The 144,179-nt window shown below is 45.0% G+C and overlaps 1 protein-coding gene across 7 annotated transcripts in view; it reads right to left on the minus strand.

The window, feature by feature from the left end:
- The window catches only part of SRCIN1 (SRC kinase signaling inhibitor 1), a gene marked incomplete at its 3' end in the record, with an annotated part of 894,005 nt that extends 887,477 nt beyond the window's left edge, over positions 1-6,528 (minus strand). For 2 of the 7 annotated variants that reach the window (XM_082272513.1, XM_082272514.1), the window contains exon 1: positions 6,354-6,523. In XM_082272513.1, the coding sequence (XP_082128639.1) occupies positions 6,354-6,375 (22 nt within the window). In that variant the 5' untranslated portion in view covers positions 6,376-6,523. Of the gene's footprint in view, positions 1-6,353 lie in introns of all 7 variants that reach the window. The other 5 variants (XM_082272511.1, XM_082272512.1, XM_082272515.1 and 2 more) reach the window with 4 other exon arrangements.
- Positions 6,529-144,179: the final 137,651 nt, after the last annotated feature.

Below are 144,179 nucleotides of genomic sequence, written 5' to 3' on the forward strand. Positions count from 1 at the left end.
TCACTGAGCAGCAAAATATATCACCTGTGATATATTTCAGTTATCTTGCAAACCTGGCCTGTTAGTGGGTCTCTAGGCCCGGAGCTGAGAACTACTGCTATAGACCTATATTACTCCTGAATTAAAACCCTAGCCAACAGGATAATGCTGGGGTTACCATCACTTATCAACATTGACCAAACTGGCTTTATGCCTGGCAAGTCCACTGATGTTAATATCCGCAAAGGTTTTCACACATCTCTAGCCTCAGCCTGAAGAGACTGCTTCAAGAGTCTTGGTAGCCTTTGATATTGAAAAGGCTTTTGACACAGTCCGATGGGGTTACGTGATGTAGGTGTTAGAGCTCTTTGGTTTCGGCCCGGTCTTTCGGACGTGGATTGAGATATTATACAATGTCCCTGTAGCTAGCATTAGGCTGAATGGCAAGTTGTCGTCTCCCTTTCATATCCAGAAGGGGACAAGGCAGGGTGCCCTACTTCTCCTGCCTTGTTGGTGCTGGCCATGAAACCATTGGCGGAGGCATTGAGGGCATCCGAAAAGGTAGCTGGGATTCTTGTGGGCTCCATTGTAGACAAGGTATTGCTCTATGCAAATGATTTAATTCTCTTTCTACGGGACCCTGGCCCTTTGCTTTCGGAAGCACTATGGATCCTGCATCACTTTGCAGCCCTTTTGGGTCTACATACTAATTGTGGTAAATCCCTTGTGTTACCGAATGATCAAGGGGCTGAAAGGTTGGCTGACCCCAATTCTCCTTTGCAATGGGAAAGGACTATTAAATAATTAGGGATCGATATTTCTCACAACACTAAGGAATTTAGACATTTTAATATGTCCCCAGCTCTTCGATGGTGTAAACAGAGATTGAAAGCCTGGTCACATCTCCCTTTATCCCTTATCGGGAGAATTCATTTGATTAGATTAAAAATCCTTCTAGTTCTATTATTCAGCCTTAGGCACGCCCCAGAGTGGCTACCGAAATCCTTTTTTAAACAATTAGAATCACTTATAGGCTCCTTCTTATGGCAATCCCAACCAGCTAGATTTAGCAGGAACATTCTATGCAGACCTTGGATGCAGGGGGGCTTGACTGGCCCAGACTTTCATACCTACTATTTGGCGGCCATGCTTACTCATAACTGGCTTATCCCTGATGACACAAATGCTTTAGTAGTATTAGAAGCTGCGCATTCAGGATCCTATGAGACCCTCCGTAATCTCGTCTACAGGGGTCTGAGAGTCTCTTACCCGCCCCTTGCAGCCACTATGAAGCCAGTTATTAAGGTTTGGCATGCAGTCATTACTAAGCCCAATATAGTGAGGGGTAAAAGGTCCCCATCAACTCACTGGTTCAATCCCTTGCTTCCAGAACTTAATTCCTTGCCAGACGCCGGTCTTTCGGCTGCTAAAGGAATCAGATACCTTTCAGATATTTGGGAGGGCACTATTTAGGTTTGATAGGTTGAAAGATAAATTTACACTGCCTAATGCATTCTTCTTCTGATTCCTGCAACTCTGACACGCCTATACAGTGCAATTTGGGTCCTCCCTGTTTAGATTAGAGTAGGACAGTTGGGAGGTTCTCCTCCGATATGACGCTCTAAAAAAAAAAAAAAAACACTTTCTGTGATCTACAAGTCACTACTTCCCTCCATTCGTGTGGGACTAGATGCCCTGCTAACTGTGTGATGTTCAGAGGAGCAGGACTTGGACAATGAAGATTGGGAAGATCTCTGGGACAGCCCATTTCAAGAACTAATATTGACTATAGACCGGCTGATCCAATTTAAAATAGTGCACAGAATTTATTTTACACCACAACGACTACATCGTATATATACCCAAATTCCTCTTCTTGCTGTTGGAGATGCTCCAGTGACCCTGCTGGGTTTGCCCATATCTTTTGGGAGTGCCCTCAGATTAGTAGCTACCGGCAGGAAGTGACCCAGTTTAGATCTACCCTAACTACTATACAGGTCCCTGTAAAAGTTGGTGTTTGCTTCCTGGGGTTAGTTGACTCTCTGGCTGTTAGTAGGGCGATACGTACTCTCTTGGGTCTCTTTTTATTTTATGCCAGGAAGGCGATAGTGCTCAAGTGGAAATCAGACACAGCCCTTAATCTGCCCTTCTGGAAGCGTTTAATCAATAAGGTTGTACCCCTATAAAAAGCTACTTTTTTGTCCCGGGGTTGTCCTAGGAAATTTGAGAAGGTCTGGCACTTGAGGACAGATTTGGAGTGTACAACAGATGATCAGCAGTCCACAGACTGAATTCCTTCCCCCCTGATAAGGTTTAGTTTATGATATGAACAAATGTATTCCTCTGTAGGGACTCACATTACATTTGTAGGATTCTAAACACGAGTTAATATTCTTCCAATACATTATCCTGATGGTTGAGAGGGAACAGGAATCTCCTTATAATTCATCAACCCTTGAAATTATTTTATTTGGGTCTATAATAGGAGGTTGTATTAGTAGTTCTATGTTTTATGTATTAGCTGGGGAATGCTCAAAGGCTATATTTTGTACCTATACATCTCAATTTTCCAATAAGAAAGAAATTAAAAAAAAAAAAAAGTATCTGTCCATCATTTTCTTGGTCACCCTGTGCCCCTTATAGACACAGGGTGACTTATACATAAGAGGGGCCTAGGGAGCTGAGACAGGGATTTCCCAACCTCTCTAAGGTAAGCTGTATTCTACGGGCTCCCCAACCAAAGTGACTCCCATCACAAATAGTATTGTACTTGTATGTGCTTTAGGTTTTAATACAGCGCCGCATATATTTATAACAATCTACTGATATAGTCCACCAATAACAATCTACAGGTATAGTGCCAGCAGCCTAATTTTTTCACAATTGCACGAAGTAAATCTGTTTGATATTCAGGTGTATGTTAATGTTCAGGCAGGCAGGGGGTGGTAAAACCGCAAGTCAACCACCTGGTTTTGCTGCCCTTTGGCCACACGTGTGAACAAGCCCTAAAAGTTTTTTTTTTGTTTTTTTTTTAATAGTCAGCTAAAGCTGATTACATCATTGTCCAAAATATAGTTTTCATTATCAATTTATATATTTAAGGTATGTTTTTGTCTTGGAAGTACTGTATATCTTTCTGTTCAACCTTATTTTTTACATTTTCATCTCAAAGCAGCAAAAGAAACCCAATCGCTCTGTCCATTAGCCCCCATTCACACCGGTGCAACTTGTCATGCGATTTGACAGTTTCAAGCTTTGACTTACACTGACATAAGCTTGCCAAACAATCATTTTTTTCCTTTCAACCAGCGAATAAAATTACCCGATTCCTCCATCCACACATTCAAGGTGAATGGGGGAATCACTCCCACTTTGCTATTGTGTTTTGACAGCAAGGAGACTTCCCCAGAATGACTTGTGGACAACTAGCTTTCCCACACATGGATCAAAATTCAGCCAGTCCCTGCTTAGCCAGCCAAATTTCAATCCATGTATGGCAATCCCTGCACTGCAGGATGGGTTAGGAAGAGGTGTCAGGAATCAAGTCTGAGGAGTAAGGCCTCTTTCACGCGATAGAACCGATTGGGTCAGCCTTTTCAGGCGGACCTGATCGGGCCACCCATTGTTCTCTATGAGGAGGTGGGACATGTGTCCGCTGACACCCGCCTGGCATCTGATCCAACAAGATCCGCTGAAAACAGACATATGGTGATACGTTCTCCATCCATCCAGTGGGTCGGATCAGATGAAAACGGAAAGGCTGTCCATTTTCATCTGATCTCCCCATAGAGGAGAGCGGGACTCTGACAGGTCTGTCTCTGCACAGTGAGTGGAGACGGACCTGTCATCCACCTGCTCAGCGAGGATCAGTGGAGCGATCCCCGCTGAGCAAGCAGAGTCAGTCAAAATGGATTTGTGACAGAAGTTGGGCTTTAGAAATAAAAGTCTTTATCTTAAAGTGCCTGCTAATACCTTTGAAGCCATAAACCCTGTCTCTTGTGCCCCATTTGAACATTTCACTAAATTCTTGAATTTCTTGATAAAAAAACATTTTTCTGTGCAGTAAAAGTGCTTTTCTTGGCCACTCTCATTGGACTGGGGAAAGTTAACTGGTAGGGCTTAGTTCTTAGCTCAGCAAAATCAGGACCAAGCAAGAACCTGAAACGAGTTTCAAGGAGGTACGTATAGGAGGGATTCATGGATAACCAAGTTAAAGAATAAGTTAACCATTGGAACATGTTACATGTTCTGCCCATTGATCTGCTGATTGCAGGTGCAATGCTCTGCAGGCTTCTTAAAAACTAATGAACTTATGCTTTAAAGCTGAACTCTGGAAAATAAATGTGACCCTTGCAGTAGAGCTTTCTCCACACCACGTGTTTTAATGGTCACTTTTCCTGGGAGAACATGCTGATGTACTTACCTTATCCCTCGATACTGTAAGCAAAGCATTGTGGCCATGTCCTCTGTGCAGCCCTGTCAGGCTGTATTGTTACAATTTGGGTGGGTGAGTGGGTGAGTGGGTGGGTGGGGGGATGAGGGGTGGCAAAGGACATTGGCCTCCACAGTCTGTTTTTTACCGCTGCCCGTCTGAAAGAACCCCTCATCGTCAGTTTATGACCATTTCCTGTTGCATTACATATGATAAATATTATTTATTTGAGGCCCTCTATCTTCTAAGTTGACAACCATGGCTCTAGACAATTTTTTTTAGATGGTTTCTCAGCTGTGTCCAGTCTCGTCCCTTATATAAAAAAAAAAGTCGCAACTGTAACAAATGAGAGGCTTCTATTTATATCCACTCAAAAAAAATGTAATGTACTACTGTTTATAGAGTGTATTAATATTGTTGTTATTATTATTATTATTACATTTAGCAATATTATTTTGCATGCAATATTTGGTTTGTAATGTTCTTGAGCAACACCAGCAGCCTAAATAATACACTTGTCTCTATGTCAACAATGTCAACAATCAGAATTTCACTGTTCCCTTCCTCCAGATTTTACATTATCTTGCCAATTACCAAAGAAGAAACCTATTTTGGGTATCCTGCATAAAGAAAGTCTGAATATGTCCGAAAATGTCACTGCTGTGTGTAGCAACCTTCTCTTTTTCTACTGTTCAATAATAGGAAAAATCCCAGCTAGACTTTTGCTGGTTGCTAAGGGCCACAGATGCTTTCGGTTCAGACACATCTGAGGCCCTCTTTGATCCTATGAAAACTTAAAGAATGAATCACACAAACTTACCAGCATCAAAGAGGAGGTCCCCATGCTGCTTTGCATAGGGAGTACATCTAAAATGAGTGTGAATGTAATTTTAAAAAAAAATACTCTTCTGTCTATGTTAATATGTTTTCCTTCCAAAAACAAAAAGGGTTACACATAAATAATGAATACAGTCATTAGTAACGGTCTTAAGAGCTCGCAGTCTATTTCAAGGTGACTCTCCGATATGGGTCATGAAGCTGCCTAAATCAGACACAATGAAGTTGATTCCTGGGGGGGGGGGGAGGGTGGGATATCTGCTCTGCAAGAAAATCTCTTGCAATCTTAATACCCTTTGTACACACCTCCGAGGCTTCTTTGTTTTTATCACTGAATATTAAAAAACCTTTAAATGGGTTAAAAATGCAGCTGATTTGCTCCAGATTAATGGTGAAAGATCCAAGACCATTATTCACTTAATCTAACCACACATTAGAAAAATACATTTACATTGCAGGTGATTTCATCATGCAGTAATCAAGGAAAAACGTCAGTGCAGCGAATTTGTGTCAGTGAGGAGTATATAACAATAGTCATTTTAGGCATTTACAAAGCATATATAGAAGACACACTGCTGGGCGGTAGTCAATGACCACCACTTATTATGCTACCCTTCGGAGTCCTAATGGCTTGGGTTAATTAGGCATATTGGCATAACAATAGCATACACACACTCTGGCCACAAGCTTGCAGGCACATCTCTATAGCTTGCATTTACGTACAACAATGTTGCCTGCATACGGTTTCTAGGGCAGAGAGCTTTCAAGTCCCAAGAGCCTTGAAAACCTTTCTCGTTCCTTATGCTGACAGCTGCTTTTCCATTCTTGCCTTGGCTATGGTCTCCTTTGTAAAGGGAAAGACATCGTAACAGCAAACAAATGCTACCTTCCCCACATTATTTTTCTGAAAAGCAGCCCCTTTCCTGCAAGCATCTCAGCATCCCCATCTTCTCCAGCAAATCTGTGCAGAGGTGAGCATCTGCAGCAGCATCAGCTACCTCTTTCACTGCCAGCACCCATCTATCTGCTTAACACACAACTAAAGAAATACCTGCTACTTAAGAACAGATGCACAATTTTTTTTAGGGGGGGGGGGGTGACATGCCTTGAGAAGGTGTGTTGCCCATGTTGCTCCCTTCCTTTCAAGCTTCCTCCTAGCGACTCGATCAGGCCCTGGCGAGCATTGAGGTGGGAGGTGTGTGAATGTGAGAGAGGGAGAAGGAGATGGAGAGAGGGTGTGCAAGTGTGTGATGATGTGCAGGGGAACAAAACAGGAAGAGCTCAGTCTCTCATGATACATTAATGGGCAGTGATCATTCTCCCTGCTCTCTTTCTCTTAAAGGATCCCACATTCGTGAACAGGATAGGTGTCTGGGATTTTGCTGGCGGAATATTATGCTAATCAGTGTTCTGAACATATGGCTAGAAGGGGAAGGGCCAAAAACGCAGAGAAATTAAAATTGTCACTCATGAATATAATTTAAAGCCATCGTTTCGCTGGGATTCCCTATAGGAACCTCCTCCCACCTCCTCCCACCTTCATACAATGATAAACACAAACTGGAAGTGAATATCTGTAAATGAACATCTATTGAGTTTTGTTGTAAGAAAACCGTAGTGGGAATTTGCATTCTTTTAACACTTCAAATGGCTGTGAGCTTTGGAAGCTGACCCTTTGTTCCTGGTCAACGGAAAAAACGAAATCTTATGGGAACGGTCTCTGTGTTGTCAGAGCAACATTGAAGGAGCACACAAAAAAAGAGTTCGATGGAAAAATGATAATTCCAGACAGCAACCATATACTGATGTGGAAAATAAGGAGTTATGGTGCAGAGCCTATTATCTCTCCTTTGATTGTATATACAGTACATACCCTTTCTTTATCTACATATTCCCTGGTGTTTACTAGCTATATACATATTATTGAAAATACTTCTATGTCTATAAAGAGCAAGCTTAGTTCAGTATAAAACCCCTAAGGCTGGGTTCACACTTGTGCGAATTGGATGCGGGCGGCTTTCTCCGCATCGAATTTGCATGTCAGGAGACAGTGACCGGCTCTTAATGGAGCCGGTTCACACAGCTCCCAGATGGCTGCAGAGCGGTTTGCAGATGAGTCCTGTGCATCTTCTTGGCCATTTCAGGTCCGTATCCAACCAAAATTTGGGGACTGATTCGTCCCTGAAACGGAAAACAGCAGTGTGAACCCAGCCTTAAGGTTTTTTTTATATAGATGCTTTAATTGATATAAACTATACTGAATATCCAGGCTTTTATTGTGCCAAATGTAGCCAGCCTCTCGTCAGAGGGGTCTAGTAAATTAAGCTCTCCTGGGTAGTAGTTTTGCCCAAACTAATATGTCATTTTCTTCACTTGGTTTCTCCACTAAGATCAAGATTGCTGCTGTTCCCTGCTGCTGCCACTGGGTGTATAGGGGCCTTGACAATCTTGGGCTATTAATTTATTTTCATTTGGCAACCACTAGAAGGTCCGTGGTCAGTGGTGCATGCTGGGGAAGGCTTTAAAAGAAGGGGTGTCCAATCTTCTGACCTTCCTGGGCCACATTAGAAAAAGAGGAATCGTCTTGGGCCACACATAAAATACACTAACAATAAGGATAGCTTACCCTTTGAAAAACAATATGGATAGCTGATGAGCAGAAAACTTTGGGCAGATAATAAGTTAATGATCACTGGTATAGAGAATGTAGCTATCTGAGTAATAAAACTTTGTTTTTTTTATAATATTTTTTATTATAAAGGATTTAGTACTAATTTTATCCTTCATGTGCTTCATCCTTGAAAATAGTTGCGAACATACATAAGTGCTGCCGAAAACTGATTTTTTAGTTGTTATTTTGGAATGATGGTACCCCATTATCAGTTCATATGGCTTTCATAGGCACTAAACACCCTGTTCCTTATACATCTGACGGTGCTGTTTATTGTCCCTAGGCAATCTTTTCAATCTTTTTGGGCCTTACATCAATATCTCTGGCCCCGCACTCAGGCTTGAGGCCGCCATAACATTTTGGTAATGCAGAAAACAGAAGGCGGAGCGGGTCTACCACATTTGGAATGGTAATATCAAGCAGCCATATTATGTAGTTGACCAAATTCTGGGTAGAAATTGAATGTCACACTTCCCCATTGCCCTTAACATCCTTGCTATGGATTAGGCCAACCTTCAGCCCATCCTGGCACTCACTATCCCCCCCCCCCCCCCACGTTGAAGCAGCTACATTACAAGTGCGGGACTCCGCAATCAAAACCAGCAACATATTATTGTACACTAGCCTTCTCATGCCTCTCCTGGGAAACGTCCTGGTATGAATTGCTCCCGTTTTTTGCGTTGGCAGAACTCACTCCCCTACCCAGCTGAAATACATTGAAAAATACACCACCTTCTTTCTAATTGTGGGAGATTAGGGTCGCTAAATAGAACCCTGAAGCCTTGCGAGGCTTTGTGCCTGAACAACCTGGACTGCATGCTGTATCTAAGCTTTTAAATATTCTCCTTTCAGGGGCTTTCCCCCAGCTACCATTCAACACTAAAGACTGGGTGAGAGACCTGGGTCACACATCTCTGACACAGATTGGGATAAAGCCTTCCTTCTCACTTTTAAATCCAGTATTGCTTCTCATACCCAAGAGCGGAATTATAAGCTTTTGACAAAGTGGTATAGAAGCTCATAAATTTATTCCGTAGATCCATGATTATTGTTGGCGCTTGGGTGCTAAGAAAGGGACCCTTTTTCACATCTGGTAGGCCCCACATTTGACCCTTCTGGTGCTTTGTGTTTTTGCTCTGCCACTTCATCAACGGTCATTCCTGGCTGTCAACTCCAGAGGTTGCCATCATTCCAGGATTGGTTTCCAAGATCAAAAAAGACTTATTGCGATTTTTACTGTTGGCGGCTTGTGGGCTGATACCTAGGCTTTGAAAAAAATTAACCAATCTCCCCACCACTAGAGAGTGTTTGGCAGAGCTGAACACTATCATAACGCTAGAGGAATCTACTGCTTGCATTCATGACATTTATGCAAAGTTTATGGCGCTACATTGGTGGTATGTTTGGATCAACTGCTCCCTATCCTTCTCCTTTTCCTTATCACCTAACATACAACCATTTCTGTCACAAATATCATCATCTTTAGAATATTTGGCAAGAAGTGCGATTGATTTGCCAGCCGGGTGGTATCCCCCCTTTCACTACTACTCTACTGGCTTTATTTATTTTGCTCCTGGATCCTTTTCCTTTTTTTTCTGTACTCCTTATGGTGTGTGTTTGTTGTTATGGTTGACTCAAGTCATAATATAGTTCTACCTGATGAAAGAGTTTTTTTAAAAGTTGTTATGGTCTCGGTTTCTAAGTTGGGTCCTTACATTGTAAAATGTAACTCCTTAATCACATGGTCAGCTTGGGTTTCTTTTGCTAATTATATTTCTTCTTTTTTGTGCGTGGGAGTAAAATTATGGTAATCTGTTTGCTGTGTTCCAAACCATGGAACATGTTCTGTATTATTCACACTATGAATGAGGTTTTAGGACTTCCTTGGCACACTGTATTAATGTCTTTTTCTTCTGTTTGAAAATTCAATAACGCTTTATTGTTTAAAAACTAAGCTACATCTACTCTCGCTCCCATTTTAAGCCCTATACTAACTACCCTGTAAAGGAAGGATGTCTATACTTACCTATTCTGAAGGAGCTCCAGACAGGTCACATGATCTCCCCAGCTTTAGTGAAAAAGAGAAATCGCCGACAACTACTGCAATGGCTTTGTGGTGATGTCATCAACAGGCTTACTATAGGACATTCATTGTCAGCTGTCCCTCCTCTACACTGAAGTCAACGCTGGCAGCCAATCATGTGACCGGAATGGGGCATCCTCAGAATAGGTAGGCACAGTAGACACATGTTTCTATTACAGGATAGTTTGAATACAGCTTAGATTAGGGGTGGGAGTAGGTTAAAGCTTAGTATTTGATTGGACTTCTATTTTAAATATTTGGAAAGTGGCCTGCTAAGCTCTCCCCCCCCCCCACCCTGCCTGCAGCCTGGGGGGTGAGTGCAGTGATTTGTGCTGTGTAGGCCACAGTCTGTGTGAGGCCTAGCACAAATATCCTTAACCAGTTGGGCTCCAGAACAATTTTTTTTATTTTTCACATACATGTAAAAATCTTAATTTTTGGCAATAAAATTACCAAAACACCCAGAACATTATATATTTTCTGAAAGCAGAGGCCCTGTAGAAAAAAAAAGGTGATAGCTGCAAATTTTTGTTTCATATGATATTTGTGCAACTTTATTCTCTCTTGAGAAGAGGAGATTAAGGGGTGATGTGATCAACATGTATAAATACATAAGGGGTCCTGTCAGAGAAGTCTGGTCCATAAGGTAGTTAGAACTTCCCGCCATTAGATGGCGCCAAGCTGGCTATTTAAACTGACTCTCTGCATGGATTCATTGCTGTTTGGTCTGCAGCTTCCTGTGTACTGTTCCTGACTCTGTGTGACCTCTGATCTTGATCCGGCTTGTTGTCCCTAACCTCTACTTGTCTGCTTCCTAACCTGACCCTGGCTTGTCTTCTGGATTTCGCTCCTGCCTGTTTATCCTGCATTGCTGCTCTCCTGGTACCGACTCGGCTTGTGACCCGATTACTCTGCTGCCTATCATCTATGTCCTTCCTGCCCGACCATTACCTACCCGGCTTGTTTGATCCTGCACCCTGCTCATCCGGCCTGCTACAACTCCAGGCCAGCAAGCTCGCTCCCAGCAGTCTCATACCAGCCCGCTCACTGCCGCCACGCTACTACTGGACTGATTACAGGCACTCCTACGTCACCGTGCTCCTGTGGCCGCTGTCTCACTATCAGAGGCCCACGAGCCAGAGTTGTACGAGAGGCCCTCCTCTACATGTCAGGCTCACCTACCAGGTAGTAGGTACGTGACAGTACCAAACAGCCATGACTGAGCCTGCAAGAGGACCCTCTCCAGTGGATGAAATCTGTCAGCACCTCGCTGCGCTTTCTCAAGCAGTTAAGATGCTACGGGAAGGATATGTTCATCTGTGTAACGCTCATGCGTTTTTTGTTAGTGAATGGATTTGCAGCTGCAGAATTATTACACTCAGTAGTCATGTAGAGAATGTGTTGAACAACATATCCAACTCTCAGGACTTCATCACTGTGTACAGCCTGTTATGCAAATATACATACACTCAATATGATGTTCCTGGAGTGATAGAATGTATATGATAGAATAGAGGTGAGAGACAGGCAATAGAATGGTGAGCACTTAGTAGTAGTATTCAGGAGAGTGGTAGGTGATGATAGTATGCAGATAGGTTCTAGCAATCATGTATAGTAACAGGTGGTAGGGGACAGCAGATGAAGTATGCAAGAGAGAGTAACCTAGTGCAATGATAGGTGATGGTAGTCCCAAGAGCTAGCAATCTATGCAGATGATAGAAATAGCTTAGATAGTAATAGTCCCTTTAGTATGCAGTAGTAGATAGTGAAAGTTAGGTTGAGGAAGGAATCCCCTGCGGGGTACTTATCACTAGATGGGTTAGTAGTAGCAAGGTCCAAGAGTAATGGAGTAATCCGGTAGCGAGATACTGGATCGGTAGCGAGGTTCCGGTCTTGTTCAGGCAAGGGCAATAGCTTGAAGCTCCGGCAGCATTGGACAAGACAAGGCAACATGCGGTTTGAACGAGCAATGAGTGAGAGAAAGCCGGCGATTGAAATAGCCGCTCATAGCGGCGCCCGGCGATGACGTCATTGCCCTTAAAGGTGTATGCGTTCCATTTGGATAGCAAGATGGGACGCAATATTAAGAGAGAAATGTGGAAATAAGGGTACCAGAGGTACCAGAACATTACAATCTGGAGGAACGTGTTCTGTCCTGGACTACACCAACAACTATCCCTGCTTCAGTTCCCACCTCTGCCGCATCTGCTATTCAAGCTGGGACTGTAACCAATCCTACGGTAATGATGTTATCCCCTGAACCTCAAGTACCAACCCCTGAGAGGTTCTCTGGTGACCGGGGTAAGTTTAGAGCGTTCCGAAACGCATGTCAACTTTACTTTACTCTGCAGCCACTGACTTTTTTCCTGGAATCCACTAAGGTAGGATTCATCATCTCTATGCTTCAAGATGAACCACAGTCCTGGGCCACCAGTTGTTAGAAGAGAATAACGCACAACTCAATACCATGCAATTATTCTTTGATGCCATGTCACGGCTATATGATGACCCACAGCGGACCACCACCGCTGAGGCAGCTCTACATGCTCTCCAGCAAGGCCGCAGAGCAGTTGAAGGCTACGTCACTGATTTTCGATGCTGGAGCACAGATACCGATTGGAACGATGCAGCCCTGCGTCACCAGTTTCGTTTGGGTCTCTCAGAAAGTCTTAAGGATGAGCTTGCCCGGGTTGGAGTGCCAAGTTCCCTGGAAGGGTTAATCACTCTTTCAATTCAGATTGATCGCCGCTTACGTGAACGCAGTAATGTAGCAAACTACATTGTAACAACTCATAGGTACAGTACACAAGTGTGCAAATGTATCACGGGCACCTGCCCTAGCTATAATAGACAAAACGAGTGAGTGGTAAGTCTAAGAGGGCTTTAATGCAAGGAAGAAGCACTCTTAAGTGGGATGTAGAGAAAAAATGTAACGAGGAAGGGGGAGGGGAGTTCCTTGTCCCCTGTCCCAACTACCTGTAGACATGTGAAGGGGGGAGTGGGGGGGCAGCAAAAAGTTATATGTAGATGAGGCGCCCCAGGAATGGGCACCCCCAAGGGGAACTAGCTGTGTCCGATTCCATGGGATGGCCATCCGATAGTGTTAGCAAACGACTCCCCAATGAATGAGGGAACGTAGGGACAGTGGAAAATAGGAAGGGGGGTTGGGACGAGCAGCATAAGAAGACAGACGCAAGGACCAACCTACGACAGAGGATGTGGAGGAAAGAGAGGCAAGGAAGAAGGGAAAATAAGAGAAACAAGGAATGAGGGGGGGGGGGGGGAGAATGAGGGAAGGGGGGGAAAACAAAAAAAGAAAAAAAGAAGGGGGGGAACAACAGAATGCCAGCAAGTGGAGAGGAGTGTGGGTGCACTCCCCCAGGCATGGACCGGATGAGGGAGACAAGCTGCAACCAGATACCATATCTAACTGGTCAGTAGACGGCGGTAATCATCCGAGAAGGAAAAGTCGATCCACAGGGCCCAAGTGTCATAAAACTTGGATGGAGTATCGAGAGCCTGAAGGGTTAGATCCTCCATGCGGGAAAACTTGTCCACCCACCGCAGCCAGTCTGCTACAGTGGGAGGGGAGGGGGAAAGCCAGCGGCAGGGGATACACATTTTGGCTGCAGAGATCAAGTGAAACATCAAGAATTTTCTGTAAATCCGTTGGGAGAGGGAGGTGTGGTGAAGAAGATATTGAGCCGGGGTAAAATCCAGCGTAAAGGTAGTGATGCGGATGATGAGGGCATGTATAGTCTTCCAAAAAGGTTGGATCAGTGGGCAATCCCACCATATATGCAGGAGGGATCCAGTCTGGTGGCGACAATGCCAGCACAAAGGAGAGAGTTTGGCTGAGATTTTATGGAGAACGTCAGGTGTCCTATACCAGTGCGCGAAGATTTTAAAGCCATTCTCTTGGGTCAAAACGTTCCTGGAACCCTTGTGAATGTGGGAGTATATGCGATCCCAATCGTCTTCCAACAATGTAACGGACAGATCTCCCTCCCATTGACTACGTAATTTAGCAATCCGGGGGGGGGGGGGGGGGTTGTTGCAGCGAAAGAAGGGAGTATAGAAAGGAGACAAGTTGGCGTTGGGGGCCGGGAGTGTTACAAAGGGTTTCAAAGGGGGTAAGGTCCCTATGCCAACAAGAGACGTCCGGGGTACAGAGTAGGAAGTCTCCCAATTGCAGATAGTTGAAAAACCGAAGTTGAAGGTCCGGGTATCTCCGGGTGAGATCCGTATAGGAAAGTAAATTGCCCCTGTAAAAACAGTGCTCAGCCCTTCGGGGTGCGTTAGTCAAAGATCACGCTAGGAAAGGGTAAGTGAGGCCAGGTGGGAAATCTGGGTTCTGGGCCAGTGGGACTAAGGGGCCTGGCGTAGAGGCTAGGTGTAATTTTGTGCATAGACGCCAAAAGACGTTGATCGTGGGGTTGATTAAGGGGTGTTTGTAGCAAGTAGCCGGAAACTAAGAGGGCGAAATCCAAGGAAGGTGGTGGATGGGGATGGAGGAAAAAGATTCTTCTAAAGCGACCCAGTCCTTAAGGAGGCGATGTTTATGCCAATCTACGACTCTCAACAAATGACAAGACCAGTAATACTTCTGCAAGTGTGGTAGACCTAGACCACCCACCTCTTTCGGGGTGGTAAGAACGTCCCAGGATAATCGGGGACGTTGTGAGCGCCAGATGAAGGAGGTACAGGTACGTTGATAGGAGCAAAAAAACGCCGGGGGAATTCTGAGGGGGACAGCCTTTAGCACATAAAGTAGTCTGGGGAGGATGTTCATTTTTATGACCGCCAGCCTACCAAACCATGAAAAGGGGCCCATCTCCCACTTCGAGAGGTCGTGCTTGAGGGTCCGTAAAAGTGGCAGATAATTACGCATGTATAGTTCGGTAAGGACAGAGGGGATTTGTATGCCCAGGTATGTGATCGCGGAAGGTTCCCAGCGAAAGGGAAAGTTGTCTTGGCAGAATTTCATAACATGCGTCGGGAGGGATATGATAAGGGCTTCGGACTTAGCGTAATTAATCTTCAGGTTGTATATAAGTTGGAAAACGTCGAGATCACGGAGAAGGTTAGGCAGGGAAATGGCTGGGTTAGTCAGAAAAAGCAGGATATCATCGGCGTTAGCCGCTAATTTGTACGTTTTGTGGGCTATAGTTACACCTTTGACATCAGGGTTAGAGTTAAGACGACGAAGAAGGGGTTCAAGTGTAATAATATAGATCAGGGGAGAAAGGGGACAACCCTGCCGGGTTCCGTTCGACACAGAGAAGGCTTCCAACAGACCCCCATTAACACACACCCTCGCTGAAGGTGACGAGTAGAGGGCCGAAATTAAGTGCAACATACGACTAGAGATGCCCAGCGACTCCAATGCTGCCGTCATGTAGTCCCAGGCAACTCTGTCCAATGCCTTCTCCGCGTCGAGTGAAAGAAAGAACCCGGGCGTGTGGGAGGAGGTGAGCCAATGGTGTATATTTAGGGCCTTGAGGGTGTTGTCCCTGGCCAAAGCCCACTTGATATATATATATGGGGTAGTAGCCAGGTATATGGGGTAGTAGCCGGTTCGCCAGTACCTTGGCATAAAATTGTGTCGAGGTTGAGGAGGGAGAATGGTCTGTAATTAGGGACTAGAGAGGGGTCCTTACCAGGCTTAGGGATAACTGTAATGTGGGCCTCGAGGTATTCAGGATTCAGGGCAGGTAGGTCAGGGAAGGAGTTAAAGGCATTCAGCATAGGAGATATTATGGTGTCTACAAAGGTTTTGTACTAGCCCACGGTCAGACCGTCGGGACCCGGGTATTTCCCTGGCTTAAGTTGTTTAAGAGCCATCTGGACTTCAGTAAAGGAGATGGGGACATCCAAATCCATCAAAATTTCAGGCTAGAGGGGCGAGGGGGAATATTCGAGCAAGAAAGCTTTGATACAGTCAGCCCTATCCGGCGAGGATGGGTGGGTGCGGGTGGGGTCCAGGTTGCATAGCGAGCGGTAATAGGTCAAAAACTGTTGGGCAATATCAGTGGTGGAAGTGACCTTATTACCCTGCGGGTCCGTGATCGAGTGGATTGTCCTGGCCGCACATCGGGCTTGAAGCGCCTTGGCCAAGAGTTTGCCAGATTTATTGCCACAATCGTAAAAAAGTAATTGTTGCAAAGCGAACTTGCGTTTAGTGACGAAACCTAGTTCCTCCAAGAGGTCCTGGCGAGCCTGCGTGAGTTCTGTCAATGTTTGCGAAGCAAGAGTGCGTTTATTAGCGTGTTCTAGTGAGTAAATGCAGACTGTGAGTTTGCATGTAATTTTTAACAGAAGGCCCTATCCCTGTGCCCTGCGCCCAGCAAGAGTAACTGTGAGGGGTTACGGTGTTCAGGCACCATCAACACCAAAGGCCCAGTTTTTGGCCCCTGTATGACAAGTACAGGCAATTTCAAATTTGTATGAAATTCTTACCAGCAGGTCCCATTCCTATGCCCAGCAAGAGTAACTGTGAGGTGTTACGGTGTTCAGGCACCCCCAACACCAAAGGCCCAATTTCAGTTTCCTTTCCTGCCAATACTAACCTTTCAGGTCCCCATCACTCCAGCAGGTTTGCATAGCCGACACCCAATCTTGGCCAGGTCAGATGACAGCACAGCGCCCCCACTAGATCACTGATAAGAACACATACAGCACTTGATCTTTGCCAATTTCTAATTGGTAAGGAATTTTTACCAGCAGGGCCCGTTCCTGCGCCCAGCAAAAGTAACTGCCGTGGGTTGCGGTGTTCAGGCGCCACCAACAACCAAGGCTCAATTTTTCTGCACAGGTATGACAAGTACATGCGATTTTAAATTTGTATGGAATTTTTAGCAGCAGAGCTCGTTCATGCGCCCAGCCAAAGTAACTGCGAGGGGTTGCGGTGTTCAGGCACCACCAACAACCAGGGCCCAATTTTTCTACACCTGTATGACAAGTACATGCGATTTCAAAATTTGTATGGAATTTTTAGCAGCAGGGCCCGTTCCTGTGCCCAGCAAGAGTAACTGCGAGGGGTTACGGTGTTCAGGCACCACCAATAACCAAGGCCCAATTTTTCTGCACCTGTATGACAAGTACATGCGATTTGAAATTTATATGTATATTTGTATATGACATTTTTTCCTTTAGAAATGTCAGTATTGCTGCAGCAGGCTACACACATCGTACATATGCGTTACATTACAGACACATTAAGGGGACCCCCCAGGCACGATATTTGAAGGAATTTTTCATTTTTATAGTTTCACTTTAAGCCTCATTAAAATCAGTAAATCACTGCTCCTTTAAAAACTATTGTTTTTAAAAAAAATGTTTGCATTGCTACATGTTCCCCAGGTCAGTACCCAGACCCCCCTACACTTTTTTGGGGTAATAACTTGCATTTAAGCCTTCAAAATTAGGACATTTGATTTTTGACGTTTGAGTCCCATAGACTTCAATGGAGTTAGTTTGTTCGAACAAATATTTCCCCTGTTCGCGGTGTTCTGGTGCGAACCGAACAGGGGGGTGTTCAGGCTCATAACTACTCAACAAAGCCATTAACGTCTAAACCGCTGGCAACAAAAGTGAGTACACCCCTAAGTTAAAATGTCAAAATTGTGCCCAAAGTGTGGCCACCATTATTTTCCAGCACTGCCTTAACCCTCTTGGGCATGGAGTTCACCAGAGCTTTACAGGTTGTCACTGGAGTCCTCTTCCACTGCTCCATAACGACATCACGGAGCTGGTGGATGTTAGAGAGCTTGTGCTTCTCCACCTTCAGTTTGAGGATGCCCCACAGATGCTCAATAGGGTTTAGGTCTAGAGACATGCTTGGACAGTCCATCATCTTTACCCTCAGCTTCTTTAGCAAGGCAGTGGTCATCTTGGAGGTGTGTTTGGGGTTGTTATCATGTTGGAATACTGCTCTGCGGCCCAGTCTCTGAAGGCAGGGGATCATGCTTTGCTTCGGTGTGTTAGAGTACATGTTGACATTCATGGTTTCCTCAATAAACTGTAGCTCCCAGTGCAGGAGGCACTCATGCAGCACCAGACCATGACACTCCCACCACCATGCTTGACTCTGTCCTCTTATGAAAATGACCAATTTATCACTTTCTGTCAGGCAGATTGTGTTACAAAGCCAGAGACTAAACTGTAGCTTCAGGATCTAAATTTCCAGTCCTTTGTTTGAAGAAGTGTTGGCTGAAGCCTACCTACAGGAAGCATTAGTTCCAAAGCAGGAGTACACATTGTGGACAGAACAGCAACAACTCTAGTACAACTAAGTACTATGTTGATGTCAACCTCTTCTGCACTGTACTGACCCCCTGTGCTCTGATCTCTGTCCCTTTACTAACATGACCAATTTCCCACTTTCTGCAGGGCTGATTGTGTTACAAAACAGGGGACAACACTGCAACTTCAGGACTTGGCTGAAACCTACCTACAGGAAGCAGTACTTCCAAGGCAGAAGTGCACACAGTTGATGGAACAGCAACAACTCTTGTAAGTACTATGTTGATGTCAACCTCTTCTGCCCTATACTGACCCCTTGTGCTCTGCCCTGGTGACCCCCTGTTCTTTGCTCTCTTCCCTTTACTAACATGACCAATGTACCACTTTCTGCAGCACTGATTCTGTTACAAAACAGGGGACAACACTGCAGCTTCAGGACTTGACTGAAACCTACCTACAGGAAGCAGTAGTTCCAAAGCAGGAGTACATGTTGTGGACTGAACAGCAACAGCTCATGTAAGTATTATGTGGATGTCAACCTCTTCTGCACTGTACTGACCCCCTGTGCTTTGCTCTCTGTCCCTTTACTGACATGACCAATTTCCCACTTTCTGCAGGGCTGATAGTGTTACAAATCAGGGGACGATGCTACAGCTTCAGGACTTGGCTGAAACCTACCTGCAGGAAGCGGTGCTTCCAAGGCAGAAGTGCACACAGTTGACGGAACAGCAACAACTCTTGTAGGTACTATGTTACACTCAGTGTGTGATTACTATGCAGAAAAATGTGTACATACATGATATAAGTGCTGTGCTGTCAATAGGACACACAGAAAAAGAGTTTTCTTTGTGCCCTGGTGACCTCCACATTGTACTTTGCCCTTTTCCCCGAGGACCTCAACATTGCACTGTGCCCCGGTAACCTCCAGGATTGTACTGTGCCTGTGCACACAGAAAAAAACTTGTCTTTATGCCCTTGCAGAGTTAGGTGCAGATACGTTGATATTTTGCATCGCAGAGTATATTTTTGCACTGAGCAGCAATGCAGTGTAGTTTTAGCACTGAGAGACAGATCTGTGAAATAATTGCATTGCAGAAAGACATTTGCTATATAATGCACAGTTATTAGTGATAGTGTGGTTGATTTACAGAAGTATACCATTGTGTTTTTTTTTTATTAGTTGTTTTAAAAACAAAATGGCTCAAGGTCCAATGTGGTGTTTTGCGAGGAGAAGGAGTGAGGTACAAAAGGATAGTACACCTTCATCTTCTACTACAGAAAATTCTGATAAGGCTAGTGAGGAGGAATTACATTCTGAGTAGTGTTGAGCGAACATGGACTGTATTAATCGGGTCCGTACCGGATAATTGGATTTTTGCTACCCGGACACGGACCCGAAAACTTTACTGTATGTTCGGGTTTAAAATCCGTGTTCGGTAATTTTATTTCTTGTTTTGTATGTAATGGCGCGCTTTTAATGGCGGGCTTTCAACAGCCAATCAACAAGCGTTTAACTGATGTGCCTTAAGCCATCCCAGCCATGCCTACTAATGTATTAGTTGCTGTGATTGGCCATCTGAAGCATGTGACCCATGTCTTTATAAGCTCGAGAGACACAGCGCAGTGCGTCAGTCTGCTGTAGTGTAGGGAGAGAGCACACATAATGGTGCTGGCTGCTGCTGATTAGGGACAGACAGGGAAAAACAACATTGTGCCCGAAAAGAATGCAGGGACAGGTCGGAGTGTAGGCAGGGAAAGATATTTGAGCATTTTAGGGACAGGCTGGAGAGATTAGGCAGGGACAGATATGAGACACAGGATAGAACAATCGTCCGTTAGCGATCTACATCGATTTTGCTGTGTGGGGGGTGGTGCAGTGAACGATCTTTTTGCCCTCACTTGAGCCCACTGAGGAGGAGGAGGAGGAGGGAGAAAAAAATATATTTTTATCAGTCTGTTGTGTGCAGCGTTCAGCTATATTTTACTACAGATTGCTGTTCTAATCTGCTATTTAAAAATTACAAAGTTAAAGGGGAATTTTTTTTTTTTCCCCTTCATAGCCTGCTGCTGACAGTGACATAAAACATAAGACACTGCTGTGTTCACATGTGCTATTGAAAAATCACCAATTTTATATACATTTTTCTATTCCACTATTCAATATACACACTTTTGGGTTAAAAAAAATTTAATTGTGGCATAGTCTGTACTAATCTGCTATTTAAAAATTACAAATTTAAAGGGGAATTTTTTTTTTTCCCTTCATAGCCTGCTGCTCACCGTGACATAATACATAAGACACTGCTGTGTTCACATGTGCTATTGAAAAATCACCAATTTTATATACTTTTTTCTATTCCGCTATTCAATCTACACCCTTTTGGGGTAAAAAAAATAAAATTGCGGCATAGTCTGTATCGGTACACCTTTCCAATTTTTTGGGCGCATCTTACACCGCCAAGGATTGCAGGGTGCTTCAGTTTGCCTCCTGTTCCGAACTGCTCCTACTCCTCATCCTCATCCTGCCTTTAGGGTACAAAAAATTGTAATCGGGGCCTAGTCTAGGTTTGTATGTGTGAGATACACCTTTTTATACCATATTTTCTATTCCGCTATTCAATCTACACCCTTTTGGGGTAAAAAGAATTAAATTGCGGCATAGTCTGAATCAGTACGTGTGAGATACACCTTTCAAATTTTTGGGCGCATCTTACACCGCCGAGGATTGCAGGGTGCTTCAGTTTGCCTCCTGTTCCGAACTGCTCCTACTCCTCATCCTCATCCTGCCTTTAGGGTACAAAAAATTGTAATCGGGGCCTAGTCTAGGTTGTATGTGTGAGATACACCTTTTTATACCATATTTTCTATTCCGCTATTCAATCTACACCCTTTTGGGGTAAAAAGAATTAAATTGCGGCATAGTCTGAATCAGTACGTGTGAGATACACCTTTCAAATTTTTGGGCGCATCTTACACCGCCGAGGATTGCAGGGTGCTTCAGTTTGCCTCCTGTTCCGAACTCCTCCTACTCCTCATCCTCATCCTGCCTTTAGAGTACAAAAAATTGTAATCAGGGCCTAGTCTGGATTTGTACGTGTGAGATACACTTTTTTATACCATATTTTCTATTTCGCTATTCAATCTACACCCTTTTGGGGTAAAAAAAATGAAATTGAGGCTTAGTCTGTATCGATACGTGTGAGATACACCTTTCCAATTTTTTGGGCGCATCTTCCACCGCCGAGGATTGCAGGGTGCTTCAGTTTGCCTCCTGTTCCGAACTCCTCCTACTCCTCATCCTGCCTTTAGGGTACAAAAAATTGTAATCGGGGCCTAGTCTGGGTTTGTACGTGTGAGATACACCTTTTTATATCATATTTTCTATTCCGCTATTCAATCTACACCCTTTTGGGGTAAAAATAATTAAATTGCGGCATAGTCTGTATCGGTACGTGTGAGATACACCTTTCCAATTTTTGGGGCGCATCTTCCACCGCTGAGGATTGCAGGGTGCTTCAGTTTGCTTCCTGTTCCGAACTCCTCCTACTCCTCATCCTCATCCTGCCTTTAGGGTACAAAAAATTGTAATTGGGGCTTTGTCTGGGTTTGTACGTGTGAGATACACCTTTTTATATCATATTTTCTATTCCGCTATTCAATATACACCCTTTTGGGGTAAAAAAAATTAAATTGCGGCATAGTCTGTATCGGTACGTGTGAGATACACCTTCCAAATTTTTGGGGCGCATCTTCCACCGCCGAGGATTGCAGGGTGCTTCAGTTTGCCTCCTGTTCCGAACTCCTCCTACTCCTCATCCTCATCCTGCCTTTAGGGTACAAAAAATTGTAATCGGGGCCTAGTCTGGGTTTGTACGTGTGAGATACACCTTTTTATATCATATTTTCTATTCCGCTATTCAATCTACACCCTTTTGGGGTAAAAAGAATTAAATTGCGGCATAGTCTGTATCGGTACGTGTGAGATACACCTTTCCAATTTTTTGGGCGCATCTTACACCGCCGAGGATTGCAGGGTGCTTCAGTTTGCCTCCTGTTCCGAACTCCTCCTACTCCTCATCCTCATCCTGCCTTTAGGGTACAAAAAATTGTAATCGGGGCCTAGTCTGGGTTTGTACATGTGAGATACACCTTTTTATATCATATTTTCTATTCCGCTATTCAATATACACCCTTTTGGTGTGAAAAAATTTTAATTACGGCTTAGTCTGTATCGTTACGTGTGAGATACACCTTTTAAATTTGTTTGGCGCATCTCCTTCCACCGCTGAGGATTGCAGGGCGCTTTTGTTTGCCTCCTGTTCCGAGCTCCTCCTACTCCTCTTCCTTATCCTCATCCTCCCTTTAGGGTACAAAAAACTGTAATCGTGGCCTAGTCTGTGTTTGTACGTGTGAGATACACCGTTTTATATACTTTTTTCTATTCCGCTATTCAATATACACCCTTTTGGGCTGAAAAAAATTTTATTGCGGCATAGTCTGTATCGGTACGTGTGAGATACACCTTTTAAATTAGTTTGGCGCATCTCCTTCCACTGCCGAGGATTGCAGGAGGCTTCAGTTTGTCTCCTGTTCCGAACTCCTCCTACTCCTCATCCTCCCTTTAGGGTACAAAAAATTGTAATCAGGGCCTAGTCTGTGTTTGTACGTGTGAGATACACCGTTTTATATACTTTTTTCTATTCCGCTATTCAATATACTCAATTTTGGGGTGAAAAAAATTAAATTGCGGCATAGTCTGTATCGGTACGTGTGAGATACACCTTTTAAATTAGTTTGGTGCATCTCCTTCCACTGCCGAGGATTTCAGGAGGCTTCAGTTTGTCTCCTGTTCCGAACTCCTCCTCATCCTCATCCTCCCTTTAGGGTACAAAAAATTTTAATCGGGGCCTAGTCTGTGTTTGTACGTGTGAGATACACCGTTTTATATACTTTTTTCTATTCCGCTATTCAATATACACCCTTTTGGGTGAAAAAAATGTAATTACGGCATAGTCTGTATTGGTACCTGTGAGATACACCTTTTAAATTTGTTTGGCGCATCTCCTTCCACCGCCGAGGATTGCAGGGCGCTTCAGTTTGCCTCCTGTTCCGAACTCCTCCTACTCCTCATCCTCATCCTGCCTTTAGGGTACAAAAAATTGTAATCGGGGCCTAGTCTGTGTTTGTACATGTGAGATACACCGTTTTATATCCTTTTTTCTATTCCGCTATTCAATATACACCCTTTTGGGGTGAAAAAAATTAAATTGCGGCACACTTTGCATATTTGACTGTGAGATACACCCGTTGTATTTGTATACTGTTTTTCTATTCCGCTATTTAATAAACACCCTTTTGGGGTAAAAAAAATTAAATTGCGGCATAGTTTGCATATTTGACTGTGAGATACACCCGTGCGATACTGTTGCTGTTTTGTTCCGTTATTCAATAAACACCTTTCTAGGGCAAGATCATAAATTACATAAAAATATGAGGAGAACGTCAAATAGGGGCCGTCGCCTGGGTCGTGGTGCTGCTGGTAGAGCTCCTGTTGCAAGGAGAGGACGTGGTCGTTCTGTGCCAGCTACACGCACAAGTGAAGCACCTTCCTCAAGTGTGAGTAGGCGACAGAACCTGCAGCAGTATTTGGTAGGGCATCATGCGCCTCTACAAGTGTTGAGGCAAGAACAAGTACAGGCGATAGTAGATTGGGTTGCTGACAGTGCCTCCAGTTCCTTCACATTGTCTCCCACCCAGTCTACTGCAGAAAGGTCAGAGTTGGCACCTGCAGCAGATGTCCAACCGTCTTTCACCTCACCCCCTTGCAAATCAGGCAAGCAGTCTGAGCCCCAAGTCATGCAGCAGTCTCTTCTTCTTTTTGATGACTCTGTCAGCAGGGTTTCCCAGGGCCATCCACCTAGCCCTGCCCCAGAAGTGGAAGAGATTGAGTGCAGCAATGCCCAACCACTTATTTCTCAAGATGAGTACATGGAAGGACTATCGCAGCACGTCTCCGATGATGACGAAACACAGGTGCCAACTGCTGCTGCACTCAGAATTGTGGAGACTGACAAGGAGGGCAGGGGTGAAGATTGGGTGGAAGATGATGTGGAGGACGATGAGGTCCTCGACCCCACATGGAATGAAGGTCAAGCAGGTGACCTGAGTAGTTTGGAGGAAGAGGCGGTGGTCGCACAGAGCCACCAGCAGAGCAGAAGAGGGAGCAGGGTGCAGAAGCAGAGCAGGCGTGCCCTAGACATACGCCTGCTACTGCCCAACGCAGCAAGGGACCGAGCGCACCAAAGCCAGCGCAAAGGAGTTCTCTAGCGTGAAAGTTCTTCAGACAATGTGCTGATGACAGGACACGAGTGGTTTGCCCCCTGTGCAATCAGAGCCTGAAGCAAGGCATAAACCTTCTCAACCTGAGCACAACCTGCATGATCAGGCATCTAAGTGCAAAGCACGAGCTGCAGTGGAGTAGACACCTTCAAAACCAAGAAAGGTCTCTGGCTCCTCCTGCTTCCTCTTCTGATGCAGTCTCGGCCTCTTCATCCACCTCTGTAGTGGTACCGGCACCTGCCACCCCGCAAACAGAGGATCTGTCAGCAACACCACCACCTGGGTCACCAACCATCTCCACAATGTCCCGTGGAAGCGTTCAGCTTTCCATCTCCCAAACACTTCAGAGGAAGAGGAAGTACCCCCCTACCCACCCGCAATCCCTGGCCCTGAATGCCAGCATTTCAAAATTCTTGGCCTTTGAAATGCTGTCATTCCGTCTGGTGGAGACGCACAGTTTTAAAAGCCTTATGTCGATGGCTGTCCCACAGAACGTCATGCCCAGCCGCCACTACTTTTTCAGGCAAGCCATCCCTTCCCGGCACAACGCCTTAACGCCATCTGTGGCAAGGTCCACCTAACTACCGATACGTGGACCAGTAAGCATGGTCAGGGGCGTTATATCTCCCTAACGGCACACTGGGTAAATGCAGTGGCGGATGGGCCTGAGGCGGATAGCAATTTGGCGCATGTCCTTCCACCACCGAGGATTGCAGGGCGCTTCAGTTTGCCTCCTGTTCCTAACTCCTCCTACTCCGCTTCCTCATCCTCTACCGCCTCCTCATCCCGTCAGCGTAACACCTTCACCACCAACTTCAGCACAGCCAGGGGAAAATGACAGCAGGCAGTTTTAAAACTTGCCTGTTTGGGGGAAAAACCACACACCATGCAGGAGTTGTGGAGGAGCATGGAACAGCAGACAGATGAGTGGTTGCTGCCAGCGAGCCTCAAGCCCGGCCTGGTGGTGTGCGATAACGGGCAAAATCTCATAGCAGCTCTGGGCCTAGCCGGTTTGACGCACATCCCTTGCCTGGCGCATGTTCTGAATTTGGTGGTGCAGAGGTTCCTTAAAAATTACCCCGATATGTCAGAGCTGCTGCAGAATGTGCGGGCCGTCTGTGCGCACTTTCGGCGTTCTCACCCTGCTGCTGCTCGCCTGTCAGCGCTGCAGCGTAAGTTCGGCCTTCCCCCTCACCGCCTCATATGTGACGTGCCCACAAGGTGGAACTCCACCTTGCACATGCTGGAAAGACTGTGCGAGCAGCAGCAGGCCATAGTGGAGCTGCAGCACGCACGCGTGAGTCGCTCTGCGGAACAGCACCATTTCACCACCAATAACTGGGCCTCCATGCGAGACCTGTGTGCCTTGTTGCGCTGTTTTGAGTACTCCACCAACATGGCCAGTGCCGATGACGCCGTTGTCAACTTAACTATCCCACTTCTATGCCTCCTTCAAAAAACGATTCGGTGATGATGGAAGAGGATGTGGCACAGGAGGAGGAGGAGGAGGAGGAAGAGGGATCATTTCCAAGGCTTTCAGGGCAGTCATTCACAAGTGGCTCCAAGGGTGGGTTCCTGCACCCACAAACGCCAGGTACACAATCATCCAGCAGGGGCACAGTTCTGAAGGATGAGGAGGATGAGGAGGAGGAGATGGAGGAGGAGATGGAACCATGTTCACAGCAGGGTGGCACCGAGGACAGCTCATGGCCATCACTGGTGCGTGGCTGGGGGGATACAGAGGACGCAGACGATACACCTACCACAGAGGACAGCCTTTCGTTGCCTCTGGGCAGCCTGGCACACATGAGCGATTACATGCTGCAGTGTCTCCACAACGACCGCCAAGTTGCCCACATTCTAACTTTACTGGGTGGCCACGCTGCTGAATCCCCGTTACAAGGACAACGTACCATCCTTAATTCACTCACTGGAACGTGATCGCAAGATGCGTGAGTACAAGCGCACGCTGGTAGACGCGATGCTGCTGGCATTCCCACCTGACAGCGGGGCCACAGTGGACGCACAAGGCCAAGGCAGAGGAGGAGGAGGAAGAGGTCGCCAATGCAACCAGGGCACCGCCAGCACCTCAGAAGGCATGGTTAGCATAGCCGAAATGTGGAAAAGCTTTGTCAGCACGCCACAACAAACAGCAGCACCAGCAGCTCATATGGAACGTCTTAGCAGGAGGCAGCATTTCACCAACATGGTGGAGCAGTATGTGTGCACACGCCTACATGTAGTGAATGACGGGTCTGCCCCCTTCAACTTCTGGGTCTCCAAATTGGGCACATGGCCTGAGCTTGCCCTTTATGCCTTGGAGGTGCTGGTGTGCTCTGCAGCCAGTGTATTATCTGAACGTGTATTTAGCACGGCTGGGGACGTTATCACAGACAAGCGCAGCCGCCTGTCCAGAGCCAATGTGGACAAGCTCACATTCATTAAAATGAACCAGGCATGGATCCCACAGGACTTTTCCGTACCTTGTGCAGAATAGAGATGGATACCGACCTTACCCAGCCATTGTTATATTTTTGATCTTTCTCACTCTTTTGGGGTGTACCCTAATTGAAAATGACTAAAAAAAAGCAGTGTTGGCTACCTCGTCCCCCTCCACCGCCGTTTTCACCTACACCGCCACATCCGCCGCCACCTCAACCTCCCTCCTACTCCATATGGGCCTCGTCGTTCACAGATGAAGAAAATTGTTTTATTTTTCTGTTTTTTTTTTTGTTGTTTTAAGTTATTTCCCTATCCACATTTGTTTGCAGAGTACTTGCCATGCTCTTAACTACATTTTGCTGCCATTTGCAGCACACTAGCCCTTTCCATTGTTTTTTTAGAGCCATTTTAGTGCCTGAAAGTTCGGGTCCCGATTGACTTCAATGGGGTTCGGTGTCCGGGTAAAGTTCGGAAAAAGTCCGGGACACGGACCCGGACTTTTTTTTCAAGTTCGGCCGAACCCGCCGAACACGGACATCCAGGTGTCCGCTCAACTCTAATTCTGAGTCCTTTGCATGCACCAGCACAGTGCTTGACATCAAAAAAGTCCACCTTTATAGTGAAAGTTACCTAACTGTGGGTTTTTTATGGACAGGTGATCCCCATTGTCCCATTCCATTGTGCCTAATCTTTGGCAAACAGCTTATAAATACAGCAATGGCTCCAGCAAAACTGAAAAGACACTTTACTACAAACCATGGCCATTTGGTATCTAAAGGTGCCAATTATTTCAAACGGCTATTGGAATCTCAAAACAAGCAAAGTACAACTTTTGTTAAAAACGTCTCCATTAGTAAAAAGGCACCGGAAGCAAGCCTTTTTGGTGGCAGAAATTATTGCCCAGAAAAGAAAAAGTCACACTGTTGGTGAGAATATAATAATGCCAGGATGTAAAATTATTGTAAATCACATGCTAGGAGCAGCTGCAGTAAAGGAAATTGAAAAGGTTCCCCTCTAAGACAGTACAATAAGTCAGCGTATTGATGACATGTCACATGATGTTGAAGAGGCCTTGTGTGATAGCCTTAAAAAAAACTGCTTCTCTATCTAGGTTGATGAGTCCACTAATATCACCAATGCATGCCACCTTGTAGCATTTGTACGATTTGAAAATAGTAGTGAAATTCAAGAAAACTTTTTCTGCTGCAAAGAGCTGCTTGAGACGAGCAAGGGTCAAAATGTATTTAACCGGTTGCCGACCGCCGCAAGTACATATACTGCGGTGGTCAGCCCCCTGCCAGGCAAAGTGACGTATATATACGTTACTTGCCTGTCACTTGCTTGTGAGCCAATAGCGGGCGAGCGCGCGCCCGCGGAGTCGCGCGCCCGCCCCGGCTTGTTCCCTAGGAAGTCCGTGTGACTGTGTGTGTCACTCGGCGATTGTCGGTGGAGAGGGAGAAAGGCAGGCGGCTGATGTAAACAAGCCGCCTGTCATTCTCCCCTGTATAGGAATGGTGATCATAAGGTTCAACTATGTAGGATTGTTGATCCCTGTTCCTACACCAGTAGCCATGTCCAATCACAGTTAGAAGCACGCCCCTAGGGACACACTTAACCCCCTCCTTCCCCAATAAAGTTAACCCCTTCCCTGCCAGTGTCATTTTGCAGTAACAGTGCATATATATAGCACTGATTACTGCAGTAATGTCACTGGTAACCCCAAAAGTGTCAAAAATGTCAGTCAAGGGTCCGATCTGTCCGCCGCAATGTCGCAGTACCGCAAAAAAAATCGCAGATCGCCGCCATTACGCGTTAAAAAAAACACCAAAAATGACAAAAATCTTTCCCTTAGTTAGTAAACGCAATAACTTTTGCGCAAACCAATCAAAATACGCTTTTTGCGATTTTTTTTACCAAACATATGTAGCATAAAACAAATTGGCCTAAAATTTAAAAAAATTTAGATTTTTACATTTTTTTTGGGGAATTTCATATAAAGAAATTTGAAAAATATTGTTACTTTTTTTAAAATTGACGCTCTTTTTTTGTTTATAGCGCAAAAAAGTAAAAATCGCACAGGTGATCAAATACCACCAAGAAAGCTCTGTTTGTGGTAAAAAAAGGATGTCAAATTCGTTTAGGTACAGCGTCGCACGACCGCGCAATTGTCCGTTAAAGTCACGCAGTGCCGAATCGCAAAAAAACCCCTGGTCGGAATGGGGGGAAAATCCCCGGGGGTTAAGTGGTTAATGTTTTGTCTGCCTATCTGGAACCACAAGGCCTGTCTTGGAATGGTATGATGTCCTCCCAGGATCACGCCTTGTGCGCATCCCATGGGCTGCACTCCAGCGCGATGACAGTTCACTGTACTGGCGTGCTCCCGCTACCATGTGATCGCTGTGCCAATTACAGCAAATCACATGACATTTGAACACCATGAAAGGCTTTGTTACATGCCTTTCTATTGTGATGAGCTCTGTGGTTGGTCAAAGCCCATCTGTACCATGTGATTAGCTGTGGCCAAATAGAGTAGTTTTCATTCAGAAAAAAATGGTTGCTTATAACTGTAAAATGTTAAAAGCAATCATGGTGTGTAAAGAAGAAATCCTGATCAACTCTAAACTAATTTTTAAATGTTTTTCATACTGTCACCAGTGCAGTACAGCATCATCATATATCCGATGTGGCGGTGGTCAGGGAGACTGACTGGTCACTATATGTTAAAAAAATAAATAAAAATGGTAAAAAAATAAAAATAAGAAATGGTAAAAAAAAAAAAAAGGAAACATTTAAAAAATTGCAAAAAATATTTCTCTTTTTCATACTGTCACCGGTCAGTGTCCCTGATCACCGCCACACCAATTATATATTATGATGCTGTACTGCACTGGTGACAATATGTAAAACATTTTTTAAAAATGTGAAAAAAAAAATAATTTTTTTAATTTCTTCTTTTTCTAAAAAATTGTGACAAAAAATGACAACTTCAAAAAACTCACCATGCCTCTTACTAAATATCTTGGACTGTCTACTTATTTCAAAGCGGCCATTTTGGGGCATATTTGTAATGTCCTGGCATTTTAGGGCCTCAAGAAATTAGATAGGCAATCAGTACATCAGGACTGATTGATTTTCAGATTTACACTTTGGCACAGTGCACAAACAAGGTCCATAAAGAAATGGATGAGGGAGTTTGGAGTGGAGGAACTTGACTGGCCTGCACAGAGTCCTGACCTCAACCCGATATAAAATCTTTGGGGTGAATTAGAGTGGAGACTGTAAGCCAGGCCTTCTCGTCCAGCATCAGTGCCTGACCTCACAAATGCACTCCTGGAAGAATGGTCAAACACTCCCATAGACACACTCCCAAACCTTGTAGGCAGCCTTCCCAGAAGAATTGAAGCTGTTATAGCTGCAAAGGGGGGACCAACTCAATATTGAACCCTGCGGACTGGGATTGGGATGCTATTAAAGTTCATGTGCCTGTAAAAGCAGGCGTCAGAATACTTTTGACAAGAAAGTGTATTTATATAATGTTTGTGGACTCTATAGCTTTCCTACAGACTAAATAATATACACTGATTTGAGTTATTTTCACCAAAGAAATGTAGCAGTTTACATTTTGGTGTACATTTATGACAAAAAATTACTTGTTTGCAAAAGTTTATAATAGAAGCAAAGAAAAACATGTTTTTTCAAAATTTTCAGTCTTTTTTCGTTTATTTTGCAAATAAAAAAAAAAAAAAAAAAAACAGTGATTAAATACCACCTAAGGAAAGCTCTAGTTGTGTGAAAAAAAGATAAAAATGTCATATGGGTACAGTGTTGCATGACCCCGCAATTGTCATTCAAAGTGTGACAGCGCTGTAAGCTGAAGGTTGGCCTGGGCAGGAAGGTAAAAGTGTATGGTACTTAAGTGGTTAAGCACAGTTAGCGGCTGGTGCTCAAAACTTTTGGGGGGTGCAAACAGAAAAATGCAATAGGCATTGCTTTGCGGCAAAAAACGCAGTAAAAAATTGCATGATTTTGAGGTCATAAAAGTGTGAAAGGGGCCTTCAGTAATCAAGGTGTGGCCCATTCAATGCAGAGTGACCAGTGTGCCCCCATCAATGCAGAGTGACCAGTGATCAGTGTGCCCCCTTCAATGCAGATAGACCATTGTGCCCCCTTCAATGCAGAGTGACCAGCGTGCCCCCTTCAACGCAGAGTGACCAGCGTGCCCCCTTCAATGCAGAGAGACCAGTGTGCCCCCTTCAATGCAGAGAGACCAGCATGCCCCCTTCAATGCAGAGTGATCAGCGTGCCCCCTTCAATGCAGAGTGACCAGCGTGCCCCCTTCAATGCAGAGTGACCAGCGTCCCCCCTTTAATGCAGAGAGACCAGCGTGCCCCCTTCAATTCAGAGTGACCAGCGTGCCCTCTTCAATGTAGAGTGACCAGTGCACTTACCTGATTTGCAGCGGCGACTTCTCCTCAGTCCCCCGCGTCTCCCTTTGTCTCCTCGAGTCCTCTCGCCTCCTCCTCCTCCTTGGCCAATGGCACGGGTTCGCCTTTCAGCCAATTAGGAAACGTGTCTCGGACCTGCTTCCTGATTGGCCAGGAGCAGGATCCGGTTGACAATTGCGAATTTTCATTCGCTATTGTCACACAAATGGGTGGGCTAGGGCGCAGTGCCTCTGGCTCTAATCAGGTGCTTCAGAAGAAAAAAAAAACCCCATTGAACTCCATGCGTCTGGTGCCCTGCATGTAGATTAGGGGGCCAGACGCATGGATGGGGGGGGGGGGCGGCCCCCTGCGCCCTCCACACGCCAGCCGCCACTGGTTAAGCACCATTATTTCTGTTAGGAATAAGCAGAGATGTATAGTAACGAAGTAGAACTACTTAAGTACTGTACTTAAGTACCGAAATGCGGTATCTGTACTTTCCTAGAGTAGAATTTTTTTCTCCTACTTCTACTTTTACTTCACTACATTTTTTCGATGATTTCGATACTTCTACTCAAGTATTTTTTTTTTGTGCTGCATAGTTACTCGTTACTTTTAAAAAAATTACCACTGCCAGAACAGTAGATGGCAGGTTGCATAAAGCTCAAAAAAATGTGTATAATGTCATTTGTAAATCAGCGCATACGAAAATAAAGGCTGTGTATAATAAAAGCTGCTATACAAAATCTTTCCAATAAAAAGAAAATATGAAACAAACAAATAAATGGTGCTACAGCGCTTAAAGTGCATCAAGAAACTACTAACAAACACAGGTTAATCATTTGAATAAATCATTTGAAATAATAAAAAACAATATGATGTTCAAACTTTTGACTTCTTTCTTTAATAACTACATAACACAGTACTTGTACTTCTACTTTCAGTACTTGAGTAGAATTTTTTTTTCAAAACTACTGGTACTTTTTACTTTTAGTACTTAAGTAGCAAATTTTTTGAAAAAACTACTTGCAATACTTAAGTAAAAAAAATGTTGAATACTTTAGTACTTCTACTTAAGTAACTTTTTCTGCGAGCACTTCCACTTCTACTTAAGTCACTTTTTGATCGAGCACTTGTACTTTTACTCAAGTAGAAATTTCGAGTACTTTATACAAGTCTGGGAATAAGATACACAAAATATTACTTCAAACTGAAATGTAACAACAGCCAATGAGGCAGGGGAGGACTGGGCCAGGGGGCAGGGGGGCTGCTCTGATTCCCCGTAAAAAGGCTGCACCACTTCTGCCACAGACATGCCTAAAGGATTCCTGGTGAAAAGAAGTAGAGTCCCTGCAGCTGACCTAGTGAGTGCGGGTTAAAGACAAGGACAAAGCGCAGCCCCCCCCCCCCCCCCGCATTGATGGTGTAAACTGTGTCTGAGCATGCCCCACTAGAGACTCTTCTGCCCCGGCCAGCCCCGACTGAGCTGTCCCAGCTCCCGCCAACCTCCCCCCTGCTGGCCAGGTCGGGAACCCGTATTCAGCCGGTAAGTAGAGAGTATCTGGAACAGGGCTTCAGCTTGTAATGGGGGTCAGGAGGAGGATTGGGAGAGTGGGTGGGGGGATGAGGGAAAGTGGGAGAGGGGCCCCCTGGGCCAAAAGTTGCCAGTCTGCCCCTGAAATGAGGTAACCCCCTGCCATGGATTTAGGTTTTATCTAAGTCACAGAATAGAACATTTTCAGATAATAAAAGCAAGAGATAACATTTACAACAGGGTAGTAACATTAATAGAACTGTGCTAAATAAACAGTAGAAGGAAATTTCCTAGTCAGTGCAATAATTTCTTTGCCCTATAATGTGGCATTTAATTGTCAGTCACAAATTACTCACCAGATAAGGAGGACAGCAGATTAAGGCAGGGTATCATCCACGTTTCAAAATTCTTTAAAAATTCCCAAAATGTAAAACTATTGGAGACAAAAAAATAAGCAACATTTGCCAGGCAAAAGGCATAAGTGTAATTCTAGAAGAGAGGTGGAAGGGGTGGCAACAGTCAGGAACACAGCACACATATCACATAACCGACTTGGAATAACATATGCTGCATTCAAATGCAGATACAAGCAATTGTTTGATTCTAGAGTTGGGTCGAATAACATAGACAGAACCATGGCTTTTATCCATCCCCGATTGTAATTACATTGCACACAGTATTGCATAACATTATTGTTAAATTCTTCTCCTCCCGAACAGGAAATCTACAAAAATGCATTGAGAAAATGAAGGCATCATGGAAATGGTGTTTAAGTCTAATAAATGAACTTAGTTAATTACCTGTGCCCACAACACTGATTAAACGTAACTAATTAATGTTAGAGGGAAAGTGAATTAATGCGTAAATGTACTATTTACTGCAAGACAGTAAAATTCTAAAATAAATAGTGTTGCTAAGCACTGTCAGGTAAATACAACTTTTATAAAGCAACTACTTATACAAAAATGTAAAAGGTGTGATATGGGGAGCCCTTGATAACCAGCCAGCTGCCTTTTTAAAAGCAAACAGTATTTTATTGTTTGAACAGCAAAACAAATTAGGACATACAATTCTGGTACAAAACAACAGTTTTGCCCACCACTAGTATAGGCTCGTCCCGCAACAGGGTTTACAGTTCCCACCATCTCATGGCATCCTGAAAAAGTCAAGCAGAATCTCAGCAAAAGGCAGTCCACAGCACATCATTTCCAGCTCCACAAAAATATCTCACAAACTCTGCTGACTCCTTCCTGCTCTTTTAAAGTGGTTGTAAACCCACTTTATAATTTTCAGGCAATCACCAGTGTTAGATAATACAATGTCTCCACTGTATGTGCTTTATTTAAAAAATGTTGTTGACAAGCAAAAAAACAGCTCTTGCAAAAATTGTGTTATGAAAATCAAACATAAATAAGTGTCACCAGTGTGATGGTGATAATTAAAGTGCAATGGTGCTGAATACAATAATATTTAGAGCAATAAATTATACAAATCCAAAGTGCAATAATGCTACCGTGTTTCCCCAAAAATAAGCCCGGGTCTTATATTAATTTTAGCACCAAAAGACACAGTAGGGCTTATTTTCGGGATAGGTCTTATCTGTAATGTGCTGTCTTCTCCCTCCCTGCCTGTACCTAGTAAAAGTGGTTGTAAAATTCTAGCATCCACTCTATTACTGTTTTATATAATGTTCAGTGTGTTTCTGTAATATAATAATGCTCAGCTGATCCCGCGCTGCTGTCCTCTCTTCTCCCCCGCTGACAGCTGGGGGGGTCATGGAAGCGCTGAGTATTGTAATATAATAGTGTGAAATACGTTTGGTACAGCGCCGCTCAGCGCTCAGCTGATCCCCCGCTCTGCTCTCCTTCTCTTCTCCCCTGCTGACAGCTGGGGGTCACAGAAACACCGAATATTATATTCGTGTGAAATACCTTTGGCTCAGCTGATCTCCCGCTCTGCTCTTCCTTCTCTTCTCCCCCCCCTGACAGCTGGGGGTCACGAAAGCGCAGAGTGGCGCTGTACTGAAGGTATTTCACACAATTATAATACTCTGCACTTCCGTGATCCGCTCTGAACACTGCAGAGGGGAGCTGAGATCCCCCGCTATGAGAAGAGAAAGAGATCACAGCAGGGGAACAGCTGAGTGCCAAGCAGTGCTGTACCGAAGGTATTTAAAACTATTATATTACAGAAACACCCAGGACATTATATAAAAAAAGTAATAAAGTGGATGCTAGGATTTTCAGACACTAAACTAGGGCTTATTTTCGGGGTAGGGCTTATATTGCAGCCCTCCCTGAAAATAATAGTAGGTCTTATTTTCAGGGTAGGGCTTATTTTCAGGGAAACACAGTAAGTACAAAAAATAGTTGGTGCAATAAATAATCACAAATACAAAGTGCAATAGTGCTAAGTACAGTGATACTTAGTGCAATAGATAATCATAAAAGCAAAGAGAATGCTAATAAAAAAAAGTCCAATATAGCTGCTCAAATATAGTCCAATGCAGTGTGCAAACATGCTTAAAGTGTTTATTTTTGTTTTTATTATTTATTTTTTTATTTTATTTTGATTTATTTCGATTTTTTATTTATTCATTTATTTTTATTTTATTTGTATTTATTTTCATTTTTATTTCATTTATATTTTCTTCGTAATGAACGGTTTAAGGCCCCTCTCACAGGTGGGTTAATCCTCTTGTTTTCCCCCTTAAAAGGGACCACAACCCAGATAATGGGGACACATACCTACCTTCTACCCTCTAGAACCCATACATGGCACTCTGCATAAAGGTAAAATGTTTTTTTTTTTTCTTTCCTCAACATTTTTGTGAAGGCAGAAAGGGAAAATTACACCAGAACCTGCCACCATATTGCAATGTATTTATTAGGCATGATTGCTGAGATATTTAGATATTGCTGGTACTATAGCTTAATTCAGACAGGGTAGAAAGACACTCTCACTCCATTAAACCGTACATCAGACTTCTTCGTGGCCAGGCGTAGCATCTTCTCCCTGTCTCTGTAGTAAAGAATCCTGGCTGGCATGGGCCTGTGGGCATTACCCGGCAAAGCTCTGGCAGGGATTCGATTAGCGCTTTCCACCACAAAGAAGGGGGAGGACGTCTCTTTCCCAAAGGTTTCACATACCTATGTTTCAGCAAAGTCTGTAGGATCTTTGCCCTTCACCTTCTCGGGCAGGCCCACTATGCGGACATTGTTGCGTCTTAATCTGTGCTCAATATAGTCAGTTTTATCTTTATTTGTATGTGCTAGTCTGGCAGTGGAACGAGATTCAGTAATTAGGGCTGGTAATTGGTCCTCCAAGTTGCTAATGTGACTCTCTGTGGCAGTAGTTCTTTCACTGATTTTTTGTATGTCCTGTCTCAGAAGTGCCACCTCCTCAGTGAGTCCCCCCAGTTTGTCTTTCACAGTATTCACAGATGCAGTGCATTTATGTACATCATGCAGGATTTGACTTAATGTGAACTGATCGTCCTCCACCAGCTCCTCTTCTGTCTCTGTCACCAGGTCAGTCTGTGATAGGAGCCGGAGGGGGTCAGTCCCAAAGCCCTGTGCAGTATCAGCACATGCATTCATACAGGCATGGTTTTCACCCTCCATATCCTCCTGTCCCTGCAGGTCAGTGAGCTTCCTGGCATACAGCAGTATATCTCTAGAATTGTCCTTACCTTGAGGACGCTGGGCTTTACTTTTTCCTCAAGCTTCTTTAGGCCTCTCTGTGCCTCGTGTGACACGTTGTGGAGTTGCTGTGCCGGCACCATCTTGGCCTGGAGCCACCGCTGTGTCATCCTTATTTTTGTCACCGTGGGTCATGGCAGCACTGGAACGTAGCATGAGGGGTACCTCTGTGATCAGGAGATCTTCCTGCGTGATATTCTGGTTGTTGTAGATTCCGGCCAGGGAAAGGATCAGTAGCAGGATCAAGTGCGGGAGTTCCGTGAGAATGATCCGCTCACATGCCCGGTTTGGCCACACCCCCAATTAACCCCTCCTTCCTACACCAGTTCCTCAGCCACTTGTTTAGTTCCCTAAGCTCCTTCTGCCTCTCTGATGTGGCTCAAGGTACAGGTAGTATTTCAGAGAAAACCACCTTGGAGATCCTTTTCCTCAATCTATTCCCTAAGTCCCTGAAATCATTTTTTAGGATCCTCCACCTTCCTCTTACATTGTCATTGGTGCCTACGTGCACCATGACCACTGGGTCCTCCCCAGCCCCGCCTAATAATCTGTCTACCCGATCCGTGATGTGCCGAACCCGAGCGCCCGGTAAACAACACACTGTTCGGCGACCACTGTCATTTTGACAGATAGCCCTTTCTGTCCTCTTAATAATTGAGTCCCCTACTACCATTACCTGTCTAACCTTTCCTGAGTCTCTGCCCCCCTCCTTCCTGGAGCCATCGCTCCCCTGGCATCTAGGGGAGGGCGCCTGCTCCAGCACTGCCACCCCTGAGCTGATATCCCCATCATCATGCAACTTGGCATATTTGTTGGGGTGTACTAACTCAGGCCTGGCCTCCCTAGCGCTCTTCCCTCTTCCCCTCCTTCTAACTGTCACCCAACTGCCTAACTCTGGTGCCTGCATCTCCACATCTCCCACCTCCTCTATGCTGGCCCCCACCAGCACCTGCTAGGTAATGACCAAGCTCCTTTCCAGGTTGTTAATACTACGCAGTGTTGTGACCTTGTTTTCTAGATCTAGGATCAGTGCTTCCAGAGAAACAAGTGGCTCACATCTCGCACAGCAGAATTCGCCCTCAATTGGTTCATCAAGGAACGCATACAAGATGTGCACTGAGTGTCATCCCCAATCCTGTTGGACATTATTACCCTCTATTCTATGGGGATAATAATATCCTGCAAATTTATTACCTCCCCTACACTAGTTTTCCTGCTACTAAACCTACTCCAGTTACTTCACAGTCGCTCCCCTCACCTGGCTTTCAGTCCAAGAATGCTTCCAGTCTCAGGTTAGTCCTAGTCACCAGGTACTAAGGTACTCCTGCCTGCTAAGGTACTCCCACCTGCTAAGGTACTCCCAGTCGCTAAGGTACTCCCGCAGTCGCTAAGGTACTCCCAGTTGCTAAGGTACTCCCAGGTACTAAGGTACTCCCAGTGGCTAAGGTACTCCCCTCCCCTCTGGCCCCCCTCGATCAGCAGAACAGCCGATCAGCTGATCAGCCCAGCACCCACTCACTGTTTACTGCTGTCCCCTCCTGTCAGAGCCCGTCCATCCTCAGCCTCCACTTGTTGCAGCCGCCGTCGCCTGTCACTTTTCCCGGGCACCAGTCCTGGCCTGTCCTGTCGCTCAGTCTCCTTCCCCTCAGCCCCTCTTGGCATCTCCTGCACTCTCCTCTCTCCTCCTCGTTGCACTCTCCTCTGCCTCTAGTGGTTGGCGGAAGCTCAGATGTGTTGTCGAACTTTTTTTCTTTTAAATGCACTAACACATTGAAGCCAAACTCCAGCTAATACTTAAAAAGCAGTTACACCAACAGTTTTTTTTCCTATTGGAATAAAGGTTTTTCATAAATAAATAAAAGCAGATCATTTTAAGCACCCCTGATAGTGTTAAATGGTTTGTCTCATCTCTGTAACTGATAAATTCTGCTGAAGAGCGTGTTCTTTTTAACAACAACAGACTTACTGGCCGAATCACAAGATATAAATAGTAGAAACTGTATAATATTATGGAATATAATAAATATTTGCTTCTAAGTTTAATATTACTTTAAATACAGCAGTAGCATCCCAATCTTATTAATTTCAATTTTGAAAAAATACTTTTTTTAGGTAGTTTCGGCTGCAACACCTGCTTTTTTTAACGTTCATTATAGGCCAGCATTTACTGTCAAAAGGAGAAGCCACAACAGATCAAAATGAAAAACAGAAGTGACCAGCACTATGGAATTGTGTAAATACAGTGTATAAATATTAAGGTGTAAGCTGCCAACAACCAAACCCCAAGGGGTTAGAAATAAATGAGAGTGCAAAGAGGTTGAGACGGCGCTACCTGTAAGTGACAAAGTGTCAAATAACGAATGTTGTGACTCAGAGTGGTGAGGTCCAAAATCAATAGATTATAGTGAATGAAATAAGTGCACAAATTATTATTATGCTATTTGGAGAAAAAAGAATCCAACAGTGTGCGGTTACCAAGTGCAAAGTGCTATGTGCAAATAGATAAACAAAGGTTGGAGAAGGTGATAATGTATTCCAAATAAAAATACAGTGCAAATCTATAAAACAACAGTGTTTTCCAGAAATAAAGATTATATAACGTGGTGTTAAGAATAGGTTAAATGGATATGGGAATTCTTATAAAAGACTGTGGGTGTAAATAGGTAAAAGGTGATGAGAATTACCAATAAGTGAAAAAGGAGGTTGCATCCACCTGTGTGGCCACTAGGTGTCGCACCTCGCATACAACCTGTTTGTAGCAGTTGTAATGGAAAAGATCACATAGTTCCCAGGGGTTCTTCCAATAAAACGAGCAGGCACAAGCTGGCTAGTTTCACAAAGAAAAGAGAGGGAACCCCATGATGCCGTATACAAATGTGGCAAGAAGAGAGCAAGCGTAAAGACTCACGATCAGCAAAAAGTCTCGCCGGGAAGCTTCCGCGTTCCACGGTCCGATATCCACAAGCCGGAAGTGACGTATGACGCAATAGACTCCGCCCTGCGTGTTTCGTCAGAGGACATCTGCTGGAGCGGCGTCACCATAGTGTACTCCCGGCTATTAAATAGCCTGCCCGTATCATAGCAACCATACGGCTTCTCCCGCCGTCATATTGGTGCTCGCCAATGCTGCCGGTCAGAGGACATATTGCTCCTCTCTGCAATGCCGGTTTGAATGCGTATATGGAAGGGCAGGTACATATCATCATTTCGGAGCAGCCTACACCAATCAAAAAAATGAAAAATATAAATAAATGTAAAAAATTATTATTATTGAAAAAAGGAAGAAAAATTCTATAAAAATGTTACAAAAAGTGAAAAAAAGGGGAGCCAGAGGGAATCTTCCCTATAAAAACAAATTGTGCCTTGTATATAATGAAGGGTAGCAAATGCAAAAACATCGAATATTTCTGTGATGTTGGTCATGTTAACAAAGGAAGAAGAAATAATTCCTTTCCTTTAAAACCAAAAAAACAAAAAACAGCAAACCAACAAATTGATGTTGGATAAGAAGGATCGTGGGGAATTTATTCAAAGTTTGGATCCCATGGAGGTATATCAATTAGTGTTGAGCGAACACGGACTGTATTGTTCGGGTCCGTACCGGATAATTGGATTTTTGTTACCCGGACACGGACCCAAAAACTTTACTGTATGTTCGGGTTTAAAATCCGTGTTCGGTAATTTTATTTCCTGTATGTAATGGCGTGGTTTTAATGGCGGGCTTTCAACAGCCAATCAACAAGCGTTTAACTGCTGTGCCTTAAGCCATCCCAGCCATGCCTACTAATGTATTAGTAGCTGTGATTGGCCAGCTGAAGCATGTGACCCAGGTCTTTATAAGCTCGAGAGACACAGCGCGGTGCGTCAGTCTGCTGTAGTGTAGGGAGAGAGCACACATCATAACGGTGCTGGTTGCTGCTGATTAGGGACAGACAGGGAAAAACAACATTGTGCCCGAAAAGAATGCAGGGACAGGTCGGAGTGTAGGCAGGGAAAGATATTTGAGCATTTTAGGGACAGGCTGGAGAGAGTAGGCAGGGAGAGATTAGGAGACACAGGACAGAACAATCGTCCATTAGCGATCTACATCAATTTTGCTGTGTGGGGGGTGGTGCAGTGAACGATCTTTTTGCCCTCACTTGAGACCACTGAGGAGGAGGAGGAGGAGGAGGGAGAAAAAAAAATATTTTTATCAGTCTGTTGTGTGCAGAATTCAGCTATATTTTACTACAGAGTGCAGAAAGCAGCGCCAGCTTAGTGAAGCATAAGGTTTATTAATAAAAAAAACACATGCAGCCGAATTCATAAAAACTGCAGCTTCAGACTCCTTTGGCTTGTTTAAGTCTGTTTAAAATCAATTAACTTGCGCACTGGCGATTTGGACAGCGGGACAGCAACAATGAAAACCGTCAGCGGTATTCAGTTACGATCGCGGCTTCGCAAATTCGCATACTTATGTCTTTGTGCACAGAGTAGTTTCACATAGCAATGTGGTCTAGTGGGTTCGTGCACACATCCTCTGTGCGCACATCATCTCCCTCTGCTGTAGGTTCGAGGCTTACCATCTCCACCTAACTTCATTTTTCATTCTTATTTATTTATTTTTTTTAAATGTAACGGATTGGATCATATATATTGCTAAATAATGTTACACCCAGAAGCGCTTGCAAACTTACAACATCTTAAGTGATTTTATGATCTCGTCTGTCTGTAGAATCGATCTTATGATTCCAAGTAGCAAAAGCAAGTCATCAAACCACTACACCACTTCAGGTCAAGATTAAACCTCACAATTTTCCCATGGTCTTCTTCCGAGATTCCATACAATGTTTAGTACTTTAGCTATATGTGCTTTTTAGCCTTAACACACTCCTTTATTTTCACCAAACAGCTCTATTCTGCACAATAGCTAAGTGCTTTGCAACTTCACTGCAGTTAACAACATCATGGTTTCAAATCCCAACAATCACTACACTTGGGATCTTTTTTCACTCTCATTTATTTTATAGATTTTGTAAAGAATATCTAATTTTGGAGGTGGGTGGAGGGGGGGGGGGTGTGTTCTACCCAAATTTCCAGCACATTAATGGAACCAACACAATTTTTATTCTATGAGTGTGGTCCTAGTTTTCTGGAGCTGCAATTCTTTACACATTTACCATGGTTCTTACAATTTCTGGACCAATAAACATAGGTGTCTAATATTGGACTCTCTCCATATTTGAACAACACAGACCCTCATAGTCCAACACTACATTTGCCTCCTCACACCTCAACACAACACTGTCACATCCCTACCCTACATTCCAACCCCTCACATTACCAGTACAAGCAGCATGCAAAGTGCAAAGCTCCGGCCTTGGCAGCTTAATGGGCCATACACTTTAAGATTTTCTCAAGACTTTTTCCTGTAGACTTACCAAAACCATATAATATGAGGTCAAACCTAAACATTTTCAATTTGTATGCAATCAGGCAGGCCCTTGCACTACATAGAAAAGGTAAATCTGAAGGATAAAGTCTTCTCAAAATCTTATAGTGTGTATGCCCCTTTAGTCTGTAGCCACCCACCCAAAAAAAAACACATGTTCCGTTCAAAAGTATTTATTGTTCATGGAATTACAGCATAAGGAGGGATGCAGCAAGCTAATACTGACAGTCTCCAGTCCGTGTGCCTTTACAGCGCCAGCCCGCGATCTTTGCTCCATGGCTACATTAGGCAAGGATACGGGATTCTGATATCTTCACCAACTTCATGCAGAGTCAAGAAGCAATTCTGCACCTCTACCAGCTCATAGAGGACAGGCATGGCCAGGTTGCTGTTCAGCTTCCAAGCCACTTCGGAAGTTCCAGGGTGTTCATGTTGGTCATCGATGCCAGTTCTGGCCATGTGCCTCACAAAATATACACTGACCACAAATGAAGACGAGTGGAGTCCATGAAGGTGGGTTTCTACCAGCTACAACCGCAAGCAGTACCACTCCTGGAAAAATAAAGCAAGGGATAAGACATTTCATCATGAAAATCACATCTTAATGCCCGTTTGCGTCATTCTGAACTTCATTTAATTTCCACATCACGAGTGAAATAACACATTTTCTCACAACTTACACAAACCAGAAATCATTAATGCAAACATTTGAATACACACCTGTGACGCCAGACAGCCCCTCACCACAGGCTTCTCATGGTACGTGCCCTGATTCCAATATAAGATGTCCAGATTCTGAAAAATTAGGACACCATAAGATACCAAGCACCCGTTCATGTTATCAATAACTACACAGGTGGCATAGACACAACTGAACACCTGCCAGCTCTTCTCAGCCCTTTACACTATTCACAATACCAACATGTTTATGGTTAGAGGTGCATGTTCTTGCTCAAGTAACACAGTTTACAAATGTTGACTACACTTTATCTACAATGGCAAGTGTCATTGGCAGATTATAATTACCATCTGTCTCCCTGTGAGTGGCACCTCTGCTAACTAGCAAGTTAACACACATGCCCTATCTCGACCGGTTACAGTACTTACATGTAAAGTGGCTAGCAACCAGGCTATTCCGGGTGGCCATACCTGCAGCGGTGCTCCGCTGCCTGGGGGCCACCAGCTGACGGACCTCTGGCTCCCTCTCCTCCGTCAGCTCCCAGGATTCATCCCGGGCAACGCACATGTTGTGCAACACGCAGCACGCCAGGATGATCTTGGAAGCCTTTGCAGGAGAGTACAGGAGTTCACCCCCAGGCCGGGCCAAGCAGAGAAACCGGGATTTGAGAAGACCTATGGTCAACTCAATGATACTCCGGCTTTTCCGCAAGGCCCTGTTGTAGTTCTGTTCTGCTCGGCCCTGGGGGTACCTGATTGGAGCCATCAGCCACGTCAGCTGCGGGTAACCAGCATCCCCTGAAAACAAAAAAATATATACATTAGTTCTTCATATCATGTGACTTTAGATGACTCCTCAAAATGGGAGACAATGATGCATTTTTCTAAACAACCTGCTCATCTGTGTGCAAAAACTCATATGAAACACCTCAACTCTGTCTAACTGCCTAAATCACTAATACAAATGGGAAAAAGGACACACAAAGTGGTGTGTTTTTTCTTGCAAGTTCCAACTTGTCCCGTATTTTGTTCCTATTACATTAGCATAGGCATTACTTCTGGAATATATCTTAAACTAGAGTGAGGAAACCAATATTGACTCACTTATGCAAAGTACTTTTGGGATATGGCAATACCATTGGAATCACTTTTATGTTTTGCTTGGGTGGCTATAGGACACCATTTACACATTGGTTAACCACCTTCATTTGACTCAAAGTTAACTTTGGAAATCTTTCTGTTGTGAGCTGGTAGGCTGATGATCTGGTTACATAGTTACATAGTTAGTGAGGTTGAAAAAAGACACAAGTCCATCCAGTTCAACCCATGATGCGTGTGTGTTTGCTTTTAACCGTACATTGTGTACCCCTGTATGTTGTGGTCTTTAAGGTGTACATCTAATAGTTTTTTGAAACTATCTATGCTCCCCGCTGATACGACTGCTTGTGGAAGAGAATTCCACATCCTTACCGCTCTTACAGTGAAGAACCCCTTACGCACTTTAAGGTTAAACCGCCTTTCCTCAAGTTTTAGTGAGTGGCCACGTGTCTTATTGTATTCCCTTTCTCTGAATAGTTTGTTCCTTATGCTAGGGTCGCCAGTACAGTATTTGTACATTGATATCATATCCCCCCTCAATCGTCTCTTCTCCAGAGAGAATAGGTTCAGTGCTTGTAGTCTTTCCTCATAGCCGATGTCCTCCATTCCCCTAATTATTTTTGTTGCCCTCCTCTGGACTTTCTCCAGTTCCAGCACATCCTTCCTGCGGACCGGTGCCCAGAACTGGACAGCATACTCCAGATGTGGCCGGACCAGAGTCTTGTAGAGCGGGAGAATAATCTCTTTATTTCTGGAGTGAATCCCCCTTTTTATACATCCCAGTATTCTGTTGGCTTTGCTTGCGGCGGCTTGGCATTGCATGCCACTGCCAAGCCTGTTGTCTACCAGTACCCCCAAGTCCTTTTCCATCCTAGACTCACCCAGAGGTTCACCCCCTAGTGAATAGCTTGCTTTCTGGTTTCTGGCACCCAAGTGCATTACTTTACATTTTTCTACATTAAACCTCATCTGCCATGTGGTTGCCCACCCCGTTATTTTGTTCAGGTCTGCTTGCAAGATTTCCACATCCTGCATAGAAGATATTGGCATGCCTAATTTAGTATCATCTGCAAATACTGAGATTGTACTAGATATCCCCTCCTCTAGATCATTTATGAATAAATTAAACAGGATTGGTCCCAGGACAGAACCCTGGGGGACCCCACTTTCCACACCCGCCCAATCCGAGTACTCCCCATTAATCACCACCCTCTGGACTCTCCCCTGGAGCCAGGTCTCTATCCAGGTACTCACCTTATGATCCATACCTACCTTCCTTAGTTTGTACAGTAAGCGTTTGTGAGGAACGGTGTCAAAGGCCTTTGCGAAGTCCAGATACACCACATCCACAGGCTTACCTTTATCTAGGTGGCAGCTCACTTCATCGTAGAAGGTTAACAGATTGGTTTGGCACGAACGATTTTTCATGAATCCATGCTGATTTCTACTTATAATACCATTTTCATTACTAAAGTCTTGTATGTGGTCCCTTATCATCCCCTCCAAAATTTTGCAGACTACTGATGTTAGGCTGACCGGCCTATAGTTACCCGGGATATATCTCGGCCCCTTTTTAAATATTGGTACCACGTTGGCTTTTTTCCAATCAGCTGGCACCATACCCGTCTGTAAACTATCCTTAAAGATCAAGAATAATGGTCTGGCAATCACCTGGCTGAGCTCATTAAGAACCCTCGGGTGCAAGCCATCCGGTCCCGGGGATTTATTTATGTTAAGTTTCTCTAGTTTAGCTCTAAGTCTATCCTCTGTTAGCCATGGCGGCACTTCCTGAGGTGTATTATTTAGTTCGGCCTTACAAGCGGGTTTCGTGTAGCCCCCCGATTCCTTTGTGAAGACTGAAGAAAAGAAATTATTATTATTATTGTTATTATTGGTTGCGTGCAAACAGCCTGCCAACTCATAGCACATACATTTTATGTAGGCTTTGCTTAAATCAGGGTGTACACCGATGTAGCTTATTCCTATGTCTATGTAATCTTACAGTTTAAGTTGTTGTGACAAAATAATAGTTTACCAATAAGCCACCCTTCGGGCATTTGGCCACTTTCAAACTCCTGGTACAGAGTACTGTTTCGTAACATCCTGGAATCATGGCACGACCCTGGGTGACCAGTGTTGGCACTCATTATGCGTTGTTTGGCGTCACACACCAATTGGACGTTCAGGGAGTGGTACTGCTTGCGGTTCCGGTACTCCATTTCATGGCTCCTTGGTGGCCTGATGGCTATGTGGGTGCCATCTATTGCCCCTAGGATTTGCGGCATTAGTGTGCCCGCAGGTAGAAGCCCAACTTCACTTCATTCCACTCATTTTCATTCTGTGGCCAGTGGATAAAATCGGGCACTATATCCACTATGGCATTAATGACCAACATGAACACCCTTGAAACTGTGGGCTGGCTAATGCCCATTATACTTCCAGAAGTGGCTTGGAAGCTGCCACGCCCTAAGATATACAAAGTGGCCAGCAATCTGGCCATGCCGGGCACCGCATGGTCGCGCTGTGTGTCCGCTTGAATTTTGTTCTCTATCAGCTGGTAGAGGTGTAGAATAGTTCCTCACTCAAGCCGGAACTTCCTCCTGACATCAGAATCCCGCAGCTTGTCCAAATATATCCTTGGAGCAAAAATGCGTGGCTGGCGAGGTAAGGGCACACGGACTGGAGGTGCTGCTGCAGCTGCTTCCCCAGCACCTGTTTCCCCACCTTCTGCTGCCTCCTTTGCTATGGCCTCCTCAAACAGGGCACCGATAAAGGCTAACATCGCACCTTCTAAAACGCTTGGGGTTACGTTCTCCATTTTGAGCGCGCAAATTCGCACATGCGCAGACATATATAGAAACGGCCGGTAATTGCCACACCTGTGAGTCTGCTATAAAATGAGCACATGGCCAATATGGCTGATGGATGTTATAGAGTTATCGATAGTGTTATCTGCTAGCAAGACCCTGTGACCCACAACGTCCATTATCTTTAGGTAAGACAATTGTATCGCTCTCTCAAAATATATATATATATATATATATATATATATATATATACTGATATGTCTGTCTGTGTGGTCTTGCTCACCGTTATTGTTTCCTGAAGGAGATAATTTGTACTTATCTTGGGTGTGCTTTAGTTGTCTGTGGTGAATCCCCTCCAACCCACAATACCGTGGGAACCCCTCAAGTGTCTTTTAATCATTGTCAGTTGGCCCCATGTGCATGTGGTTTTGACATGTGTTTTCTCATGTTTGGTAAAGGTGTGCAGTCTAGATTTGGCATCTAAACCTACCCCCTTACCTTCCCAGCTTCCAAAGACCCCATTTTTTGCTTTCCTGCTAACTGTAATTTATTATGTGCACGTATGTAGGTCATGCGATTTCTCATGTATGTTTAATGTTTGCAGCCTCCTTTTGCTTCTAAAATCTTCCACCACTACCACCACCAAATATACCTCATTTGTGCCGTTAGGTAAGTGTTTGGAGGGCCTCGTGTGATGTTTGACCATATGCGTTTTCTAATTTTTTTTTATTTCTTTGCAGCCTCCTAGGCTCTGATTTAGCTCCTCCACCACCACCAAATACAGTCTGTTTGTGCCGTTAGGTAAGTGTTTGGAGGGCCTCGTGTGATGTTTGACCATATGCGTTTTCTTTTTTTTTTTTTTTTTTTTATTTCTTTGCAGCCTCCTAGGCTCTGATTTGGCTCCTCCACCACCACCACCACCAAATACAGTCTGTTTGTGCCGTTAGGTAAGTGTTTGGAGGGCCTCATGTGATGTTTGACCATATGCATTTTATAATTTTTTTTTTATTTCTTTGCAGCCTCCTGGGCTCTGATTTGGCTCCTCCACCACCACCACCACCAAATACAGTCTGTTTGTGCCGTTAAGTAAGTGTTTGGAGGGCCTCGTGTGATGTTTGACCATATGCATTTTATAAATTTTTTTTTATTTATTTGCAGCCTCCTAGGCTCTGATTTGGCTCCTCCACCACCACCACCACCACCACCAAATACAGTCTGTTTGTGCCATTAGGTAAGTGTTTGGAGGGCCTCGTGTGATGTTTGACCATATGCGTTTTATAATTTTTTTTTTTATTTCTTTGCAGCCTCCTAGGCTCTGATTTGGCTCCTCCACCACCACCACCAAATACAGTCTGTTTGTTCCGTTAGGTAAGTGTTTGGAGGGCCTCGTGTGATGTTTGACCATATGCGTTTTCTAAATTTTTTTTTATTTCTTTGCAGCCCCCTAGGCTCTGATTTGGCTCCTCCACCACTACCACCACCACCAAATACCTCCTGTTTGTGCCGTTAGGTAAGTGTTTGGAGGGCCTCGTGTGATGTTTGACCATATGCGTTTTATAATTTTTTTTTTTTTATTTCTTTGCAGCCTCCTAGGCTCTGATTTGGCTCCTCCACCACCACCACCACCAAATACAGTTTGCTTGTGCCGTTAGGTAAGTGTTTGGAGGGCCTCATGTGATGTTTGACTATATGCGTTTTATAATTTTTTTTTTTATTTCTTTGCAGCCTCCTAGGCTCTGATTTGGCTCCTCCACCACCACCACCAAATACAGTCTGTTTGTGCCGTTAGGTAAGTGTTTGGAGGGCCTCGTGTGATGTTTGACCATATGCGTTTTATAATTTTTTTTTTTATTTCTTTGCAGCCTCCTAGGCTCTGATTTGCCACCACCACCAACGCGGCTTTGAAACCAAGCAGTGGCTAGCTTTGGTAAGTGTGTTCTGTAACTGTTCACTAATTATACTGTATATTAGAGCATTCTGCAACTCATGTTTTTTTCTGTTTTCTCTTTCCTTTTTTCTCTTTTGTCACTTCAGATTTAGGCGTTTGGGGCTATTTGCTGCTGCTGGACAGCCAGATTCTCTGCCCACCTCGTGCTCCCATGGCCCCACCCACTGGAAGGCCTAGGAGAAGTAGTAGGGTGGCCAGGGGGGGCAGGGTGGGCAGATCGTCTGGCTCTGGTGTGAGGGAGGCTCCAGCTGTATCCAGGAGGGAGGAAGCCGGGGGAGGTGTTAACACACCAAGTGGACAAGCTGCCTCTTCTCCCAGTAGTCCTGGAGAGGGTCATTCCACCAGAGGCAGCTTGTCCACATTACACCGGCTTCCCCGTTTCACCCCCAATCAGAACCGGGGCCTGGTCCAGGCCTATATGGCCAGATATGATCCGATACATGGGACCAGGGCCCGGCTACCTCTGTCACTGAGAGGCGAAGATTGTGGGATGAAATCCGGGATGCTGTAAATGCACTGGGTGGTGAACGTCGCCCGACTGACAGTGTGCGGAAGAGGGTCAACGACATCCGTGGGTCCGTTCGGAATAAGCTAATTGCATGGGCTGCGGAGGGTCTTTATGACCGACAAGGTCGGCTGGATCCAAGTGCACAAGCTTCTCTCTGGAATTACAAAGTACCTTTTTTGAGGATTCTAGGCCCCAATACCATATTTTCCAGAGAGGACGTAGATTCGGATGCTTTTCGCCAAGGTAGGATATTAACTTGGATGTCAATTGTGTGAGTTGTTGTGAAAAGATGAACTACTATCCTATGTGTGACATGAATAGACTTTTATACTTGGCCTTCCAATTGTCCTTTTTTCTTTTCCCCAACCTGCAATTTGTTCATCTGTAGCACGGATCTCAGCCCCTCCACAGCCCATACAGCTTGGCGACCCAGACGGACTCACAGGTGCTGACATCAGTGATGACCCTCCTCCTGGTAGGTCCCATATCATACTGTGCCAAACAATGTAGATGTATATTTTATCCTTTCCAAGATAGCTCATATTGCTATGTCCTCTTTACAGAAGATCAGCAGCAGGGAACCCCCCCAGTGCAGCAAGCCCAGAGGAAGGTGTTGGTACGTATAGCAAATGTATCTTTTTAGGAATCTTATTAACCCAGTTAACGCACATGTCTTTTCTTTAGAAAGAGTGTTGCCTTTTAGATGTTTACCCTGCAAAACACCGTTGTCAGCATTAATGGGTGCCGTAATTAGTATTCAGACCATGCCTTCTTAACCTTTGGGAGGGTTTTAGCAAGTGTCCTATGAGCCCAGGAAAGCACTTTTGAATGTTTGGCCTCAATGCTTAATTCCTGAAGCTAGGAGGGAAATCTGGCCTTAATCAATACTGCCTAAGGTTATGTACTAAACCTGTTTTGTACTTTTTGCATCCAATGCTGGGGTATGTGATATAAGGGAACAAGGTGCACATGTAACATTTCAATGGTAGTAATGTTTTTGGGCTAGATGTGGCTTACATTGTGTGTGTTAAATTTGTGCTATGACATTCTGACAATGCACCAGCACAACAAGAGTTAGATCTTGAACGTCAGGGAATTATTTTATAAACATCCAGGACCTTTAAAATCCGGCAAGTCTTTGATTTTCCAGGTCCAAATTCATGTGTGTCGTTTTGTTGGGTTGTCCTGTAGGCGATTGATGGCGAGATTTTAGACAACATACGTAGATGTTGAAAGTCATTGGTGTAGTAACAGAGTTACCAAAACCAGAAACAACCTACCACACCAGGGTTAATTGGGAACAGCTTCATGTCGAAACGGTTTTGCCTTTGTCATATTAGTCATACCAACATAATATGTACCCATTATCAGAAGTGTTGCTAGCTTGGATAATATTACAATGAACAAGTACTTATTAGAAGCACATCCAACTTTTCTAAGTTCTGCTTGGGGTGTTAAGTTGTCAAACTAATCTGAACTATTTAGTAATGATGTTTTATAAAGATTTGGTCTATTTCTTCTCATTTCAGGCAGCCTTGGATGCAGCGGGATTGTCACCTACCCCACCTCGTCCATCTCTGCTGGATGTGGCCCAGATGCTGCTTGCCGAGTATCGGCTCCAAAATGAGTTAAGGAGGCCTACTGAGCAATCTTGTGAGGTAGTACGGCTGCTAGGGCTCATACAGGAATCTGTAGCAACCATGGTACAGGTTCAACAGGATATGCGTGACTGCTTGGTAAGTTTAGCAGACCAGCATCAACAGGATCGGCAAAGTGTTGACACTCAGGTGCTGGCCACACGCCAACGCCTGGTTGGAGCTGAAGATGCCCCATTGGCAGAGCCGTCCCAAACATCACAATCACCTGCCACTGCAGGTTGTGGTAGTGGGAGGGAGATGCCAGTGTTGGCCACTTGGCAGGCAGCTGGGGAGGGGACAATGCCTCCTGTAGCCACTCCCAGCACTTCACACTCCCTTCGGAATCCCACACCCCTCAATGAGCAATCCTCCTGCACAACCTCATTGCGCACTGGTTCCACAATACCCCTTCCAACAGACTACACTCCCTCCACACCTTTCTCAACTCACTCCTCCCCAGGCGGCCCCCCTTATTTGTCACCACTCCGACATCTCCTTTCCCCCCGCACCGTGGCCCACAACATCAAACAATCCAGCACAAGTCCCCACACATCTTCACAACCCTTGCACCACCAGCAGCATCAAGTAGCCTCGGTGCAGCAGCCACAGCAGCAGCCACAGCCAGAGCCGCAGCAGCAGCCTCAGCTACAACACCTTCTTCTAATGGCACACTATACCCAAAGTCTGAGGCTGACACCGGAGCAGAACTTTTCCAGGGTCCACCACACCGCATCAACCACCACCACCTTAATTTGATCTTTGTTTTATTGATTTGTGATATTTGTGTTAGTGATTGATACATGTGACCATTGGCCAATTTGTGGGGGCATTTTTTTGTTTAATTTGAGGGTGGCAGGATATGATTTCTTATTGTGATTTTTTGGTGATGCAATACAATTATCTTGAAAATGATTAGTTTGTGTTTGATCTTTGGTTTTTTGGGAGTGTTGGTGGCCAAGTAAGGGCCCTGGTTAATGTAGGCATTTCTACACACGTGCTTCTCTATCTCCAAACATATGGTTACATTTCCATTTTCAAAACTCACTGTTCACATAATGACCCAAGAAAAGGTCTCCCTTCACATTTAGCCACAAAACAAGTCTCATAGATAACATAAACCAAACATGCTAACAATTACAGACCACACCACTCAGAAGCAACTAAACAAATACAACACACAAGAGATTAGATGTGTACACCAAACAAACTAATTTTGTCATAAAACATAAATATATATTTTACTCCAAAATGTAGGAATATAAAATCTTTAAATAAAAAATATATTATTTTAAGATCACAAATGCCATAAATGTGGGTTGCAACGTGCAACATAAAAAAATAAACATGCCCAAAACATCACTCCAATGGGGTGCAATCTCTAACAAAGGGCTCTTCGGGGTCAGGATCTTCCCCGTGCCGCCGCTCTAATAGGGCTATCCGAGCCGCACACCACCTCAGATGCCTACTGGCCACCTCCAGGGTGAGGTGGGTGTGCCCTGGGTAGAGAAAAAAAAGAAAATTAGTTTGATGCAAAATGACCCAAACAAGGATTGTAATTAATGTGCCTCAACAAATATGCTTTTTAGTCTATTGGGTGGCTTTTCTCAACACTCTGGAGCAAATATGATAAATTGCTGTTGTAAACCTGGACCTTAAACTTCCACAGCAAATTGTTCAAAAGGTTACACAAGATGGCTTGGAATGTTAGTAGCAGTTCCACCAAAGCTAAGTAAAAGGCTTTACATGTCAACACAACCATCATTTTGAAGAATGTGTTCAATGGGTCAACACATATCATGTGCACACATCTATCTCTATCACCATTGGAATTTGTGGAGATTTCTCTCTCCCTCTTACTGTCTATAGATTGAAACAGACACATAGTAGAGACTCACCACTTGGAATTTTGACCACGACTGCTGGAATGGGGTTGATCCTTCTTCACCTCAGATCCCCTTTGCTCCATCCCAGCTGTGTTAAGAGAGAATAAAATTTTACTCAAGGAATAGACTCACGCTAACTGTAGGTTAGGCAGTCATGAAAACACTCTAACACCCACTCCTTCCCCCTACACTTCCCTGCAAGTTTCATTTAGACATTGATACGGTGGTGATGCTGATTTGTACAGTGCAAGCTTCATTCTTCTGGGTGAAGCTTGTAGCGTTAAGGATACGTACTCCATGCTGTTGTGCTGATTGTGTTTCTCAGATGTTTTTTCTGCCTCAGCCCTGCCTGTTCAAAGTGTTGGTAACATCTCCTTTTTGGATGGCTGGGCAAAACTAATCAGGTTAGACTTACCCGCTCTAGCTTTTTTGGGACGAGAGAAATCACGATCCTCCTCTTAAAATGGCCCCTGTACACCCCTCTAGGCACCTCCCTCCTGTTGGTTGACCCCACAGCAGGCAGCTTGCTATGGAGGCACATGAGATGAAGCCAAGCACCCTGTGCCTGTTCAGGCACTAGGCTGTGAGCCAGCCTTGCCCCCCTCCCTTCCGATGGTCTCAATGATTAGGAGTGACAGCATCAGGAGGCAATATTGGCATGCTGTCACCTCAGCTAAGGAGGAGGGGGAGTCCGGACCAGACAAGTATTTGGCCAAAATTTTGGCCAGTAATAAAATGGTCCCGGTAAGTCTAAGGGGGAATATGCACACCTATCACTTGGAATACTAATGCATAGAATGCATTCACATAAAGAACCTGCTGCCTTTAGAACAACTTGAAGCCTGATCGGGGACATACACATGTAGCATTTCTCCACTTACTAAGTAGACGCATTACAGCAAAAGCACACATAACTTACCATCAACAATGTTTTGTGGGCCCACAGAGCCTGATGGCATTGGGTCATGAGAAGCTGCACAAAAATAACAAAAATTGTGAACTGGAATGTGGGACATTACCAGGGAAGAGTATTTCTGAAAGGTTGTGAAACACACACAATGTTCAAGCCAAGCCACACGCATTTTCAGTGTTGACTAAATTAGGACATGAGTTAATTAACATGGCCCCAAATAATTTAGAAGTACAAAGCATACCATTTCCAATGTAGGGAAACTAACACAAATTTAGAAGAGGGTGGCTTGAGAAAGCTTAAAAATAATAACATGTCCTGTAATGCTCCCCAATGCCACCTTCCAAACATGAAGGTTAAGCAAGAATGTTTCATGACCAACCTTCCTGTCACATGTAGCAAAACTGCACATGCTTTGACTACAACTTAGATTATCACAGATACACATCATCCTAGCACACACAATACTTGTGATAATCACATTTAATGTACTTACAGTCTAGTTCAGGGGAGCCACACACAACGGTGGAGTAATCAGCCTCCACCCCTTGAGTGGGGGAGGATGGGGGAGACCCTGCATGGGGTGATGGTGTTTGAGCTCCTAGAAACACAAAGACAAGAATACAATCCTTGAACAACAGCTATCTGATAAAGGCACACAGAAAGTAGTCCCTAAACATTGAAGGTAAGTAGCGGCCCCTCTTCCCCAGTCCTCCACAACAAACATCCTCAATGTCAGCTGCTACATAACCCCAATGGCAAAATATATATATTACAGCCCTTATATTTCCCAGGACACATTGAACACACAAACACATGTAGAATACTTACTTCCCATTTTGAGGAGAGCCGGTGTCCTCCTCACTGAGGGACAAATCGGCCTGTTCCTGGCCACCGACTTCCTCCTGGTCCTGCCCCAGGTCCAAACGACTTGGCCCTGCCTGCTCAGGCTCATCTCTTGCTGAAGCTACATCAACCACAAAAGAAAACAAAACAAACAATCATTCCTCCAAGTTAGACCTAATACACAACACACCAGCACATCCACATTACTTACAGTGGGCCTGAGAAGGCTGAGCCTCCAGATCCTCGTCACTGGTTTCTAAAAAAAGAAAATAAATATAAAATGTATATACTATTTATGGACACAAATAGGCAGCAAACTCTCATCATGCTAGCACCATACTCAATGCCCCTACAATTCAGAACATAGAAGTGCACTTACACCAATGAGATGCATTGACCATGTTTAGAAACAGGAGGCCACCATGCAAATTAGGCGGTCGCCTAAGGCCTCGCACCTACAGGGGCCTTGCGGCCAGTGGCGGAGCAACAACATTTAGAAGGGCGCAGTCAGGGAAATCTCCCAAGTAAAAGATTGCTTAAAATCCTCGGATATCAAAGTTGCAGCAGTGTGCTGCAGTCCCTTCACTGCGGCTGCCAGGTGTCTGTTGTCCGCTGACACTTACCCCTCCTTCTCTGCCTGGGGATTGGCCGTCTGATCATGTAATCCTAAGATGTGGAGTAATCGGTGGGCGTGTACCTGCAGCAGTAGGAAGTGACTGCCCGGTCAACTCACTCTGCTATCATCGGTTGTTGCTCTGGGAGGAGAGCTCTGCCCTGGACCAGGAACATACAGGTAACCAGGGCCAGACTTGTTATTTTGCAGGCTGGTCATAGATTTGTGGTGTCTACTATGCAAAGGGGGTGAGTAGCCCCAGGGAATTTGGAAGAGTCTGAAAATGGTTGGTGGAGGAGGAGGAGAAGAAGGCCCTGGGTGGCTGGGGGAGAAGGAGAGGGCCCCTGGGTGTTTTCAAGAGGAGGAGAGGCCCCCCATGACGCCAGAGTCATTTGCCAGGGAAGAGAGTGGAGCTGAGCAAGTCCTGCATATCTGACATCAAAGCCAAACATGGTAGAGCTGGAGCCCTTTGCCCTACACAATGACAGCACCCGAGGTGGAAGGTGAGGGGTAGCGGGTCTTTGACATTATATAGCATATGGACTCTGTCCATTATTGGTAGTTTTGTTTGGAGTTGTCCTTTAGATGTTTAACTCTGTTGTTTTTGCCCCGAGCTGTGAGGGACTGAGGAATGACAGCCCACTATGCTGGGACTTATAGTGCCCTAGAATGTGGAGGACTGAGGAATCCTCAGTCCCTAACAGAGGGCACTACAAGTTCCAGAATAGCAGGCTGCCATGCCTTAGTCCCCACAGAGGGCACTACAAGTCTTAGCATAGCAGGCAGTAGTTCCTCAGACCCCTACAGAGAGCAGTACAAGTCCAATCATAGCAGGCTTCCATTCCTCAGGGAGGAATGGCAGTGCACTATACTGGAATTTACAGTCACCTCTGTGGTGACTCAGGTATGGTAGCCTTCTGCAGTGGGACTTGTCGTGCCCTTGACTGTGGTGGACTGAGGAAGGGAAGTGTAAGGGGGTCTCTGGAAGCTCTGATGCATGGGGGAGCTTTGGTGACCACAGAGTTCCCTTTTACACCAGAGTCCCCAGCTTCCCACCTCAAATCAGGGTTCCCAGAAATCTCCTTACATCAGAGTCTTCAGACTTCCCTCTTACAGTGTAGTGAGTCTGGAGACTCTGAAGTAAAGGGGGCTCTGTGAAATGTGATTAGAGATTTGACATTTCTACAATTAAAATGTTTCTACTTACCATCCACAATTCGGAGCTGCTGTAGTGGCTCGCTCTCTGGGACAACATACTGGAGTGTGGCAGTCCTCCTCCTCCTCTTCTTCACCAAAAACACAACAGGGTGTTCGCTTTGGCTAGAAACAGAAGATAAAAAAGAAACATTAAAAAGACTAATGTACATAGTAGTAATAAAGGTTGTGAAGATACACTTGATGGAGGTAGGAAAGGTAGGGGCGAGAGGGAGCAGGGGGGTGGTTGTGTTGTTGCATACCTAAACACATGTCCACCTACCCAAAAAATAGTAACCTATCTGGTCACATGTAATGTATATATTTACTTACCGGAGATTTGCTCCACAGCTTTTTGCAGGAGCCTGGGTGAGAGCCTTTTGGCGTCACTCCAAGCCCGCTGCAGATCCACCACAAGGGGCCGGAAATGGAATCTCCGCCGCAGCCTCATCCGGACACGACACATGATGTTGTGTTTTTGGTGAAGATGCATGTTTATCTTGTCATAACCCCAGAGGAGGAGGAGCTGTGGAAAGCAGTGTATGTTTGAGTCAAACTATGTCCAAAAAAGTACATTCTTCCAAAAACATGCTAGATCGTCTTTTAGATATTGTAGAACAAAGAATCCCATTTCTGGTGATACATATACATCGATGTCCAAATCTAGCTCCATGACATAGGTTTACCCACACTGGTGATTACCTCTACATGATATTGGCATTGTCTAAATTGTCCATTCAATACACACCTCAAAGTATCATAACAACATGTGGAGGCTTATACACATCACCATGACTAGTGTTTGGGGAGGGGGGGGGGGTTGTAGCACATAGGCAGAAGCCACATTAGTAATCTGACAAGCAGATCCTGTCCCCACCCCCCACAAACAAAACATAGAAACATAGAATGTGTCGGCAGATAAGAACCATTGGCCCATCTAGTTTGCCCAATATATCTGAATCCTATGAATAGTCCCTGGCCCTATCTTATATGAAGGATAGCCTTATGCCTATCCCATGCATTCTTAAACTCCTTCACTGTATTTGAAGCTACCACTTCTGCAGGAAGGTTATTCCATGCATCCACTACTCTCTTAGTAAAGTAATACTTCCTCATATTACTTTTAAACCTTTGCCCCTCTAATTTAAAACTGTGTCCTCTTGTGGTAGTTTTTCTTCTTTTAAATATGCTCTCCTCCTTTACCGAGTTGATTCCCTTTATGTATTTAAAAGTTGCTATCATATCCTCTCTGTCTCTTCTTTCTTCCAAGCTATACATGTTAAGGTCCTTTAACCTTTCCTGGTAAGTTTTTTCCTGCAATCCATGTACTAGTTTAGTAGCTCTTATCTGAACTCTCTCTAGAGCATCTATATCCTTCTGGAGATATGGCCTCCAGTACTGCGCACAATACTCCAAGTGAGGTCTCACCAGTGTTCTGTACAGCGGCATAAGCACTTCTCTCTTTCTACTGCTTATACCTCTCCCTATACATCCAAGCATTCTGCTGGCATTTCGTGCTGCTCTATTATATTGTCTTCCCACCTTTAAGTCTTCTGAAATAATTACTCCTAAATCCCTTTCCTCAGATACTGAGGTCAGGACTGTGTCAAATATTCTATATTCTGCCCTTGGGTTTTTACGCCCCAGGTGCATTATCTTGCACTTATCCACATTAAATTTCAGTTGCCAGAGTTCTGACCATTCTTCTAGTTTTCCTAAATCCTTTTCCATTTGGAAACATCAACCCTGTTACATATCTTAGTGTCATCAGCAAAAAGACAAACCTTACCATCGAGGCCTTTTGCAATATCACTTATGAAGATATTAAACAAAATTGGTCCCAGTACAGATCCCTGAGGTACCTCACTGGTAACATGACCTTGTTCTGAATGTTCTCCATTGACTACAACCCTCTGTTGTCTGTCACTCAGCCACTGCCTAATCCACTCAACAATATGGGAGTCCATGCTCAATGACTGCAGTTTATTGATAAGTCTTCTATGTGGGACAGTGTCAAAAGCCTTACTAAAATCTAGATATGCAATGTCTACTGCACCTCCACCGTCTATTATTTTAGTCACCCAGTCAAAAAAATCTATAAGATTTGTTTGACATGATCTCCCTGAAGTAAACCCATGTTGTTTTTCATCTTGCAATCCATGGGATTTAAGATGTTCCACAATCCTATCCTTTAATAGGGTTTCCATTAATTTGCCTACTATTGATGTCAGACTCACTGGTCTATAGTTGCTCGATTCCTCCCTACTACCTTTCTTGTGAATGGGCACGACATTTGCTAATTTCCAATCTTCCGGGACGACTCCTGTTACTAATGATTGGTTAAATAAATCTGTTAATGGTTTTGCCAGCTCACCACTAAGCTCTTTTAATCATTTTGGGTGTATCTCATCAGGACCCTGTGACTTATTTGTCTTCACTTTAGACAGCAATCTTAGAACGTCTTCCTCTGTAAAGACACATGCATCAAACGATTCATTAGTCATCCTTTCAAGTGGAGGTCCTTCTCCTTCTTTTTCGTCTGTAAAAACTGAACAGAAGTATTCATTAAGGCAGTCGGCTAGCCCTTTATTCTCTTCTACATACCTTCCGTCCTTTGTTTTTAATTTAGTTATTCCTTGTTTTAATTTCCTTTTTTCATTTATATATCTGAAGAATGTCTTATCCCCCTTTTTCATAGACTGAGCTCGTTTTTCTTCTGCCTGCACTATAGAAGTTCTTGGCCTCTTTCTGCCTAATCTTGTAGATTTCCTTATCTTCATTGCTCTGGGTTTTTTATAATTACAAAATGCTAGCCTTTTATTTTTAATGATTTGGGCCACTTCTGCTGAGTACCACAGTGGTCTCTTACTTTTTTTGCTTTTACTGACAAGTCTAATGCAATTTTCTGTTGCCTTCAAAAATGCACCTTTTAAGTAGTCCCATTTCTCCTGGACTCCATGTAATCCGTTCCAGTCTGATAAGGACTAATTTATGACTAATTTCATTTTTGAAAAGTCTGTTTTTCTAAAATCTAAAACTTTTGTTTTTGTGTGGTGTGACTCTTTCACAGTTCTTATATTAAACCACACTGACTGGTGATCACTAGATCCCAAGGTTTCGCCTACAATGACATCATATACCGAATCCCCATTTGTGAATACCAAATCCAAAATGGCCTCCCTCCAGGTTGGCTCCTCAACCACTTGTTGCAGAGACAACCCCAGTAGGGAATTTAGAATATCTGTACTCCTGGTAGAACTTGCTATTTTGGTTTTCCAGTTTATATCTGGAAGATTGAAATCTCCCATAATGATAACTTCTCCTTTCATTGTCATTTTAGCTATTTCTTCAACTAGTAGATCATCTAGTTCTTTAACTTGACCAGGTTGTCTATATATCACACCTACACGAGTTACTGCATGATTAGCAAACTGCAACGTAACCCAAACTGACTCTATGTTGGCCTCATCAACTTGTATTAGGTTAGATTTAATGCTATCTTTCACATACAGGGCCACTCCTCCTCCTTTCTTGCCTTCTATGTCTCTTCTGTATAAAGAGTACCCTGGTATGGTTATGTCCCAGTCATTTCTTTCATTAAACCATGTCTCCGTAACAGCCACTAAATCTACATTCTCAGATGCCATTATTGACCCAAGTTCATTGATTTTTTTACCTAAACTGCGAGCATTTGTAGACAGGACTCTGAGCTTATCATTTCTTAACCTCTGTGCTTCTGACCTGTTCTGGCATTGTTTCGGGGGGCAATTGGACTCTTGTATTTTCACTCTTTGCCCCCCCTTAGAGCTAACATCGAAGTCTCAACACAAACATACGTTCTTGATCAAGCTAATGATGTGTTGACACCCTTTTCACACTGGGATGACTTGTGTGATTACTTAGGCTGACCATACACAATACAATTTTAATCTAATTGGCCTAACAAATTTGGATCAATTTAATGTGGCAGAATTATCCACACAATCACAGTCCAATCACACATAATCCTTTTTAAAGGTCCCCAGCAGAATTTGATGGCATAGTGGTTCACAGCAGTGCCATCTGATTCCAGTTAGATCTGTAAATTCCCAAAGCAATGGGATCTGGGGGTGTATTTAACTTGCAATGGACACCCCCATGGATTCACATATGGCAGTGTAAGATGCGTGTGCTGGGAATGTGATCCATTAAGACGCTGGCAAATCACAGTGTTATCACATCAGTATCAGTATCAAGTGAATATACACTCATGTGTTGCCTTTAGAGGTGATTTCTCCAATGCAATCCTTTGAAGACATGACCACTGACCAGTCCAGATTTTTGTGATCACTCATTCCATCTCAGGTGAACAAATTAGCTGCTGTCTGCACATCCATCTTATGATGGTGACTCTCAGACAAACCTTGCAGAGCTTGCAGTGTGTATGTATGTATTTAAGCCAAAAATTATTTTCTCAATGTATTTAGGGAATATAATGTTTCTAATCTTGCATATATGAAAAGGGGCAATACATTTGTCTTTATCTAGACAGATTCCAAAGCGTCATGATAATCTGTAACAGATAATTGTGTATCATTTTGTCCAAAAGTAGAAACTAATATATATATATATATATATTTATATATATAAATATATATATATATTTATACATACATATATATATATATATATATATATATATATATATATATATATATATATATAATAGAAATATATATATATATATATATATATATAAATAATTTAAGAAAAAAGTTATATACAGTCAGATCGAGGAACTACTAGACCAAGCCCACATCCTAATAATGAATGGTAACAAGGAAAGGTATTGGACGGGAATGTGGCATGTCCACCGGGTATGGGACCAAAAACCAGGTGGAATTCCCAAATGAGAGGGGTGGACTTTAAAGGGCTGGTATAGCAATTGGTGAGCAACAAGTAAAAAGTTATATAAATTTATTGAAAATTGTTAAAATACAGAAATGACATACAGATATCACATGAGGTAACTAGCAACATGATTCAAACATGGAGAAAAACAAAACAATGTGTTGACAACTCATCCATGTTAAAACATTGAAGGGTATCTATAAATAAATATATATATATATATAAATATATATAAATAGATATAAATATATATATATAAATATATATATATATATATATATATATATATATATATATATATATATATATATATATATATATATATAAATATATATAAATATATATATAAATATATATATATATATATATATATATATATATATATATATATATATATATAAATATATATATAAATATAAATATATATATATATATATATATATATATATATATGTATATATATATATATATATATATATATATATAGTAGGGAACAGGTTCACATACAGGAAGTTTCTATAACAGGAAGTTTCTATCTCATGTCTAATAGGCAGGAAGTGCATGCGCATATCACTAGACAAAAAGTTACTGGCACACCCGCTAGATAAGCGACAACCCCCCCCCCCCCACTGGCTAACTAACATCTCGCACATTCGGGCACACACACCCCCCCCCCTCACCTTGCAGATGAATGCCACAACTTCGGCAGTATAAAGAGCTGGCGCCATGTTGCTCGGAATTGCGGGAGGACCTGTACAGTTTCCGGAAACGTGTGCACCCACAAATAGTGTCGTTTCCGGTTGCATTTACAAATGTGAGAACGCTGTTTTTAATGTTAGCGAATTCGCAAAAAATAGTCACCTTACACAACCATTCAGCATGTCTAACAAACATAGCAAAAAAAAAAACATAACATACATTTGTGGACACCAGAAAACTTGTTTATTTATACACATGAAGACATTTTGAGAAGACATTTGAAACATGCCCGCCCAACACCATCAATGTTTATTACAAACAGGATACACAGCTCAAACATTTCACATGACATATTTTTGGCACAGTCTCCACAGTATCCCACTGAAGCCACAGAATGTTTTTTTTTTTTCAAAAACAACCTTTGTACAACATTTATACCATATACATCGACAAAGAGCCAATAATCTTCGGATACATGTGCAGATTGACAGAACAATACACAATTATGTTAACACCATTAAATACTTACAGAGAGTCAAGTGGGCTATGTGTCTTTGGACATAACAGACAACACAGCCAAATCCCACCTCCATAAATAACAAAAGCCCCCAAATGTTAAACATAAAGCATGTCACACACAATATATTGGACCTGGTGCCAGGCCAAATCTTTGCTCCTGTCTGAGTGGTCTATATATAATCAAGGAAAACACACACCCAGTAATGGTAACTCCCAGGCAAAAATTTAACTGTGTGTGTCCTGTGTGTTTTGGAGCATGCTCAGTTCCAAAAAAAAGGGAAATAGAAATAAAGACAGAGGAGAGAGAGAGACCTAAACAAACCAAATACATGTATGTATGTATGTGTGTATATATGTGAATTGAGAAATTTTTCTTTTCACGTTTGCTATTCATTATTTATAATGTTTAGATACAGGAATACATACATATATATACAATTACATGAGAGAGCGAGAGAGAGAGAGAAATATATATTTAGGGAAACAATTGAAACACACCTTTTTTTATTTGGGAGTTGGGATTGTTGTTTGAATGAAGATTGAACAGATATCTAAGCCAACAATCTGACTCATCACTCATGAACATCCATAATCTTGGCGTGGCAATTATATCAGGCGTTCTTATGGGCGTTTTTGCTGGCGTTTTCACAGGCGTTTTGACATGCGTTTTTTGTGCAGGCATTTTTATATGGAATGACATGTAAAAGCCCCAAAAACAGACCACAACACCTACATGTGAACGTAGCCCGTTTTGGGGCGTTTTGGGGGATTTTTACAGCTCGAGGATCAACTCACAAAACAGCCAAAAAGTCAAATCCTATTCAGTTCAATGGCCCCTGTTCACATGTGAGCATTTTGACGGCATGAGGAAAACGCCCAACGCTCACAAGAGGACATGAGCTTCTTTAATGCCAGTAAGGACTGAGAAATAGCACAATAATTAGGGAGTCTGCCTTCCTGCTGTAGGTTTGTAAGTTCGAATCCAGAATGAGCCCTCTGTATGGGCAACAATTGGAGGTCTCCAACTCTCCAAATGTTAGCATCAATACTTTTGCTCATGTTTGAAAAAGGCATGTGTATCACCAAACCTTTAATATAAAGACATTAACTAAATACAAAAGATGCCACATAAAGTCAATATCTAGCAATATTGAGAGCTAAAGCTATATTTGTTTGTTGGCCATACTTTGCTAATTAGCCAAGTATGGGGATATATACCTGCAGTTAAATGTGTACTAAAATGCTAACACTTGGCCATACCCATATGGAAGAAACTGTATTTGCAATATATTTAGAGAAACATTCTTTTGAAACACATAGAATATGGGCAAAATTGTGACATTTCCTATATATTTGTGAAATGTTAATAATCTTTATTTGAAATATGTTTTACATCTATTTTTCTTCTATCTGAGTACATGTTTCCCAATGTAATATTTTGTGGGATAACCTAGATAATGTGGAGGTTCTATATAAACACTGTAGATTTCACTGTTATTATTTCAGAGTTAGCAGGAAAGGTGTATGGAACGTTATGGTGTTTACTAAGGGATCCCTTGGTAGAATTGTGCATGTTTTTCAAATCCGCCGGTTCTTTCCATTTTATATGGGCGATACAGCGGATTTTTAGTTTGCATTCAAAAAATAGCGTGCCCAAATTCGCGAAAGCGGAACTTTTTGAGCCTAGTTGGCGTTGCGCACATTCGCGCTCTTGCAGCTCGGGACTTGAGGAACTGTTTTTACTTTCTACACTTTTGCAGATATCTCTCTTTCTAGGTCAGTTTTTGACATTTTTTAAAAGCTAGTCATCTCCAAATTCATCTCCACACCTTCCACAGTGATTTGGGATTTTTGGGGGTACAGGGAAAAATTTGGCAAAACATTAGTCGAGCTTTTAGCTGACCTGTTTTTAAGGCGCGCTCTGACCTTGTAGCATCTTCATGAATCTAACACTAGGCGTTATTGGCCGCCCGCCGTACTTTGAATAGCGATTTCAGACATAAAGATTCGCCGGGTTGCAAAAATCCCGGCGTTAGCCAAATTGCGGTACTATGAATTAGGCCCATAGTGACTTACTCTTAGGTAAGTAAAGGCCAGTAGGGTAGGTGAATGGGATCATCCATCTTCTTGTCCTGGATACCGTTGCAGAAAGGAGGGGTGCAGGGTGCCGGTGGTGCATGGAGGCTGTTGTCTGGCAGCCTGTCTGATGGTGCTGTGGTGGTGGAGGACTCTCAGTGGGGCTCCACTTCCTACTTCCTGTCAGCCCGACATCACTTCCTGTGAGGCGGAGGGAAAAATGGGCGTTGCTAGCTTTCGGAGCATCCGTGCTCCTTCATTAGGCATTGACTTTATGTTGGATGAAAAGGATGTTGAATATTCACCAATAAACTTGTGAGTAGTATAGAGGATGCAAGTAGCATACTTAAAACATATCTTAAAATTAATGGTACCAGGAGGGATGGTATTATGTGAAATGAGTAAAAAAAAAAACAAAATAATGAAATAAAAAGATAAACTTCAAATACAGGATAGTTCTATATCAAATGTTCGGAGTTGAATATGTATGAGTGAGAGTTGTGTCATACTTATGAAGGTTAGTAACACAAAAGGCGCTTTGGTTGATGTTGGATGAGAAGGCTCAAGGTATGTTAACCAATCTTATAGTAGCTATTGATAATGGGAACCCATGGTACAAGTGTCACTTTTGAAAGGACGGGAGGAGTTTCTACATGTGAGCCACAGTCAATTTTTTAAAAATAAAAAGGTCATAAAAAAAGTATAAAATATAAAAATATAAAAGAGAACCATAAAACCACATAAAAAAGATTCTAAAAAAGATTTTAAGAATATTTGAAATATAAATGTCTGAAAAATTTCTAAAAAAATTCTAAAAAAAACTAAAAAAATTCTGAAAAATTCTAAAAAAAAAAAAAACGGCCCCTTGAAAGGGGGCTTATTAAGAGCAGCATAAAAACAGCGAGATCATATTTATATTAAAAAGGTTAAAAGGAACCACCAATGTTATAAACCATAAAAAAATTCAAAGAAAAACATAAAAGACCTCTAAAAAGTATCATAAAATATATCACAAAGAGGGGGGTGGAGTCATAAAAAAATAATCATGAGAAATTCATAAAAATTCAAAAAGTTGTAAAATGAGGGATAAAATTATATGGTTTTAATTTTATACGTCTGTAATAAAGCAATTCAGATCTATGTCGGCGTTAACCCATCAGGGCGCAGTGATTTCATCAGGAAAATCCATTTTGTTTAATTTCTTGAAATCATTCTTTTCTTGTTGCCTCCTCTCCAGTCCCTTTTTATTCTATCTATTCCATAGAAATTTAATCCAGAGGGGTCCTGTGAGTGTACTTCCTTGAAGTGTCTGGAGAGATTATGTTTTTCAAAGCCCTTTTTGATGTTTTTTATGTGTTCCCTGATTCATATATACAAAGGTCGGGTGGTTCTGCCAATGTATTGAAGCCGACATGGACATTCAATGACATAGGTCACATGCGTGCTGGTGCAAGTGATGGTATTTTTTATTTTGTATTCAACGCCGGTAGTGTAGGATCTGAAGCTTTTAATTTTATTTGGTTGCTTTCTATTGGTTCTGCAGGGCAGACATTTTTGACATCTAAAAAAACCATTTATGCTTGTAGGAAAGGAAATGGTTTTAGGTGGGTTTACCACATTGTGTACCACATTATCTTTTAGTGTTGGCGCTTTTCTGTAAACAAAGGACGGTTTACTCGGTAGAATCCTTTTTAGGGTCCTGTCAGCTGTGAGTATGGACCAATGTTTTTTTATTATCTTTTCTAACTGCTTATGCTGCCTATTGAAACCGGTGATGAAAGCAAACTCATGTTTGTTTTGTTTTTCCCTTTTTCCATTTTCTTTTATGAGGTCTTCTCTTTTGGCGTTCCTTACTAGATCCTTCAAGTGTTCCAAATCTTTCCTTTTGTAACCCTTTTCAACAAATCTTTGGATAAGTATATCTGCTTGGACGTCAAAGTCTCGAATATGGCTACAGTTTCTCCTTATCCGTAGTAGTTGTCCCTTGGGAATATTTCCCAACCACTGTGGGTGATGACAGCTCCTAATTGGGATATACCCATTTTTGTCTGTTTTTTTGAAAAAGGTTCTGCTGGCCAATTTTCCATCTTGTTTAACCACTTTAAGACCGCTCACAGTAATATTACTGCGGCAAAGTGGCTCGTTATCGTCTGATCGTCTATCGTCAGACACTCCCCCTTCTGGGCGGCGCTTGCGCGCCGCCGGAGGCTCGCTCCCGCTGTTTTCATTCACAGCGGGAGTCGGGCCAGGGGAGGAGCAGCGGCGATCGCCGCTGCTCTTACCCGATTGTCGGGGATCGAGTCTGGAGATCCGCCCGCTGTGTGTAAACACAGCGGGCGGATCTCCATAGTGACAGGGAGTGACAGATCGGACTGTTCAGCATAGCTGGACATCCGATCTGTCCATGACTCACTCAGTCACCTCCCCCCCTACACGTCAGTAAGCACCAGGCATACATTAACCCCTCCCTCTCCAATAAAATTAACCCCTTCCCTGCCAGTGTCATTTTTACAGTAACAGTGCATATATATAGCACTGATTACTGCAGTAATGTCACTGGTACCCCCAAAAGTGTCAAAAATGTCAGTCAAGGGTCCGATCTGTCCGCCGCAATGTCGCAGTACCGCAAAGAAAAATCGCAGATCGCCGCCATTACGCGTTAAAAAAAAAAACACCAAAAATGACAGAAATCTTTCCCTTTGTTAGTAAACGCAATAACTTTTGCGCAAACCAATCAAAATACGCTTATTGCGATTTTTTTTACCAAACATAGGTAGCAGAAAACAAATTGGCCAAAAATTTTTTAAAAAATTGGTTTTTACATCTTTTTTGGGGGGAATTTCATATAAAAAAATGTTAAAAATATTGTTATTTTTTCAAAATAAACGCTCTTTTTTTGTTTATAGTGCAAAAAGTAAAAATCGCACAGGTGATCAAATACCACCAAAAGAAAGCTCTGTTTGTGGGAAAAAAAGGACGTAAATTTTGTTTAGGTACGGCGTCGCACGACCGCGCAATTGTCAGTTGAAGTCGCACAGCGCCGAATCGCAAAAAGTGGCCTGGACGGAAGACAGCAAAATCCTCCGGTGGTAAAGTGGTTAAATAGTTCCAAATCCAAATAGGCCACATTCTGGTTATTCCAATTTCCTGTGAAAGTGATTCCGTATGCGTTGCTGCTGATTTCACCAAAAAAAGATTGTAATGTTTCCATACCTCCTCTCCATATTAGGATGATGTCATTTATATAAATAAAAAGAATAGTAGCGCAAAAAGTCACTGGATGTGACTTTAGAAATGTAAAACAATAAAATCATACATAAAAAGGGTGTTACTAAAAACACTCTCATAAGGGTATAAAAGTCCTTTAAAGTCCATAGACCGTCCAGGAATGAGTGATGTTACTACTGGATCACCTTTTTTGACCACCACCAAGTGTCACACCAAGGGGTCAGCAGAAATGGCAACTCACCAGATAAAGTGGCTCAGGTGTTCTCACACAAGAGCAAAATGAGCAGATATCCAAGATACAGATGATGGGTGTAGACAAACGACCTGGATATGTCACCGCTGCACACACTTAATCAGACCTCCTTTCCACAAATTCCACTCAGCATAGTGATCACATGCAAGGCAAAATAACCCCAATAGTGAAGTATTGTAAAACTCAGCTTTATTGAAAGATAGATTGCACTTACATTTGTAGGAAAAATCAGGCTTCTAAGTAGTAACAAAGCGGCCAGGAAAGGATCCACACTCGTGTAATCGCCCGGGTTGACTCCACGCCAGCCCCGATATTTCCGGGTGGGTTCTCTTCCGTGCCACGTGATATCGGATGCGTCGTCTGGTCACGCCCCGCCGCGTTTCGTCATTTCCGATTTCAACTGGGGGCGTGACCAGAAGTCGCCATCCACCATCTAAATACCTCCGCTGGAACGCACCGCGACCAATCGGCACAGCGGTGGGACAGCCGGAAGATAACCAGCGTTCACGACGGCGGAAGTAAACAAACACATCCCACTTCCGTGTATCCTCTGCATAGGGACAATCATCATGGCACCGCTGAGAAATTAAACAGCGCCAGAAATGTCCAACCTAATATACAGAGGACACAAAGATGCTCATATATAAATCAAGCTTGATAGTGACAATAAGCACAATTGAAGCATTCATTTAAGGGTCTCCCCTGTGCCGATCTTAGGTCTGCAGAGCATTGCCAGCCGCATAACACACATAACACAATATCAGCAATTGAGCACATAGCAAATAACATAAGAACATGCATAAAAACGAATCAGTATATGTTTATATGGAATGACCCATATCATATAAACCCCACATATACAAAGATAACACCCATATATAAAAAATATATATATAAAATATATTACTACAAAGTCACACCCATATAAAATTGTAGTAGAGCTAAATGAAAAATCACTAACACCAAACATTGGTAATAATGATGATAATCCACAACCCAATAGTAAACTGGGGCTCACACACATAGAGGGTGACCCCAAAAAATAGTAAAAAGAATAAAAGAAAAGGATCTAGGTGAAAGTCTCACGAATCACTAATATAGCAATTCAGATCCAATTCTATGTTTAACCCTGTGGCAAACATCGCCACTTACAGAGTATTCTGTCAGGAATGATTGTACAACTGTATTATGTGTGCATTGTATGTGTAAACGTAACCCGAGCAGTACCTGTAGGATTTTGTATTGTGTTAGCTGCTGGCTCATGAATGTGTATTGGAAACCCCTGCTGTCCCTCTGTGGAGACCCCGTGTGGCAAACACAGCCACTGGATATTGTCCTATTGTTTGTCTGGCAGAGTAAGGTATTATGGGATGTTCAGTTTTATGTGTGGAATGTCTCGAAGAGGGAGGGGTTTTGGCTGAGTGTAATCCCTGTGTTTTTTCAATAAACAAGGCAGTCTAGTGTTGACCTTCAAGCCATGTGTCTGCTGGTTATTATAGGGTTGTTAATATTATACGCTACCAGGATTATTGTATGCTCTGCCTGACTACCAGTGGAGATATCGTGGATCGTACGGCTACTCCGCTACAATTGGTGGCAAGCGACGGGATCTTTATCCACACAGCGAAGCAGCGTTCGGCACTAGTATTCATGCGAACAAAGAGAAAAGAAACCATTCAGATTAAACCGGAGTTCGGCAGTACGTAAAACTACATGAAAGGCTGGTGAATGGGAACGGATTATACACGGCTAAAGCGGCAGACATTGAAAGCATTGCTGGAGGCAAGAGGCAAGATAGCCAGCAACAAGAACAAGGCGACACTGATCAAAGAACTCATGGAAGAAGACAGAGCAGCCATGGATGCAAGGCCAGAAACAGACCGGGAATTTGAACTGGAATTTCTCAGCAGGATAGCGTTGTATCCAAGTACCCCATCAATGGAAACCCATGAACGGGTCGCAGCGGACGTACATGAATACATCATGGCCATAAGGGGGCCCCAGCCACAACCTCTCCAAGTACACCCAACTCCACTCAGCATGCCGCAAGGTAAACCCAAAATACCGTACCAGGCATTTAAAAACTTCATGGACACGGAGGGAGAAATAGATGGATATTTGCAAGACTTTGAGAGGCTGTGCCAGTTACATAACATTGACCCAGAGGATCAGGTACAGATATTGGCTGGTAAATTGTCTGGCCGGGCGGCCGATGCGTATCGGGCAGTCCCTAATGCCGACATCCGGGACTACCAGAAAGTTAAGCAGGCGATTTTGACCAGGTATGCCATCACCTCCGAGGCATACCGACTCCAATTCCGGGATCTTAAAAAGCAGGACCAAGATTCCCACACTGAGTTTGCCCATCGGTTGCACAGGGCGGCCACCGGATGGTTAGATGCAACACAAGCCACTTCACGAGAGGATGTTTTGCAATTATTATTGTTGGAGCAGTTTTTCCGGAGACTACCTCAAGAAATGCAGCTCTGGATAAGGGACCGTAAACCTTGCACCCTTCCAGAGGCTGCTAAATTAGCAGATGAGCACCAAGACACTAGACGGGAACAACGAACACCGCCTAGGGTAGTTGGCCAGCAACCCTATCACCGACCAGCAGTTACCGAACCAGCAGGCCCACATTCAGGAGGAGGTAACAGTCAGTACCCCAGGTACCAACCAGGAGCCCATACCCGGTGCCATCTCTGCAACCAAATGGGGCACATACAGAAAGACTGTCCCCGAAATCGGCCTCGTCAGCCCTGGCCGAATCAGGGCTACGCACCAGCACCTCGAGCCGCTGTACACTGTTACCAAGCAGCCGCTGCATTACAACCCCCCACAGCACTCCAAATGGAGGAACCCCTGAGCACCCTACACTAGGTTAACCCCATCCAAGCGGCATCGGACAATCGACAAAACCACCGGCAAGCTGTTCACCTGGAGGGGAGACAACTAGAAGGGTTACGTGACTCTGGGGCTACCATCACATTGGTCCGGAATCACCTTATTGCATCCAGACAACTCACTGGGGATTCTGTAGCTGTGCGAGTAGCTGGGGGAGCCATTTTCAAAGTTCCCACTGCGAAAGTACACCTGAATTGGGGAGCTGGGTCAGGGAATGTGGAGGTGGGCATGATGCAGGATTTACCCGCAGATGTTATTTTGGGCAACGACCTGGGGGAGCTGACTTCAGCTTTTGTTCCCCAATCTACCATCCACGAAGCTTATTCAGTTGTTACCCAGCAGCAGGCTCACACCACAGGACCACTACTACCACAGACGGGGCGAAACTCCTCCAAACACCAGACACCCAGATACCCGTCCCGCAGTGGGGTACAGTGCCACAGGTGCAAGCAGTTTGGGCACTATCGACGAGACTGTACCCATAGCAGGAACCAAGCTGCATGGATCCGACCAGGGTCACCCCCTTCAGCACGGACAACGGTCCCCTACTATCCCACAGAGGTTTCCCCAGTTTTACCCAGGTTCAAACACACAGAGGAGCAATGGGGTACCCTTCATGAAGCTAACCCGGTGCAAGCCACCACGGAGAACCAACAGCATCATCTACAATCGGTCCAGTTAAATGGAATGCCCGCTCAAGGTCTCCGAGACACGGGAGCCACTCTCACCTTGGTCAAGCGACACCTGGTTCCAGATGCCGCCCGAACCGGAGGCTCAGCAGTGGTACGGATGGCAGGGGGAGCAGTACACCGACTACTCACTGCGAGGGTCCACTTGAATTGGGGTGCCGGGTCAGGTCTGATTGATGTGGGGTTGATACGGGAGCTCCCCACCGACATCTTACTGGAGAACGATCTAGGCCAGTTGCCCTCAGCGATCCTGCCAGTCCAGATCCCCGGCCAATATCCTGGAGACCTACTGGCCTTCTGAGGTCCAGACGCTTCAATGTTTGGATTAAGAACAGTATTGAGCCCGGTTGTTGCACTGGAGTTTGGTGGTACAACCTTATGACTTTACTATTCACTACCGCCCCGGAAAACAGAATGGCAATGCTGACGGTTATCTCGACAAACTGAACTGGAAAAATGATCTTTGAGTATTCCCCGGACATCCCCAAGCCGATCCGTTATGGATCAGACTGTGTATGCCGGCTTGGTTCTGGGGGGAGCATTGTGGCAAACATCGCCACTTACAGAGTATTCTGTCAGGAATGATTGTACAACTGTATTATGTGTGCATTGTATGTGTAAACGTAACCCGAGCAGTACCTGTAGGATTTTGTATTGTGTTAGCTGCTGGCTCATGAATGTGTATTGGAAACCCCTGCTGTCCCTCTGTGGAGACCCCGTGTGGCAAACACAGCCACTGGATATTGTCCTATTGTTTGTCTGGCAGAGTAAGGTATTATGGGATGTTCAGTTTTGTGTGTGGAATGTCTCGAAGAGGGAGGGGTTTTGGCTGAGTGTAATCCCTGTGTTTTTTCAATAAACAAGGCAGTCTAGTGTTGACCTTCAAGCCATGTGTCTGCTGGTTATTATAGGGTTGTTAATATTATACGCTACCAGGATTATTGTATGCTCTGCCTGACTACCAGTGGAGATATCGTGGATCGTACGGCTACTCCGCTACAAACCCCATCGGGGCGAGGGCCTGGGTGAGGAAAATCCATTTGGTCTCACGCTTGGACAATTCCCTCACCCAATTCGCACCCCGCCACGACGGGGTAACACGCTCAATCCCCCAAAAGTGAAGACTCCTTGGGTCCCTCTGATGAAACTTTCGGAAATGTGCGGACACATTGTGTTCTCGCAAACCTTTCAAGATGTTGGTGATGTGCTCACCTATTCTCACCTTTAAGGCCCGCTTAGTGCGGCCTATGTACACCAGCTTGCAGGGGCACATCAATCCATAGACCACATGTGTAGTATCACATGTGATCAAACTTTTTATCTTGAACGTTTTGTCAATTGCCGGAACTGTGAAGGATTCTCTTCTCCTGAAGTTGGTCGGTGTAAAAGAGCAGGCCCTACATCTGCCACAGGTGAAGAAACCCTTCATGTCTGGGAAAAAAGAGACCTTTTTGACGATCTGATCACCAAAATTCAGGGATCGTCGATAAATAAATGAAGGTTTAGCAGGAAGAACTGGACCTAAAGTTCTATCCATTTGTAAGATGGGCCAATGCTGTCTAAAGATCTCCTCTAGCTTTTTATAGTCATTGGAGAAATCTGACAGAAAGCTCCATTGTTTGGGATCATCATTAACATTTACAGGTTTCACTGAAGGCCTTAGAGGTCTGTGAGCATTCTTGATTTTGATAATCTCCCTATCCAGACAAGATTCATCATATCCCTGTAAGGTTCTGGCACTCTCAGTGCCTCCTATCACATCATTTCCGGGTGCTTTCCATCTACCTAGATAGATGAAGCACATATAGGTGTGTTTCCCTTTAAGAGTGCTGACATCATCACTGAGCGCCGGACTGAACAGCTATTTAAATCACCAGCTCTCACTCACATGTGTTCGTTCAACCTGCTGTGTGCCTAGATGTGCCTTGATGCTAACCTGTCTTGAAGCTCTCATGCTTGCAAGCATACCTCGCTGTCGGAACCACGCTGCGCTGATCCCTGTATCCCGCTACCGGATCATCCGCTCTTGTCGAACCTCTCCTCTGCTACATTGCTACTAGTGATAAGTACCCCACAGGGGAAACCTCAATAACCTTCATACTAAAGCTTACACTGTCTAGCTCTGCATACTAAGGACTGTTACTACATCTGCACTATCTAGATTGCTAGCTCTTGAGCCTACTATCATCTGCTCTTGCACTGGGTTAGTCTCTCCTGTATGTCATCTGCTATCCTATCATCTACTACCATACATAATTGCTAACCTATCTGCATCCCACCTGTTACTATCTCATTCTCAAGAACATTCCTCTCAAGTGTCTGTCACCTATCGTCTCAACTCAACCTGTCTCTTCAGCCTATCACCTCTATACTACTATATACATAGATCACTCCAGGAACTTCTTATTGAGTGTGTGTATTTACTTGCTGAATTGAGATCATCCACACATGATAGTTACATAGTGTTACATAGTAGGTGAGGTTGAATAAAGACAATAGTCCATCCAGTTCAACCTGTGTAGGTGTGTGTGACTGTAATCATCTAACATAGCCCTCAATCTCCTGATCCTTGAGATGTAAGTCTAAGAGTCTTTTGAAAGTCACCATACTACCCGCAGAAACCACCTCTTGTGGTAGACAATTCCACAATCTTGTAGCCCTAACAGTAAAGAACCCCCCACGTTGCCTGAGGTTAAAACGCTTCTCCTCTAATCGCATTGTATGTCCTCGAGTCCTCATGCAATTCCTTCGAATGAACAGCTTTTCTTCTAAGCTGAGATCCCCATTAAGATATTTATAAATTGCTATCATGTCCCCTCTCAGACGTCTTTTCTCCAGGGAAAATAAATCGAGCGATTGCAGCCGCTCTTCATAGGTAAGGTCCTCCAACCCCCTAATCAGTTTAGTTGCCCTTCTCTGGACTTTCTCCAGCTCCAACACATCCCTCCTGAGGACTGGCGACCAGAACTGGACAGAATACTCCAGATGCGGTCGGACCAGAGTTTTATAAAGTTGAAGGATTATAGTCTTATCTCTGGAATACATCCCTTTCTTTATGCATGCTAATATTCTGTTGGCTTTGGAAGCTGCCGCTTGGCATTGCATGCTGTTGCCTAATCTATCATCAACTAAGACTCCCAGATCCTTCTCCATTTTTGATTCCCCCAAGGGTTCCCCTCCTAACGTGTATTGTGTTTTTATGTTTTTGGTCCCCAAGTGCAAAACCTTACACTTCTCCACATTAAACCTCATTTGCCATGTCGTTGCCCACTCCGTAATTTTGTCCAGGTCATTCTGTAGGATATCTGCTTCATGCTGTGCAGTTATTGCCCTGGCCAATTTTGTGTCATCTGCAAAAACTGATAACGAACTACTGATCCCGTCCTCAATGCTGTTTATGAATAAATTGAACAAGGTTGGTCCCAGGACTGAGCCCTGGGGCACCCCGCTTACTACCTCAGACCAGTCTGAGTATGCGCTGTTTATTACTGATGAGTCTTTGGGAGTTGGGATTGGTGTCTCAGCGTTTCTCTACATGACTACTGAAGTGGAATATTTCTGCAGCTGTAAATCCACATCATACATAAAACGCAGGAGCGTTACAGATTGAACGAACCAGATAAAATGGATTCAGCAGAAATGACCACTCAGGTGACACAGTTAACACAACAAGTAACTGCGTTAATACACGCACTTACTGAATTAAAAGAAGACAATCAGGCTCTGACGCAGCAGGTGGCCAGACTGACACAGCCTACTGCTGCTCAACCCCCAGAACCTCTTGTCCTTCTACCAGACAGGTTTGATGGTTCCCGTTCCTCTTTTCTTTTTTTTCGTATGGATTGTAAAGCTCCTATTTATCCTTAAGCCTAGGACCTATCATAATGACTTTATTAAAGTGCATGCTGCCATTAATTTGCTTTCTGGCAAAATGAAAACGTGGGCATACCAGAAACTGCAAGAAAAAAGTCCGATCCTAGACAATTGGGAATCATTTGCAATTGCGATGCACTCCCAGTGTCTCCCCTCCCAAAAACCTGCTCCAGGTAACAGCAGACCCCGGCTACCTAGGGAAAAAAGGAAACCAAATGAATATGGTGATCCTGCCTGGTCATGGTCCAAGCCTGCCTTAAACAGTCAGCCTTGTCACTCTGACACATCTCATTTGAACCCTGATCCTACAGAGATGGATGAGGAGCCTATGGAGATTGGTGCCGTACATACTAAGTTGTCCTTACAAACAAAAAAAAGATCACAGGAGAATCTGTGGCCTTTGTTTTTATTGTGGAGAAGGGGGACATTTCATTACATCCTGCCCAACCCGACCCCATAGGCCTAAGGCTCTCCCAATGGAGGCCAGGCGAATCCGAACTGTCTTCCCTGAAAGACAGCCTGGAAATTACCAAGGCTGTTGCCAGCCCTGTCCCCGTTCTATATCAGAAAAGGACACCCAGAAATTGGCAGATATTGGAATAGATATTCCTTCAACTCCAGTGAACTCGATACCACGTTCTAAAAAACCTCCTGTACCACCTCCTGAGGATACTCTTATTTTTGCAAGCACATTTTTAGCTTCCAATGAAAACATTGAGATTCTTGCACCTGACTGCGTACGCGCTTCTAATGGCACGGTGGTATGTAGGAAGGATCTGAGGATGTTTGAAGAAGCATTGGTTGCTAGGACTACTAGGATTACTTCGGATGGTTATGCGTCCGATTCTAGTGAGGGGTTCATGTAGCAGATACCCTAACAACAAGTCCTATCCGATTCTCAGATCGGTTACCAACCTGATCCGATTCTCATATCGGCAACAAGTGATCCGATTCTCACATCGGTTACCAACCTGATCCGATTTTCATATTGGCAACAAGTGATCCGATTCTCACATCGGTTACCAACCTGATCCGATTTTCATATCGGCAACAAGTGATCCGATTCTCACATCGGTTACCAACCTGATCCGATTCTCGTATCGGCAACAAGTGATCCGATTCTCGCATCGGTTACCAACCTGATCCGATTCTCATATCGGCAACAAGTGATCCGATTCTCACATCGGTTACCAACCTGATCCGATTTTCATATCGGCAACAAGTGATCCGATTCTCACATCGGTTACCAACCTGACCCGATTCTCGTATCGGCAACAAGTCATCTGATTCTCACATCGGTTACCAACCTGATCCGATTCTGGTATCGGCAACAAGTGATCCGATTCTCGTATCGGCAACAAGTGATCCGATTCTCACATCGGTTACCAACCTGATCCGATTTTCATATCGGCAACAAGTGATCCGATTCTCACATCGGTTACCAACCTGATCCGATTCTCATATCGGCAACAAGTGATCCGATTCTCACATCGGTTACCAACCTGATCCGATTCTCACATCGGCAACAAGTTTTTTTTTTTTTCTCCGATTTTCACATCGGCAACCAGTCTTATTCGATTCTCGTATCGGCAACCAGTCTTTTCCGATTCTCGTATCGACAACCAGTCTTATCTGATTCTCGTATCGACAACCAGTATTATCCGATTCTCGTATCGGCAACTAGTCTTATCCGATTCTCGTATCGGCAACCAGTCTTTTCCGATTCTCGTATCGGCAACCAGTCTTATCCGATTCTCGTATCGGCAACCAGTATTATCCGATTCTCGTATCGGCAACTAGTCTTATCCGATTCTCGTATCGGCAACCAGTCTTATCCGATTCTCGTATCGGCAACCAGTCTTATCCGATTCTCGTATCGGCAACCAGTCTTATCCGATTCTCGTATCGGCAACCAGCCTTATCCGATTCTCGTATCGGCAACCAGTCTTATCCGATTCTCGTATCGGCAACCAGTATTATCCGATTCTCGTATCGGCAACCAGTGTTATCCGATTCTCGTATCGGCAACCAGTCTTTTCCGATTCTAACATCGGCAACCAGCTTTTTCCGATTCTTATATCGACAACCAGCCTTAGAGACCTTCCGGAGCCGGCCTTACGGGGGGGGGGGGGTACTATAAGGTTCTGGCACTCTCAGTGCCTCCTATCACATCATTTCCGGGTGCTTTCCATCTACCTAGATAGATGAAGCACATATAGGTGTGTTTCCCTTTAAGAGTGCTGACATCATCACTGAGCGCCGGACTGAACAGCTATTTAAATCACCAGCTCTCACTCACATGTGTTCGTTCAACCTGCTGTGTGCCTAGATGTGCCTTGATGCTAACCTGTCTTGAAGCTCTCATGCTTGCAAGCATACCTCGCTGTCGGAACCACGCTGCGCTGATCCCTGTATCCCGCTACCGGATCATCCGCTCTTGTCGAACCTCTCCTCTGCTACATTGCTACTAGTGATAAGTACCCCACAGGGGAAACCTCAATAACCTTCATACTAAAGCTTACACTGTCTAGCTCTGCATACTAAGGACTGTTACTACATCTGCACTATCTAGATTGCTAGCTCTTGAGCCTACTATCATCTGCTCTTGCACTTGGTTAGTCTCTCCTGTATGTCATCTGCTATCCTATCATCTACTACCATACATAATTGCTAACCTATCTGCATCCCACCTGTTACTATCTCATTCTCAAGAACATTCCTCTCAAGTGTCTGTCACCTATCGTCTCAACTCAACCTGTCTCTTCAGCCTATCACCTCTATACTACTATATACATAGATCACTCCAGGAACTTCTTATTGAGTGTGTGTATTTACTTGCTGAATTGAGATCATCCACTCATGATGAGTCTTTCGGGGTTGGGATTGGTGTCTCAGCGTTTCTCTACATGACTACTGAAGTGGAATATTTCTGCACACTATCTCTCACTTTGGAAAAACAAGTGAGAGCATGGTGGGATATCACCACCCTGGAGGCATATATAGCAGAGGGGATCATTAGTCGGGGTCTCCGATGGGATGTAGCACCACAAGATGGTTTAAACGATGACCTCTCTGTGACAGAGTGGTATGACTTTTTCCATCGAGTGGGGCTCGACCTACAGTCTTTGGTTCTGAAAAGAAAGAAAAGGAAAATGGACCTTTTGAATAAAAAGATCCAGGATCTACAAACTAAAATAGAAACCAAAAGTGATTCCCCTGAGGTGAGAGAATTTAGTAATAACACCAAATCTAAATTAGATAAAATAGATAAAGAAACACACCTCAAAAAGGTTAAAAAGTTTACGAGGGACAGACAGGATTTCAATAATGGTCAGGTTTTTTGCTGGCAAGCAACGTTACCAGGACCTATTCCTGTAGAAGCCCCGGTAAGAGAGGAACCTATGGAGGCTGTGAGTAATGGAGCTGTTGGCGAAATGTAAAACAATAAAATCATACATAAAAAGGGTGTTACTAAAAACACTCTCATAAGGGTATAAAAGTCCTTTAAAGTCCATAGACCGTCCAGGAATGAGTGATGTTACTACTGGATCACCTTTTTTGACCACCACCAAGTGTCACACCAAGGGGTCAGCAGAAATGGCAACTCACCAGATAAAGTGGCTCAGGTGTTCTCACACAAGAGCAAAATGAGCAGATATCCAAGATACAGATGATGGGTGTAGACAAACGACCTGGATATGTCACCGCTGCACACACTTAATCAGACCTCCTTTCCACAAATTCCACTCAGCATAGTGATCACATGCAAGGCAAAATAACCCCAATAGTGAAGTATTGTAAAACTCAGCTTTATTGAAAGATAGATTGCACTTACATTTGTAGGAAAAATCAGGCTTCTAAGTAGTACTTTTGGGGGATTGAGCGTGTTACCCAGTCGTGGCGGAGTGCGAATTGGGTGAGGGAATTGTACAAGCGTGAGACCAAATGGATTTTCCTCACCCAGGCCCTCGCCCCGATGGGGTTAAACATAGAATTGGATCTGAATTGCTATATTAGTGATTCGTGAGACTTTTCGCCTAGATCCTTTTCTTTTATTCTTTTTACTATTTTTTTGGGGTCACCCTCTATGTGTGTGAGCCCCAGTTTACTATTGGGTTGTGGATTATCATCATTATTACCAATGTTTGGTGTTAGTGATTTTTCATTTAGCTCTACTACAATTTTATATGGGTGTGACTTTGTAGTAATATATTTTATATATATATTTTTTATATATGGGTGTTATCTTTGTATATGTGGGGTTTATATGATATGGGTCATTCCATATAAACATATACTGATTCGTTTTTATGCATGTTCTTATGTTATTTGCTATGTGCTCAATTGCTGATATTGTGTTATGTGTGTTATGCGGCTGGCAATGCTCTGCAGACCTAAGATCGGCACAGGGGAGACCCTTAAATGAATGCTTCAATTGTGCTTATTGTCACTATCAAGCTTGATTTATATATGAGCATCTTTGTGTCCTCTGTATATTAGGTTGGACATTTCTGGCGCTGTTTAATTTCTCAGCGGTGCCATGATGATTGTCCCTATGCAGAGGATACACGGAAGTGGGATGTGTTTGTTTACTTCTGCCGTTGTGAGCGCTGGTTATCTTCCGGCCGTCCCACCGCTGTGCCGATTGGTCGCGGTGCGTTCCAGCGGAGGTATTTAGATGGTGGATGGCGACGTCTGGTCACGCCCCCAGTTGAAGTCGGAAATGACGAAACGCGTCGGGGCATGACCAGACAACGCATCCGACATCACGTGGCACGGAAGAGAACCCACCCGGAAGTATCGGGGCTGGCGTGGAGTCAACCCGGGCGATTACACGAGTGTGGATCCTTTCCTGGCCGCTTTGTTACTACTTAGAAGCCTGATTTTTCCTACAAATGTAAGTGCAATCTATCTTTCAATAAAGCTGAGTTTTACAATACTTCACTATTGGGGTTATTTTGCCTTGCATGTGATCACTATGCTGAGTGGAATTTGTGGAAAGGAGGTCTGATTAAGTGTGTGCAGCGGTGACATATCCAGGTCGTTTGTCTACACCCATCATCTGTATCTTGGATATCTGCTCATTTTGCTCTTGTGTGAGAACACCTGAGCCACTTTATCTGGTGAGTTGCCATTTCTGCTGACCCCTTGGTGTGACACTTGGTGGTGGTCAAAAAAGGTGATCCAGTAGTAACATCACTCATTCCTGGACGGTCTATGGACTTTAAAGGACTTTTATACCCTTATGAGAGTGTTTTTAGTAACACCCTTTTTATGTATGATTTTATTGTTTTACATTTCTAAAGTCACATCCAGTGACTTTTTGCGCTACTATTCTTTTTAGTTATGTTTTCCAATATATATCGTTATTTGGTGAAGTAGCAGCAGTTTGTAGTTTAGCAGTTAATGAACTGACTCCTCCAACAAGCGCAGAGATATCCTGCTTGACAAATTTGTGTCCAGATATATACTTTATTGATGTCATTTACATACCTTCGGTAATACATTAAATTTGGTCTTTCATAGTTACATAGTTACATTACATAGTTACATAGTAGGTGAGGTTGAATAAAGACAATGTCCATCCAGTTCAACCTGTGTAGGTGTGTGTGACTGTAATCATCTAACATAGCCCTTAATCTCCTGATCCTTGAGATGTAAGTCTAAGAGTCTTTTGAAAGTCACCATACTACCCGCAGAAACCACCTCTTGTGGTAGACAATTCCACAATCTTGTAGCCCTAACAGTAAAGAACCCTCCTCGTTGCCTGAGGTTAAAACGCTTCTCCTCTAATCGCATTGTATGTCCTCGAGTCCTTATGCAATTCCTTCGAATGAACAGCTTTTTTTTCTAAGCTGAGATCCCCATTAAGATATTTATAAATTGCTATCATGTCCCCTCTCAGACGTCTCTTCTCCAGGGAAAATAAATTGAGCGATTGCAGCCGCTCTTCATAGTTAAGGTCCTCCAACCCCCTAATCAGTTTTGTTGCCCTTCTCTGGACTTTCTCCAGCTCCAACACATCCCTCCTGAGGACTGGCGACCAGAACTGGACAGAATACTCCAGATGCGGTCGGACCAGAGTTTTATAAAGTGGAAGGATTATAGTCTTATCTCTGGAATACATCCCTTTCTTTATGCATGCTAATATTCTGTTGGCTTTGGAAGCTGCCGCTTGACATTGCATGCTGTTGCCTAATCTATCATCAACCAAGACTCCCAGATCTTTCTCCATTTTTGATTCCCCCAAGGATTCCCCTCCTAACGTGTATTGTGCTTTTATGTTTCTAGTCCCCGAGCGCAAAACCTTACACTTCTCCACGTTAAACCTCATTTGCCATGTCGTTGCCCACTCCGTAATTTTTTCCAGGTCATTCTGTAGGATATCTGCTTCATGCTGTGTGGTTATTGCCCTGGCCAATTTTGTGTCATCTGCAAAAACTGATAACGAACTACTGATCCCGTCCTCAATGCTGTTGATGAATAAATTGAACAAGGTTGGTCCCAGGACTGAGCCCTGGGGGACCCCGCTTACTACCTCAGACCAGTCTGAGTATGCGCTGTTTATTACCACCCTTTGGACACGGCCTTTTAGCCAGTTCCGTATCCAAGAGCAAACCCTGCTGTCGATACCTGCAGACCTTATTTTATAAATTAAGCGCTTGTGGGGAACTGTATCAAACGCCTTAGCGAAATCCAAGTACACCACATCCACTGGTCTGCCCCTATCTAGCTCACAGCTCACCTCCTCGTAGAATGCTAAGAGATTGGTTTGACAAGAACGCCCATTTGTAAACCCATGCTGGTTACTACTAGGGTTGAGCGGACACCGTGTTCGACGGGTTCGGCCGAACTTTAAAAAAAAGTCCGGGTCCGTGTCCCGGACTTTTACCGAACTTTTCCCGGACACCGAACCCCATTGAAGTCAATGGGGACCCGAACTTTAAGGCACTAAAATGGCTCTAAAACACCAAAGGAAAGGGCTAGAGTGCTGCAAATGGCAGCAAAACGTAATTAAGAGCATGGCAAGTGCTCTGCAAACAAATGTGGATAGGGAAATAACTTAAAACAACAAAAAAAAAAACAGAAAAATAAAACAATGTTCTTCTTCATCTCTGAAGGACGAGGCCCATATGGAGTAGGAGGGAGGTTGAGGTGGTGGTGGATGTGGCGGTGACATAGGCATGCGCACAGGGTGTGCCGGGTGTGCCTGGGCACACCCTAATCACCTAGGGCACATAGCATTGCCAGTGAGGAGATGGGAAAGATCTCCCTCGGACCTGCTCTGCTCTATTTCTCTTTGCCTACAGGTACATGGCCCCGATACATTACTCTCCCTGCTGGCAAACACATGCATGTGTATTTCAACTTTGGGGTGCACACCTTAATGTAATAGGCTGCGCACACCTATGGGCGGTGTAGGTGGAAGCGGCGGTGGAGGAGGACCAGGGCCGGATTAAGAGCATCATGGGCTTGGTGCTGAGGATTTTGAAGGGCCTTAAGGGCCGTGCCTTGCCATGCACCCAGAGGAGGAAGGGTGCAGCCATGCATGCCTAATTCAACATGGGATGCTGTCTCTGAAGCCCATAAACACATCCATGCATCAGCAACTGTCCCTCCTTGTCCGGCCTTCGCGCTGTGTGGGGAGGTTCTGAGGGTGCTGCCTGGGGAAGCGAGCATAGAAGCCAGACTTCTGTGTTTACAAGTGACAGAAGAGCGGTAACAGTGAATATGGCCAACCCGGGGCCTATATAAAAGGTAGGGGCCTGGAGCTGCAGCTCCAATAGCCCCTACGTTAATCTGGCCCTGAGGAGGAGGACGAGGTAGCCAACACTGCTTCTTTTCACAAATTTTAAATGAGGGTACACCCCAAAAGAGTGAGAAAGAGCAAAAATGGAACAATGGGTGGGTAAGGTCGGTATCCATTGCTATTCTGCATAAGGTACGGAAAAGTCCCGTGGGATCCATGCCTGGTTCATTTTAATAAACGTGAGCTTGTCCACATTGTCTCTGGACAGGCAGCTGCGCTTGTCTGTTATAACGCCCCCAGCCGTGCTAAATACCCGTTCAGATAATACACTGGCTGCAGGGCACGCCAGCACCTCCAAGGCGTAAAGGGCAAGCTCAGGCCATGTGCCCAATTTGGAGACCCAGAAGTTGAAGGGGGCAGACCCCTCATTCGCTACATGTAGGCGTGTGCACACATACTGCTCCACCATGTTGGTAAAATGCTGCCTCCTGCTAAGACGTTCCATCTGAGCTGCTGGTGCTGCTGTTTGTTGTGGCGTGCTGACAAAGCTTTTCCACATTTCGGCCATGCTAACCCTGCCTTCTGAGGTGCTGGCGGTGCCCTGGTTGCGTTGGCGACCTCCTCCTCCTCCTCCTCTGCCTTGTGCTTCCACTGCGGCCCCGCTGTCAGATGGGAATGCCAGCAGCATGGCGTCTACCAGCGTGCGCTTGTACTCGCGCATCTTGCAATCGCGCTCCAGTGAGTGAATTAAGGACGGTACGTTGTCCTTGTAACGGGGATCCAGCAGCGTGGCCACCCAGTAATCAGCACAAGTTAGAATGTGGGCAACTCGGCGGTCGTTGTGGAGACACTGCAGCATGTAATCGCTCATGTGTGCCAGGCTGCCCAGAGACAACGAAAGGCTGTCCTCTGTGGGAGGTGTATCGTCCGTGTCCTCTGTATCCCCCCAGCCACGCACCAGTGATGGCCATGAGCTGGCCTGGGTGCCACCCTGCTGTGAACATGGTTCCATCTCCTCCTCCAGCTCCTCCTCCTCCTCATCCTCCAGAACTGTGCCCCTGCTGGACAATTGTGTCCCTGGCGTTTGTGTGTGCAGGAACCCACCCTCGGAGCCCCTTGCGAATGACTGCCCTGAAAGCCTTGGAAATGTTACCTCTTCATCCTCCTCCTCCTCCTCATCCTGTGCCACATCCTCTTCCATCATCGCCCGAATTGTTTTTTCAAGGAGGCATAGAAGTGGGATAGTTAAGCTGAGAACGGCGTCATTGCCACTGGCCATGTTGGTGGAGTACTCAAAACAGCGCAACAAGGCACACAGGTCTCGCATGGAGGCCCAGTTATTGGTGGTGAAGTGGTGCTGTTCCGCAGAGCGACTCACGCGTGCGTGCTGCAGCTGAAACTCCACTATGGCCTGCTGCTGCTCGCACAGTCTTTCCAGCATGTGCAAGGTGGAGTTCCACCTTGTGGGCACGTCACATATGAGGCGGTGAGCGGGAAGGCCGAAGTTACGCTGCAGCGCTGCCAGGCGAGCAGCAGCAGGGTGAGAACGCCGAAAGTGCGCACAAACGGCCCGCACTTTCTGCAGCAGCTCTGACATATCGGGGTAGTTTTTAAGGAACCTCTGCACCACCAAATTCAGCACATGCGCCAGGCAAGGGATGTGCGTCAAACCGGCTAGGCCCAGAGCTGCTATGAGATTTCGCCCAGGCCGGGCTTGAGGCTCGCTGGCAGCAACCACTCATTTGTCTGCTGTTCCATGCTCCTCCACAACTCCTGCGCGGTGTGTGGTTTGTCCCCCAAAAAGGCAAGTTGTAAAACTGCCTGCTGTCGTTTACCCCTGGCCGTGCTGAAGTTGGTGGTGAAGGTGTTACGCTGTCCGGATGAGGAGGCGGTAGAGGATGAGGAAGCGGAGTAGGAGGAGTTAGGAACAGGAGGCAAACTGAAGCGCCCTGCAATCCTCGGTGGTGGAAGGACATGCGCCAAATTGCTATCCGCCTCAGGCCCATCCGCCACTGCATTTACCCAGTGTGCCGTGCTTACTGGTCCACGTATCGGTAGTTAGGTGGACCTTGGCACAGATGGCGTTGCGCAGTGCACACCTGATTTTTTCCCCCACTTGGTTGTGCAGGGAAGGGATGGCTTGCCTGGAAAAGTAGTGGCGGCTGGGCACGACGTACTGTGGGACAGCCACCGACATAAGGTTTTTAAAACTGTGCGTCTCCACCAGACGGAATGACAGCATTTCAAAGGCCAATAATTTTGAAATGCTGGCATTCAGGGCCAGGGATCGCGGGTGGGTAGGGGGGTACTTCCTCTTCCTCTCAAGTGTTTGGGAGATGGAAAGCTGAACGCTTCCACGGGACATTGTGGAGATGGTTGTTGGTGACCCAGGTGGTGGTGTTGCTGACAGATCGTCTGTTTGCGGGGTGGCAGGTGCCGGTATCACTACAGATGTGGCTGGAGCGGCCGAGACTGCAGCAGAAGAGGAAGCAGGATGAGCCAGAGACGTTTCTTGGTTTTGAAGGTGTGTACTCCACTGCAGCTCGTGCTTTGCACTTAGATGCCTGATCATGCAGGTTGTGCTCAGGTTGAGAAAGTTTATGCCTCGCTTCAAGCTCTGATTGCACAGGGTGCAAACCACTCGTGTCCTGTCATCAGCACATTTTCTAAAGAACTTCCACGCTAGAGAACTCCTTTGAGCTGACTTTGGTGCGCTCGTTCCCTTGCTGCGTTGGGCAGTAGCGGGCGTAGTGTCTAGGGCACGGCCGCTCCGCTTCTGCACCCTGCTCCCTCTTCTGCTGTGCTGGTGGCTCTGTGCGACCACCGCCTCTTCCTCCAAACTACTCAGGTCACCTGCATGACGTTCATTCCATGTGGGGTCGAGGACCTCATCGTCCTCCACATCATCTTCCACCCAGTCTTCACCCCTGCCCTCCTTGTCAGTCTCCACAATGCTGAACGCCGCAGCAGTTGGCACCTGCGTTTCGTCATCATCGGAGACGTGCTGCGATGATCCTTGCATGTACTCATCTTGAGAAATAAGTGGTTGGGCATCGCTGCACTCAATCTCTTCCACTTCTGGGGCAGGTCTAGGTGGATGGCCCTGGGAAACCCTGCTGACAGAGTCATCAAAAAGAAGAAGAGACTGCTGTATGGCTTGGGGCTCAGACTGCTTGCCTGATTTGCAAGGGGGTGAGGTGAAAGACGGTTGGACATCGGCTGCAGGTGCCAACTGTGACCTTTCTGCAGTAGACTGGGTGGGAGACAATGTGAAGGAACTGGAGGCACTGTCAGCAGCAAACCAATCTACTATCGCCTCCACTTGTTCTGGCCTCATCACTTCTAGGGGCATATGATGCCCTACCAAATACTGATGCAGGTTCTGTCGCCTACTCACACTTGAGGAAGGTGTTTCACTTGTGCATGTAGCTGGCACAGATCGACCACGTCCTCTCCTTGCAACAGGAGCTCTACCAGCAGCACCACGACCCAGGCCACGGCCCTTATTTGACGGTCTCCTCATATTTCTGTAATTTAAGATCTTGCCCTAGAAAGGTTTTTATTGAATAGCGGAATAGGAAATATGATCCAAAAAAGTGTATGTATCTCGCACGTACAAAACCACACTAGGCCCCAATTACTATTGTTTCTACCCCTAAAAGGATGGATGAGGAGTAGGAGGAGTATGGAACAGACAGCACCCTCAAATCTTCAGAAGTATGAGATGAACCTCAAAAACTTGGAAAGGTGGATCTCACACGTACCGACACAGACTATCCCGCAATTCAATTGATCCTCAAAGGTTTTTATTGAATAGCGGAATAGGAAATATGATCAAAAAGAAAGTGTATGTATCTCACACGTACACCACCACACTAGGCCCCAATTACTATTGTTTGTACCCCTAAAAGGATGGTTGAGCAGTAGGAGGAGGAGTATGGAACAGGCAGCACCCTCAAATCTTCAGAAGTATGAGATGAACCCCAAAAACTTGGAAAGGTGGATCTCACACGTACCGACACAGACTATCACGCAATTTAATTGATCCCCAAAGGTTTTAATTGAATAGCGGAATAGAAAATATGATCAAAAAGAAAGTGTATGTATCTCACACGTACACCACCACACTAGGCCCCAATTACTATTGTTTGTACCCCTAAAAGGATGGTTGAGCAGTAGGAGGAGGAGTATGGAACAGGCAGCACCCTCAAATCTTCAGAAGTATGAGATGAACACCAAAAACTTGGAAAGGTGGATCTCACACGTACCGACACAGACTATCACGCAATTTAATTGATCCCCAAAGGTTTTAATTGAATAGCGGAATAGAAAATATGATCAAAAAGAAAGTGTATGTATCTCACACGTACACCACCACACTAGGCCCCAATTACTATTGTTTGTACCCCTAAAAGGATGGTTGAGCAGTAGAAGGAGGAGTATGGAACAGGCAGCACCCTCAAATCTTCAGAAGTATGAGATGAACCCCAAAAACTTGGAAAGGTGGATCTCACACGTACCGACACAGACTATCACGCAATTTAATTGATCCCCAAAGGATTTAATTGAATAGCGGAATAGAAAATATGATCAAAAAGGAAGTGTATGTATCTCACACGTACACCACCACACTAGGCCCCAATTACTATTGTTTGTACCCCTAAAAGGATGGTTGAGCAGTAGGAGGAGGAGTATGGAACAGGCAGCACCCTCAAATCTTCAGAAGTATGAGATGAACCCCAAAAACTTGGAAAGGTGGATCTCACATGTACCGACACAGACTATCACGCAATTTAATTGATCCCCAAAGGTTTTAATTGAATAGCGGAATAGAAAATATGATCAAAAAGAAAGTGTATGTATCTCACACGTACACCACCACACTAGGCCCCAATTACTATTGTTTGTACCCCTAAAAGGATGGTTGAGCAGTAGGAGGAGGAGTATGGAACAGGCAGCACCCTCAAATCTTCAGAAGTATGAGATGAACACCAAAAACTTGGAAAGGTGGATCTCACACGTACCGACACAGACTATCACGCAATTTAATTGATCCCCAAAGGTTTTAATTGAATAGCGGAATAGAAAATATGATCAAAAAGAAAGTGTATGTATCTCACACGTACACCACCACACTAGGCCCCAATTACTATTGTTTGTACCCCTAAAAGGATGGTTGAGCAGTAGGAGGAGGAGTATGGAACAGGCAGCACCCTCAAATCTTCAGAAGTATGAGATGAACCCCAAAAACTTGGAAAGGTGGATCTCACACGTACCGACACAGACTATCACGCAATTTAATTGATCTCCAAAGGTTTTAATTGAATAGCGGAATAGAAAATATGATCAAAAAGAAAGTGTATGTATCTCACACGTACACCACCACACTAGGCCCCAATTACTATTGTTTATACCCCTAAAAGGATGGTTGAGGAGTAGGAGGAGGAGTATGGAACAGGCAGCACCCTCAAATCTTCAGAAGTATGAGATGAACCCCAAAAACTTGGAAAGGTGGATCTCACACGTACTGACACAGACTATCACGCAATTTAATTGATCCCCAAAGGTTTTAATTGAATAGCGGAATAGAAAATATGATCAAAAAGAAAGTGTATGTATCTCACACGTACACCACCACACTAGGCCCCAATTACTATTGTTTGTACCCCTAAAAGGATGGTTGAGCAGTAGGAGGAGGAGTATGGAACAGGCAGCACCCTCAAATCTTCAGAAGTATGAGATGAACCCCAAAAACTTGGAAAGGTGGATCTCACACGTACCGACACAGACTATCACGCAATTTAATTGATCCCCAAAGGTTTTAATTGAATAGCGGAATAGAAAATATGATCAAAAAGAAAGTGTATGTATCTCACACGTACACCACCACACTAGGCCCCAATTACTATTGTTTGTACCCCTAAAAGGATGGTTGAGCAGTAGGAGGAGGAGTATGGAACAGGCAGCACCCTCAAATCTTCAGAAGTATGAGATGAACCCCAAAAACTTGGAAAGGTGGATCTCACACGTACCGACACAGACTATCACGCAATTTAATTGATCCCCAAAGGTTTTAATTGAATAGCGGAATAGAAAATATGATCAAAAAGAAAGTGTATGTATCTCACACGTACACCACCACACTAGGCCCCAATTACTATTGTTTATACCCCTAAAAGGATGGTTGAGGAGTAGGAGGAGGAGTATGGAACAGGCAGCACCCTCAAATCTTCAGAAGTATGAGATGAACCCCAAAAACTTGGAAAGGTGGATCTCACACGTACTGACACAGACTATCACGCAATTTAATTGATCCCCAAAGGTTTTAATTGAATAGCGGAATAGAAAATATGATCAAAAAGAAAGTGTATGTATCTCACACGTACACCACCACACTAGGCCCCAATTACTATTGTTTGTACCCCTAAAAGGATGGTTGAGCAGTAGGAGGAGGAGTATGGAACAGGCAGCACCCTCAAATCTTCAGAAGTATGAGATGAACCCCAAAAACTTGGAAAGGTGGATCTCACACGTACCGACACAGACTATCACGCAATTTAATTGATCCCCAAAGGTTTTAATTGAATAGCGGAATAGAAAATATGATCAAAAAGAAAGTGTATGTATCTCACACGTACACCACCACACTAGGCCCCAATTACTATTGTTTGTACCCCTAAAAGGATGGTTGAGCAGTAGGAGGAGGAGTATGGAACAGGCAGCACCCTCAAATCTTCAGAAGTATGAGATGAACCCCAAAAACTTGGAAAGGTGGATCTCACACGTACCGACACAGACTATCACGCAATTTAATTGATCCCCAAAGGATTTAATTGAATAGCGCAATAGAAAATATGATCAAAAAGAAAGTGTATGTATCTCACACGTACACCACCACACTAGGCCCCAATTACTATTGTTTGTACCCCTAAAAGGATGGTTGAGCAGTAGGAGGAGGAGTATGGAACAGGCAGCACCCTCAAATGTTCAGAAGTATGAGATTGTGTTCACTGTACCCCACAAAGATTGTGTTCACTGCACCCCACAAAGATTGTGTTCACTGCACCTCAAAAAGGATTTTGTTCACTGCACCCCACAAAGATTGTGTTCACTGCACCCTAAAATGATTTTGTTCACTGCACCCCAAAAAGATTGTGTTCACTGTACCCCCCAAAGATTGTGTTCACTGCACCCCACAAAGATTCTGTTCCCTGTACCCCACAAAGATTGTGTTCACTGCACCCCACAAAGGATTTTGTTCACTGCACCCCAAAAAGATTGTGTTCACTGCACCCCAAAAAGGATGTTGTTCACTGCACCCCACAAAGGATTTTGTTCACTGCACCCCAAAAAGATTGTGTTCACTGCACCCCACAAAGATTGTGTTCACTGCACCCCACAAAGGATTTTGTTCACTGCACCCCAAAAAGATTGTGTTCACTGCACCCCACAAAGATTGTGTTCACTGCACCCCACAAAGGATTTTGTTCACTGCACCCCAAAAAGATTGTGTTCACTGTACCCCCCAAAGATTGTGTTCACTGCACCCCACAAAGATTCTGTTCACTGTACCCCACAAAGATTCTGTTCACTGCACCCTAAAAGGATTTTGTTCACTGCACCCCAAAAAGGATGTTGTTCACTGCACCCCAAAAAGGATTTTGTTCACTGCACCCCAAAAAGGATGTTGTTCACTGCACCCCAAAAAGGATTTTGTTCACTGCGCCCCAAAAAGATTGTGTGCACTGCACCCCACAAAGATTGTGTTCACTGCACCCCACAAAGGATTTTGTTCACTGCACCCCAAAAAGATTGTGTTCACTGCACCCCAAAAAGGATTTTGTTCACTGCACCCCAAAAAGGATGTTGTTCACTGCACCCCAAAAATATTGTGTTCACTGCACCCCACAAAGATTGTGTTCACTGCACCCCACAAAGGATTTTGTTCACTGCACCCCAAAAAGATTGTGTTCACTGCACCCCAAAAAGGATGTTGTTCACTGCACCCCAAAAAGGATTTTGTTCACTGCACCCCAAAAAGATTTTGTTCACTGCACCCCAAAAAGGACGTTGTTCACTGCACCCCAAAAAGATTGTGTTCACTGCAGCCCAAAAAGATTGTGTTCACTGCAGCTCACACACAGAAAAATGGATGTGGATCACTGACACCTGCCTATCTCCTATCCCACACCACACAGCAATATCGATTGTAGTTTGTAGAACACAGTTTCCCTAAAATTCAGCAGCAGCAGCCTCTCCCTAACAGGATTGAGAAGAGATCGTAGATCAGGATTGAGTGCAGAGTCACCCCACCCCCCACACAGCAATATCGATTGTACTTTGTAGAAGACACTGACCCTATAATTCAGCAGACTCTATCCCTAAAATGCCTACAACTCGCCCTGCCTAAACACTCCGACCTGTCCCTCAATTCTATCCGGACACAAATGTTTTTTTCCTGCCTGTCTTTCCCTAATCAGCAGCCAGCACGTTGATGTGTGCTCTGTCCCTGATCTAAGCAGCAGAATGAAGGCGCTGCGGCTGCCTGGAACTTATAAAGACTTGGTCACATGCTTCAGACGGCCAATCACAGCTACTGAGACATTTGCAGGCATGGCTGGGATGGCTTAAGGCACACCAGTTAAACGATTGTTGATTGGCTGTTGAAAGCCCGCCATGAAAAGAGCGCCAAAGCATGCAAAACCCGGAAATAAAACGACGAACACGGATTTTTACCCGAACATACAGTAAAGTGTCCGTGTCCGTGTTCGGGTACAAAAAATCCAATTATTCGGTACGAACACGAATAATACAGTCCGTGTTCGCTCAACACTAGTTACTACTGATGATGTTGTTGTCTTTAGCATATTCTACGATATAGTCCCTTATCATCCCCTCCAAAAGTTTACATATTATTGATGTCAAGCTGACAGGCCTATAATTTCCCGGGATATGCCTCTACCCCTTTTTGAATATCGGAATCACGTTAGCCTTCCTCCAATCCCCTGGTACATCTCCTGTCCTAATACTGTCATCAAAGATCAGGAACATTGGTCTAGATATAACCTTACTGAGTTCCTTGAGAACTCTCGGATGTACGCCATCCGGGCCTGGTGATTTGTTAGTGTTAAGTTTATCCAGTCTTTCCCTGATTTCACCCTCTGTTAGCCATAGTGGCAAGTCCTGTGTATTACTACTAACCATACAGTCCTGGTCAGTGTACCCCTCCGTTTCCTGTGTAAAGACTGACGAGAAAAAAGCATTCAGCACGGTTGCTTTTTCAGTGTCCTCTGTAACCATCCTCCCATCATCGTTAATTATGTGTGCAATATGCTCTGCCCTAGTTTTTTTGCTGTTGATATATTTAAAGAATTTCTTTGGGTTTTTTTTACTATCCTCCGCTATTTGTCTCTCAAAGTTGATTTTAGCCATCTTGCTTTCTTGTTTACTTTTCTTATTTGCCTCCTTGTATTGCTGGAAGGCCGATACTGTGCCCTCTGATTTATATTTCTTGAAGGCCAATTTTTTTCCCCTAATAAGTTTTTTAACGCTACGGTTTAGCCAGCCAGGTTTGGCTTTGTCTCTTCTAAATTTATTTCCCATAGGAATGCACTGCAAGATGCCTTTGCTTAATATGTTCCTAAAGCATTCCCATTTTTCCTCTGTGGTCAGTGATCCCAGGGTTTGGTCCCAGTTTACCCTTTCCATCAATGAGTACAATTTTGGAAAGTTTGCCCGTCTGAAGTTTAGGGTTCTTATGTTCCCCACTTGCCTTTTTATATTGTTATTTACGCTAAATGTGATCATCCTGTGATTGCTAGAGCCCAGCTTGTCCTGGACTCCTACCTCCGAGATTATGTTAGGGTCATTAGTGATCAATAGATCCAGGATTGCATTTTCTCTAGTAGGGGAATCCACCAACTGTGACATGTAATTATCCAGTAAGGTTTCCGTGAATAGACGGGCCTTCTGTGAGTGTGCAGTCCCCTCTTCCCAGTCAATGTCGGGATAATTGAATGTCTCCTTCCACACTAAAAACTTGTTCCTCCTCCCATTTTTGTATAAATATATTCGCGACGCTGGGGGCATATTTAGCCCCCATAGCTACTCCTTTTGTTTGTGCATAGTATCGTCCCTTGTACCAGAAAATAGTTTGAATTCATGGATAAAGTGCACTTGTGCGTGTTTTAAATCTGTATGTTTAAAAAGTGCCCACTCTACACTGTCCAATCCATCTTTTTGTACTATATTGGTATGTAGTGAGTTGACATCTATGGTTACCAAAATGTCCTCCTTCGTGACTTCCAAATTTTGAATGTCTGACAATAACTGTTTGCTGTCTCTAAGATATGATCTTCCTTTGGGTATGAGAGGTTGCAAAAATTTGTCCAAATATTCTCCCAAACGGGAGTGGACAGAGTTTATGCCACTTACTATAGGGCGGCCTGGCGGTTTTTCCTCATTCTTATGTATTTTAGGCAAATAGTAAATTATTGGCGTTTTGGCTGCCTCTATATGTAAATAATTATTTGTGTCATTATTTGACACAAATTTGTTAATTATTAGTGTCATTATTTGACACTTTGTCACTTACAGGTAGCGCCGTCTCAACCTCTTTGCGCTCTCACAACAGATCAAAAAGCCATAGGAAGGTTTTCTAAAAAGCTAAAGCTTAAGTCTTCAACCTCGTGCAAGTTGGCCAGTGTCACAAATGCAATAGAATACAATATAATAGAAAAGTTTGTGAGCTTGTGTTAAATAATATCTCAAAACAGAGTGCACAGAAGCACTTGAAAACCACAACCCCCATTCCCTGTAACCCTCCCATCCCTGTATTCCCAAAATATTCAAAATATAGACTTCAGGTATGGGTAGGTAGAAATTGGCTAGCATCATGACAGTACAAGAGAACTTGACCAGGCTGCAAAACAGCACCATTGTGGTATGCAGCCTCTGCCTGAAGCGTATCAGCTATGGATGTTGTAAACCCTGCTTGGTCATTTTTACCTACAGGTAATTCTATAATAAGGCTTACCTGTAGGTAAAAAGAATATCTCCTAAACGTGCAGCGTTGAGGAAATATTCACCCTGAATACAGCCAGTTACGTCACCGGCACATGCGCTCTAAAGGTCCGGCATACTTTGCCAGACCTTCAGATGTTTGTGCGGCTCCGGCCAATCCCTGGAAGAAAAACCAGGGGAAGATGTCAGCCCTCTCAGCGGTGGCTGCACAATGCTGGAGGGCTTCGTTCGAAGGTGAGTATTTCATAATGTGCTAGTATCCAGTCCTCCTCCATTCTGCCGACTGCCGATGGTGTCCAGTCCTCTTCAATGCTGCCGACTGCCGATGGTGTCAATCCCTCCTCCATGCTTCCGCCTGCCCATGGGGTCCATCCCTCCTCCATGCTGCCACCTGCTGATGGGGTCCATCCCTCCTCTATGCTGCCATGGGTGACCTGCTGTATGTTGCCAAGCCTGCTGCTGATGACCTGCCATCTGTTGCCAAGCCTGCCGCAGGTGACATGTCGTCTCTTGCCAAGCCTGACACAGGTGACCTGCTGTCTCTTGCCAAGTCTGCCACGGGTGACCTGCCGTCTCCTGCCAACCCTGCCGCGGGTGACCTGCAGCCTGCTGCCCAGCTGGACTATGCTGATACCCAGGCCATTGCCCAGCTGGACTTTGCCAATTTACTACTTGCTGGACTTTGTTGACTGGGTTAAGCTCCCGCCTGCTGATGTGTCTGAGGCTTCTGAAGTTCCAGTGCTATGTGGCCTAAATGGGTTGTCTGTGTGGGTTAGGATCCCTACAGTTGCTCGTCCTAAGTTCTTTTTACAGACAGCTGTTTCTATTATGCCAAGGCCAGGAGGTCCAGATATCCACTCTGAACATGGGAACTGCATCTGCTGTTACAACTAGTGATGAGCCGAACATCCCTTGGTTCGGTTTGCACCAGAACACCGCGAACAGAGCTTTTCCCCCGAACAAACGAACCCCATTGAAGTCTATGGGACTCAAACCTCAAAAATCAAACTGCCTCATTTTGAAGGCTTACATGCAAGTTATTGCCACAAAAGAGTGTATGGGGGTCCGGGTCCTGACCTGGGGAACATGTAGCAATGAAAAAAAAGTTTTTTAAAAACTATCATTTTTAAAGGAGCAATGATTTACTGATTTTAACCACTTGCCAACCGCCGCAAGTACATATACTGTGGCGGTCAGCCCCAGCCAGGCAAAGTGACGTAAAGGTACGTCACTACTTCCCGCCGCTCTGGCGCGCGTGCGCGCTCCCACGGTCCCGTTGATGGCTTGATTGGGTTCAGAACCGATCAGTCATCAGGTCCAGGCCAATGATTTTTGGCCTGGACCTGTTGATCGGTCCTGCCCAATCAGATTACATGCTGAGCCTGTGTAATGTAAACACAGGCTCAGAAAAGACGTGCTCTCTTCTCCCATGATCCTTTTTGGATTCATCTCGAGAGGAGAGCACATCTAACTGTAAGTAACTGCACCAAGCCCACTCACATACACTTAGATAGGCACATTTAACCCCCGATCGCCCCCCCCCCCAGTTAACCCCTACACCCCCTGTCACAACACACATTGTATACAGCATATAGCATTTTCCTATATACCTGTATAAGTGTGATTTGTGACCAGGTGTAGCGCTTGCGGCCCCCCCTTTTTCACTTGAAATACCCGCCACCCCCCAATAAAGATTTAACCCCCTGACCACCCCCTGATCACCCCCAGTTAACCCCTTCCCCCCTGTCACCTTGCACACTAATACAAACGTAATATACTATTTTTCTGTATTTTGTATTAGTTCGATTGTGATTTGAGTTAGCGCTAGCGAGTTAGTTTCTGTCCCAAGTAGGTTTAGGGTCCCTGCCACCCCCCCAATAAATATTTAACCCCCTGATCACCCCTACACCCCCTGTCACACCACACAAGTATACAGTATATAGAATTTTCCTATATACCCGTATAAGTGTGATTTGTGACTAGGTGTAGCGCTTGCGGCCCCCCCTTTTACATTTAAAATACCCGCCACCCCTCCCAATAAAGATTTAACCCCCTGATCCCTCCTGATCCCCCCCCCCTCATCACCCCCAGTTAACCCCTTCCCCCGTCACATTGCACACTAATAAACAAGTAATATAGTGTTTTACTGAATTTTCTATTACTGTGTTTGTGACCTGAATTAGCGCTAGCGACTTAGTTTCTGTCCCAAGTAGGTTTAGGGTCCCCGCCACCCCCCCAATAAAGGTTTAATCCCCTGATCCCCCCCTGATCACCCCTACACCCCCTGTCACAACACACACTGTATACAGTATATAGCATTTTCTATATACCCGTATAAGTGTGACTTGTGACCAGGTTTAGCGCTTGCCACCGTTCCTTTTATACTTAGGATACCTGTCACCCCCTCCCAATAAAGATTTAACCCCCTGATCCCCCCCCCTGATCACATCCAGTTAACCCCTTCCCCCCTGTCACATTGCACACTAATACACATGTAATATAGTGTCATTTCTTCAGTGTTGTCACATGAAAAGATATAATAAAATATTTGCAAAAATGTGAGGGTATATATATATATATATATATATATATATATATATATATAAGCAAATTCCGGTTAAAAGTGGTAAAAGTGCGGGCATGGTACAGGAGGTGGTCATAGGCTATGTAGGCATGGTACAGGAGGACATGTCAGAGGCTGTGTAGGCATGGTACAGGAGGACATGTCAGAGGCTGCGGGCATGGTACATAAGATGCAGAGGCTGCGGGCATGGTAGAGGAGTTGCAGGGGCTGCGGACATGGTACAGGAGATGCAGGGGCTGCGGACATGGTAAAGGAGATGCAGATGCTCTGGATAAGGTACAGGAGATGCAGGGGCTGCAGGCATGGTACAGAAGATGCAGGGGCTCTGGACATGGTACAGGAGATGCAGGTACTGCAGGCATGGTGCAGGAGATGCAGGGTCTGCGGGCATGGTGAAGGAGATGCAGGGGCTGCAGGCATGGTGCACGAGAGGCAGGGGCTGCGGGCATGGTGCAGGAGATGCAGAGGCTGCGTAAGTGGTACAGGAGATTCAGGGGCTGCGGACATGGTACAGGAGATGTCAGAGGCTGCAGACATGGTACAGGAGGACATGTCAGAGGCTGCAGACATGGTGCAGGAGATGCAGGGGCTGCGGACATGGTGCAGGAGATGCAGGGGCTGCGGACATGATGCAGCAGATGCAGAGGCTGCGCGCATGGTACAGGAGATTCAGGGGCTGCGGGTATGGTGCAGGAGATGCAGGGGCTGGGGCATGGTGCAGGAGATACAGGGGCTGCAAGCATTGTGCAGGAGATGCAGTGGCTGCGGACATGGTGCAGGAGATGCAGTGGCTGCGGACATGGTGCAGCAGATGCAGGGGTTGCGGGCATAGTGCAGGAGATGCAGGGGCTGCGGGCATGGTGCAGGAGATGCAGGGGCTATGCGCATGGTGCAGGGGCTCCAGGCATGGTGCAGGAGATGCAGGGGCTCCAGGCATGGTGCAGGAGATGCAGGGGCAGTGGACCTGGTGCAGGAGATGCAGGGGCTGAGGGCATGGTGCAGGAGATGCAGGGGCTGTAGGTATGGTGCAGGGGCTGTGAACATGGTGCAGGACATGAAGGGGTTGCGGGCATGGTGCAGGAGATGCAGGGGCTGTGGGCATGGTGCAGGAGATGCAGTGGCTGTGGTCATGGGGCAGGGGCTGCGGACATGGTGCAGGAGAAGCAGGGCTGTGGGCATAATACAGGACAGGTCAAAAACAGTGCATCTTATTTATTTTACAAGGTTTCTAGAAAGTTAAACAAATTTAGTTATTTTTGGCGCCTCTGTAGTCAGTAGGGCAGTTTTTGATTACTTTTTTGTCTGTTCTGGGTCTCCCAGACTGAAGGTTTTATTATTCCCCCTGCCTTCCAGAGGTTTCTGGAACTAGAGGATTGAGCAAGGCGAGTCTCAGTCTGAATATGTATTGTACTCCAGCCAATCCCTGGGGAGGTGTGCCTGTAGAGGTAAATAAATAGTCTGAGATTTAGCAGCAGACCTTCTTCTTCTCCCTGGTGGAGGGAATCCACCCTTCTGGGTGGGGGGTAGTTACCCCAACCTACAGCAGTTTTCCTGGTTCCAGATAATAATCATTGAGGTTCCAGCTATGGCAGAACTAGGGAGCTATTCCTGAAGACCCACTTTCAAAGTAAATCAAGTTATCGCATACTTAAAGTATAACTGATGTTAAAAAGTTTTGCCTATAGTTATACTATAAGGATAATGGTCTGGAGAGCTCACTGGAGAGTGCCCAGTAAAAGTAAGAAGGAATCTGGCTGTCCGGTGGCATTGTGAGCACTAACTTTTCCCTCACTAAAGAGCACCCAAGTGGATACTGGAAGGAGGCATCCTTGGATCCTGTGGCATTGTGAGTACTGACTTTAGCTGTCATTGTGGGTTGTATCCCTGGGGTGGACAAGCCAGTAGAACTCCCATCCTGGATAACTTCCAAAAAATGGGGCTCAGTTTCTATCATTTGTATTTGTCACTGCCTAGAGACTGCTCAGAAAGACTTAGTAAGGTGAAGTGTCCCTTTGCAACTGTTTAGGGAATCTGGAGTGTCCCATATCACCCCTCTCCAATCCCAAGTTTTTCAGCAATACAAATCCATAAAGACAATCCCTAGACTGATACTTGAGCCAGAATGAATAAAGTGTTGCCGTGTGCCTGGCTGCCCCTGTACTAATTCAGGGGAAAATCTGGTTACATTACAATGGCTCTTAAGGAGGTAGAGTTTTATACAGTTAAAGTAGAAGTAAACTTCCTTTGCTGACTTTTACTTATAGAAAAATCTATAATAAGGCTTACCTATAGGTAGTGTAAACATCTCCAAAAACGTGCACCGTTTAGGAGATATTTACATTACATGCAGCCAGTGACATCGCTGCCTCATGCACTCTGTAGGAATGGCCACCCAAGCTGTTCCTTCAAAACCCTGTGCCGTGAATGGCGGCTCTCGCACGCATGCGCGGAGGTGATGTAATTGCGGCTTTGGCCAGTCACAGAGCCAGAGTCCACCATCCCGGAACCGAGATGGGTAAGGATAGAAACGCCTGCAGTGCTGACTTCTCAGCACGGGAGGGCTTTATTTTAAGGTAAGTTTAGCATAATGTGCAGTACTCAATGCATACAAGCACATTATGACTTTATCTTGCAGGGTAAAAAAAAAAAACCTCCAGCGGTATACAACCGCTTTAAACCAGAACTCCAGGATATTAGTCCTACCCCTCCCACCCCCCTCTTACTAACTGCTAGTGTGGGGGGGGGGCTATTCAAATACCCATTTTACCTCCCTGAAGCCATAATGATACTTCACTTTTTATTTCCTGGAGTCCTTCTTTGGGTATCCACATCACTGCCTGTATGATGTGGATACCTCCAATTGGAGGCAGCATTTTCAGCGGCCAGGTCCTATCTTATGGGCTCCAGAGGCAGGAGAACTCATGAGGCAGTGAGGGGACCAGTGCACAAGAAGATAAACAAGCAAGGAAAACTGTTTGGTTTCCATCATGGCAGGGTATCAGCTTGGTTCATAGGGGAAACTGTGACTTTGATACTTTACATTGCAGATGGATTAGGAAGAGGTGTTTGGAATCAAGACTAAAGAGTAAGGTTATTTATGCACAATGCACTATTTAAATTTCACTTTTGTTTGTAGTTGGGCTTTGAATGTTTTTAAATAAATTAATTTCATGAATTTAGTTTATGGGGACAATAAATCAACTAAATCCCACATCAAATATACAAACATGAAATAAGGTATATATACCAGCACAGTCATGTAACACCCTCTGGTGGAGGAGTTTGGAATTTTAAGATCTGTAAGAAAACAAATTGAAAGGTTGAATTATCTATAGTTCACTTTGCCACCAAAATATAAATTCAACTATTTATGTAATGTTTTCTCAATGCCCTAAAAACAAATTCAGGAGAGGCAATTTCAACCACAAAAAGTGCTGAATGCTGTTAAACAGGCATAATCGATATGTGCGATTAGCACTTACAGAATTGTAAATTCTTTTTTTTTTTTTTTTTTTGTAGTCGGGACCGGATTACCATTATCTGATAGTGCAGACTCACCTTCTGTTCCCTCAGATTGTCTTTGTATCCCTCTAGTGTTGGTTTCAGGATTAAATCATCATATTGCTGAGACTAGGAGAATGGCATTGTGGGAATTGTAGTCTTCTGTAAGGCTATGACGGCTGGATTAAACTATATTTCCCAGCAAGCTTTGGATTACAGAGGAGCATCTTGGGAGAGGCTATAAAAGGATCTGCTGAACAGGCTTGGGGCCTCTTGCTTCCTGGAACCAATCGTGTGCCCATCAGTCTGCTGTACAGAGAGCGAGATAGCAGACTGCGGCCTACTGCACACCGCCTATCTGCCTGTAGACTCAGCCCTGGTGGGACGGATGTTCATCGCAGCATCGCAGACTTCTTTGCAGCATCTCTGATCAGGTGGAGTAGGCGGGAAACACTGAGACAGCAGAGCGCAGCCATCTTGAGACCACAGAGCGTGGAGGATTGCCATCGCCTGTTCTTCCAGGACCCTCATTGATGGACATCAGGATTTAGTGAGCACCTGCTCAGAGTTCAGACTGCAATTATTACAGTTCTAGTTACACTGAACACAGACACTTTGCAGTTGAGTCAGCCACCAGATCACACAGGATTATAATCAACTATTCTGCATTGCTTGCTATACACCGAGTCCTATTGTTCATTTCTTGAGCTCCAACTGCAGGTGAAGACTTTAGCAAGGCTTTGCAAGTAGGACACTATCATATTATTGCTTCTTAAAGGGGACACGTTACTGGTATCTACAAGTAGATTACCTTATTTCTCATCAGGATACAGGTGGTATAGGCCAGCCCCGGGTTCCCCTTTAGCCTTAGTGCTGCACAGTAATAATATATAGTTTTCTGATAGATTCCCATGCATATTCCAAGAGATTGTATTTATTAATATAATTTGGTGTTATTACAGCCTGTTTTCTCATTTGTCTTTTTGATGTGAGTTCAACTGAATCCTAGCGGTTTATCCAGGGTCTAGTTGACTAATATAATTTTGCAAGTTCTTCTTCTGAGTAAAGTTAAAACTCATTCATATTGTGTCAGTGTGTTACTTAAAGGTTTATGCAACATGTCTGAACCTAGAGTGTCAGGAGGGCTGGACGGTTTACAGGGTCAAAGCAGTACAGAAGAACATATACTTACCAGCAACCCCCAAAGGGGGTAGTGCTACATTTTTTTAAAAATAACAAACATGTTATACTTACCTGCTCTATGCAGTTGGTTTTGCACAGAGCAGCCAATATTCTTCTCTTCTCGGGTCTCTCTTGGCTGCTCCTGGCTCCTCCCTTCTCTCAAGTCCCTCCACAGCAAGCTGCGCTCGTAGGGCATTGATTGCTGATGATTGGCCAAAGCATGCACCTGACCTGTATGCTTTGGCCAATCACAGCACGATGTACTGTGAGAGCCATGATTGGCCAAAGTCAGAGCTCAGGGGCTAAGTCCACGCCCCACACTAAATAAGGCTGCTAACACAGCAACCCTGTGTAATGTGTTAGAAGGGATAAGGCAGGGTATTCAGTGGATTGTGTGTTCAGTGAGTTTAGTGCAGTCAGTGTAGTGTAGTGCTGTGAATACCACAGTGTAGTGGTGCCACTTAAATGTTATTGTGCACAACCCTTCTTTGTCACCATTGAGGCCATTTTTTTCATTGATCATTTTTTTTTTTCTGTGTCAGCAGTGGTTTCCTTTTTTTTTTTTTTGCGCGGTAGCAATAAAAATATTAAAATATTTAGGGCATGATTGCTGTCCCCCCTTCTGCATCGCAGGTGTTCCTCTTTCTGCGTCAGAAGTGGTTTCCTTTTTTTTTCTTTGCTTCCTTTTTTTATTTTTTATTTAATTTTAAATATTTTATATATTGTGACAGGAAGTCAGGTAAATCTGTGAGTGTTGTCACAGATGGGAGATACACTTCTGCTTGGTTTAGACAATGCACCAATTGCTATAGGGTGTCGGCTGCAGAGGTAGCCAGCAGGAAGGTGTAAAGAAGCTGTTCAGAATGAGGAAATTAAGGCCTCTATAATTTGTCCAGAGGAAGTATATTGACCGCCTGCCTCCTGACGCTATGTGAATAGAGGAGGACAGTCAGATGGGTGCCTCCTGAAGCTGTGTGAGCATGGGAGAGGAACCCCTCCTGAAGCGATGTGCGCTGAGGAGGGTAAAAAGACTGAAGACTACTCAAGGTGAGGTCTTGGATTGTGTCTTTGTGAAGAGAAACCAATGGACATTTTCTATGTGAGGAGAAAATGAATTAAGACTGAAGACTACTCAAGGTGAGGTCTTGGAATGTTTTCTATGTGAAGAGAAAAACAAAGGAATGTTTTCTATGTGAAGAGAAAAGGGACACTCTCTATGTGAAGAGAAAAACCAATGGATGTTTTCTATGTGAAGAGAAAAGAGACATTTTCTCTGTGAAGAGAAAATAAATGGACTATTGATGGTCTGCTGTAGGATCAGCAAAGTCTGCCCAACAGTAGGTTGGGGACAGACTCCTTAGGTAGGTTCCTGTGTGTGAGAAGGTAGCCGCCCACAGTGGCAAGGATTTATTTTGTGTTTTATTTTATTTTGGATGTTTTTGACGCTTGCACTTGTGTGAAGAAAATTGCATGAATAAACCAAACTGTTGTTTGCAACCACTTCTCGGCTATCTCCCTGTGTAACGAACCCCCCCCCCCCCCAAGGGGTCATCCACACCCGCCACCGAGCTCATCCCTCAAAATATATATATATATATATATATATATATATATTTTTTTTTTTTCAAGTTCATGTTGGGTGCTATAGATGGTGATGATTCATAGGGGTTGGCCAGAGTTGTCATTGGATTGACTTTTTTTGTTAAATAGTAATTGGGTATGAGATTGATGGAATGCCAGATTGTTTGCCTTACGCAGGTATGACTTGGAGTACCCTCTCACAAGGAGACGGGTCCAGATACTGGTAGTATGGAATAGAGTGTAATAACTGCTGTGGAGGGAAACTATTAGCTCTCAGTATGGTTTTCGGTATAGATCACTCCCCCTTAGGTGTGGTTTCAATGGTCATGTCCAAAAATGTGAGTTTGTGCTTCTCATAGTTCATGGTGAAGTGAGATTGTAGTTTTTTGAGTTCATGATGTAAAGACCTTTTTGGAGTAGCTCAACCGGACCATCCCTTAAGGGAAAAATGTCTATATATTGGAGCCATAGTGAAATGTGTTTAGAAAAACTAAAAAATTCCTCTAACAGAAAATGACGTTCCCACTTCCCCAGATACACATTGACGTAGGATGAGGCACAACATGTCCCCATCATTATGCCCAGTACCTGCAGGAAGTGGGAACCATCAAACCTGAACATATTGTTGAACAGAATAAATCTCAATACATCCAAAACAAAATAAAAAAACTCTTTAGAATGTGAAGTACTCTGTGCAAAGAAATGTTTTATATAGCAAGACCCTTTTCATGTGGAATAGAGCAGTATAATGCTTCCACACCTGTTGTAACTAAAAGGGGTTGTGGAGAATTTGTGAGACCCTCAATGGATTGAAGAAAATGGGAAGTGTCTATGATATAGGAAGGTAAGCTAACCACAAAGGATCTGAGGAAACTATCAACCCACTTGCTAGCATTCTCAGAGATGTTTGGATTCCGGTAAATAATGGCCCTGCCTGGGGGGGTCCACCAAGCATTTGTGCACCTTGGGGAGAGTGTAAAATAAGTAGGTCAGCATTACCAAGGGAGTAATATTGTGGATTTGACCAATCAAACCATGCAGGAGATATGCTTATACCACTGCGGATTGTTACGGATCTTTAAAAACATTCTGTTACGTACTTGGTGATGGAGCCTGATGTGGAAAGGAAGGCAATCTCTTACACCTCCGGCTCGGCACCCCTAATAAGGTAACAGGAGGTACATGAGCCTGGAGTGGCATGAGTGCCTGGCAGTTCTGGTAATGGCGGTTGCAGATGAGAGATCTGTGCACACTCGGATGCAGGCTGGATCGTGACGCATGGCAGCAGGCACAGTAGGCTAGAACACAGTCAGCAGGCACTTGGTGGCTAGCAGGTCATGGGCAGCTAGCTAGCACTCGGTAGGTGGCAGACAGCAGGGACTTGGCAGGGGTAGGGATGGCCTTCACGGGCTGGACAAGACAAGAGAATAGTCAGGCAAGCCGGAGCAGTAACTAGCAGGTATGTCAGGTACAGAGCAGCAGGCAGAAGAATAGATGTGGTCAAAGAGCAAGCCAGGGGTCAGTTCAGGCAGAGTTCAAGCACGGTCAGACGAATAACAGAGCAGCAACAGGAGATCAAGCACAAGCACAGGTAACAGGTGTCAGAACAGTGTAGACCATAAGGCAAGGTCCTAGTGCAACAGAGATGTTTAAATAGCTCACTTGGCGCCAATCAAATTGCAGGCATGCACGTCGGCGTGCACATGCATTCGCACATGTGCATTTGCCAGCAATTCGCCTTTGGCACATTTTTTTGCGCCTATGCACATTTGGTCTTTCCTGGCAATAGGCTTGGCTAATAAGAATTCTCTGTCTGCACATAACTATACGCCTGGGTATACTTTGTCTTTCCTCACACATTTGTTGTAATCCTGGCTGTTCATTATCACTGTATCCCCTCCCTTGTCTGCTGGCCAAATGACAATGAATCTATATAAAGCCAGGCTATCCAAGGCAGTTTGTTGTTAGGGCATGAGGTTGGGCATATGGCATGAGGATGTTGGAATGGACTCTAAAGCTTTGGAGGTGCACTGTAAAAAGGCAGCCAAGTCGTTGATGGAATACACCGATGGGGATTTTTTCTTGAGGTGAGTAGAGGCAATATATTTTGTTTCTCCTCCAGGGCCCAGAGTGTCTGATAATAATTGAACAAGATCAATTTGAATAATAAGATCTCGGGTATCCTTCTCTTCATGAAGGAAGGTTACAGAGCCCTGTATTCTTTGTTTTAATATTTTTATTGAAGGTTTTCACAAAGAGTAGAAAAATGACAATGAAGATTTTTAAGTATTAAACATGTAGCACTTCACCCGAGAGGACTGCTGGATATAACACTTTCTGGATTCCCCTGGGTTACCCGTAGCAACTGCTTGCAGAAACGTATCACTTTAAGTCCTTGGCTCAGTCAATGATCAGTCCAGGGGATGTTGTTTTGTAGTTTTATTTAGAACTTGGATAGGAGAAGGGATGAGTGGGATACTCCAACTAATAACTATTCACAGTATTGAGGACAACTGACTTTAGGATGCAGCAAGGCCGCTGCTTCACTCTACCACTGAAGTGAAGATATTTTAAGTGTTCCTGCTTGCAATTCTCTTCAGGGTTCTAAACTCAGCACCCCCTTTCTCTCTCACTGTGTGTGCTGACACCCGTCCACTGACTCTATCCTCTGGAGTGGTCCCCTTTCTGGGCAGACCCCCGGGCAAGTTCCTCTGTACTTACGGACACTGTTTCTCTTGCGTCCTCTGACAGTCGCCGCCCACTCATACAATCTGCATGTCTGGGTATTGGTCTTATCCACAGGAGTAAGCTAGGCAGAAGATTTTGTTAGAAAACATTCACAAAACCTTTGTATAGACACACCTACAGGGGGCTGTCCCTCTGGTCCAATACCCCCATCTAGCTGCATTCCCAATTCAGTTTTGTCTCTGCCTAGCATAGGAGTAGGCTGGCTTTTCCCTGGCTGGGGCTGCAGTCTCAGCCTTTTTTCTTATTATTTTTTCTCTCTGAGAAAGTGTTTTTCTTTCATAAGATAGCTTTTTCTTTGTTCCTGCGCTTAGTTAGTCGGACTTCAGATGACTACAGTGTTTGCGGAGCTGGGAATCGCACTGGTTGTCCTAGAGCCTTATGGAATCCCAGCCTGCCATCGAGCGTTAGCAGGCTATGCGTACGCCCAGGCCTCGCAAACGACCATGCCCCTGTCCTCAGGAATGAGCCTGCGAAGTGGCTACTTCGCTGGGACTTCCCAACTGTGGTACGCCGCGTGTTGCTAGCGTCCTTTTCGGCTGACGGCACCACCACCCAGAGTGGGAGGCTTCCTGTCACAGAGCGGTACCCACGTTTTGCGCTGGAACGTTGAGTACCATACTACCCCTCTGTCTATGGCATTGTTTGTCGAGGTGTATATGTGGGCCCTCTGTTTTGTGGGGATGGCAGTTCCGTGTGGATCTGTAATGTCCCCCTCATGTCTGTCAGTGCGATCCCTGTGTGTCCCTTCCCGGTCCCTGCGGGGGGCTCTGCGGCAGTTCTATCGCTATATGGGGGGTTGCAGGGGTCCCAGATGGCCCTGAGGTGCTTAGGCAACTATATGGGGGTACAGACATGGTGTGTGGGGGCAGTAATCGGCGGGAAACCACGCGGCCGCCTATTTAGGTGTGGCAGGCTGTTTGGCCTCATTATGAGGGCAGCAGACATTTTCTGCAATGCTGTTGGCGCAGATCGGTGCAATCTTTAGTGTGGGCACTATGTCCTTATGTGGACAGCGGCCATTTTCCCAGAGCTTTTCTCCATAGACTGTATTGGCAACCATTTTTTTGTGGCTCAGGTCTGTGTTCTGCCTCTAGAGGCGTTAGGTTACTTCCTTTCTTCTCACATGCAGATCGAGCTGGCAGCGTGGGGCAAGTATAGATCATCTTTGGGGGATTTTATGGTGTTTCCTGGCCTGCATTCCTGCTAGCATTCATTTTCCTGCAGTTTCTGGTAGCACAGGTCTGGTTCCTCATTGCGGTGCAGTTGCGGTGGGAACCGCGAAAATCGCAGTTTTAAAGGGTCAGTGTCATTTAATTTGAGAATGCTTTTATGAAGTCCCAGGATAGCAATTTCCCGCCCAGATACCTCCCAGGTACTCCTGAATCCTCTTCTATAGTCTCACTCACTGCTGCACTTGCGTCTTTAGCATCAAAAGTAGATTTGTTGATGTCTGACTGGGCTTCTAAGAAAAGGCCTATGCCCTCTCAGTCTTCTGATTCAGAGCCAGATTTGGTTGCCACGGACAGTGTACCCCCTGATGGGTCTCAGTCCTCTCAGTCGGATGTGGAGGAGGAGGGGGATTCAAGAGAACGTGCTGCAATGGCTGCGCTTATTAGCTCTGTGAAAGACACTTTAAATTTGGATGATGAGCCCCACCTGTCGGGTAAGCGGTCTTCCTTTGGGACCCGCAAAGCACAGAAGTTGGGTCAGGTTTTTCCATGTCCCGCGGAGTTTCACGAAACCGTGAATGACCAATGGCGCAATTTAAAACGTAATTTTGTGGTGCCCAAGAGATTTCAGTACCGTTATCCCTTTGCAGATCCCATGAATTCTAGCTGGACTGTGGCTCCTAAGGTGGACCACACTGTGTCCAGGTTGAATAAAGCCACTTTGATGCCTGCGGAGGATTCTCCGTTGTTTAAAGACCCGGCGGATAGGCTGGTGGAAACTCTTACCTGCCACATATACCTGGTAGCGGGTTCCTTACTGAAACACGTGTTCGCTTCCGTAATGGTCTCTCAGGCTGTTGTGGAGTGGGCCACGGCGCTTAAGCACATTCTAATTGCTGACTCCGCCCCTCCTGCTACTCTGGAGATGGTGGATCAAATTGGTCAGGCTGTTTTATACCTGTGTGATGCGGCCTTGGATGAGGCCCCTCTGGTCGCACAACTGTCTGCAGTCGCAGTTACGATTCGTCGCATCGTTTGGTTAAAAAGCTGGTCGGCCGACCAGTCTTCCAAGAAGACGGTGTCTGACATCCCTTATGCGGGGAGTCGTCTTTTTGGGGACTCTCTGGATGAATTGGTCAAGGGGGTGACTGGGGGCAAGAGCACTCTGCTGCCCCAGGTGTCCCGGGGCAAGTCCTTCTGCGGTATGCGGGGCCCTTCCTTTAGACCTAACCAGGGGTCCTTTCGTGCCTTCAAGGCACAAGACAAAGGTAAGTCCTTCAAGCCTGCTGGTGGCCAGAAGAAGCCTTGGGCGGGCAAGTCTAAAGCCGCCCATCCTGGCACGGCGGCTCAGTCTGCCTCGACCCGAAGGGGCGCCCTCACCCGTTTCAGGGGTGGGGGGATGTCTGCGCTGTTTTCCCGGACCTTGGCTGTCCAAGATTCAGGACAGGTGGGTTCAAGAACTCATTTGATCAGGGTGCAAGATCGAGTTTCGATCCAGCCCAGCAGACAGATACTTTCCCTCAAATCTTCATTTGACCCCAGATCGTTTCCGAGATCTTCCTCGGGCGGGTCAGGATCTCCTCACCCAAGGGGTGATTGTCCCGGTTCCACATCGGGACAGGTTTCGGGGTTTTTACTCGAATCTGTTCACAGTGCCCAGAAAAGAGGGCAAGGTGCGTCCGATTCTGGACTTAAAGTTTCTGAACCGCTTTGTGCGGGTCCAGAAGTTCCGAATGGAGTCCCTCCGGTCAGTGGTAGCATCCCTAAATCCAGGAGATTTCCTGGCTTCCATCGACCTCAAGGATGCGTATCTACACATCCCTATCTACGAGGGTCATCAGAGGTACCTCCGATTCGCAATAGCAGAGGAGCACTATCAGTTTGTGGCGTTGCCTTTCGGCCTCGCTTCGGCTCCAAGGGTTTTTACCAAAATTCTGGCTCCTGTTCTAGCCTTGTTGCGAGTACAGGGGATTGCCATCCTTGGGTACCTGGACGATCTCCTCTTAAGGTCGAGCTCCAGTGCCAATCTGTTACGCCATCTGTCCATCACGGGGTTAAGACGCTCCAGGAGTTCGGGTGGACCATCAATGTTTAGAAGTCGACCTTGTCCCCTTCTGTTCGCCTCCCTTACCTGGGGATGGTTCTGGACTCTGCCCAGGTGAAGGTCTTTCTTCAGGAGGACAAACTCCGGACCCTGCAGGATGAGGTCAGGTCCCTCAGGGACAACGAGTTCTCCTCGCTTCGGACCTGCATGCGGTCCCTGGGCTTGATGGTGTCAGCTTTCGAGGTGATCCCATTTGCACAGTTTCACACAAGATGTCTTCAAGCAGAGATTCTGGCCAGGTGGGACAGGCATCCTCATTCCTTGGAAAGGAGGATCTCTTTGGGCCCCCAAGTCAGATTGGATCTTCTGTGGTGGCTACAGTCTCCGGCTCTGATGGAAGGCAAGTCCTTTTGCCCGCTACTGTGGAAGGTGGTCACCACGGAAGCCAGCATGTCGGGCTGGGGTGGAGTTCTGGGCAATTTGTCTGCCCAGGGCACTTGGTTGGAGGAGGAATCCTCCCTGCCGATAAATGTCTTGGAACTGCGAGCGATCAAGCTCTGTTTGCTCCATTGGTCGAATCGTCTGCAGGGCTGCTCAGTGCGTGTGCAGACGGACAATGCGACTGCGGTGGCTTACATCAATCACCAAGGGGCACCAGGAGGCCAAGGAAGTGGCCGAGATTCTGTCGTGGGCCGAGACGCAGGTCCCGGCGATTTCGGCAGTTCACATTCCGGGTGTGGAGAACTGGCAGGCGGACTATCTGAGCCGCCAGACCATGGACCAGGGGGAATGGTCCCTACACCCGGAGGTGTTTCGGATGCTGTGTGCACAATGGGGATCCCCGGACGTGGATCTGTTCGTGTCTCGTATAAGCAACAAGGTGGGAAGGTTTGTGGCAAAAATGCGCGACCCTCTGGCGGACGACTCGGACACGTTGGTAGTGCCTTGGACTCAGTATCGCCTGACTTATGCCTTCCCCCCGATTCAGTTGTTGTCCAGGTTCCTTCGCAGGTTGGTCTCGGAACCGAGGTTGGTGATTCTGGTGGCCCCAGACTGGCCGCGCTGGTCTTGGTATGCGGACATCATGCAACTGGTCGTCGAGCCTCCCTGGCGGCTCTCACTACGAGACCTACGAGACGATCTTCTGTCTCAGGGGCCGATCTTCCATCCTGCTTTACAGTCGCTGGCTTTGACGGCGTGGCTGTTGAAAGCCAGGTCTTGAGGGACAGAGGTCTCTTGTCGGCGGTCATTCCTACCTTGCTCAAGGCTAGGAAGGCCTCGTCTGGTAAGATCTATTATCGTACCTGGAAGGCTTATTTTGCCTGGTGTGAATCACAGGGGTTCCACCCCCGCTGCTTTTCTGTGGCGAGGGTGTTAGCTTTCCTGCAAACTGGTGTGGAGCAGCGTCTTGCGCTAACCACTATTAAGGGTCAGTTGTCTGCGCTGGCCATTCTCTTCCAGCGCCCCTTGGCGTCAAATTCCTTGATCCGCACCTTTATTCAAGGGGCGCGCCATCTGGCTCCCCCTAGAAAGGCTCCCTTGCCTCCTTGGGACCTGAATTTGGTCCTATCCGTTTTGCAACTGTCAGGGTCCGGACTAGCGGCAGGTGACTGCACTGGAGTTGGATCCTCTGTGTCAGTGAGGGATTGGCGTGGACCGTACCAGGGGACCGGTTCTAAGTTACTACCGGTTTTCACCAGAGCCCGCCGCAAGGCAGGATGGACTTGCTGCGGCGGTAGCAACCAGGTCGTATCCTCCGGTAACGGCTCAACCTCAAAGACAGCTGATTCAGGCACGGTACAGAAGGACAAGGCAAAGACAAGGTCAGACGGAGCAAAAGGTCAAGGCAGGCGGCAAGGTTCGTAGTCAGGGGCAACAGCAGAAGGTCAGATACACAGGCAGGGAACGATACACCAAAAGCTTTCTCAAGGCACAAAAGGCAACAAGATCCGGCAAGGACAGGAAGGGGAAGTGGGTTATTATATGTTTTGGTACTGATTGGACCAGGCACCAATTAATGGTGCACTGGCCCTTTAAATTTCAAAGCAGCGGCGCGCGCGCGCCCTAGGGGGCGGGGCCGCGCGCGCCGGGAGGAGGAAGGCGCCCGGCGTGTACCGAGCGGCCGGGATGACGGGACCCGGCGGGTAAGTCGTGTAGATGCGGGGGAACAGCCCGCGGGACGCCTCGAGTGCTCCGGGGAAGCCACGGGACCCGGAGCACTTGGCGGCGTTACAGCAACGTCCTCCCTTTGAGAACATCAGGGAGATTCCTCTGCCTGTGCTGTCACGGAAAGTGGCCTTTCTGGTGTTGATCACATCTGCTCGCACGCAGAGTGTCGGAGTTGGCGGCACTCTCTTGCTGCTCCCCCTATTTGGTTGTGCATAGGGATAAGGTGGACTTTCAACCTCATCAGTCCTTCCTTTCCGAAGGTGGTTTCAGATTTTCATCTCAACGAGGACATTGTCTTACCTTTGCTGTGTACGAAGCCTAAGCATCCTAAGAGGTTGCCTTGCATTCCTTGGATGTGGTGCGGGCAATCAGGGTTTACCTGTCGTCCACTGAATCTTTCAGAAAGTTGGATTGTCTTTTTGTCCTTCCTGAGGGACCTCGGAAGGGTACGGCTGCGTCTGCGGCAACCATTTCCAAATGGATCAGACAGACGATTGTACAGGCCTATTCAATTAGGGATCAGGTTCCACCTTTCCCTGTCACAGCGCACTCTACCAGAGCAGTTAGTGCGTCCTGGGCCTTCCGCCATCAGGCGTCTGTGTTTCAGGTGTGCAAAGCGGCAACTTGGTCGTCCGTGCATACCTTTACTAAATTCTACAAACTTGATGTCCTGGCATCAGCAGATGCCTCTTTTGGCCGCAGAGTTCTGAGTGCGGCAGTGCCTTAGGGGAGACATGGTGGTTTTAGTCTGTCTCCTCCTGTTGGGGGGTTTTTTTCCCCCTTGTTTGTTTTGCTTTCTTGAGTTTGTTTGCTCCTGTTGAGCTTTCTTGTTACCCAGTGTTTTTACCTTTCTGATTCAGATAAGGTTCTTTTCTCTGACCTGGGTGCTGCATTGCCTTTTGATGGTTACGTATCCCACCCCTCACATCTACACTGCTTTAGGACGTCCCAGACGTGCAGATTGTATGAGTGGGCGGCAACTGTCAGAGGACGTAAGAGAAAATAGATTTTTTGTAAGAACTTACCGTAAAAATCTTTTCTCTGAGTCCTCTGACAGTCGCTGCCCCCCCGCCCCTCTTTTGGGGTTCATGGATCTCTACACTGCTTGCTACCAAACTGAATTGGGAATGCAGCTAGATGGGGGTGTTGGACCAGAGGGACAGCCCCCTGTAGGTGTGTCTATACAAAGGTTTTGTGAATGTTTTTGTAACGCTCCTGCGTTTTACGTATGATGTGGATTTTCAGCTGCAGAAATATTCCACTTCAGTAGTCATGTAGAGAAACGCTGAGACACCAATCCCAACTCTCAATGACTCATCATGTGTGGATGATCTCAATTCAGCAAGTAAATACACACACTCAATAAGATGTTTCCTAGAGTGACTTATGTATATAGTAACACAGTGATGATAGGCTGAAGAGACAGGTTGGGTAGAGATGGTAGATGACAGACACTTGAAAGGAAATGTTCTTGAAAGTAAGATAGTAGCAGATGGGATGCAGATAGGTTTAGCAATCATGTATGGTAGTAGATGACAGAGTAGCAGGTGGACATACAAGAGAGATCAACCCAGTGCAAGAACAGGTGGTAGTAGGCTCAAGAGCTAGCAATCTTAGATAATGCAGATGTAGTAATAGTCCTTAGTATGCAGAGCTAGATAGTGTAAGCTTTAGTATAAAGGTTATAGAGGTTTCCCCTGTGGGGTACTTATCACTAATAGCAATGTAGCAGAGGAGAGGTTCGGCAAGAGCGGATGATCCGGTAGCGGGATACAGGGATCAGCGCAGCGTGGTTCCGACAGCAAGGTATGCTTGCAAGCATGAGAGCTTCAAGACAGGTTAGCATCAAGGCACAAAGCAGTTTGAACGAACACATGTGAGTGAGAGCCGGCGATCTAAATAGCCATCCAGTCCGGCGCTCAGTGATGACAGCATCAGTCTTAAAGGTGTATGCGCACCTTACCAAAAGAGAATGGTGGGGCGCATACACTTATGAAAGAGTAATTAGGGTACCCAAAGGTACCAGAACATTACAGTACCCCCCCCTTAAGGCCGGCTCCTGAAGGCTTCTGGAGCTGGTTTGTCTGGGTACTTCGCATGAAAATTGCAGATTAATCTAGAGGCATGTATGTCAGAGGTGTTTAGCCAGGTGTCGTCCTGGGGCCCATAGTTCTTCCATCGAACCAAGTACTGAAGTCTTCCTCTGTGGATACGAGAATCCAGAATCTCTTTTATCTCATATTCTTCTCCGCCTTCAACTTGTACAGGAGGAGGAGGTGGGATAGTAGGCCTTATTCCTTGGTCAGGAACATGGGGCTTCAGTAGCGACACATGGAAAATGGGATGTATTTTGAGGTCTATTGGCAATGTAAGCTGTATTGCAGCTTTTCCAATAAGTTTCTTGATTGGGAAAGGTCCCAAGAACAGAGGTCCAAGCTTTTTGCTAGGGATTTTCAGTCTTAAATTTTTTGTTGAGAGCCAAACGAGGTCCCCGATAGCGTACTGAGGAGAAGGTCTTCTGCGAAGATCATAGTACTTCTTTTGTTGAATATGAGCGTGTGCAATGGTAGTATTAAGCAAACCCAGAGAGTCCTTTATTTGGGTAAGATAGTCTGAAGCTACTGGGTTATTTGAAGGAAGGATGCATGGTGGAAGAATAGAGGGATGAAACCCATAGTTCAAGTAGAACGGACTCTGCTTGGTCGTACTGTGGGTTGCGTTGTTGTAGGCAAATTCTGCCAGAGGGAGAAGATCCACCCAATCATCCTGTTGGTCTGTTGGTAAGAAGTGTAACAACGTAAATATTGCTCGATGCATTGGTTGACTCTTTCAGTCTGTCCGTTGGTCTGCGGATGGTAAGGAGAAGTGAGCTTCCGCTCGATCCGTAGTATGTGACATAGTTCTTGCCAGAACTTGGAAATAAATTGTGATCCACGGTCAGACAGAAGAGTTTTTGGGATACCATGTAACTTAAAGACATGTTTCATCAGGAGTTCTGCCGTTTGTTTGGACGAAGGTAGTCTGCGAATAGCAATGAAATGTGCCATTTTTGTCAGATGGTCCACTGACACTAAGATGGTATTAAATCCTTTGGAAGGAGGCAATTCCACTATAAAGTCCAAGGACACAACTTCCCATGGAGTTTGGGGTATTGGTAGACTGCATAGTAGACCGGATGGTCTCGTAGTGTCAATTTTGGACCTGGCACAGACATTGCATGAAGAGACGAATTTTTGTATAGATGTTTTCATGTCAGGCCACCAGAATTGCCTGGTAATCAGATTAAGAGTCTTTGTCATACCCATATGTCCTGCCATAGGCACATCATGCGATAATTCCAAGATCTTGGTGCGTATGGTAGGTGGTATGCAAAGTTTGTCGTTGTAGTAGAGGAAGCCTTCTGCATCAGTATTTAGTTGTGGTGGGGGTGAATCCAAACTTATACCATGCAAAACCTCTTCCTTCAAGGAACGGACAACTCCAATAATGCGTTTGTGAGGTATTATAGGAACGGAAGGGATTTCGAAGTAGTTTTCTTCAGTTAGTCGTGATAGTGCATCCGCCTTTTTGTTCTTATCTGCAGGTGTGTAGGTCACTAGGAAGTTAAACCTTAGAAAGAATAGTGACCATCGTACCTGTCGGTGCGAGAGAGTTTTGTTAGTCTGAAGATATTGGAGATTTTTATGGTCCGTGTAGATAAGTATTGGTAATTGGGTGCCTTCGAGTAGATGTCGCCAATTCTCCAGAGCCAATTTTATAGCAAGCAGTTCCTTTTCACCCACGGGGGAATTTATCTCTGGACTGCTTAGGGATTTAGAAAAAAAGGTGACTGGATGAAGTGGTGAAGTGTGAGTTGGTCGTTGGGAGAGTATTGCTCCTACTGCCATGTTTGACGCATCTACTTCCAGAATGTATTGGAGGGATGGGTCTGGATGGCGTAGTATGGGAGCAGAAGTAAACCTTGTCTTTAACAGGTGAAAAGCTTTATTTGCTTCATCTGACCATTTGAATGGTTTTTTAATGCTAGTGAGCTGTGTGAGGGGTCTCACAATGGCAGAGAAGTTTCTAATGAACTTCCTGTAGAAATTCGAAAATCCAAGGAATCGCTGTAGCGCCTTGCGTGTCGTTGGTGTAGGCCAATCCTGAATGCAGGATATCTTACTCATTTCCATCTCGATTACTGTTTTGGATATGATGTAGCCTAGAAACAGTACCTCTTCTTTATGAAACAAGCATTTTTTCAGTTTCACATAAAGGTTGTGTGCAAGCAATCTCGATAATACTAGTCTTACATGTCTTATGTGTTCAGACAGGGATCGTGAATATATAAGTATATCGTCCAGATATACCACAACACAGACATCTAGTAAGTCTCTGAAAATATCGTTTATAAATCGTTGAAAAACTGCAGGGGCTTTGCATAGCCCGAATGGCATTACAAGATATTCGAACAATCCGTATCTGGTTCTGAATGCAGTCTTCCACTCGTGTCCATCACGGATTCGAATGAGATTGTATGCTCCTTTCAGGTCCAATTTTGAAAAATAGGTAGCTCCACGCACCTGCTCAATGAGCTCAGGGATAAGCGGTAGAGGATAGCGATCTTTTATTGTAATAGCATTCAATTGCCTATAGTCGACGATAGGCCTGAGACTTGAGTCCTTATTGCGGACAAAAAAGAGTCCTGCTGCTGTGGAAGAAGTGGAAGGTCTAATAAAACCTTTTTCCAAATTCTCATCCAAATAGTCTTTGAGATGGGAAAGTTCATCCTGTGAAAGAGGATAAACATGACCGAACGGCAATTTGCTATTTGGGAGTAGATCAATGCTACAATCATAGTCTCGATGGGGAGGTAGTGCTTGAGCATTTTTCTCAAGAAAAACCTCAGAGGGATCCTGATAACATAGTGGTGCAATCTCATCTGTCACCACAGACAGGATCTTCCCGAAAGACGGGAGGCTACACGTACCCTCGCAATAGCAAGAGAGGAAGGTCAGGGTCCGTTCCTTCCAATCTATGGTTGGTTGATGTGTGTGCAACCAGGGAAGTCCCAAAACAATGGGAAAGTGGGGTGAAGGTATTAGATCGAAGGTAGTGGTCTCCATATGAGACCCGTTAGTAGTGACTAGGAGTGCCTGTGTCTGATCAGTGATCGGACCAGAGGATAAAGGAACACCGTTAATAAGACTCACTGAGACAGGTTTAAGTTTAGAAATAATAGGAACTTTATTTAAAGCAGCAAAACGTATGTCAATATAATTTCCACAAGATCCTGTGTCAATCATGGCCTTAGTAGTAATCCTGTTCTGGTCCCACTGTAATGTTAAGCAAACAGAAAGGTAAGGGTTAGTGATTGAAGTTGTCAATACCCCTAGGAGGACATGTGAACACTCACCCTTCTTTTTGTAGACTAGGGGACAGACGTTTATCTTGCGATCCGGGGATGCACAGTACAAGCAGAGATTACCAGATCGTCTTCTGGCTCTTTCCATAGTTGATAGAGGTGGGCGTATGGTTCCTACCTCCATAGGAACGGGGTCAACGGCCGAAATTCGAGAAGAACTGGATAATGGCATTCCCATTTTCTCAGCCTTTCTTTCTCGTAGTCTTCTATCTATGGTGATACTGAGTTGTATCAATGCATCCAGGGTTTTTGGCAGATCCGCTCGGGCGAGCTCGTCTTTAACGGCCTCTGATAGGCCAAGCCTAAATTGGGATTTCAGAGATGCATCATTCCATTCTGAATCAAGGGTCCATCTCTTGAATTCTGCGACAAAGTCTTCTACAGGTCTCCCACCTTGTTTCAAGGATCTTAATTGAAGATCGGCAGTACTCTGCCTATTGGGATCATCATATAGGCTAGTGAGTTCTGCTAGGAACAAGGCATAGGAGTTGAGAAGCTGGTCGCTTTTCTCAAAAAGAGAGTCTGCCCAGGCCCGAGGATCGCCTGTTAGGTAAGAAATAATAGTACAAACCTTAATGTGATCAGTAAGGTAGGTACGGGGTTTTAGCAAGAAAAGTAACTCACATGCGTTTTTAAATTCGCGAAATTTTTTGCGATCGCCTGTAAATACCAAAGGAGGATTTATTTTGGGTTCAGGGGACTGAGCAGTGGTAAGTTGTGTCAGTCTAATTACCTGCTGCGACAGAGCCTGATTGTCTTCTTTTAATTCAGCATGTGCGTGTATTAACGCAGGTACTTGCTGTTTTAATTGTGTCATCTGAGTGGTTATTTCTGCTGAATCCATTTGTGGTTCGTTCAATCTGTAACGCTCCTGCGTTTTACGTATGATGTGGATTTTCAGCTGCAGAAATATTCCACTTCAGTAGTCATGTAGAGAAACGCTGAGACACCAATCCCAACTCTCAATGACTCATCATGTGTGGATGATCTCAATTCAGCAAGTAAATACACACACTCAATAAGATGTTTCCTAGAGTGACTTATGTATATAGTAACACAGTGATGATAGGCTGAAGAGACAGGTTGGGTAGAGATGGTAGATGACAGACACTTGAAAGGAAATGTTCTTGAAAGTAAGATAGTAGCAGATGGGATGCAGATAGGTTTAGCAATCATGTATGGTAGTAGATGACAGAGTAGCAGGTGGACATACAAGAGAGATCAACCCAGTGCAAGAACAGGTGGTAGTAGGCTCAAGAGCTAGCAATCTTAGATAATGCAGATGTAGTAATAGTCCTTAGTATGCAGAGCTAGATAGTGTAAGCTTTAGTATAAAGGTTATAGAGGTTTCCCCTGTGGGGTACTTATCACTAATAGCAATGTAGCAGAGGAGAGGTTCGGCAAGAGCGGATGATCCGGTAGCGGGATACAGGGATCAGCGCAGCGTGGTTCCGACAGCAAGGTATGCTTGCAAGCATGAGAGCTTCAAGACAGGTTAGCATCAAGGCACAAAGCAGTTTGAACGAACACATGTGAGTGAGAGCCGGCGATCTAAATAGCCATCCAGTCCGGCGCTCAGTGATGACAGCATCAGTCTTAAAGGTGTATGCACACCTTACCAAAAGAGAATGGTGGGGCGCATACACTTATGAAAGAGTAATTAGGGTACCCAAAGGTACCAGAACATTACAGTTTTCTAACAAAATCTTCTGCCAAGCTTACTCCTGTGGATAAGACCAATACCCAGGCGTGCAGATTGTATGAGTGGGTGGCGACTGTCAGAGGACTCAGAGAAAAGAATTTTACCGTAAGTTCTTACAAAAATTCTATTTTTTCCAGAGTCATTGTTGCCTCCAACTTCACCAGTCAGGTTTTCCTGGACCTCTGGATTCAGCCACACACTCTGGTTCACCAGGCCGACTGCCTGTGACCACCATCCACAGCTACAGAAGGAGACAGCCGTCATCCTCCTTCCGGGACCTGGTGTAGTGTATTAACACAGACCAGGCTGTACAGGTTGCTTCTTTATTCACTGCACATCAGCATGCAACTAACTTCAGCCACACCCAGCTCCCAGACATATACATAATTGTAACATTTTGCAGACAGCAACTTAACCCGTTGCTTACCATACTACATTCCCTCCTCTCTTTGAATAAAACATAACATGCACAACGTATTAATAAGATTAACAAAATGCATGGATGAACAACTAAAAATTTAAACTATAAACTCCTGACTATACACATAGTCCTTAAGGTAGGCCGGTGGATTTGTTGCTCGTTTTTCTCTTGGCCATTCCGATGTGGATGGTTGTGGATTGAAGTCTGTGGAAAGACAGGTCATTTTGCAGCTGTGTGTATTCTGTACCACAGTGCAGTCCTGACTTGTGTGTCCCTCCCTGCCACATTTACTGCAGCTGATATGTAAAGTCCTCTTTGGAAAACTCTCTTTCCTACTCCAGATATTCCTATTATTATAGGTAGGTTTGGAGACTGTATTGACAGATGCAGTGTTCTTGGTTTCAATATGCAGAGCCTGGAGCTCAGACAGTTCAATGGCTCTTGCAATCTCCTGCAGACTAGTAAGTGTGAGACTAGGTTCTCTCAATAATCTCCTCCTGAGGTGCACAGATGTGCATTTCTCTATGACCTGATCTCTGATTATCTCCTCAGTTACAGTCCCAAAATCACAAGACTTTGCCAGATATTTCAGCCTAGTCACATAACTATAAAAAGGTAGGGGTGACCAGCGCTATGGAGTGCAGACCTTAGACAATAGTGAAGGTGTAAGCTGCCAACAACCAAACCCACGAGGGGTTAAAGTGTGAAATATATATGAAAGGAGGTTGTAACGGCGCTACCTTAAAGTGAATAAGTGCTTATTGTATGTGCCAACTTAAAACAAAGTGCCAATAAAAATTGTGTCATAAAAACCGTTTAATTTAAAATTAAATAAAGTGCACTGGTGATTTGTGGTGTGACCAAGTTAGTTGGTTAATGGACTGGGCCCATAAAGTGCAACTCAGTAAAGTGCAAGTGCTGTGCTGCATATACTAGACGAGTAAGAAATAATGGGTTCCCAATGTGCATTTATTTTTTAATAATAGCAATTGACAGAAAATAAGTTAAATACATAAGTGAAAAACGCATAAGACAGTGAGAATAAATTAATCCGTGCCGTGCGTGGAATTTGTAATACCACTAAAGTGAAAAAAGTGCTAAATTGAATAAAAGAAAGTAATAAATAAAATTGGGGTTGCAATTTTGTTGTACATCCACTAGATGTCGCCCCTAGATATACGACCTGTACTTAAGGAAAGAGATGGTCGGTTTCTTCCGGGGTTCTCCAGTGGGTCGAACCAGGCTTTTTAGTACCTCAGGTTAGAAGAAAGAAACCCCATGATGTAAAGTATATCTGTAGCGTGGAAGAGAGAGCATAAAGACTCACGTTTGAGGCTGTCTAGGATCAGCGGTGATGGCCGGGAAGCTTCCGCGTTCCACGGCCCAGGCTCCGAAACCGGAAGTGACGTAATGACGTTACGACTCCGCCCTACGCGTTTCGTCATGTGACGTCTGCTGGAGCGGCGTCAACGTAACAAGCTCCCGGCCTTTAAATAGCGTGTCCGTCTCCTGGCAACCAATCGGCCTCCCCCGCCGCCATATTGGTGCACGCAAACTGAAGCCGGACGGAGGACACATTGGGCCTCCCTGCAATGCCTCTTCAGATGCCGGAGCGGAGGGACAGCTATTTTGGAACATCATTTCCTGACAGCCTGTGTCTGATACCGTAATAAGGTTAAAACATGACATTTATTAAAAATCATTAAAAAAGAGGAAAAAAAACTGAAAAAATGTCTTAAAAATGAAAACAAATTTCAAAATTTAATTAAAAATAAAAAATAAAAAATATAAAAAAATAAAAACCGTGCAACGATTCATAAAAAACATCATATAGCGGAGATTTCATTAAAAGAGCACCAAGGTCAAGAGGTAGAAAAATATATATAAGGTAATAAAATACCATATGCCCAGAGGTTAAATATCACTACAATATGTATTTAACCTCTGGGCATATGGTATTTTATTACCTTATATATATTTTTCTACCTCTTGACCTTGGTGCTCTTTTAATGAAATCTCCGCTATATGATGTTTTTTATGAATCGTTGCACGGTTTTTATTTTTTTATATTTTTTATTTTTTATTTTTAATTAAATTTTGAAATTTGTTTTCATTTTTAAGACATTTTTTCAGTTTTTTTCCTCTTTTTTAATGATTTTTAATAAATGTCATGTTTTAACCTTATTACGGTATCAGACACAGGCTGTCAGGAAATGATGTTCCAAAATAGCTGTCCCTCCGCTCCGGCATCTGAAGAGGCATTGCAGGGAGGCCCAATGTGTCCTCCGTCCGGCTTCAGTTTGCGTGCACCAATATGGCGGCGGGGGAGGCCGATTGGTTGCCAGGAGACGGACACGCTATTTAAAGGCCGGGAGCTTGTTACGTTGACGCCGCTCCAGCAGACGTCACATGACGAAACGCGTAGGGCGGAGTCGTAACGTCATTACGTCACTTCCGGTTTCGGAGCCTGGGCCGTGGAACGCGGAAGCTTCCCGGCCATCACCGCTGATCCTAGACAGCCTCAAACGTGAGTCTTTATGCTCTCTCTTCCACGCTACAGATATACTTTACATCATGGGGTTTCTTTCTTCTAACCTGAGGTACTAAAAAGCCTGGTTCGACCCACTGGAGAACCCCGGAAGAAACCGACCATCTCTTTCCTTAAGTACAGGTCGTATATCTAGGGGCGACATCTAGTGGATGTACAACAAAATTGCAACCCCAATTTTATTTATTACTTTCTTTTATTCAATTTAGCACTTTTTTCACTTTAGTGGTATTACAAATTTCACGCACGGCACGGATTAATTTATTCTCACTGTCTTATGCGTTTTTCACTTATGTATTTAACTTATTTTCTGCCAATTGCTATTATTAAAAAATAAATGCACATTGGGAACCCATTATTTCTTACTCGTCTAGTATATGCAGCACAGCACTTGCACTTTACTGAGTTGCACTTTATGGGCCCAGTCCATTAACCAACTAACTTGGTCACACCACAAATCACCAGTGCACTTTATTTAATTTTAAATTAAACGGTTTTTATGACACAATTTTTATTGGCACTTTGTTTTAAGTTGGCACATACAATAAGCACTTATTCACTTTAAGGTAGCGCCGTTACAACCTCCTTTCATATATATAGTCACATAACTGTCTGTGGTTTCTCCTGGTTCTTGCACAGCCTGTCTAAACTTATATCTTTCATATGGAATATTTTTCTTTGGCTCAAAGTACTCACTCAGTCTATTCATGGCTGTCTCATAGTCTGAATCTTCCCCTGTTGCTCCCAGGGTTTCAAAAATGTCCTGAACTTGTGATCCAGCTAGATGCAGCAGCATGGCTCTCTTCTGAGCAGGTGCAGTCACTCCTGTGGCTATAACATAGAGCTGAAATCCCTTCTTCCACTTGTCCCAGCGCTGTGAGAGACAAGTGTGGTCTCCAGACACATCAAACGGTCCGATAGCCGGTAAATCCAGAAAGCTAGCCATCCTCGTCGCCAAAATGTAGTGTATTAACACAGACCAGGCTGTACAGGTTGCTTCTTTATTCACTGCACATCAGCATGCAACTAACTTCAGCCACACCCAGCTCCCAGACATATACATAATTGTAACATTTTGCACACAGCAACTTAACCCGTTGCTTACCATACTACACCTGGCTTCCTGCCCAAAGACCCCCTGCCTCATGTGCTACTGGCTTTTATACTCTATCCCATGATGCACAAGTCTCTGAGCCAAACCCATGGGACGGTATCAAAGCCTGTGTCATTGGCTGAGTTTCCTCCACTGTCCAATGTACCTCTACATTGGATACAGTGGGGACACTCCCTCAGCCCACATGAATCACACATGGAACACATGGAGCAGGCCTAACTAGTAGATCCAGCTTCCTGAAAAGCAGAGAGCTCAAATGCATTACCTACTGCTTTCCTGTTAAGCAGAGAAAGCCAAAAACTATACCTGCTATCTAGCACCTGACTAGGAGGGTGCTACACACAATTTCCACAATATGAAGTGCTCATATATCAACAATAGAAAAAGTTTGCATTATCAATCAAAATAAGAACAGAAGGTGTGTAGCCCTAAGCCCCATGTTAACTAAAGAATATTACCTCTAAAGCACCGTTCTTAGGCATTTCCGAGGCACTTTGTTGCTGGCATATGAATTATTTATGAACATCATCGGTCCAACAATGATATCTTACAGAGACTACAAATACCCAGTCAACCCAATATGGCATATTATTTGAAAAAAAAAAAACAATTTGGATCAATAGAGTTTGGGTTTTGCCCTCCACCTATGGAAGAGAAGGTTCCCTCCTCCAAGGAGAGGGGACTTTCTATTTTCTGGTACTGGAACTGCATATACAGAACACAATTCAGAAAGGAGAGAGAAAAGCACTCTGATGTGTGTCACCCAAAGCCATACTAGTCAGGTATAGTTTTGGGATCATTAGTCAAGTATGTGATCCACGGACACCTTTTAAACACTATCTGAACTGTATACTATTCTAATGCATACCTCAGCCCTGTTTGGCTAAGGCATGCATTAGAATAGTATACAGTTCAGATATATGAACCCGAACCTTATCATATTTATGACATAGATATTCCACGGGCGACATAGTTGAAAGATCACATTTACGAGATAGGTTGTGTAAATAGTGCCTCAATTGAGTGTATCGAAAGTGTTCTGCAGCTGGTAGTTGGTGCTTATCCATTAGGTAGGGCCTGCTTTGTCAACATGCCTATATAATCGCAAAGGTCTGGTATGTGCATAAGGCCTTTATTAGTCCACCGTTCGAATGTGTGGTGGGAGAGGCCCAGGGTGAAATCTCTGTTTCCCAGCAGAGGAGCCAATGAGAAATGGGGAGACTTAAATTTGTGGGATTTAGAAAGTCTATCAGATATGCTGAACAAAAGAGAAAGGGAGGGGCACAATATTGGAGGGCAGTCTCGTGCTGGTAACCACATGGCAAGGGAAATCAATCTGGATGGACAGGAGTAGGATTCCACTTGCATCCACAACGAGTGTTGCTGGTGTGATTGAAATCTGATGAGCTGGACTAACTGTGAGGCAAATAAATATTTGAGAAAATCAGGGACTCCCCTGCATCCCTTTTGTTTTGAAGTATACAGTGTACACTTGCTCACAGTAGGCCTCCTGTCCCCACAAATGAACAGGAAAAGCTTTCTTTGGAATGCTATCAAATCAGACCGAACTAAAGCGATTGGTATAGTGTGAAAGAAATACAAAATCCTTGGGAGAATATTCATTTTTATAGAGCGCAGTCTGCTAAACCACAATGGGAAAAGGAGTTGCCAGCTAGCCATAATGGCCGTTAAAAGTTTATATAGTGCAGGATTATTCCGGGAGTATGAAGTATGTAAAGAGGGTGCTAGGTGTATGCCCAAGTAAGGGAGCGCCTCGGGTTCCCAATCAAACTTCTACAAGAGTTTAAGGGCTTCTAACGTACTGTTCTGTAAGGAGATATTTAATGCCCGTGACTTTTCATGGTTTATTGTAAGGACAGAAATCTCAGAAAAGGGCTGAAAGTCAGGAAGGGTGGTGATAGGGAGATAACCATTAAGATATCGTCTCCGAATAGCAGACGATAGCCTATGTAAAGGTTATCCAGTGAAGAGGGAGTTGCAGTAGTCGAGGCGAGAGATTAGCAGTGAGGGAACTAGGAGCTTTGTGGTATCATTGGTTAGGAAGGGTCATATTTTAGAGATGTTGTGTAGGTTGAGGCGGCAAGATTTGGACAGTGATTGGATGTGGGGCTGAAAGGATAGTTCCTTGGCATGCGGGGACAGATTGATAGTTTGTGGAGTATGAGGAAGTGGTGTGACATCCAGACAGTTATGTCTGTTAGTAAATTAGTGACACCTGAGGAGACTGAAGGAGTGACTTGAGGGTTAGGGTCCATGTACACGGGACGTTGTTAAAAGTGCCTTTGAATGCTGGAATTTTTAGGACGTCCGTTCGGTCGTGTTTGTACCCGCGTTTAGCGGGCGTTTGCGGGCGTTTGCGTTTAGAACCGTTCCTAGAGGTCAAAAAAATGATTCCCCTTTAAAATGGAAAAACGCAAACGACCAAAGACGGGTCAACGCTCGGACGCGTTCGGTCGCGTTTTTGCGTTTGAAACGCCGGGAAACACATGTTCGAACGCAAATAATTGCGTTCTAAAAAAAGTCCTTGAACGCAACTGCCCGCAAACGACCGCAAACGACCTGGTGTACATGGACAGATAAGATAAAATGTAGATGGGTTCAGGGGCTTCTAAAAAAAACGCCCAACTGCTCCTAAACGGCCATTTCCAGCGTCCCGTGTACATGGAGCCTTAGAGAGATAAATTTGGTTGTAGTCAGCGTAGAGATGATATTGGAAGTCATGTGAGGCTATTTCCTGACCCAGGGAGGAGGAGTAGATCGAGAATAGGAGAGGTCCGAGAACAGAACCTTAGGGGATCCTGACAGAGAAAGGAAGAGAGGAGGAAGTAGAATTGTAAGTAATGCTAAAGGTGCGGCAGGATAAGTAGGATGAGAACAAGTGAAGAGTACACAGTCCGTGTTCCCATTGCATACATTAATGGAATGAGCTCTTAAGGCACCGGGTGCTGTAGTGACCACCACCTGGATACTGGAACATGCATGATATTCACCAGCACACCAATAATACAAAATTTCGCCCAAACGTTTTTTTTATTAAAGAAAGGTTCATATATACTGAACTTGGTGTTGGGTTTTTCACTTTAAGGTCAACACAAAGGACAAGGGGGAACTCTTTACGTCTTAAAGAAAACAGATTTAGTCTCCAAATACGGAAAGGTTTCTTCACCGTAAGAGCTGTGAAAATGTGGAATAAACTCCCTCTAGAGGTGGTTCTGGCTAGCTCACTAAATTGCTTTAAAAAAAAAGGCCTGGATTCTTTCCTGGGTGTACATAATATAAATGGGTACTAATATTTATAGGTAAAATTGATCCAGGGAATATCCGATTACCTCTCTGGGGATCAGGAAGGATTGTTTTCCCATGCTGTGGCAAATTGGATCATGCTTTGCTGGGGGGTTTTCGCCTTCCTCTGGATCAACTGCGGGTATAGGATTATGTATATGGGATTGTATGGTTGGGTTTTTTTTTACTGTTTTTTTATTGGTTGAGCCAGTTGGACTTGTGGCATTTTTCAACCTGACTAACTATGTAACTATCACATCACAAAATAGTGTAGTGCACAAAACAGTGTAGTGCTACACTGTTTTGTGATGTGATCTTTCTTTATTAAAAAAACAGTTTGGACGAAATTGAAGATCCTTGGTGTGCTGGTGTAGAGTTTTCTGAGGAAAAGGGGGTGGTTGCCGTGTCAAAGGCAGCAGAGAGGCCTAGGAGTAGGAGTACAGAATAGTGTCATTGGATTTAGCCATTAGCAGATTATTTGTGAGTTTTAGGAGAGCAGTTTCAGTGGAGGGGCAAAATCGAGACTGAAGGGGATCAGGAAGGTTATGCTCAGTGAGGTGGTCGCTTGTAGACTAGACGTTCAAGGAGTTTGGGTAAAATGTGGAGCATGGAGATGGGGCGTAGGTTGTTAGGATGGGTGGGGTCCAGTGAGGGTTTTTTAAGTATTGGGGTGACTAGTGCATGTTTGAGAAAGTTGCGGAAGATTCCATAAGAGAGGGAGAGATTGAAGATGTGGGTTGGAGAGTGTAGGATGAAGCCAGATGGTGATTATAGCATTTATGAAAGAACAGGGTCCAAGGGGCAAGTGGATGTTAGAAAAAAGTTTAGCAACCTTGTCTATAGTGGCAGCGTTGAATGAGGGAAGTAATGATTGTACCTGTGGACATGGAGTGGAGAAGGTATCTGTACAGTGGAGATCTCCTCAGGAATTGGGTTAGTTCATGAAATCTTGAACACACTGAAGTTTTGTAGACAATTACACCTCTAATGAAAAGTGAAATTTATTGTACCCCAAAAGTACACCTTCCTTTGCGCAAGCATCCCATTTTGTATGTTTTTCTTTTGGAATGTGCACATAAGCTTTGTGTCCAAAATTTTTTAGATGGTTCAAATTTGGGGCTTTTCCATTCCACAGTTCATATGGGATTTTCTCTGTTGATTTTCCTGGTAGTCACATAGTTACATAGTTAGTGAGGTTGAAAAAAGACATCCGTCCATCCCGTTCAACCTATGATGTGTGTGTGTGTTTGCTGTTAACCGTACATAGAATACCCCTGTATGTTGTGGTCTTTAACCACTTAAGGCCCGGAAGATTTTACCCCCTTCCTGACCAGGGCCTATTATTCGGCACTGCGTGATTTTAACGGACAATTGCGCGGTCGTGCGACGCTGTACCTAAACGAATTTGACGTCCTTTTTTTCCCACAAACAGAGCTTTCTTTTGGTGATATTTGATCACCTGTGCGATTTTTTGATCATGCGCTATAAACAAAAAAAGAGCGACAATTTTGCAAAAATAACAATATTTTTCACATTTTTTTATATGAAATTCCCCCAAAAAAATGTAAAAATCTAAATGTTTTAACATTTTCGGGCAATTTGTTTTATGCTACATATGTTTGGTAAAAAAAATCGCAAAAAGCATATTTTGATTGGTTTGCGCAAAAGTTATCTAACAAAGGGAAAGATTTTTGTCATTTTTGTTGTTTTTTTTTTTAATGAGTAATGGCGGCGATCTGCGATTTTGTTTGCGGTACTGCGACATTGCAGCGGACAGATCGGACCCTTGACTGACATTTTTGACACTTTTGGGGTTACCAGTGACATTTCTACAGTAATCAGTGCTGTACATATGCACTGTTACTGTAAAAATACACTGGCAGTGAAGGGGTTAACTTTTTTTGAGAGGGAGGGGTTATGTGTGTCCCTAGGGGCGTGATTCTAACTGTGATTGGCTGTGGCTTGAGGTGTAGGAACAGTGATCAACGGTCCTACATAGCAGAACCGTATGATCACCATTCCTACACAGGGGAGAATGACAGGCGGCTTGTTTACATTAGCCGCCTGCCTTTCTCCCTCTGCGCCGACGATCGCCGAGCGACCGGCGGACATCCACCGGTCACACGCGCGGTGGGGTCCGTGACCGCGCGGGCGGGAGCGCGCCTCCAGGGGTGCGCGCTTGCTCCCTAGACCCTCACAGGCTAGCGACGTAGTACTACGTCGCTCTGCCTGTGAGGGGCTGACCGCCGCAGTAAATAGTCGTGCGACGGTCGGCAAGCGGTTAAGGTGCCCATCTAATCGTTTTTTTAAACTATCAATGCTCCCTGCTGATACGACTGCTTGTTGAAGAGAATTCCACATCCTTACTGCTCTTAAAGTCAAGAACCCCCTACGTATTTTAAGGTTAAACCGCCTTTCGTCTAGTTTTAGTGAGTGGCCACATGTCTTATTTCTCTGAATAGTTTGTTCCTTATGCTAGGGTCGCCAGTACAGTATTTGTACATTGATATCATATCCCCCCTCAATCGTCTCTTCTCCATAGAGAATAAGATCAGTGCTTGTAGTCTTTCCTCATAGCTGATGTCCCTCCATTACCCTAATTATTTTTGTTGCCCTTCTCTGGACTCTCTCCAGTTCCAGCACATCCTTCCTGAGGACCCGTGCCCAGAACTGAACAGCATACTCCAGATGTGGCCGGACAAGAGTCTTGTAGAGAGGGAGAATCTCTTAATTTCTGGAGTGAATCCCCTTTTTTATGCATCCCAGTATTCTGTTGGCTTTGCTTGCAGCGGCTTGGCATTGCATGCCACTGCCAAGCCTGTTGTCTACCAGTACCCCCAGGTCCTTTTCCATCCTAGACTCACCCAGAGGTTCCCTCCCTAGTGAGTAGCTTGCTTTCTGGTTTCTGGCACCCAAGTGCATTACTTTACATTTTTCAACATTAAACCTCATCTGCCATGTAGTTGCCCACCCCATTATTTTGTTCAGGTCTGCTTCTAAGGTTTCCACATCCTGCATAGAAGATATTTGCATGCTTAGTTTAGTATCATCCGCAAATACTGAGATTGTACTAGATATCCCCTCCTCTAGATCATTTATGAATGAATTAAACAGGATTGGTCCAAGGACAGAACCCTGGGGGACCCCCCTTTCCACACCCGCCCAATTTGAGTACTGCCCATTAATCAACACCCTTTGCACTCTCCCCTGGAGCCAGTTCTCTATCCAGGTACTCACCTTATGGTCCATACCTACTTTCCTTAGTTTGAACAGTAAGCGTTTGTGGGGAACGGTGTCAAAGGCCTTTGCAAAGTCCAGATACACCACATCCACAGGCTTACCTTTATGTAGGTGGCAGCTCACTTCATCGTAGAAGCTTAATAGATTGGTTTGGCAAGAACGATTTTTCATGAATCCATGCTGATTACTACTAATAATACCATTTTCATTACTAAAGTCTTGTATGTGGTCCCTTAATATCCACTCCAAAATCTTGCAGACTACTGATGTTAGGCTGACCGGCCTATAGTTACCCGGGATATATCTCTGCCCTTTTTTAAATATTGGTACCACGTTGGCTTTTTTCCAATCAGCTGGCACCATACCCATCTGTAAACTATCCTTAAAGATCAAGAATAATGGTCTGGCAATCACCTGGCTGAGCTCTTTAAGAACCCTCGGGTGCAAGCCATCCGGTCCCGGTGATTTATTTATGTTAAGTTTCTCTAGTTTGGTTCTAAGTCTATCTTCTGTTAGCCATGGCTGTACTTTCTGAGTTGTATTATTTAGTTTGGCCTTACAAGCTGGGTTAGTGTAGCCCCCAATTCTTTTGTGAAGACTGAAGAGAAGAAATTATTTAACACTTCCGCCTTTTCTCTGTCCTCTGTGGCCATATTTCCTTTGTCATCTTTTATGGGGCCAATGTGTTCTGGCCTCGCTTTCTTACTGTTTATATACTTAAAGAATTTTTTGGGGTTCTTTTTACTCTCTTCCGCTATATGTCTCTTGTGTTCTATTTTATCCGCCTTGATTTCGTCTTTACATTTCTTATTACACTCTTTGTAATGCTTGAATGCTGTCAATGACCCCTCAGTCTTGTATTTTTGAAGGCCCTTTCTTTAGCATTAACATGCATTTTTATGTTGGAGTTTAGCCACCCAGGGTTTAGTTTTGCTCTTTTAAATTTATTTCCCTTTGGAATGCACTGGCCAATCCCTTTGTTAAGTATGCTCTTGAAGCACTCCCATTTTTCCTCCGTGCTCTTTGTTCCCAGGGTTCTATCCCAATTGATATTTTCTAGCAGCGAGCGCAGTTTTGGGAAATTGGCTCTTTTGAAATTCAGTGTTCTTATATTACCCTTATGTTTTCTATTACTATGATTAATACTGAAAAGAATTCACCTATGGTCACTGTTTCCTAAGTTGCCCCATATTTCTATATCCGTAAGCAGGTCTGTATTGTTGGTAATCAGTAGGTCAAGTACCGCATTGTTTCTTGTTGGTGCATTCACCATCTGACCCATGAAATTGTCCTGCAAAACATTTAGGAACTGCCGAGCCTTGGCTGAATGCGCGGTTCCTTCTGCCCAGTCTATATCTGGATAATTAAAGTCCCCCATTATAATGACATTTCCCATCCTTGCTGCCAATCCTATCTGTAAAAGGAGGTCTGTCTCCCCCTCCTCCCTCTGGTTGGGGGCCTATAGCATATGCCCAAAATTACCTTTTTGGTAATTGGCTGGCTAGTTGCCAGCTAGCCATAATGGCCGTTAAAAGTTTATATAGTGCAGGATTATTCCGGGAGTATAATGTATGTAAAGAGGGTGCTAGGTGTATGCCCAAGTAAGGGAGAGCCTCGGGTTCCCAATCAAACTTATACAAGAGTTTAAGGGCTTCTAACGTACTGTTCTGTAAGGAGATATTTAATGCCAGTGACTTTTTATGGTTTATTGTAAGGACAGAAATCTCAGAAAAGGGCTGAAAGTCAGGAAGGGTGGTGATAGGGAGATAACCATCAACATATAGTCTCTGAATAGCAGATTATAGCCTATGTAAAGGTTATCCAGTGAGGAGGGAGTTGCAGTAGTCGAGGCGAGAGATTAGCAGTGAGGGAACTAGGAGCTGTCTGGTATCGTTGGTTAGGAAGGATCATATTTTAGAGATGTTGTGTAGGTTGAGGCGGCAAGATTTGGACAGTGATTGGATGTGGGGCTGAAAGGATAGTTCCTTGGCATGCGGGGACAGATTGATAGTTTGTGGAGTTTGAGGAAGTGTTGTGACATCCAGACAGTTATGTCTGTTAGTAAATTAGTGACACCTGAGGAGACTGAAGGAGTGACTTGAGGGTTAGAGAGATAAATTTGGGTGTAGTCAGCGTAGAGATGATATTGGAAGTCATGTGAGGCTATTTCCTGACCCAGGGAGGAGGAGTAGATCGAGAATAGGAGAGGTCCAAGAACAGAACCTTAGGGGATCCTGACAGAGAAAGGAAGAGAGGAGGAAGTAGAATTGTAAGTAATGCTAAAGGTGTGGCAGGATAAGTAGGATGAGAACAAGTGAAGAGTACATAGTCCATGTTCCCATTGCACACATTACTGGAATGAGCTCTTAAGGCACCGGGTGCTGTAGTGACCACCAGCTGGATACTGGAACATGCATGAAAAGGTAGATATTCACCAGCACACCAAGAATAACAGAATTTTTGTAAAATCTTACCTGTAAAATTCCTTTCTCTGAGTCCTCCGACAGTCGCCGCCTCTTCATATTCGTCACTATGGGGTTATTGACCTTTGCTCCGTAGGAGTAGCTAGGCAACAGAATATGTTAATATCAAAGCTTTTAGCATACCCCACCCCTAGGGGGTGGTCCCCTCAGTCAATACCCTCCTGCTTCCTGCATTCCTACCTCAATTTCAGTAGCATAGCAGTAGAGTACATAAACAAAACCCCAAAAGAGGGGCGGGGGCGGGGGCGGCGACTGTCGGAGGACTCAGAGAAAGGAATTTTACAGGTAAGATTTTACAAAAATTCAGTTTTCTCTTACGTCCTCCGACAGTCGCCGTCTCTTCATATTCGTCACTATGGGGACGTCCCAAACCAGTGTAGACATGAGGGGTGGGAGAAAAATCGCAGCCGCGCCCAAGGCAACGCAGTACCCACATCAGAGAAAAAGGAACCTTACCAAAGGAAGGAAACCAACTGGGCAACATGAAAAAAACTTGCTCGACAGGAGCAACAACCCAGGAAAACAAATAACCTAGGGATAAAAACATCCCAACAGCCAAGGGTCCAAGAAAAAAACAAGGAACCCTAAGGCACTGCCGCACAAAGAACCTTGCGGCCAAAGAAAGCATCTGCTGATGCCTGAACATCCACTTTGTAGAACTTTGAGAAGGTGTGAACGGACGACCAAGTCGCCGCCTTACACACCTGGGCCACAGAAGCCCGATGATGACAGGCCCAAGACGTACTCAGAGATCTTGTAGAGTGCGCCTTCACAGGCATGGGGGAACTTTCCCCTTCAAAGCATAGACCTGTTCAATGACCTGTCTGATCCATTTGGCGATGGTAGAAGCTGACGCCGCCATGCCCTTCCGAGGCCCCTCTGGAAGGACAAATAGAGAATCCGTCTTGCGAAAGGATTCAGTTGATGACAGGTAAACCCTGATCGCCCGAACAACATCCAAGGAATGCAAAGCCACTTCCTTTGGATGTTTAGGCTTTGCGCAAAGCGAAGGCAAGACAATGTCCTCATTGAGGTGAAATTCCGAAATCCTTTTCGGAAGGAAAGACGGGTTAGGTCGCAAGACCACCTTATCCAAGTGAACCACCAAATACGGAGATCTGCAGGACAAAGCTGCCAGCTCCGATACCCTACGAGCCGAAGTGATTGCCACCAAAAAGGCGACCTTCTTGGACAACATAGACAACGATATCTCCCTGATCTTTTCAAAGAGAGCATGTTGCAACACGGACAGAACAAGACTCAAGTCCCATGGAGGTAAAGGCTCCCTCCTAGGAGGGACCAGATGCCGCACCCCTTGAACAAAGGTGCTAACCAAAGAAATAGACGCCACAGGGCGTTGAAAGAGAACGGCCAGAGCAGAAATCTGACCCTTAATCGTGGCCAACGCCAAACGCAGGTCCACACCCGTTTGAAGAAAAGCCAACACTCTTGAAACCGAGTATGAGCGAGGGGAATACCCCCTGGACTCACACCAAGCAAAATAGGCCTTCCAAGTACGGTAGTAAACCTTCCCCGAAGAGGACTTTCTAGCCTCGATCAAAGTGCGAATGACCTCAGGGGAGAGACCCCTATCCTTCAGGATCTTGGTTTCAACAGCCAGGCCGTCAAAGCCTGCGACTGTAAAGCAGGATGGAATATCGGCCCTTGAGACAGGAGATCTTCTCGAAGAGGCAGACGCCACGGAGCGTCGACCGCCAGATTCACGAGATCTGCGTACCAAGACCGGCGAGGCCGGTCTGGTGCCACCAGAATCACCGTTTTCGGTTCCGAGGCCAACCTGCGAAGGAACCTGGACAGCAGCTGAATCGGTGGAAAGGCATACAACAGGCGGTACTGATGCCAGGGCGTCACTAACGCGTCCGAGGCGTCTGCCCGAGGATCGCGCGTCCTTGCCACGAAACTTTCCACCTTGTTGTTTAGACGAGACGCGAACAGGTTGTAACGCTCCTTGCGTTTCTTATAAGGTGTGGATTTTCAGCTGCAGAAGTAGTTCCACGTCAGTAGTCATGTAGGAGATATGCTGAGATACCAATCCCAACCTCAATGACTCATCATGTATGGAAGGTCTTATTTCAGCAAGTAAATACACACAGTAATTAAGCTGGTTCCTAGTGTGACTTTATATACATGTGGTAAGACAATGATAAAGGTCTTAGGGATAGGTTTGAGTGGAAGTGGTAGGTGACAGACACTTGAGGTGAGACAGTGCAGATGGATGCAGGAAGGGTTAGCGATCATGTATGATAACAAATGACAGAGTAGCAGGTGCATACAGGAGAGATCAACCCAGTGCAGGAAATAGTAGCAGTAGCCTCAAGAGCTAGCAATCTAGTTATGCAGATGTAAAAGACAGTCCTTGCTATGCAGAGCTAAATAGTGTAAGCCTAGTACAAGTCTATAGAGATTTCCCCTGTGATAATACTGGTTGCCGATACGAGAATCGGATAAGACTGGTCTCCGATATGAAAATCGGAAAAAAAAAATGGTTGCCGATATGAGAATTGGATCAGGTTGGTAACCGATCTGAGAATCGGATCCCTTGTTGCCGATATAAAAATCGGATCAGGTTGGTAACCGATGAGAATCGGATCACTTGTTGTTAGGGTGTCTGCTACATGGACCCCTCACTAGAATCGGACGCATAACCATCCGAAGTAATCCTAGTAGACCTAGCAACCAATGCTTCTTCAAACATCCTCAGATCCTTCCTACATACCACCGTGCCATTAGAAGCACGTACGCAGTCAGGTGCAAGAATCTCTGTATTTTCATCGGGAGCCAGAAATGTGCTTGCAAAAATAGGAGTATCCTCAGGAGGTGGTACAGGAGGGTTTTTTGAACGTGGTATAAAGTTCACTGGAGTTGAAGGAATATCTATTCCAATATTTGTTAATTTCTGGGTGTCCTTCACTGATATAGAACGGGGACAGGGCTGGAAACAGTCTTGATAATTTCCAGGCTGTTTTTCAGGGAAGACCCTTCGGATTCGCCTGGCCTCCATTGGGAGAGCCTTAGGCCTATGGGGTCTGGTTGGGCAGAATGTAATGAAATGTCCCCCTTCACCACAATAAAAACAAAGGCCACAGATTCTCCTGTGATCTCTTTTTTCTTGTGAGGACAACCTAGCATGTATGGCACCAATCTCCATAGGCTCCTCATCCATCTCTGTAGGATCAGGGTCCAAATGGGATGTGTCAGAGTGACAAGGTCGACTGTTTGAGGCAGGCTCGGACCATGACCAGGCAGGATCACCATATCTGCTAGGTCTCCTTTTTTCCTTAGGTAGCCGGGGTCTGTGGTTACCTGGAGCGGGTTTAGGAGTGGGGTCAATAGCTGAATTCTGAGAAGAACTGGATAATGGCATTTCCATTTTCTCAGACTTCCTTTCTCGTAGTCTTCTATCTATGGTGATACTGAGTTGTATCAATGTATCCAGGGTTTTTGGCATCTTTGCTCGGGCGAGCTCGTCCTTGACGGCTTCTGATAGGCCAAGCCTAAATTGGGTTTTCAGAGATGCATCATTCCATCCTGAATCAAGGGTCCATCTCTTGAATTCTGCGACAAAGTCTTCTACAGGCCTTTTTCCTTGTTTCAAGGATCTTAACTGAAGATCGGCAGTACTCTGCCTATTGGGGTCATCATATAGGCTAGTGAGCTCTGCCAGGAACAAGGCATAGGAGTTGAGAAGCTGGTCGTTTTTTTCAAAAAGAGAATCTGCCCAGGCTCGAGGATCGCCTGATAGGTAAGAAATAATAGTACAAACCTTAATGTGATCAGTAAGGTAGGTACGAGGTTTTAGCAAAAAAAGTAACTCACATGCGTTTTTAAATTCGCGAAATTTTTTGCGATCGCCTGTAAATACCAAAGGGGGATTTATCTTGGGTTCAGGAGACTGTACAGAGGTAAGTTGTGTCAGTCTAATTACCTGCTGCGACAGAGCCTGATTGTTGTTTTTCAATTCAGCAAGTGCGTGTATTAACGCAGATACTTGCTGTTTTAATTGTGTCACCTGAGTGGCTACTTCTGCTGAATCCATTTTTTGGGTTCGTTCAATCTGTAACGCTCCTTGCGTTTCTTATAAGGTGTGGATTTTCAGCTGCAGAAGTAGTTCCACGTCAGTAGTCATGTAGGAGATATGCTGAGATACCAATCCCAACCTCAATGACTCATCATGTATGGAAGGTCTTATTTCAGCAAGTAAATACACACAGTAATTAAGCTGGTTCCTAGTGTGACTTTATATACATGTGGTAAGACAATGATAAAGGTCTTAGGGATAGGTTTGAGTGGAAGTGGTAGGTGACAGACACTTGAGGTGAGACAGTGCAGATGGATGCAGGAAGGGTTAGCGATCATATATGATAACAGATGACAGAGTAGCAGGTGCATACAGGAGAGATCAACCCAGTGCAGGAAATAGTAGCAGTAGCCTCAAGAGCTAGCAATCTAGTTATGCAGATGTAAAAGACAGTCCTTGCTATGCAGAGCTAAATAGTGTAAGCCTAGTACAAGTCTATAGAGATTTCCCCTGTGGGGTACTAAGCACTAATAGCGATAGCCGAAGGATCGCTCAGGAGATGCAGATGATCCAGTAGCAGGATGCAGGGATCAGCGCAGCGAGGTTCGTCAGCGAGGAGAGCTTGCAAGCATGGAAGCTTCAAGCAAGATTAGTATCCAGGTACTGGTGTTTGAACGAACACATGTGAGTGAGAACCGACGCCCTAAATAGCCATCTAGTCCGGCGCTGGGTGATGACAGCTTCAGCCTTAAAGGGAAACACACCTATATGTGTTTCTTCTGTCTAGGTAGATGGAAATCACCCGGAATAAATGTGATAGGAGGCACTGAGAGTGCCAGAACCTTACACAGGTCCACATCTGGGGACCCCCACTTCTCGCACAACATCAGGAAGACATCCGGGTGAAGGGACCATTCTCCCTGGTCCAGGGTCTGGCGGCTCAGATAATCCGCCTGCCAGTTCTCCACCCCCGGAATGTGAACTGCAGATATCGCCGGGACGTGCGTCTCGGCCCAAGATAGGATGTCGGCTACTTCCCGAGCCGCTCGGGCACTCCTGGTGCCCCCTTGGTGGTTGATGTAGGCCACCGCTGTGGCATTGTCCGTTTGCACCCGAACCGGACGGCCCTGCAGCCTGTCCGACCAACGCCGAAGGCAGAGATTTATCGCTCACAATTCCAGAATGTTGATCGGAAGGGAGGACTCCTCCTCCGACCAAGTTCCCTGGGCGGACAGAACGCCCAGAACACCACCCCAGCCCGACAGGCTGGCATCCGTGGTGATCACTGTCCACGAGAAAGGGCGAAAGGACTTGCCCCCCGACACCGCCGGGGACTGGAGCCACCACAGAAGGTCCCTTCTGGTGCGATGGCTCAACGAAATCTGGAGATCCAGAGATTGCGGTCGCCCGTCCCACCTGGCCAGAATCTCCCTTTGGAGACCCCGCGTGTGAAACTGGGCAAAGGGGATCGCCTCGAAAGCCGAGACCATCAATCCCAGACACCTCATGCACGTCCGGAGGGACGAGCACTGAACGTCCCTGAGGGACCCGACTTCTTCCTGAAGCTTCCGGAGCTTGTCTTCCGGCAGGAAGACCTTCGCCTGAACAGAGTCCAGGATCATTCCCAGGTAAGGAAGACGAACCGACGGACACAGCGTCGATTTTGGAAAATTTATCGTCCAGCCAAACTCCTGTAGCGTCTGCATCGTGACGGACAGGTCGCTCACCAGACCCTGACTGGTCGCAGACCGAACCAGAATGTCGTCCAGATACCCCAGGACCGAGATGCCCTGGGCTCTCAATAAAGCCAGAACCGGCGCAAGCACCTTGGTGAAAACCCGCGGAGCCGAAGCGAGACCAAAGGGTAACGCCACGAATTGGTAGTGATCCTCCGCAATGGCGAATCGAAGGTACTTCTGGTGACCCTCGAAAATGGGGATGTGAAGATACGCATCCTTCAGATCGATAGAGGCCATGAATTCCCCCGGAACCAGGGCAGCCACCACTGATCGCAAGGATTCCATGCGGAACTTGCGAACCCGCACAAAGCGGTTCAGGGCTTTCAAGTCCAGAATCGGACGTACCTTGCCCTCCTTTCTGGGCACAGTGAACAGATTGGAATAGAACCCCCGAAATCTGTCCCGATGAGGCACCGGAACCACCACTCCCTGAGCCCGCAGGTCCCGCACCGCCAGATGCAGATCCCGCAATCCGGAGACAGCTGAAGATTTGAGGGAAAAAATCTGCCCGCCGGCCGAGAGAGAAACTCGATCTTGTATCCAGATCAAACGATTTCCTGAACCCACCTGTCCGGAACGCGGGCCAGCCAGGGTTGAAGAAAACCGAGCAAACGTCCCCCCACCCCAGAACTGGGTGAGGGCGCCCCTTCAGGCCGCATTGTTATGGGCAGCGGACCCGGACTGGCCGGACTTCTGCTTACCTGCCCACGGCTTTTTCTGGGAGCCTGGTCCCTTGAAGGGCTTGCCCTTATAGTGCGACCGAAAGGCACGAAAGGACCTTGTGAGCTCCTTGTCTTGTGAGTCTGGGGCAAGAGAGTGCTCTTACCCCCAGAAATACCCTTTATCAGAGTATCCAAAGATTCGCCAAAAAGGCGAGAGCCCGCGTAGGGCAAATTAGCTAAAGTCTTGCGAGAAAATTGGTCAACAGACCAACATTTCAGCCAGATCAGGCAACGGTTCAACACCGCCACACTTTGGAGACGCGCAGCCAAAGGGACCATATCTAAGTCCGCATCACACAAGTACATGACACCCTGATGAATCTGATCCACCATAGCCAATGTTGACGGTGAAGCAGAGTCAGTCACCAGGGTGCGCCTGAGCACCTGCGTCCAATCGGCAATAGCCTGGGCTGCCATAATGGAAGCAAAAATCGGCTTCAGCATAGAGCCCGCAACCATATAAGAGTGACGGGCCAGAGACTCCAATCTCCTGTCCGTAGGGTCCCGGAACACCGGGGTATCCTCAGCAGGGATCACAGTGGATTTATTCAAAATCGCCACCGCGTGATCCACCTGAGGCAGCACACACCAACGCTCATCAGTAGCTGGTGTAAAGGGATAACGCAGCTTGAACCTACACGGCACAGCAGAAGGCTTCTTTATATTGCGCCATTGCTCATCAACAGCGCGCTAAAATTCCGTAGAGCAAGGAAAAACCTGCGACGTTTTGCGTTTTCTTTGCGTCCTGTACAAGGACATCAAAACAGGAGGACATGGTTCATCCTCCAAATGCAGTGTTTGCTTGATAGAAGCAACCAACTCATCCATGAGTGCAAGCTCTTCAGACGAACCAGGGGGAGAATTATCAACCCCTTCCACCTCAGCCTCCCCTTCAGACCCCGCAAGGTCTAGAGATGAGCGAGACCCTGAAAAGGGCACTCCAGCCATAGCATCCCCATCGCCCTCTGAATCAGAGGAAATTGACACTCTGGGCCTTTTTGTGGATCAATCAGCCACCAGCATCTGCACCTGAGCAGCTAAGTTAGCCACAATAGTAGCCAGATCAGCCCCCTCGGGGGAAGCAGCAGCCCCTTGGCCCCCTACCAAGGTGGGGGGAAACTTGCTTTCCTGAGAATCCATGCCCCAGTAGACTTAGGAAGAAAAGGAGTACTGCCCCTTTAAGATCGTGGCGAGCGTAGCCCACAGCACTCACAGAATACACTGACCCCCACAGGGATAGGAATACAAGGCAAGGAATACAGGAATATGGAAAGGTAAAACCTGGAGAGATCACACAGGCTGCTGCACCGATCGCTGTCCCAGAGGAAAAGGAAGTGATGCAAGACTGACCGCCCCTATGAAGCCTATGTAAAGGCTACACAAACATGGCCGCTGGCTGAGGCTCCATAGGCAGATACAGAAACAGCGCTGACATGAGGCCGGAGCGATCGCCGCCAAAATGGCGGTGCTTGGCGCCAAAAACGCCGCTCTTTCCACACAGGACCGGGCACCATAGCTCGCTGCAAAAAAATGGCGGACCGCAGCAGCGGTCGCCGCACAGTATGCTACAAAAATGTTGCACAAGCATGTCACACACAGCATACAGCATGTCTCACAGAAAACTCAGCCTGTTACACAGAGCAGAGCAGGAGAGCCCCCCCCCCCCTCTTCAGCCCACAGAAAGGCAGCTAATACTGACAGGGAGCTCAACGTTTTTTCACAGACATGCAGGGTCCCACAGTCCCAGACTGACACCCAAAACAGACAGGTCCCCACACAGAATACACTTACCATCCGGATGGCGTGGGGAAGCCGCACAAGCGATCAAACCGCTGCACTAAGGACAGGGAGAGTCGCAGCCAGGACGCAGTGGAACTGCGGTGCGAAACCGCAAATGGCGTCCGGTGAGGTAGCCACCTCACCGCAGCATCCCTGCAGCGAACAGGGATGGGTCGTTCATATATGCCAGGGAAACCTGAGCTGAACGCTCGATGGCAGGCTGGGAAGCCACTGGCCCTGAACCCCGGGTAACCAGGGAGGCCAGCCCGAGACCCAGCTCCGCATGATCATCTTCATCCGAAGAACTAAACTAATGCTGAAAAGTAACAGCTAAGTAAATAAGAGAAAACACTTGAAATAAAATCAAAAAGAGAGAATAGAGGCTGAGACTGAAATCCCAGCACAGGATAAGCCTGCTAACTCCTGAGCTAGACAATTGAAACTGAGGTAGGAATGCAGGAAGCAGGAGGGTATTGACTGAGGGGACCACCCCCTAGGGGTGGGGTATGCTAAAAGCTTTGATATTAACATATTCTGTTGCCTAGCTACTCCTACGGAGCAAAGGTCAATAACCCCATAGTGACGAATATGAAGAGTCGGCGACTGTCGGAGGACGTAAGAGAAATAAAATTTCGCCCAAAGGTTTTTTTTATTAAAGAAAGGTCCATATAGTGAACTTGGTGTCGGGTTATTCACTTTAAGGTCAACACAAAGGACAAGGGGGAACTCTTTACGTCTTAAAGAAAATAGATTTAGTCTCCAAATACGGAAAGGTTTCTTCACCGTAAGAGCTGTGAAAATGTGGAATAATCTCCCTCCAGAGGTGGTTCTGGCTAGCTCACTAAATTGCTTTAAAAAAAGGCCTGGATTCTTTCCTGGGTGTACATAATATAAATGGGTACTAATATTTATAGGTAAAATTGATCCAGGGAATATCCGATTACCTCTCTGGGGATCAGGAAGGATTGTTTTCCCATGCTGTGGCAAATTGGATCATGCTTTGCTGGGGGGTTTTCGCCTTCCTCTGGATCAACTGCGGGTATAGGATTATGTATATGGGATTGTATGGTTGGGGTTTTTTTTACTGTTTTTTTATTGGTTGAGCACAAAACAGTGTAGTGCTACACTGTTTTGTGATGTGATCTTTCTAGATTAAAAAAACAGTTTGAACGAAATTGAAGATCCTTGGTGTGCTGGTGTAGAGTTTTCTGAGGAAAAGGGGTTGGTCTCCGTGTCAAAGGCAGCAGAGAGGCCTAGGAGTAGGAGTACAGAATAGTATCATTGGATTTAGCCATTAGCAGATTATTTGTGAGTTTTAGCAGAGCAGTTTCAGTGGAGGGGCAAAATCGAGACTGAAGGGGATCAGGAAGGTTATGCTCAGTGAGGTGGTCGCTTGTAGACTAGACGTTCAAGGAGTTTGGGTAAAATGTGGAGCATGGAGATGGGGCGTAGGTTGTTAGGATGGGTGGGGTCCAGTGAGGGTTTTTTAAGTATTGGGGTGACTAGTGCATGTTTGAGAAAGTTGCGGAAGATTCCATAAGAGAGGGAGAGATTGAAGATGTGGGTTGGAGAGTGTAGGATGAAGCCAGATGGTAATTATAGCATTTATGAGAGAACAGGGTCCAAGGGGCAAGTGGATGTTAGAAAAAAGTTTAGCAACCTTGTCTATAGTGGCAGCGTTGAATGAGGGAAGTAATGATTGTACCTGTGGACATGGAGTGGAGAAGGTATCTGTACAGTGGAGATCTCCTCAGGAATTGGGTTAGTTCATGAAATCTTGAACGCACTGAAGTTTTGTAGACAATTACACTTCTAATGAAAAGTGAAATTTATTGTACCCCAAAAGTACACCTTCCTTTGCGCAAGCATCCCATTTTGTATGTTTTTCTTTTGGAATGTGCACATAAGCTTTGTGTCCAAAATTTTTTAGATGGTTCAAATTTGGGGCTTTTCCATTCCACAGTTCATATGGGATTTTCTCAGTTGATTTTCCTGGTAGTCACGGGCGGCCGGATTTAAAGAAACTGCAGCTTTAGACATCCATGACGTGTTTCAGTTTCGCCGCTTTCAAATCAATTAACTAGCTCTGCGGCGAATTGGCTAGCGAAACAGCAATAATGAATTCCGCCTTCAGCGGTATTCACTTACGATCGCGGCTTCGCAAATGAGCATACTTATGTCTTTGTGCAGTTTCACATAGCAATGTGGGCTAGTGGATTAGTGCACACATTAGTCTGTAATTCATCTCTCTCTGCTGTAGGTTCGAGGCTTACCATCTCCACCTAACTTTTTTATTTTCTTTTTTTGTTTATATTTAAAAAATGTAACGGATTACATCATATATATTGCTAAATAATGTTACACTCAGAAGCGCTTGCAAACTTACAGCATTTTAAGTGATTTTATGATCTTGTCTGTGTGTCGAATCGATCTTATGATTGAAAGTAGCAAAGGCAAGTGACCAAACCCCTACACTACTTCAGGTCAAGATGAAACCTCACAATTTTACCATGGTCTTCTTCCCAGATTCCATACAATGTTTAGTACTTTAGCTATATGTGCTTTTTAGCCTTAACACACTCCTTTTTTTTTCACCAAACAGCTTTATTCTGCACAATAGCTAAGTGCTTTGCAATTTCACTGCAGTTAACAACGTCATGGATTCAAATCCCAACAATCACTACACTTGGGATCTCTTTCACTCTCATTTTTTTAAGAGTTTTTTTAAACTATCTCGAATTTGGGGGGGGGGGGGGTGGAGGGGGGGGTGTCCTACCCAAATTTCAAGCACATTAATGGAACCAACACAATTTTGATTTTATGAGTGTGGTCCTAGTTTTCTCGAGATGCAATTCTTTACATATTTACCATGGTTCTTACAATTTCTTGACCAATAAACATAGGTGTCTGATATTGGACTCTCTCCATATTTCAACAACACAGACCCTCATAGTCCAACACTACATTTGCCTCACACCTCAACACAACACTGTCACATCCCTACTCTACATTCCAACCCCTCACATCACCAGTACAAGCAGCATGCAAAGTGCAAAGCTCCGGCCTTGGCAGCTTAATGGGCCATACACTAAGAATTTTTCAAGACTTTTTCCTGTAGACTTAACCAAACCATATAATATGAGGTCAAACCTCAACACTTTCAATTTGTATGCAATCAGGCAGGCCCTTGGACTACATAGAAAAGGTCAATCTGAAGGATAAAGTCTTCTCTAAATCTTACAGTGTGTATGGCCCTTTTGTCTGTAGGCACCCACACAAAACAAAAAACACATGTTCCATTCAAAAGTCTTTATTTATTCTAGAATGATAGCATAAGGAGGGATGCAGCAAGATAATATTGTCAGTCTCCAGTCCGTGTGCCTTTACAGCGCCAGCCCACGATCTTTGCTCCATGGCTACGGGATTCTGATGTCTTCCCCAACTTCATGCAGAGTTCAGAATCCATTCTGCACCTCTACCAGCTCATAGGGGACAGGCATGGCCAGGTTGCTGGTCAGCTTCCAAGCCACTTTGGAAGTTCCAGGGTGTTCATGTTGGTCATCGATGCTGCTTTTGGCCATGTGCCTTACCAAATATCCACTGACCACAAAAGAAGATGAGTGGAGTCCATCAAGGTGGGTTTCTACCAGCTACAACCGCAAGCAGTACCACTCCTGGAAAAATAAAACAAAGGATAAGACATTTCATTATGAAAATCACATCTTAATGCCTGTTTGCTTCATTCTGAACTTCATTTAATTTCGACATCACGAGTGAAATAACACATTTTCTGCCAACTTACACAAACCAGAAATCATTAATGCAAACATTTGAATACACACCTGTGACGCCAGACAGCCCAGCACCACAGGCTTCTCATGGTACATGCCATGATTCCAAGATGTTCACGTTCTGGAAAATTAGAACACCATAAGATACCAAGCAGCCGTTCATGTTATCAATAACTACACAGGTGGCATAGACACAACTAAACACCTGCCAGCTCTTCTCAGCCCTTTCCACTATTCACAATACCAACATGTTTATGGTTAGAGGTGCATGTTTTTGCTCAAGTAACACAATTTTACCAATGCTGACTACACTTTATCTACAATGGCAAGTGTCATTGGCAGATGATAATTACCCTCTGTCTCCCTGTGAGTGGCACCTCTGCTAACTAGCAAATTAATACACATGCCCTATCTTGACCGGTTACAGTACTTACATGTAAAGTGGCTAGCAACCAGGGTATTCCGGGTGGCAAAACCTGCAGCGGTGCTCCGCCGCCTGGGGGCCGCCGGCTGACGGACCTCTGGCTCCCTCTCCTCCGTCAGCTCCCAAGATTCATCCCGGGCAACGCACATGTTGTGCAACACGCAGCACGCCAGGATGATCTTGGAAGCCTTTGTAGGAGAGTACAGGAGTTCACCCCCAGGCCGGGCCAAGCAGAGAAACCGGGATTTGAGAAGACCTATGGTCAACTCGATGATACTCCGGCTTCTCCGCAAGGCCCTGTTGTAATTCATTTCTGCTGGGCCCTGGGGGTACCTGATTGGAGCCATCAG

The sequence above is a fragment of the Pelophylax lessonae genome (assembly GCF_965119305.1).
Source record: "Pelophylax lessonae genome assembly, chromosome: 11".
NCBI lineage: Eukaryota > Metazoa > Chordata > Amphibia > Anura > Ranidae > Pelophylax > Pelophylax lessonae.